The sequence below is a fragment of the Rana temporaria genome, chromosome 2 (assembly GCF_905171775.1).
Source record: "Rana temporaria chromosome 2, aRanTem1.1, whole genome shotgun sequence".
NCBI classification, from domain to species: domain Eukaryota; kingdom Metazoa; phylum Chordata; class Amphibia; order Anura; family Ranidae; genus Rana; species Rana temporaria.
The window spans coordinates 272,971,927-273,116,105 of NC_053490.1; the positions used below are offsets into that span (position 1 = coordinate 272,971,927).

The window sequence follows — 144,179 nt, forward strand, 5'->3', positions numbered from 1 at the left end:
GAAATGTACAATAAGCTTTTTAAAATTGCAATCATTAGCCTGCTCACCACTCCAATCATACGGTGGTGGCATGATGTCATGGGCTTGGCTCCTCCTTCCTAGATGTCTTGCACCCTCCGATTGGGCTTCCTCAATACCTGAGGCAGCGGAGCCATCTGCTTGCTTCCACCTGACAAGTAAGCTCTGCTGCTTGCCTGCAGCAGGGTTAAACGTACAAAGAGAAAAACCTGCCTTGCACCCGAAACTGCATGTCCCGAGCATCGGGCGGTACAAATAGCGCATCCATGGGCTGATAAAAGCCCAGGCACCAGGACGCGATTTGTAGACCCCATTGCGTCCTGGCGCCTGGAATTTGCAGAGCCTTGCCTTTTAAAGTGTAGCCATTTCAGGTCTTTGCAAACAAACACCTCTACCAGCTTTGACAGCCATCAGTACAGTCTATAGATCACTTTAAAGAGCAGAAGTTAGTGTCTGCCAGTCACAGCCAAGGCTAGGTTCACATTTTTATGCATTTTTCATGTGCCCCCATTGAACAGGGCCAAAAATGGATATTGTCACACCAAAAAAGTGCCTGTACTTTTTTCCATATGGACGGAGAATGGTACAGGTGTGGACAAACATCAAAGATAATGATAATCCTATTGTGCATTATTGCATAACACACAAAAAATGTGTGAACAGGGACTAAAGGTTGCATTAACATCTATTGTAAAACGTCAGACCCATAATCGTGGTGCTAATTTGTGAAACCAGGGGGGAAAAAAGGAGGAAGGAGAGATGGCTGTTTTTCATGGTAACCAATTAAAATCCATATGAAAATATATATACAATATACACACAGTGGGTATAGAAAATAATCACCCCCTTTAAAATCACATGTTGCTTTGCAGCTTGACATGAAAAAATACACTTTTTTTTTTTTTTATCCAGCTGTATTTACTAGTGCAACATACCGGTATAACTTCCAAGTGAAAGATATAACATCAACATATAAAGTTGTAAGGTTTAAAACCAAGAAATCTTGCGAGCTACCCAAAATCTGTAAATATGTAACACCTCCTATCAGGACAGCTGCTAGCACTAATCACGTCCCATACGACCTTGCAAATGCAATATTTTATAGAGGAAATGCTGCGCTATCTGGATGTTAGCAGTTAGTGCCTTGATGCAATGACACAAAATAAAAAAATGTGACGTGCAAACGATGGGCCGGATTCATGTAGATCAGCGGATCTTTAGATCCGCTAGATCTACCTGGTTTACGATCCGCCGGTGCAATTTAGCGAGGCAAGTGCATGATTCATAAAGCACTTACCTCGCAAACTGCACCGTTGGATCGTAACTCCCCCCGGCGGAATGCAAATTCCGCGGCTAGGGGGAGTGTACAATTTAAATCAGGCGCGTTCCTGCGCCGATTTAACTGCGCATGCGCCGCCGCGAAAAAGCCCAGTGCGCATGCTCCAAATGACGTCGCTAGGACGTCATTGTTTGCGGCGGGTACGTCGATTGCGGCCATCGGTATTCCCGATCGCGTTACGCAAACCACGTAAAAAATTTAAAACTCGGCGCGGGAACGTCGGTCATACTTAACATTAGCTACCCCTCATAGAAGCAGGGGTAGCTATCCGCCGGAAAAAGCCGAACGTAAACGACGTAGAAAACGAGCGACGGGCGGGCATACGGACGTGAATCGGCGGTTTTCCTCATTTGCATATGCGACGGGTAAAAAATAGCAGTCGCATAGATCCGACCGTCGGGTCTCACAGATACGACGGCGGATCAGGAGATCCGCCGGCGTATCTATTGATGAATCTGGGCCAAAGTCTTTATACAATAGAGAGTGTGATCACGGCATCACAAACCTTAAAATCCACATGTGTGTTGGAATGTATTAAGTGCCTCAGTGCTGGTAAAGTAAATATATAAAGTGTTTTCGTGCAAACTCCAAAGAATTCATATAAAACCAAAAACTTCAAAAGCGCCATTAAAACGAGCAGTGCTTTACCGCCAAAGCGGCCGTCGCCCCAGTGTAAAAGGGGTCTTATGCAGCTGAGAAGAGAGGGAACGTGATCACTTATAAAAAAGGGGGAAAAAAAGGTATTTATAATGATTTTTTTAATATCTTTTCATTTCCATTTTAAACCGAATGGGTTGTTTTACAAGGGGATCGTTTACATTCACTTTAAAAACACCAACTCTGTAGCAATGTATGCAAGTAAATAATACGGAATACTGCACCATTCCAAACAATCCTTGTATAGAATTCTTGCTTGGCTGTGTTGTCTCTGGGTTCCATTGCTGGTCTTTATGGTAAAGTTACATTTATAGTCTGTTTGCAACCCACCACACTCGTTGGAATATAACTTTGAGTTAACAGAAAGTTTATGATATCGCAGACTTGAGATGTTCTCGTCTCAAGGACACATATTTCCTGAAAACAAGGATAGGGACATCTCCCACATGCTTTGCTTTGTGTTATTGTAGGGCAGTGATGGCAAACCTTTTTGAGCCCGAGTGCCCAAACCGCGACGCAAAACCAACTTATTTCTTTCAAAGTGCCAACACAGAATTAAACCTGTACAGAGGATGGGACTGATCATCCCTCTCTGAATAAGCCCTAAGAGACCAAAAACGTAGGATTCTGCCAGATTCGCTCAGAATGCAGGGTTCAGGAATGCATTGTCCTCAGAATGCACTGTGCAACATACCATGACCTACCTGACAGATGCACTCACCTACCTGACACATGCAATGACGCCAATAATGAGGCACAATGTTTCCCAAAGACACTAATAATGAGGCCAAATAACAGCAATGATGAGGCACAAGGTTTCCAAATGAGGCACAATGACACCAATGAGGGGAGTAAAATCTTTCCCAATGACACTAATAATGAGGCCAAATAACAGCAATGATGGGGCACAAGGTTTCCAAATGAGGCACAATGACACCAATGAGGGGGGGTAAAATGTTTCCCAATGACACCAATAATGAGGCCAAATAACAGCAATGATGGGGCACAAGGTTTTCAAATGAGGCACAATGACACCAATGAGGGGGGGTAAAATGTTTCCCAGTGACACCTATAATTTGGCACAATAACAGCAATGATGGGGCGCAATGTTTCCCAATGACACCTATAATTAGGCCCAATAACAGCAATGATGGGGTGCAATGTTTAGTCATGTGAGGGGGGCAATATGTTTCCCAATGACGCCTATATTTAATGAGGCACATGAACAGCAATGTTAGTGTGAGGTCTTCATAAATCAAAACATTTTTTTGCCCATTGTACATCCCCAAAAACATGTATTCTTACTAATAAAGATGCTCGTCTGGTAAAGAAGAATGATGGCTTCACGACTGCTGCTGCAGCTCTTTCCGCACGGCTTCTCCTCATGCTCCCATTCACGTCCTGCACGCATATTGGTTAGGAAGCTAGCACGTGACCCCCGAGCGCTCACGCCCACTCAAACACGTCACCGCTAGCACAGAGAAGTGTGGGAAATGTAGTTTGTAGGTGCGGTGTACGATTTCATTATTTTTTAGATGACATTTCTACAGTCTCACGGCGTGCCCACCGAAACGGCTTGCCGTGCCGAGAGCGGCACACGTGCCACGCGTTCGCCATCACTGGTGGCACAGGGGAGCCCCGGAGAAGCACCGGCTGGTGGCGGGAGGGGGGGATGTCCCCTCCCGCCGCCTATAAGAATGATCAAGCAGCGGAACCGCCGATATGATCATTCTTATGGTGCACAGGATCGCCGCGGGAACACAATGATATCGGAATTATGCCTCTAGGTGCAGGCATCATTCAGATATCACCGCACAAAGTACAGGACGTCATATGACGTCCACCCAGGATAGGAGATCCCCTTTGTGGACGTCATATGACGGTGTGCGGTATTGAAGTGGTTCTAAAGGCAGGACATTTATATACCTTAAAGAGGAGTTCCACCCAAATTTGAACTTCCGCTTATCCCACTCCTCACCCCCTTACATGCCACATTTGGCATGTAATTTTTTTGGGGGGGGAGTGGGGGCTTCAGGAAGAGTGGGACTTCCTGTCCCACTTCCTCCTTCCTGTAGGTGACTAAGCTTAATCGCCTACAGGAAGGGGCTGCTGTAGGCGATCGCCTAGGACACGTCACAGGTCCTAGGCAATCTCCTGGCCAATTACACGGCGCCGGGCCGCGCTGCTCGCGCATGCGCAGTGCCGCTCGCGCATGCGCAGTGGATGCCCGGCCGTGAAGCCGAAAGCTGCCACGGCCGGGTGCCCACACTGAGAATGAAGACGCCGGCCGGGGAGAGGAGCGGAGCCCCAGCCAGCGCGTCGCTGGAGCAGGTAAGTGTCTGTTTATTAAAAGCCAGCAGCTACACTTTTTGTAGCTGCTGACTTTTAATAAACATACAAATTGGCTGGATTAAAGTGGTTCTAAAGGCAGAGAGTTTTTTTTTATCTTAATGCATTCTATCCATGAAGATAAAAAACCTGGGTGCAGCAGCCCTCCTAATACTTAACTGAACCCCCTCTCGACCCAGCACTGTTGCACGAGAGACTCGACTGTCTGGGAGGGAGTGAGTGAGTGAGAGAGGGAGGGAGAAAGAGGGGGATGGAGGGAGTGAGAAAGCGAGAGAGGGGGATGGAGGGAGAAAGAAACAAGGAGGGAGTGAGAGAGGGCTGAAGGGAGGGAGTGAGAGAGAGGAAGGGAAAAAGAGAGCGAGAAAGTGATGGAGGGATGATAAAGAGAGGGGGATAGAGGGAGTGATCATGAGGAATGGAGGGAGAGAGAAAACGAGAGAGGGAGGGAGAGACTGGATGGAGGAAAAGAGAATGAAAGAGAGCGTGATGGAGGAATCAAAGGGGATGGAGTGAGAGAAAAAATGAAAGAGAGGAGTGATGGAGGAAGAAAGACAATACCCACTGGGAGGCAGGTGAGAGAAGGGAGGGACTGGATGGATGGATAGATCAGGCTCCATCTTTCCACTTCTGGTTGCTGAGCTCCGAAATTCCCTCCCACACGTCCCCTTCTCTTAGGCAGAACACTGCTGAGGAGTGTGGGCTGGGCAGATACAGGAGGAGGAGCAGAAGCAGCTCTCCCTTCTCTCCTGTCTGTGCGTGAGGGGGAATTGTCCACGCTGGTTCTGTTGAGTGGCTCTATCTGGCTGTGATCCGGAGATGTCAGTGAGCTCCCGTCTCCCGGTGAATTGGTCCTGATCGCAGCCCTGAATCGAAACGGATTGTACAGCTTAGACTGGCCGGCACTCGGCACTGTGCTGATGGCAGGGAAATCCCTGATGCCAGCCTCAGAGACGGCTCTTTAACCAGGCATATTTAGGCGGCTGCGAGTTTTTTTTAACAAAAAAATAAATAATAGAATTTTGAATCACTTTAAGGTACAAAATGTCCCTCTATTTCTATGGCTCCCTTGCCTTCCTTTATACTTACTTGAGTCCTTTCTTAACTATTTGCCACCTGTCATATAGCAAAATGATGGCGGCTAAGTGACTGTGTTATGCTGATCGGACTTCGTATGACGTGATCAGGATAACAAGCCGCTGCGCACCCCCCTGACACACCGGAATTCCGATCTAGGTAAAGAGTCTCCGTCAGAGACTCTTTACCTAGAACGGAATTGCGGTGTGTCAGGGGGGTGCGCAGCGGCTTGTTATCCTGATCACGTCATACGAAGTCCGTAAAAAGCCGAGTCCAATCACGGCTGATCACAATGTAAACAGGAAGATCCGTTAATCGACTTTTCCTCACTCGCGTCTGACAGACGCGAGTAGAGGAGAGCCGATCGTTTGCTCTCCTGACAGGGGGGGGGGGTCCCCCTCTGCGAATGCCCACACTGGACCACCAGGGATGCCACCAGGACCACCAGGTATGGTGACCACTGATGACTACCAGGTATGGCATCCCTGGTGGCCATGGATGGCAATGTGTGTCCACACATGATGCCAATAAGTGCCCACCAGCAATACCTGCCAGTTCCTCCTAATCAGTGATGCCAATCAGTACCACTCATCAGTGTCTATCAGTGTCCACCTATCAGTGCCACCCATAAGTACCCATCATTGCAGCATTTCAGTGCCACCTCATCCACGCTCATTAGTGCCCATCAGTGGTGGGCACAGTGGTGCAGTGAGTAGCACTTTCGCCTAGCAGCAAAAAGGGTCGCTGGTTCGAATCCCAACCACGACACCATCTGCCTGGAGTTTGCATGTTCTCCCTGTGTCTGCGTGGGTTTCCTCCGGGTACTCCGGTTTCCTCCCACACTCCAAAGACATGCTGGTAGGTAAATTGGATCTCGTCCAAATCGGCCCAGTATATATGTGTGTATGACTGTGTGTCCCTAGCGTGTCATGATCCTACGGGGTAAAAATGACCGCACAAGCCAAGCATATACTGGCTGGAAAAAGCGCCCAGAGGCGATTCAGTTCGCATGCGTTGCGCTATACAAGTCATTCATTCATTCATTCATCAGTGAAGGACAAAACGTACTTAGTTCCAAAATTGTATAACAGAAACAAAGAAACTTAATTTTTTTCAAATATTTTATTTTATAGCGCAATTGTCATTTAAACAGCGACAGCGCTGAAAGCTGAAAATTGGCTTGGGCAGGAGTGCCCTGTAATGAAGTGGTTAAACCAGCGCTGCGACCGTCTGCAACTACTCACTCCTCTCCTAGAGGCAGCAGCGGGAGCCATTGGTTCCTGCTGCTGTCAAGCAAATCCTGCGAGCAGAGAGAGAGAGTGTGTGGGGGGGTGGGGTGGCAGACTGAGCAGTGCTGTGTCCGTCTATAGATCAGATTCCGATGAGTCACCCCCCCTCCCCCGCACCCCCACAACTACTGGGCCAGGATTGTGGGGAAGAGGCCCTTGTCCTCATCAACATAGTGCACCCCCCCCCCCGTGTTGATGAGGATGGTATACATTAGCAGGGGCATTTGCTTGCCCCGCACCCGCCTTCCCTGGGCTGCATTTTTTATTTTGGTGTGGGGTTCCCTCAAAATTCATACCAGATTTGAAGGGCCTGGTATGTATTTTTGGGAAGACTCCCCGTGATGTTTTTTTTCTTTGTTTAACCACATGCCGAGCAGGCCATAGCTGAAAGACGGCTACAGCATGGTCGGCTTATTCTGGGAGGGCATCCATGGACGTCCCCACAGAATCATGCTCCTGCGCGCCCCCAGGAATGTCTGTGAATGTCGGGTCCTCCGGACTCGGCGCTTCACAGAACAGGTTAAAGGGCCAATGACAGCAGCCCTTTACCATGTGATCCCTCCGTCCAATGACGGAGCAATCACTTGTCAACAAATCTGAGTTTGTCCGGTACAGCTCCTCCCCTCTCCTCGCACCGATTGGTACAGTGGCTCATTCATACTCATTCATGCCACAGCAGTGCTAATCCTTGCCACATCAGTGCTCACCTGTGCCACATCCGTGTCGCATCAGTGCTCATCCGTGCCACATCCTTGCCACTACAGTGCCCATCAGTGTCTCACAAAAGTGTAATAGGTAGTCAAATGAGATTTGCATGTTTGGCCTCTGTATGTGGCCAGGCTGGGGAAAAGTCTCTCAAGTGGTATCCCAATACTCAGGAGTAGCAAAATGTATTTTGGGGTGTCATTTTTGCTATGTACATGCTATGTGTTAAAATATCTTATAAATGGACAACTTTGTGTTAAAAAAAAAATTTGTTTTTCATTTTCTTTTCACGTTTTTCAAAAACTTGTGGAAAAAAATTCAATGTTCAAAAGACACATTATGCCTCATAGAATATATGTTGGGGTGTTTACTTTCCAAAATGGGGTCATTTTGTGGACGTTTCTATTGACCTGATGCTCCAGGGCCTTCTAAAATGTAAGAGGTAGTCAAGAAATATGTGTAATTTATGTCCCTAGAGCGCCTGACGGTGCTCCCTGCATTTTGGGCCTCTGTATGTGGCCAGACTGTGTAAAAGTCTTACACATGTGGTAGCGCCATACTCGGGAGGAGTAGTAGAATGTGTTTTGGGGTATATGCTGTGTGAGAGCAATAAGTTGTTAATATGCCAATTCTGTGGAGAAAAAAAAATCTTAATTAAAAAAACTCACAATGCCTCTTACTAAATACATTGGATTGTTTTCTTTCCAAAAAGGGGTCATTTGGGGGTATTTGTACTTTTCTGGCTGGTTAGTGTCTCAAGAAATGAGATAGGCCTTCAGTACATCAGGTGAGATCAATTTTCAGTGATTGGCACCATAGCTTGTAGACTCTATACCAGGGGTCCTCAAACTACGGCCCGCGGGTGTGATTTACCCGGCCCGTGGACTGAAACTAGTGACAAGGCAGTGGCGATGAAACTGACAGGCTCTGAGAAGGGACACAGGCAGAGCCGCAGCTGCGGGGGAATTCCACCCCTCCCTCTCCTTGAGCAGAGAATTCACATGGCAATGCCTGCTCCTATTGGCTACATTCAGAGCCAATAGCTGGGAAACTAGAGCATTATGGGAATTGTAGTCCTGGATACCAGCAGGCCCCAGGATGATTCCCTGAGAGGAGTTCAGCCCCCAACATGCCGAGTGGGAGGTGAAATAGGAAGAGAGGAGAAGAAATGCCATGAGGCTGTCGAGTGGAGGGAGCTAGTGATTATTTTATTACCCTCCAAGGTAAGAACTTACCTCCCATCTATCTGGCTGCTCCCACCCTGTTCTACCCTCCACCTGGCTGCTCCAACTCTGTTCTACCTTCCACCTGGCTGCTCCCACTCTGTTCTACCCTCCACCTGGCTGCTCCAACTCTGTTCTACCTTCCACCTGGCTGCTCCCACTCTGTTCTACCCTCCACCTGGCTGCTCCAACTCTATTCTACCTTCCACCTGGCTGCTCCCACTCTGTTCTACCCTCCACCTGGCTGCTCCAACTCTGTTCTACCCTCCACCTGGCTGCTCCAACTCTATTCTACCTTCCACCTGGCTGCTCCCACTCTGTTATACCCTCCACCTGGCTGCTCCAACTCTATTCTACCTTCCACCTGGCTGTTCCCACTCTATTCTACCCTCTACCTGACTGCATCCACCCTGTCCTTCCTTCCACCTGACTGCATCCACCCTGTCCTTCCTTCCACCTGACTGCATCCACCCTGTCCTTCCTTCCACCTGGCTGCTCCCACTCTGTCCTCCCCTCCACCTGACTGTATCCACCCTGTCCTCCACTCCACCTGGCTGCTCCCACTCTGTTCTACCCTCCACCTGGCTGCTCCAACTCTATTCTACCTTCCACCTGGCTGCTCCCACTCTATTCTACCCTCTACCTGACTGCATCCACCCTGTCCTTCCTTCCACCTGACTGCATCCACCCTGTCCTTCCTTCCACCTGACTGCATCCACCCTGTCCTTCCTTCCACCTGGCTGCTCCCACTCTGTCCTCCCCTCCACCTGACTGTATCCACCCTGTCCTCCACTCCACCTGGCTGCTCCCACTCTGTTATACCATCCACCTGGCTGCTCCAACTCTATTCTACCTTCCACCTGGCTGCTCCCACTCTGTTCTACCCTCCACCTGGCTGCTCCAACTCTGTTCTACCTTCCACCTGGCTGCTCCCACCCTGTCCTACCCTCCACCTGGCTGCATCCACCCTGTCCTCCCCTCCACCTGGCTGCATCCACCCTGTCCTCCCCTTCATCTGGCTGCTCCCACTCTGTCCTACCCTCCACCTGACTGCTCCTTCTCTGTCCTATCCTCTCCCCTCCCTTTGTGTTGGGGGTCTGTGTGATGGGGGTCTGTTATTGGGGGCTTTGTAATGGAGAGAAGTTTGTGTTGGGGGGCTTTGTGATGGGGGGTCCTAATACGGGGGGAATCTTTGATGGGGGGATCTGTAATGGAGAGAAATCGGTGATGGGGGTTCCGTGATGAGGGTGGTCTGTGAAAGGGAGGGGGTTCTGTGATGGGGGGATCTGTGATGGGGAGGGGTTCTGTGATGAGGGGAGTCTGTGAAATACCAATAAGATTATGTTGATTAAAATTGTTCTTTATTTTAAATATTGTATTGTTTTTTCCTGTTTTTTTTTGTACTTCAAATAACATATGTGCATAGGTTCATATTTTTTTGAAACTATAGTCCGGCCCCCCAACAGTCTGAGTGACCGTGAACTGGCCCCCTGTTTAAAAAGTTTGAGGACCCCTGCTCTATACCTTTCACACAGACCAAATAATATACAATGATTTGGGTTAATTTTGCCAAAGAAATGCAGCAGTATACATTTTGGCCAAAATTTATGAAGAAAAATTACAAATTTGCTAAATTTTATAACCGGAGCAAAGAAATTTTTTTTTTTTAACAAACGTTTCAGTCTTTTTTTTATTTTTAGCGCAAAAAAAAAAAAACAGTGGTGATCAAATGCCACCAAAAGAAAGCTCTATTTGTGTGAAAAAAATACTAAAAATTCATCTGGGTAGCATGTTGCCTGACTGAGTAATTGTCATTCAAAATGTGAGAGCACTGAAAGTTGAAAATTGGTCTGTTAGGAAGGGGGTTTAAGTGCCCAGTGGGCAAGTGGTTAACCACTTCAGTCCCAGAAGGATTTACCCCCTTCCTGACCAGGCCATTTTTTTTTCAATACGGCACTGTGGCGCTTTAACTGACAATTTTGCGGTTGTGCGATGTAGTACCCAAACAAAATTTATGTCCTTTTTTCCCCACAAACAGAGCTTTCTTTTGGTGGTATTTGATCACCTCTGCGGTTTTTATTTTTTTGTGCTATAAACAAAAAAAAAGCAACACTTTCGAGTCCCTGAGGGTCCTATGAGTTATTGGGGGAGATTTACCAAAACTGGTGTACTCAGAATTTGGTGCAGATGCTCATAATAACCAATCGGCTTCTAACTTCAGCTTGTTCAAATAAGCTTTGACAAAAAGAACCTGAAAGCGGATTGGTTTCTATAGAGCTTCACCAAATTTCTCATTCTTCAGTATTCGTAACTAATCCCCATTGTCTGCCGTGATGGGTGAAGATAGAATCCCTAAATTCAAAGAAGTCCTGCAGAGAGATTGGTGAGTGCCTAGGTAGCTTTCTTGTGCCTTTTAAGGACTTCCATCCTTGTTCTAGCTCAGGGGTGTCCAAACTTTTTTCAAAGAGGGCCAGATTTGATTAAGTGAACATACGTGAGGGCCGACTATTTTGTCTGACATTCTTTGAACCATTAAAATTCAGTCTAAGTGTGTTCGTCTGAGCAGTAATACACTGCCCAACACAAATTCTCTTGCTTTTGTGGCTGTGTGTGGTGAAGAGATGAGCTTGGGCGTGTTATTTGGATACTATGTATATATTTCTTTTGTGGCCCCAACAAATCACATAGCGCTGCTTAGGACTAAGGATGAGCTTGGGCTTGTTATTTGGATATACCGTATTTATTGGCGTATAACATGCATGGGCTTACCATTGCCATGAATGCATCCTCACCATTGCAACCTTACCATTGCAACCAATGCAGCCTCACATGTGCCATAAATGCAGCCTCACATGTGCCATGAATGCAGCCTTACATGTGCCATGAATGCAGCCCTACCATTGCAATCAATGCAGCCTTACCATTGCAACCAATGCAGCCTTACCAATGCAACCAATGCAGCCTCACATGTGCCATGAATGCAGCCTCACATGTGCCATGAATGCAGCCTCACATGTGTCATTAATGCAGCCTTACCATTACCCTTAGTGCAGCCTGAACGATGCCCATCTGCAGCCTCGGAGGGCAGAGGGTGGGGGCGGGACGAGTGCCGACAGATTACAAACAGGAGAATCTCTTTTTTATCCTGTGGCCTCTTTAATACAAAGTCCCACCTCCTATGATAGACAGAACAGTTGTCCAATGGCATCCCAGGAGACGGGACTTCCAATAGAGATGCTGCTGAGTAAACAGGAGTTTCTCTTCATGTAATCTGACGGCGCTCGTCCTGTCCCCTCCAAGGCAGCGCCAATAAATACAGTATATATCTTTTGTGCCCCTGGGGCCCACAAACAATATATATATCCAAATCCCCAGGGGGGCCATATTAAATCAACAGGGGGGCCGCACTTGGCCCCCGGGCCGGACTTTGGACATGCCTGTTCTAGCTGCTTGTAGACGAGTGTCCCTTCTTTGCTGTCCACTAGGAGGTAGTGGTGCTACTTGTCTGTTCACTTGGTTTGAGATGTCTGTTGCCTGCCTGACCTATAGGTGGCTACTGTGTGCTGTGTTTGTTTGTTTTCTTTAATTTTCTATCTTACATAGTTGGTGAGAATGAAAAAAGACACCAGTCCATCCAGATCAACCTATGATGTGTGTGTGTATGTATGTATGTATGTCAATAGTACATCATATACCCCTGTATGTTTTGATCGTTAAGGTGCCCATCTAATCGTTTTTTGAAACTATAGATGCTCCCTGCTGATAAAACTGCCTGTGTAAGAGAATTCCACATCCTTACTGCTTTGACAGTAAAGAACCCTCTAGGCAGTTTATGGTTAAACTGCTTCTCTGAGGTCCTCCAGTTCCTGTGTTCGCTTTGTTGCCCTTCTCTGGACTCTCCAGTTCCAGGACATCCTTCCTGAGGACTGGTGCCCAGAACTGGACAGCATACTCCAGGTGCGGCCGGACCAGAGTCTTGTAGAGTGAGAGAATTATCGTTTTATCTTTGGAGTGAATCCCCTTTTTAATACATGCCATTATTCTGGTGGCTTTGCTTGTAGCAGCCTGGCTTTGCATGCCATTGCTGAAACTGTCATCTACTAGGACCCCCAGATCTTTTTCCATCCTAGATTCACCCAGAGGTTCTCCCCCTAGCGAGTAACTTGCATTCGTATTTTTGGCATCCAAATGCATTACCTTACATTTTTCAACATTAGACCTCATTTGCCATGATGTCCCCCCCCCCCCCCCATTATTTTGTTCAGGCCTTCTTGTAAGGTTTCCACATCCTACATAGAAGTTAATGCCTTGCTTAGCTTAGTATCATCTGCAATCTGAGTTTGAGCTGTTTATCCCATCCTCTAGATTGTTTATGAATAAATTAAACAGTATTGGTCCCAGGACAGATCCTTGGGGGACCCCACTTTCCACACCAGACTATTCCGAGTACTCGCAATTTATCACCACCCTTTGGACTACCTTGGTGCAGACCAGTTAGATGTAAATAAGAATAAGTCCAACAAGGTGCATGACACCCACTGAACTTAACTCATAGTATGCCTTCACTTTTTTTTACAAAGGAGCTGAATTGGCGCTAACGTGGCATTGTATTGCAGTGCATTCGGGAAATATTCACAGGTACAGCGCTTCACTTTTTCCAAATTTTGTTATTTTACAGCCTTATTCCAAAATTCTACAAACAATAACCCATAATGACAAGGTGAAAGAAGTTTGTTTGAAATCTTTGAATATTTATTAACCACTACCATACAGGGCACTTATACACCTTTCTGCCCAGACCAATTTTCAGCTTTCAGCACTGTTGCAATTTGAATGACAATTCCGCGGTCATACAACACTGTACCCAAACTACATTTTTCTCATTTTGTTCCCACAAATAGAGCTTTGTTTTGGTGGTATTTGATCACCTCTGCGATTTTTATTTTCTGCTAAAAAAATAAAAAAAAAGACCGAACATTTAGAAAAAAAAACGTTATTTTTTTGTTTCAGTTACAAAACGTTGTAAATAAGTAAGTTTTCTCCTTCACTGATGGGCACTGATGGTACTGCACTGATGGGCACGATAAGGTGGCATTGATGGGCACTAATATGCGGCACTGACAGGCGGCATGGATGGGCACGGATGGGCGGCATGGATGGGCACTGATGGGCGGCATGGATGGGCACTGATGGGCGGCATGGATGGGCACTGATAGGTGGCACTAATGTACTGTAGTGTGTTGTACTAATGGATGCCAATCAGTGATGCCCATTGTGGGCACTGATTGGCATCCATTGTGGGCACTGATTGGCATCCATTATTTCTGTCATTGTCATCCCTGGTGGTCTAGGGGGGCATACCTGTGGTGAACATCCCTGGTGGTCTAGTGGCATCCCTGGTGGTCCAGTGTGGGCATCCTCGTGGGGGCTGCGCTGATAATCGATCAGCGCAAACCCCCCCTGTCAGAGGAGCAGCCGATCGGCTCTCCTCTACTCGCGTCTGACAGACGCGAGTGAGGAAAAGCCGATTACCAGCTTTTCCTGTTTACATTGTGATCAGCCATGATTGGACACAGCTGATCACGTGGTAAAGAGTCTCCGTCGGACAACAATCCCCCAGGGGCGTGCAGCGGCTCAATATCCTGAGGACGTCATATGACGTCCAGTCAGGATATTGAAACCACTTTGCCGCCATCATTTTGTTATAGGGAGGACGGCAAGTGGTTAAAAATAAAAAAATAAAAAATAAAAAAATGTCTCAGACCATAAGGCCCCGTACACACCATCGGATCTATCCGCTGAAAACGGTCCGCTGGACCGTTTTCAGCGGACAGATCCGCTGCGTCCGGCTGCCGGATTTCTGTCTGATGGTTGTACACACCATCAGGCAGAAATCCGCGCGTAAACAATACGTGGGGCGTGGCCGCGCCGTCGCCGCGACGATGATGCGGCGACGTGGGCGGCCCTGGAAGGTCAAAGCTTCCACGCATGCGTCGAATCAGTACGACGCATGCGAGGGATGGCGGTCGGTCGGACGTGTCCGGTGAGTCTGTACAGACGACCGTCGGACCAGTTTCAGCGGATAGATCCGGTCGTGTGTACGGGGCCTGAGAAACAACATTTTCTGGTCTGTTGAAACAAAGATTGAACTCTTTGGACTAAATGGCAAGCGTCATGTCTGGAGGAAACCAGGCCCCACTCATCACCTGGCCAATACTATCCCTACAGTGAAACATGGTGGTGGCATCATCATGCTGTGGGGATGTTTTTCAGCAGCAGGAACTGGGAGACTTGTCAGGATCGAGGGAAAGTTGAATGTAGTAATGTACAGAGACATCCTTGATGAAAACCTGCCCCAGAGCACTCTGGACCTCAGACTGGAGCGAAGGTTCATCTTCCAACAGGACAACGACCCTAAGCACACAGCCAAGATAACAAAGGATTGGCTACGGGACAACTCTGTGAATGTCCTTGAGTGGCCCAGACATGAACCCAATTGAATATCTCTGGAGAGATATGAAAATGGCTGTGCATCGACGCTCCCTGTCCAACCTGATGGAGCTTTAGAGGTCCTGCAAATAAGAATGGGAGAAACTGGTGTGCCAAGGTGTAGCATCATACTCAAAAGACTTTAGGCTATAATTGATGCCAAAGATGCGTCAAAAAAGTGTGAATACTTATATACATGGGACTTTTTCGTTTTTTATTTTAAATAAATTTGCAAAGATGTCAAACAAACTTCTTTCACGTTGTCATTTTGCAGTATTATTTGTAGAATTCTGAGGAAAATAATGTTTTTATTCATTTTGGAATAATGTGGAAAAAGTGAAACACTGTTAATACTTTCCGGATGCACTGTACACTTGCAGTGGGGAATGTCCATGGATCTGAAGCAAAAACTTTTAGGGCCAGTTCACACCAGATGCAGTTCTGTTTTTTCTGCACCGGAAACTGACTGCATGGTGTGAAATAGAGCCATTGGAATACATGGAAAACACCGTGCATGCATTTTTAGCGCAGGTGTGAACTAGCACTTACTATTTCAACTAAAGTGTATATGTGTATGTTGTAATTGAAACACTAAGAATATTCTGTCTTGTATAATTCATATATGTTTTTTATTGTTATCCAACGGGAACGACGATCATGGAAACTTGTTTATTCTGTCAGTTTGTGGGCAATTTACTTTCGACTAACAAATAATCGTTCAATCTGCAAAACAGCCAAAATTCTGTGAGTGTATGGCCAGCATAAGGCTGCATTCACACCTGCGTGTATTGTTTTCAGGCGGAAAGTCTCACATTTTTTTACCGCGATTTTCAGTGCGGTAAAAAGGTCACCAATGTAAAAAGCAGAAAAATGCCTGTAATCTGCCCAAAAAGAAGCTCATGCACTTTTTTGAGCTTCAGACGACAGAACGCAGATGTGAACAAGGGCCATTTAAATGAATGGGATTTTGCTTGTTGGGCGTTTTTGAACTTTTGAGATGAGCGTTTTATGAGCTGAAAATGCTCAGGTTTGAATGCAGCTTTAACAAGGGTCGGTGACCTGTAAAATACTACAAGTGAGCAGCATTAGATACCATCTTTAACTAATTCAGTGCCTGAGGGCTCACACTCATAGCCGGAAAACAATTAAACTTCCTATTTTTATCAGTAGGTGCATGTGACATGGACAGCATCTGCAATCACCATTCCAATTACTGTATTTATTGGCGTATAACACTCACTTTTTTACCCTGAAAGGTAAACTTTGCCTGCGTGTTATACGCAGGGGGCTGTGGAAAGTTTTTTCCCTGAAACTTCCCTCTTAAAGTTAGGGTGCGTGTTATACGCTGATAAATACGGTACCTTCTTATCAGAAGAATGTACATTGTTAAATTAAAATACTATATTGATTTATTTCTTGTTTTTTGTGCATTCACAGAAAGTAACACAGATTTTCTTTTTTACGGCATTTATAAAAAGATTTTCATACAGATTTTCAATCAAAGCTTCTGACATATATTGTCAACTAAAAGCGGAAACTCAGTTTGGTCTTTAATACATGGTCTGGGTCCAGTAAAAGTCAGAATTTTCGTTTATACAAAGGCATTATTTTTGTTTTACCAAAAATGATTATGTTCATATTCAAGTGGTTTTTACAGCCCCTTTTTTCTGTTCAAAGTGTAGCTCCACTAAATGGTGTTCAGCAAGGGTGTGATTTGGTGTAATTCAATCACAATATTCATGCCCATCATCTGCCAGTGTAAAACACATTTTTCAGCTGCCTGGTGAAGAGATTTATTAACTGCTTATCCTATTTCCCACCCTCACCTACCTACTATGCAGAAATCGCCCTACTCTTACCTGACAACTGTTTTGGACTTGCTCAAGCCTTGGCACTAAAGTGCGGGTACATAAGATTGGTGTTCAGGAAGTGCTACCGATTGGTTGGCTCTGAGCAACCCATCAGTATTGGTGATGCAGAAAGGTCCTACCCTCCTGACAGCTGTGCGCAAGTAACACTGATTAAGAAAACTCAGAACCTCTGTCAGATAAGGCAACTGCAGTTGATGTACACCCAGAAGTGCTTTGAAGCACATTAAAACGGATTGTCATGCCAAAGCTCCTCTAAGCATCAACACTATATGCCTGTAAGTGATGACATTGCCTAGAAGCTGTATGTTTGCAGGCAGTTGGGAAAACTGGCATTAGAGCCAAGCTTATTTATGATTTGCCATGCATTGACCAAATCTGATTTCTCTCAGGAAATATATATATATTTTTTTACCATTTGTATCTTAAAAAATGCTTTCACAGACTTCTGCATTTTTTTTATGGGTCATTGGATTCCTGCAACAGGGGTAGATGAATGGCTTCATTTGCCATACATTGCCAGTCTTAGTCATTCTATTTTGTATGAAGCACACAAAAAAGTCTGATTTATTGGATGAAAAAGTAGTATATTAGTTGATCGTAATAATTTTTTCGGGGGGGGGGGGGGGGCGCGCTTCGGCAGCGGCGATACACAGTCACATTTTACCCTTTCTTCAACCCCTAGCGGGGGTTAAAAGTGCCCCCCACATTAAAATGTAAAAACACCCCACTGTGCCCCCTGCATCTTAAATATCTCTTTGTCACTACTGTGTACCCCCTCTCCACAACTGCACCTCTGAACCCCTTTACATTACACAGCACCTCACAGCTCTGGACCCCTTTACATTACACAGCACCCCACAGCTCTGGACCCCTTTACATTACACAGCACCCCACAGCTCTGGACCCCTTTTACATTACACAAGCATCCCACAGCTCTGGACCTCTTTACATTACACAGCACCCTGCATCACTGGACCCCTTTACATTACACAGCACCCTGCATCACTTGACCCCTTTACATTACACAGCACCCTGCACCACTGGACCCCTTTACATTACACAGCACCCTGCACCACTGGACCCCTTTACATTACACAGCACCCTGCATCACTGGACCCCTTTACATTACACAGAACCCCTTTCCCTTGACTGAAACACTACACTTTATTGACAGTATATTTATTTCAGGTCTAAAAGAGGAACCTTTTGGAATAAGGGGCAAATGGATTTGATTCCAGAAGAGGGACAGGCACTCTAAATAATGGACAACTGGAAACTATGCCGTAGGCTATAACTCTGTGTTGTGTTTGCTCTGCGTTTCCAGACTTGCTAAAAACACATCAGAAAATAGTCTAGTGTTACCTGTGGCAACAGATGTTGGCACAAACAAAGCACAGCCCTGGTAAACTATAAAAAACGGCGCTCCCCTCCCTCTGGCACTCATATTGTATGTCACGAAGCTGGGTCTGTGTGCAAGGTCCCACCCCCCATAGTTTGGCTCGTGTGATAGGCGGAAATACTAGAAGACTATCAGACGAGCCGAACTAGGGGGGCGGGACCTTGCACACAGACCCAGCTCCATGACATACAATACGAGTGCCGGAGGACAGAAGGACGGAAGCGCTGCAGTCGCCGATTAAAGCAGCCCCAGGGCCAGTTCGGCCCTGCCAGTTCGGCCCTGCTCCTGGCTCTCCCTGGCGATTCCAGGGGGGCAAACGACCCCCCTTGCCCTATGGAGCGGACGCCCATGAGATATATATATATATATATAAAAAGTATATTTTAATATGCAGCCCATTATTACTATCAACTAATATACTACTTTTTCATCCACCAAATCTGACTTTTTTGTGTGCTTTATACAAAGTCCCATTTTTTTCTTTCTTTTTATTCATATAGCTATAGGTTTGGAGGCAGATGGCCCTACCAGATTATTGCCTTATCAAACCGTTTTCTCTTTCCTTTATACATATCAGGGATGGAAGAACGCAGTTCATGCATAGTTAGGTCTGACTATAATAGCATATATACTGCACTTCTATTTGAGTAATTCTATCATGTATTATTTTGCCCCTTCCCCTCTCTGTACAAGATTAGGGATGTAACTAAGTATATCATTCCTTTTCTTTATGCTTAGTTTCCCCTTGCTGTGCGTCACATGGTCTGGTTACAGGAGCTCAGTGGCTCCTATCTCGACTGTGAGCTGCGATGCCTACTGCAGGCTCTCCTCCACCCCCTTCCCCTTGGGCGGGTGGGAGGTCTCTTGCTATGCATCAGCGTCACACCTTTGCGCCAGAGAGTGCATCATTCTGTGGTGCCATCTCTTTGGCGTCCTTTACATCCCGCGGATGTATGGGAGGACTGCTATCCGCACCAACAGTGGGCGGATTAGCCGCTCAATCGTTGACGCCTCCCCCCCCCCCCACGCTGGCTTGACGTTGGTGGGTGTGTGACGGCTGTGTCCATATAGGTCCAATTTCCTGGTGGCTCTTTCACAGAGTATCTCAGAAATTGGGGCTTTATTATTTTCCAATTGTATTTTATTTTTTACCTTTTCTTCTTCCTGTTTTTTGATATGGTTAGACCACATAGCAATTTCTTCACTTTATTATAGAGGCGAGTCAGGTGCATGCTCCTGAAGAGTGGGTATAACCTCCACAAAACACGTAGCGCTGTCCTATGCCATGTTTCTATTCATCACTGGCTGTATTCGAGTTTTACCTATTTTTCATTGTGTGTATCATGTGTTTATCTATTTATCTTATTTACAATCATGTGACAATCTACCTTATTGTAGTTATATGAATTATATTTTAATATAGAGCCCATTATTACTAATCAACCAATATACTACTTTGTCATCCAATAAATCTGACTTTTTTGCGTGCTTCCATACAAAGTCCCATTATTTTTCTTTCTTTTTATTCATATAGATAGGGATGAAGGCAGATGGCCCTACCAGGTTATCGCCTCATATAAAGTCCCAAACCGTTTTCTCTTTCTTTAGTCATTCTATTGTTTATGTGGAAATAATCTCATCAGTATGTTCTAATGAATTGGACACCTTCTCTTTATGAATTGTTTGTGTATGGAACTAGACAAAGCCATAATGCAGGGTTGTGTGCCAGCTGACTTATATGAAAAACAATGGACGCCAAATATGGTTGATATCTCAACTACTGTAAAGAGAGAGACTGTACATGTACTGCCCAGTGATGGCTAATCAACCAATCTGTAAATTTAATGCTATAACAATTGTAAAAGAGTAAGCTTATAAAAATGTTACATCTCAAAAATTACTTTAAATTAGGTATTAAAATCATTCAAATCATGTGCTTACTATAAAAACCCATACCATACCAGTAAAGTACATGGAAAGTATCAGATCAGCTCAATTCACTGCATACCATCAACTGTTCAGTCATCTCAACTAGGCATACTGTTGTAAGATTTTTATGTGAGTAAAGAGCAAGAGACATGCTACTTTGGCAGTGTATGTTGTATCCTGGGCAATCTATTTTCCTGCAGGGTATTCGAATACCAGAGGAAAAGGGCACAAATGTAACATTTTAACAATGCCCTCTTTATAATCCATGAATGCTGTTTAGTGGAATTACCCTTCAAAAGAAAACGGTTTACCTAATTGGTAATACTTGTACTATCTAAAGGGGGTGGGGATATAGAGTGCCTGATTGTCTGTGCAACATGTGCAGATCCGGCCCATAAAAAACAGCACAATGTGGGGGACTTACTTCTGTCTCACCAGCCCACTAGGCACTATGTAGTAGTATTCATTGTGGCACCCGAAGCTGGGTCACATATAATCCTATACAAACATTACCCATTTTACACTGGGTACACAGTGCTTCTCATAAGCTTGGATAGGGGCATGTCACACAGGTCGACCAACACCCCGAGAGCAGAAATTAAATGCAGCACCAGCAGAATACTCATGAATAATTATAAATGAAAACAAATATTGAGGCACACAAAAGTACTGCTGGGAAGATTACTAACATACTAATATATACATTTCTGGAAGCCGTGTGCAGTTTTTGGTCATATGCACCAAGAAAGACAGAGCTAAATATTTATCAACCTAAATAACGAGTGGTTTTCTAGTCTGATCTACTATTTTGCACATAGATAAAGGCAGTTTGTTGATTTAAGGCAGTATGGTGACCTGTTTTAACTACTACCCTCAGGGGTGCTACATTCTGTGGTCTGATGATGGGCTTGCATCTTTGACATTCATGAAATTCTGATTTTATGTTTTGAATAAATAAGGTGATTACATTAACAAATGTAGCACAGCAGTGACCTCCTTGCTTTATACCATTAAAGATTGATATTTGCTGCAGATTTCAGTGTCATTAGAATCAGAGCATGCCTATATCCGTTATAGTAATGTACAATTATTGAGCTTTTTGCTTATTTGAATAATAATAAATGTGCTTTAAGACTTTTAACACTGAACCATAAGGTGCATAGTCTAACCTATAAAACACACAATGGAAGATATAAAACAATTAGAAGTTCCTCAGTAGAAAGCTTGATCAAGCCCAAGTGTTCATAATTTTGAGCATTTCCTTGATACTATAATAAGGGGTTCTGTCATACAGCCAGGTGGGAAGGAAAACCAGAACAGAGATTCATATGGCACTTGACTCCTCCAGATGTAAGCCATCAAGGCTGATTTCATATAGATTGCTCTAAAAAAATAAAAAGTAAATCAGGGGCCATTAAAATACAGTCCATGATCATTTTCCCAATGCGTGATTGTATAGCTTAGATTGTTGATTCAGTAGTTATTGGATGGATGATATAGTATTTGCACGGCTTACAATTTTTAAACATGACTTCCTTTGAATATCCTTTCGGGATGAAAATAAAACATTCCTTTTTTTTCTTTTCCCCCTACAAATTAACAGGGAGCTGGAATGGCACCAAGACTTGTGTGAACACCACAGTCCTAGCTGCAGTGTTACAGAAAGAAGTTCTTATCTTTACGTTCTTGTGGAAAATCCTAAGCTTAAAGCCAACAGATATGTTTTTTTTTTTTTTTTAAGACTTCAGAGACGAGATGTGACTTGTATGTGCTTACTTATGATACATAATGCTAGACAAACTGGTCTAGCATGTTACATAAATTAAATTTACACCAAAATACAGCTTTGTGCATTGCAATTCTTTTCAGAGATTCAGTACCAAGGGTGTTGCCGTGCAGACTGTCATGCTGCAGTAGACTTTCTTTCCACTAGGTGGCACTCCTATCAAAGTACTCAAAATTTAACAATACAGTGGTCCAAGGAAAGGATTGCAAAGTTCTGATTCATTAAAGTGAAAACCAACACCAACTGTTGCATAAATACCAAGACTATACACAGTTAAGGCAAATCTTGTAAATCCAGTAGTTTGGAGTCTCGCAGAGCATCGCAAAGGTGTCCCTGAGACATCAGAACTTGTAGTTGTATTCGCAGCAGTTCTAGGCTGAAAAAAATAGAGATGATTTTTACTAATTGTATTTGCAGATTATTATGCCATAATTATCCCATCAGTTAAAATAAACCCGAAACAGTATGTGAGAAACTCTGAACAGTTATTGGGAATGGTGTGCAGACTCTAGCAAAACAAATTCACTATTGGAGTTCATGAGAGACAAAACTACATAAAATAATGAGTAGCTGCAGTCAGTTATTAAGGGATAACACAAGGTTCTCACGGTGGTGTTAGCTACGCAATGCTATGCAACTTATCGTGGCAACAGGTTACTGTGTAGCATACATCAGAAAGCCCATTGTTCAGTACTATGTGCAAGAGAAGCTACCAAAGGAGGGTAAAGAGTAAAACAAAATATACAGAGCTCGTAGGGCTTGGGAGTCTAACACCAAGAGAGCTCAAAGAGTACCACCACTTTTATTGAGAATTTTTTTTTTTTTCTCTGGGTGATTTATATTGCAAGGACAAAATTTGTTGCAGATCCCTAACTGTTTCTGCTCTAAGACCCGGTTCTCACATGGGCGGCACGACTTTGGTGGCGACTCGGAAAGGCGATCTCAAGACGACTTCAGAGGCGACTTGCAAAATGACTTCTGTATTGAAATCAATGCAAGTCGCCCGCAAAGTCGTACAAGAACCTTTTTCTAAGTCGGAGCAACTTGAGTTGCTCCTATTAGAACGGTCCAATTGAATAGAGCGGAGCATGAATTGTCAGGTGGCTGAGTCGCCTGACAAGTCGCCCCTGTGTGAACCGGCTCTGAAGTAAAAGCTATTTGTTGATTTGCAGAGTAAATCTGAATGTGAGTGACTTTTGCATTATTAATCTACTTGCAGTATTAATCCAGCAGAAATTTTCCAACAGAGCGGTTGTATAGAAGTAAATCGGTAGACCAACTTTTGTATAACCATTTTGCCCATACATGGATCGAAATTTGTCCAGTCCCTGGTGAACCCGCCAAATTGCTACCCATGTATCGTTGGCTTTGGTTTTCTTTTCTTTTTTTTTTTTCAGGCTTTTCTCCCTTTTAAAATACCATATCTATTGTCCCTTCGTGTCTACTCTAGTTTCTCCATTATCTAAGGAGAGAGCCATGGTTGTCACACAGGTAGACGTCAAATATGTTGGCTTTTTATTACCTAGTTAATTGATGGGGGTTAGTCATTTACAGAAGGAAGAAAAAGTTGTTTGTGCCTTCAGTTCATCTCACAAAGTGACAAAGACATTGCATTTCTGGCAAGATCAACAGGTATTTTTTGATCAATATAGTACAAGAGAAGGGCATATTCAGACACAAATGGACTATATGGAGATACTGAACCCCTCCAGCTCCCAGAAATACTCAGTTCTATGCTAGCATTCCCGGTGAAGGCTTATTCGGCTATATCCTCCTGGACCTTTTAGCATTAGGCTTCTGGATTGCAAATTGTTAAAGGAGAAGTCCAGCCTGAGCTTTTTAGGCTGGGCTTCTCCTAAGGGTCACATGAATGCAATTTGTTTTGCACTCCTGTGACCCGTTTTCAGCGGAAAGCGGTCTGAAATCCGCTCTCCGGTGACGTCACTGCCATCAGTCGGGGGAAATTCGTCATCACGACTTCCAAGTTGGAATCCGCCAGCTGCCTTGATTGATGGCAGTCTCAGCGTCTCAGTGACCTGCTGAGACAGCCTCTCCCCACCCCTCTACTGCTCAGCACTTCAATGAGCGTGGAGAAGCAGAGAGGAAAGACGCTGACTAACAGTGATCTCTAAGAACCCAAACCATCGGCGGTGTTTGGTGGCTCGGTTCACAGTGCTGAGATGGCGGGGGACAGATGGAGCATCGGTCTGATGCTCCATCCACCGAGGTAAATATAAATAAAAAAATAAAATAAAACCCATACTTCTTTTTTTAAAGCTGCCACCTGTTCTTCAGTTTACTACGTTTTACCAGGTAGATGTTTAAGCCTTGGCTGATGCTGCTGTTGGGCGCAAAATTCTTTAGGTTGCTGTTTAAGTTGTGTCTGCCCCCTCCCGTTTTATTAAAGGCTTGTTGCCTGATTTTGTTGCTGCGTTACCCTTGCCTTATTGGTATTCCTTGGGGGTGTTCCAATCATCTCTGAATCTGCCTGTGTCCTGTGCTGTATGATAAAGAAAATGGGATTCTTTATTTGCCTGTAGTCCATTACTTGGAGTATAATACAGGACACAGCCTACCCCTCTTCAATGTGGTCTTTAATTGTTCGCTACAGAGTTCAGGGTTGCTGGGAGTGGGATGGGTTATATGGGAGTCCTCAAAGATTTTCTGCCAGTGTCCAGTCACCTGAAGGTACCAGACTATATAACAAAGTTGTCTCTGAATCAGTGTCCTGCACTGTACTCCAGAAACATTTCTGTACTTGTTGATAATGTTTTTAGCCAGACAAGTAAAAACGAATGCAACCACCACATGGAAGGACTTGGTAGGTTGCAATATTTTTGTTTTTGTGTGTATATACAGGTGCATCTCATAAAATTAGAATATCATCAAAATGTTAACATTTTTAGTAAGATTATTTTATTCCTGGTTCTTAGCCCTGGTAAGACCTATAAATCTGACTACATCACTGACATGTTCTCACTTACATTAATTTCAATTTGAATATGCCTGTAAGTCTACAGAAACAATGTCAAGGAAGGGAACAGATTACAACACTACATAGCTTCATGAAATGCCTGGGTCACAAATGGATTATTGATGGTAACTTTTAAAAGCTATAGTGGATTTATTTTAGGGTGATACAACTAAAAACATTTTATCTACATCGTACATTAGGAATATGAGAAATAAAGCAAGCTACCTTGTTCTATTGGGCTTGTGTGCTGCTGCTCATGGTTTTCCAGTGTTCCACTTGCAGTAGTCCCAGACAAAGGTGGAACTGATATTGCATCCTGTGATGTGACTACATTGACAGCTGTGCCACCTGTTTTATTTGAAGGGCTTGTAGGAGTCCGGGGCATTCCTACTGATGGCTTCCTTGCTACAGGTGGGGGGATTTTGCTAGGTTTACGCTGTATTGGGGGTTTTCCATCTGGGCTGCGTGGTCCTCCTGGTGATTTGATTTCTGCTACCAAGTCTCTTTTTAATGACTCAGCTTCTTGTAAAACATGAGGCTCAAACCCAAACTTCTTGGATCCTCTAGCAAATACAAAACTAGCTGCGGAGGCTGATGATCTGTGTGCAGAGGGGGAATCTGGTGTTTTTTGTGGACTTGGAGATGGCTGTGTGGATGTGGGGCTTTCTCCTTGTGATGAATCTGATCCCTGAGAAGATCTGATAGAGAGTGACTTGCGCACAGGTTTTTGGGGAGCAGGAATTCCTGAAGGGATTTGAGAAAATGGAGTTTGTGGGACCCTGGCTTGCACAGATCGCAAACGAACCATCTGCAACAAGGAAGGGGTTACTATAGGCAAGCTTGCATCTTCTTTTGGTTGAGCTATGGTGCCTTGATTGTTTGACAGTTTTTTGGAGCTTGGAGCACTGACTGGCTTCCATACATTTGACAGTTGAAGAGGCGACGCTCCTGCAGGTGAAAGGGCTGAGCTAGTGGTAACGGCAGGTGATGGCATTACAGATGCAGAGGAATCCATAGGAGACCGTGATATAGTGCTTTCAGAATTATCAATGGAAACTTTAGACTCCTGCTTGCAAACAGATTGATCGCCCAATGTGTTTTGTGGTACATTGACTTCAAGTTTTTCTTTAGGTTCAGCATTTCCAGCTGCTGCTGTGGCAACAAAATGTGGTTTATATACTATTGGTGGTATTAAAATTTTCTCTGAATCATCTGCAGCTGAGGGTACTATTACTGCTTTTGTTGTGGGAGGCACTGAAGATTTTTGAAGGTCTTTTTCAGTGTCAAACACAGATGTAATGGGTGTCTCTGAATTAACAGCAATTACAGCTGTATCTGAAGGCTTTGCATTTGTTAAAGGCACAGAATCAGGTTGCGTTTCAACAATGTCCAAAGGCATCTCATTCTTGGCGACCTTGGAGAGATTTTTTTGTGCTTCAGTCATTGACTTGTTATCATTACTGTGGACAGTCAGACTTGTGACACTATTACTAACTGGTTCTGAAGAAGGTGGTGGGGGCAAAAAGAATTCCTCTTCAGGAGGGGGGAAATCTGCCATAGAGAAGTCCTGCAAATCAGGGTCCTCTGGAGGAGGTGGAGGCCACAAGGATTCTTTGTGTGTTGCCTGTTCCAATGCTGAGGGTGGAATCTCAGCATCTGACTCTGACTTTCGTACAGGTGGGGGTGTGGGGTGATGAGATGGGGGTGGAGAAGGGGCGGGAGTTGCAACTGGGGTTACCAGAAAGTCAATACTTTGAATGGGTGGTGGGCAAGTAGGGGCTGGTACATTTGGATGCGGGGGAATTATGTCTTGCTGCTCTTGATCTCCCATTGATGATGCAGATCTTGGGGGACTTTCAAGGTGCAGAGAATTGTTTTCAGCAGAAAAAGAGCTTGTAATAATGCTTGATGCTGACTTAAGACTGGATCTTTCTGGCTTAGGTGGGGTTTTCCTACGAGTACCTGGAGACTCGAGAAGAGAACGGACAGGCAATGTTGGCGTCCCACTCTGGCTTGAGTAACCACTAGATGGAGACAATGTTCGATCTGATCGAGTAGGTGAGCTTACTTTTGGTAAAAACACCTCATTTTCTACCGTTGTTTTTTCTGTTCGTGGAACCCAAGGGTCCCGGGCATTACTAGTCTTGGTTGAGGTCTTTTTCTCTGGCCTGGGTGGAAGTCCCATTTCCCTCTGCTGCTGTAATGAAAAGGTACGTTTTGGAGGTGGAGGAGCCTTTTTGCTTTTTCGTAATGAAACACTACGAACGGATGAGCGACCGCTGCACAGACTGGCAGCATCAGATCCATCTTGGGTACCTGTGCTAGGGGCTGGAGATGCCCGGCCAGTGCTTAGTCCAGATTCATGCTTTTCACTTACTTCCAACATATTTTCACCACCTCGAGAGGATATGGTGGAAGAATCAGACACAATGGTCTCTGTGGATTGTGAACGGCTCCATGTTTCACTAGAGAAAGACATACCCCTTCCCCGATGCAATGAGCCACGGACTGAAGCAGGACTTGCTGAAGCCAGGCTACAACGGCTTAAAGTTCGAACGCTAGATCGAGTCAAGGCAACCACATCAACTAAAGGAGGAAGAACTGCATTTGGAATGATTTTAGACATGTAGGTTCCTTGAGGTGAAATAGACATGACAGGACTTACTGGGTCACTCTGGGATGAATATGTAGTCATCCCAGGGACAGCTAAAGACTTTGGGCGAATGATGAGTGGGGATATCTTCTGACCAGTCTTCCAACCAATACAACTGTCATCTTGATACACCTTCTCTATGTGTCGTTGCAAAGCAGCTTCTGTTTTCTCTACAGCAGCCAATGAAATGTGAGCTCCATTGTGTGGGACTTCAGCAGGCATACCGTCCACTGTAGGAATAACAACATATTCTTCCCCATCTTGCTGTACCCCATTCACTGTTGGAGTTGTAGCTGCCTTTTCACATGGCCGTCTTTGTCCTTTGGAAAACAATTCATGGATCCCACGATGAAAGGAAGGTGTACGGAGACCTTCAGATAAAATGGAGAAAACATCATATTATAAAAATGTAATTGTTAAATGATTTTAACAGAACATAAAATAAAAAAATCACATTGACACCCATTTTCTTTACTGGCTTACCAAGTTCTGCTGCAATGTGCTGTGGAACTCCTACAACAGTTGCTCTCTTCTCTTTGCGTCGTCTTCTTGCTTTACCTGATGACCAACTGGGTGAGTCATGAGGCCTAAATGTGGAGCCTATAGAGAAAATAAAATGTATTTTTATTTTTTTAAAGTAACATCCAGGATGGTTTACCTTAAGAACACTTGTACCTCTTGCCTACTTTTAAGCTAATTTATAATGACCTGAGTATTTATAAATATCCAATTGTTCCTCGACATAGAAAATTAATATTTCTGTTTTTGAGTAGCTTGTAAGCAGGGCCAAGATGTTTTGGAAGCATTTGTAGGAACTAAATCTTATTCCATGTGTTTTGGTCTGGGGCTGCAGTGAGGTCTCTCTCATTTGTCTATATACAGGAGTTTATGGAGGCCTATGGAGTTAAGAAGTGAGGAATAAATATGGGAGACCAGACCTTTTAAAATGGGGGTCTTTTGGCATTGATTTTCAAACAGAGTTAAGCGTTTGGGAGCTCCGTGTTACATCTTAGTAAGCTATGAATGTGGTCATTTATTTGAACGTACCTGGAGGTACTGAAAGGCCTCATTAGCTGGTAATTGCCAATGTTCCCAATGATACTGGAAAGATTTGACACCGTCAAGGGCAAGAAGTTTGTAGATGTATTTGGTTCCTTTCCTATGCCACCAATGGGAAGTCAAAGGATTATCATCAGCTGGAAGGAATTGGGGGGGTGTCTAGGATGCCGCCCGAGAGATTGGCAAGTGGGGAGAAATCAGGTTCCTGCTCTATCTAACAAGGTCCCACTGGCGCAGAAAGTGTAATAGGGAAGGATCCACACGTTCCAGGGGAGGTGGTCAAATATGACATTTTAGACAGGGAGGGAAAAGTATTTGGCTATTACTAAGTGTACCCAGATTGGCATTTTGGTGGTGGTGTGGAGGGAGACGAGAAGGGCAATTTGTTCAGCATAATAGCAAAGCTTGAGGTTGGCATTACCAGGCTTCCTGTCACCCTACAACGGTACAGGACTGGAGCAGAAAAATAGGGTCTATGGTGCAGCCAGATAAAGTGAAGTAGCTTACGTCATTCAATTCTTAAAATGTTGTTTGGTATGGGCATCGGTAAGACTATGAAATAGTAGAATACTATTCTAGAATAGGAGAAGTTTCAACAAAGAGGTCATGCGGAGGGCCAGACCAAGAAATCTGCAAGGACGTCCAGAAGACCATAAGGCCTGCTAGGTCCCTGCACAAGGAGGGGTAGTTCACCCGGTATAGGGACTCAAATGATAAGGTTAATTCAATGCCAGGATGTGGCAGGGAGGCGGGCCAGGAAAACCTGTAGTTAGTCTGAATCCCCAAAAGTTGATCCGGGGTCAAGGGTTAAGGGCTTTAGACTTGGTTTCGTTTACATGTAAATGTAAGATGGCCCTGAAATTGTAAAGGACCTTACACAAACTGGGTAGGGAGATAGGTGAGGAGACATAAAACAAAATAACATCAGCAAATATTATCAGTTTGTGGTGCTCCCAAGCTAAATCAAGGCCTTGAATATACGGGTGCGCACAAAGGGAAAGTTTTTGATCTTATACAAGGACAAAGTTGTAAGGAGGCCTAGAGCCCCCTTCTTTGATAAGGTGGTTTTGGCCTTTCATCTCAACCAAGACATTGTGCTTCCATTCTTCTGTCTGGGATTTCTCTGCACTGCTTGGATGTGGTTCTTAAAGTGTTGCTAAACCCAGAAGCCACCATTCCCTAAATCTAGTCTGCCACAGAACATGGAAATGCAATTATTTTAGTAAATATAAACTGCTAAATACCTTTTCTCATCAGCAGTATATAGCAGACAGTTCCTGGTAAAGCTTATTTAATACTGCACTGAGCTGTCCTATCAGGATCCAGGACCCCCGACCCTCTGTCTGGACAGTGCTGATTGACCCTGTGCTGATCATTCACTCTCCGAAGGGGAAAAAAAAAACCCTCTAGCAAAATACTTTAAACTAAGCATGTGCAGCCTTACTCCAAAGGCTCTGTCTTATCTGGACCTGTTCTGGAGTCGGTGGAAGAAGAGGAGAATATGTGCATACAGGATCAAACAGTCTTTTTCCACAATGCAGATGATTAACCCCTTAGGCTCCACAGTGATTATAACAAGCATGCTTTACTGCATATACAGACTGATTTTACTGTTGTGGATCTAGTAACGCTTTAAAGTGGTTGTAAACTCAGTACAACCACTTTTACCTACAGTTAAGCCTATATTAACCTCCCTGGCAGTATGATTCTTTCAGATTTTAGGTGCTGAAAGTGTTACCATTATTTTGCATGGAAAATTTGGCATTTTATATTGAAGGCCTGCAATTCTTAGGAATAACTCGCTTAAATCTGTCCAAACAAGAGTCTAGTAGACATCCCGGGTATAATAAAATTTGAAACACAAAATCATAAATTATAATAAATAAATATAAATAATTATAACAAATAATATAATATTAATAAAAATTATTACTTTCAGTGTTTGATGACGAATTTCCCCACAAATCACTATCGCTCAGTTCTGCAAGTGATTCTAATTTATTATCGCTGTTTTTTAGCTGGTCTAAAACCACTTTTGACATAAAGGGACACTTTTGGTTGCTATGGACAATCTACAGTTTCCAGGCAGAAAGAACAGTCTTTATTATATAAAAGTGCATGCATGACACTGGGCAGACCACTAGGGACAAAGGGGGGTGTGTATTTATGTCATACAGTACTGTAATCTATAAGATTACAGTATACTGTATGTTTTTATTTTTTTTTATTTGGCGCTGATCTCCGCCCCTGTGCGTCGTAACGTCGCAGGGAACGGAGCTCGGCGGCACTCGGCACTGTGTGAATCGAGCGAGGATCCAGGGGACAAGGTAAGTAAACTCCGTCTGAACACTGCGATGCAATCCCGAGTGTGGCTCGGGGATACCGCTTATGGTATTGGATTTCCACCCCGAGCCAGACTCGGGAATACCGCCAGAGTGGTTAAGGCTTACCTCTAGGTGCTGGACATATCTCTTAAACCTGCACGGTTTAAGAGATATTTACAATGTACGAGTGTGCCGATCTAATCGGCGCATGCGCACTTAGGAAAGGGCATGACCATGCCGTTTCTAAAGGAATCATGCAGTGACTGGCAGCTCCCGCATACAAATGCGTGGGAGTGATGTCACGCGACTTCATCCAGTCACAGAGCCAGAGTTTGCGGCCCCCGGAGGGGAGAAGATGGATGCTTCGGGTCAGAGGGGACAGTGGTTACATCGCAGGCTTTGGTTTCGGGTAAGTGACACATAATGGGCTACCATGCAATGCATAGTATCCCATTATACTTTACCTTTTGCAGGGAAATAACGTGGAAGTAAAACCTATCAGTGTTTACTTCCTCTTTTATGTTCCTGTCTATCTTGCATTTATTGCTTCTAGTAGAAAAACGGACCCCCTTTTTTGGTCATTCCTTCTGGCCCCCGTAAAGGAGAAACAGCTTCTTGATCCACCATTTCAGGCTCTTTCCCAGATATGCAAAGCTGCCACCGGGTCCTCTGTTCATACATCTTACCATGTGGAGGTTTTATTGCTGTTCCCCATCCAGAGACGCAACAAAAAACACCATATTTGAAAGTCTGGCACGTGCACAAATCTATTTAACAAAGCTATTCGGGACCAGTGTCGTCACACATGCGCATGGAAAACCCACGTGTACAAATGTGCTGAAGTTCTAAAAGCTGGGCAGATCCATTCAGCACATCTGCAAATATGTGGAGTGTATTGTCATTCTCAGATAGACGAGAAAGGCAGGAGTGCTGCTCCACAGCACAAAAATAATAAAAAGGACTTAAAAAAAAAAAAAAAATATCTAATTGAGTGGAGGCAGGCTTTTATTACAGGAAACTTTTGGAAAGCTGTATCACCTTTCAAGCTAAGGGGTATGTAATTGGTCCTTAATGATAAGAGTGGCTGAAAAAAGTAAAAATAGTTGTCAGGTTTTCACTGCGGGGTTGATTTACTAAAGCTGGAGGGTGTAATATTAGGCTTACTTTGGAAGGTTTTCACTGTGTCTTTTATCTGCCTGACAAACACTTTCACTAGTCATCTACAGTTGGTAGTATTCTTATAGTCGACATGTTTACTGGTCTTATTACCTTTTCGCTGGATTAGCTCTGAACGAACGGACATTGCATCATCTGTATTTTCTGTCGAGCAGGAAAGAGAGCGAGTACGGAAAGCATCCTCAATGACTTCAGTTAAGGGCTGTGGGTCAAGACAGAACAGTGTATATACATCAATGAATAGGGCGTGCACTAGGAACACACTAAGAAAGGAAGTCTGCTCAGCATCATCACGAGAAATGAACAAAAAAAAAAAGACATCATATCACATTTAATGAAATGTAAAATATATAGATTCACTTAACGTAGTCCGTTAAATGAACTCCTGTTACCCAAAGGAGAAGTAGGACCAAAAGAGCCTTAGCCCTACCTCTCTTTTGGGTCGCAGGAGTAATCCCAGATTCCTGACCAACAGCTGTCTCAGCCTCTCAGCAAGCCGCTGAGAGCCTGAGCTAGCCACCTCTGCCCCTTCCACAGCCCAGCGCACCAGTGATTGCTGGAGGGGCAAAGCAGAGAGTCTGTGCCTGCACTCACTGGCTCACTGAAGACCGAGAACCGAATGATCAGCCGTCCATGATCTCTCTATTCTCAGAGATGGTGGGGGACAGATGCAGTCTCGTACTGGTGCTACATCCACTTAGGTGAGTATGTAGGGTTTTTTTTGTTTTGTTTTTTATTTACCAAACTTCTCTTTTAAGTCTCCACTGACATTTTTTTTTTAACCTGTATACTAGTGTTCACGGAAGATCTTTGCACATATTCATCTGATCACCCTCAGAATTCATGCTCGACTTTGATATATGCTGTCTTCCTCAATATTCCACTTCCCCCTTCTCAGATTTCCTTCTCAAATGTTACCTTTCCTCACGTGTAGTCAATCCAACAACCTCCACTGTGGCCCTTTCTCACCTTGCTTCTTTCGTTTGACTACTCGCCCAGTTTGTGTTTTTGCTCCCCTTTTGCCTATTGCAGCTTCTCTCTTCAGCTCTGCTGTCAAAGCCAAGTCACAAGCCCTGTACTATAAGATAGATATTTGTCACAGGAAAAAACATTCTAAAGCTGCACTAAAGTTATAATAGAGCTATACAGACATTTATGTCCACTCCCAATGTTACCACATTCATGAATAGGCCCACATTTGGTCATTTTTTAAGTATGCTGCAAAACTATGCAGAGCAGGATTTCTGACTGTTCCACTAGGAACGCTCCCCCACCTCTACCCTCATTGTGCACATCTATAGAAAACTGCATGACAAGCTAGATCCCCACTGAGGTTTCAATACCTCTGCTTAGTCAACAGAGATTTTGTAACCTATCCTTCGACATCCCAAAAGTCAACACTAATTTGCTGTGATTTCCTTCTTTAACAACATATTAAACTTCAGTGGAATTAATTTCCCCATAAATGCTTTAACCCTTCAGAAGATTTTTTTGACAAACCTTATTTGCAATTTCTACACAACAGTCCATCAAAAGAATCATATACACATTGTTGCTTACCTCAGAGATCTTGTTTTCCTCTTCAAATGGATGTTTTTCTGAAGTAAAGAAAAAACAAAAAACAAAAAAATTATATCAAAACACAGTGAAAATAAATAATTGCATATCTAAACATATCTAACAACTATATTTAAACATATCTATTAAGTATGTAACTGTGATATCATATCTTGTAAAAATAAATTTCTTGTCTATTAAGAGATGCAGGAAGGCTTAAACCTTAGGTTATACTGCCGCATACAATAGGACTATACACTGCCAAACAGAAAAGCATAGGCCAGCCCCGAAAAACCCTTATTACTACCAGCTTTTTCTATTATAGTGTCATAGGAGGATGGACATCTTTTCTTGAGCACCTTAGCTTTGCCATTGTAAAGACTAACCTATTCTATTACTAGCACTTTTTCATTGCTGCCCCTCCATTTCAAAGCAATCCACTCCAGTCGTCTGCCACCTAGGCTGGTCGGGCTGAGCGTCAGTAACTTTTTTTTTATTGTTGGAGCCTGAAGCACCATTATTTCCTGTTTCCCACCAGCTTTGATGAAGACAGGGTTAACACTGTGAAACTGAGCACTGATCGCAGAGACCATAAACACGCTCTTGTGCCATTATTATTATTATTATACAGCACCAACACACCAACAGCACAATTCAAAACAAGAGGGTTAGAGAAGCCCTGCTCTTGCGAGCTTACAATCTAAAAGGGATGGGCTGGTGAAACAAAAGGTAGGGACAGTGAGGGATGAACTGATGAGGGGAGTAGAAGATTTAATTGTTAGCTGGAGGCAGGATAGGTCACCCTGAAGAGATGAGTTTTCAGGGATTGCCTAAAAGTGGACAGAGTAGGAGATAGCCGGAAAGATTGGGGTAGTGCATTACAGAGGATGGGGGAGACTCTGGAGAAGTCCTGGAGATGCGTATGGGAGGAGGAGACAAGAGAGCTAGAGAGCAGAAGGTCTTGGGAGGAATGGAGAGGATGGTTTGGGTGATATTTGGAGACAAGATTAGTGATGTAGCTCGGGGCAGAATTGTGAATGGCTTTGTATGTTCTTGTTAATGTTTTGAATTTTATTCTTTAGGCAATGGGAAGCCAGTGGAGAGATAGGCAGAGAGGAGTGGAGGACACTGAACGGTTGGTACGGTGGATACGTTTGGCAACGGCATTTATGATAGACTCAAGAGGGGATAGCTTGCAGAGAGGTAGGCCAATGAGGAGGTAGTTACAACAGTCAAGGCGAAAGATAACAAGGGAGTGAATAAGTTGCTTAGTGGTCTTGACGGTTAGAAAGGAGCATATTTTCGGGATGTTTCGGAAGTGAAGTCTGGACGATTTGGACAGTGATTGGATTTGGGGCTGAAAGGTCAGAATCTAGGATTACACCTAGTACCTTGGCATGAGGGGAGGGACTGATGGGTGTATTATTGATCTTGATGGAGAAGTCAGGGAGAGGGGCATGGGCTGGAGGAAGAATTATGAGCTCAGTTTTAGAAAGATTGAGTTTGAGGAAGTGGTGTGACATCCATGCTGATATGTCAGTCAGTAAGTTAGTAATGCGAGAGAAAAGTGAGGTGAGGAGTAGATAGAAAGATTTGTGTGTCATCAGCATGGAGGTGGTATTGGAAGCCACAGGAGTTTATTAACAGACCAAGGGAGGTGTCCAAAGAAAGAACCTTGAGGTACCCCTACAGAAAGGGGCAATGGAGAGGAGAAAATAGTTACAGGTCACACTGAAGGAGCGCTGTTATAGGTAGGAGGAGAGCCAAGAGAGAGCAGAGTCTTGAAGGACATGAGAGTGGAGTTTTTTTGAGGAGGAGGGGATGGTCAAGAGTATCCAAGGCTGCAGAGAGGTCAAGTAGTATGAGTATGGAGTAGTGGCCATTGGTTTTAGCAGTTAGTAGGTCATTAGTGAGTTTCAGTAGGGGAGTAGCAAGTGGAAGCCAGACTGTAAGGGGTCAAGAAGGTTGTTGTCAGTGAGGTAGGAGCTTAGATGGTTGTAGACTAAGCGTTCTAAAAGTTTTGACGCAAATAGGAGCAAGGAGATGGGTCTTAAGTTGTTCAGGTTGGTGGGATCCAGTGAGGGATTTTTAAGTATAGGGGTGATCAGGGCATGTTTTAGAGGGGAGGGGAAAGTGCCAGTAGAGAGGGAGAGATTGAATATGAGAGTGAGGGAGCATAAGATAGAAGAAGAGGGTGACTATAATAGATGTGAGGGAAAGGGTCCAGGGAACAGGTTGTAAGGTGGGGCTTCTGAGAAAACGTTGGTGACCTCTTCTCTAGTTTCAAGGTCAAAAGAGGGTTGAGTTGAGAGTGGATTAGTACAGGGTATGTTAGGTGGGATAGATGTCTGTGCAGTGGAGATGTCCCCACAAATTGCATCAATCTTGTTTTTGAAGTAATTGGCAATCTCGTGAGCAGTGAGCGAGTTACTGGGTGGAGATGGTGGTAGAGAAAGTAGAGAGTTGAAAGTTGAAAGACAATGAGGACTGGAGGATAGAATATTAATGAGGGTGACAAAGTAGGTTTGTTTGGCAGCATGGAGGGAGAAATTGTATTTTAAGAAGGCAGATTTATATTGGATGAATACATGCTGGGAGTTAGTTTTTACGCCACACTCGCTCCAGTGCTCGGCTAAGGTTTCTGGTGTTATCCGTTTGCCAAGGCTTAAATAAGCCTGACACTTTGTGTGGTGAGAGGCGCAAGAGAGTCCAGTGAGGATGAAAGTGAACTGTTGTAGATAGAGCTGGCCAGGTCGGGGCAAGACAGGGGTGAGATTTACCAGTCCAGTCTTTCATTTTGGGTAATTTAAGACTACTGAGACCACAGAGACTTTCCCTTTACTCTTGCTTTGCTTTTCCAACTGTATCTCCAGAGATTAGACACAGCCTGATAAATTGTCTGCTACTCCTAAGTCCCTGTTGGCTTTGTACCCATTTTGTGAGAATTTTGTTCAGGAATGGTCCATTACTACAAAGAATCCGGCTGTATCTTGACTTATCAAGGTGACTACCATACTGGTGGAGGATGCACCTGCCTTAACCGCTTCAATACAGGGCACGTTTACCCTCTTCCTGCTCAGGCCAATTTTCAGCTTTCAGTGAATGACAATTGCGCGGTCATGCAATGCTATAGCCAAACAAAATTTTTAGCATTTTTTTTAAAGACAGATAGAGCCTTGGTTTGGTGTCATTTAATCACCACTGGGTTTTTTTTCCTAAAAAATACCCCAAATTTTGGAAAAAAACATTTTTTCTTTGTTTCTGTTATAGAATGTTGTAAATAAGTAATTTTTCTCCTTCACTGATGTGCGCTGAACAGGCAGAACTGATGAGCACTGATAGGCTGCACTGATGATGCGGGACTAATATGCTGCACTGATAAGCACTGATAGGCGGAATTGATGGACGGCACTGCTGCGCACTGAAAGGCAGCACTGATGGGCACTGTTGGGGCTGCACTGATTATCTGTGTAGATCTCCCCTGTGAGGAAATGCCACTGATTGGCTCTGTGCAACTTCATCCAGAGTGGGGGCATTGTAATACAGAAGGTGAGTTGCTGGGCGGACCACCAGGTGAAAACAGAGGAAAAAAGACGTATAAACTGTCCCCTGGGTATATTACACAGCCAATTTTTATGGTGGCAACTGTCCAACGGGATGTACCCGTTTCTGTCAGAAGGTTTAAAATAATTACGGGTCTTAAAACAGTCTCCTTCTTTATAGATCTCCAAATCAAGGAACACAATCTTCTGTGAGTCTAAGTTCCATGTTAGAGAAATATTTTCAGCGGATTCTGGAATTTGTTCGTCACACATTTTCTTGGACTTTTATTCACGTTTAATTTTGATTTGGATTGACTTTTTGGCCCAGGTTTTTTTCGCTGGGTTTTTTCTCACTCTTATTGCATCATTTGAATTTTAATGCGCTGCACTAACCTTTTATAATATGTATTTTTCTGGATTTTGTGATTTTCCTTAAGTGTTCAGCTTGCATTTATTTGGGGAGGGGATTTATTCATTTTACACATATTTATATTTTTGCGCTGATTGCACCTCTCGCTATTTGTACACAAATGAATGAGGCAGAGAAATCCAGTGCAAAATGATCAGGCTGGATAGGACACACGCTGCAGCTTTGGGATAGCTCCGATGACTTTGTGCCCAAGAAGGAAAAGCCACCGCTGTCAGTGCCTTCACACCTCCTGGATGGAGTCACACGCTGGGGGTGCCGTGATGCTAGTATAGAGAAACATATATTTCTGGGGCAATCCCCCATCCCCCATTCATCATTCCCCCAGAAATGTGAGTCTCTCCATACCGACATCACGGCACCTTAGGCGTGTGACGGTATCCAGGGGGTGTGCTGTGTAGGCACTGACAGTGGTGGCTTTTCCTTCTTATGTACAGAGTAATCAGGGCTATTGCAGAGATGCAGCGTGGATCCTATCCAGCCCAGCTAGGCTTCCCCAACACTCCTGAGCCCTGGAGCAGGCCTGTTGTAACATCAGCTGCCAGTATACCACACTACATGCTCTCCTTCACCATGTTTGTGAGTGCATTTACAAATGTTTTAATAAGTAGTTACATATACTTACTGCACAGCACCTTGAGGCGATTTAGTTCGCATTTGTAGCGCTATACAAGTTACTCACTCACTATGATCTTTTTGCGCTGAATTTCTCTATCTTTTTGTTTATCTACATGATCTCAAAGCTTCCCCAAGTTTTATATTGCAATGACAATAAACTATTTATCTATATTCTCTATCTTCCCTTTCTGGTCATCTGGCAGCATTGCATCTTTGCACCTTACAACAGATGCTGGTTCCACAGGTTTACCTGTAACCAGTTGGGTAATTAGCAGGGCTTTCAAACAGTGCATTTTTTGTCAGTTTATTTCATGTGCATTAGGGAAGAACTATTGCAGGCCTTATGCACTATAAGAATAGTGGTATTTAATTGGAACTAGGCTTGAGTGCCAGTTTTATCTTTTCCTTTTTACAGATGAATGAGGGCATGTTTTAAAGTGCTTTTACTGTTTGATCAGACTATGTACTGTACAGTATATCCTTTAGTGTGCATGATCTGGGCACAGTTACACTTTAAGCCCAGGTTCATGCTGCCCCCGACTTCGGCACGACTTGCATGCAACTTCTTTAACAGAGGTCAATACAAGTCGTACCAAAGTTGTACCAAAAGTAGTGCAGGAACCTTTTTCCTAAGTTTGTGCGACTCAAGACGCACCGATTAGAATGGTTCCATTGCACAGACTGGGGTCTGACTTCTGATGCAACAAGTGCCCCAAAGTCAGAGCGATTGTCGCATCAGTGTGAACCAGACCTATGACTGGGTATAAGACATTTTACACATGTAGAGTTGATTTCCTTACCTTTTCTCTGTAAGGACTTGAGCCCCTCCTGAGCTTGGCTGTGGATGTCCTCCAGGAGAGCAGTACGTCTGCTGGGAAAGAATGCATTGTCAGGGGACTCTTCCTCTTGAACTGGAATGGGATGTGATTGGCCATCGGGTTTTGAATGGTCTATTGAAAACATAAGACAGAGTAATAATTATAAGCTTTGTGTCAATGTTAAACCTGAAGTTTATGTAATTGGAACTTTTTACATGGTTACATTGGTTCAGTTTAGCATTTACATGATTTCCATGTTGTTCAATAAGAGAACACTTTGCATTCATTGTGAAAACAGAAAGTGTTCTTTGAATGGTGCCCATGCCAAACAAGTAGCCTCCTGTGTTCAGTGAGCAGCAGTGCAGCTGCTAGACACGGGACCTGGAAGCAGGTGTAGTAACAGTGCCCACTACAACGATTTCCAGCTTCCAGGGGATTCAACGCATATGTCATATACATACTTACATTAGTCCAAGTTGGTCTACTGTAACTATATGAAAGTGCCATGACCAAACTTCCATTTCCAAAGCATATTACCATAGAAATTACATTCTCATTACTCATTACTGATTAAGTAAAAATTCTGCCTTTATTCAACAGTATCTATAGAGACAGGATTTACTTGCTAAGAGTGTAGTTACTTATGCCAAGGACAACCATCTTAAATCTGTTCATGTTTACTAGCAACTTGACTGTTTATCCTGTGAGTCATTCTCAGCCTGGAGGACACAAGGTTTCACTGTCACGAGTACACCATCAGCATAGTCTGAATCAGGCTGGGATGGAACTACCCACACTGCAATGCAAAGCTATTGGCAACAAGTTTTGTCCAGATATACAGTACAAACCCCAAGTCATACATGTATGACATTGATCATGCGCTACCTCCCACATATTCCTGGTGCCTAAAACCTTCATTTTACCAAAAATTCTGGACTTAACATTGCCGATTTCTACTAAACACTGAATATAAGAGCCTATGAATGACTTTTCGGATGCATCTGTAATGCATTTACAATGCATTCGGATAGACTTTGAAGCATATCTTTTACAAAAAAATGTGGCTCTTTCACACTGGGGCTGGGAGGGTGGTAAAAACATGTGGTTTCACCAACCCCTGGCCAGCAACTGGAATTCAGACATTACAGCCTGACAGGGCTGTACACATGTTGTGGCTGCAATACTTTGCCTTGCAGCAACTTTAAATTGAAATGCAAAGTTTAACACTTCCTGTCAGATTTGCCCATTAAAGTCAATGGGGCTGCAACGCAGGCATGAGCCAAACGCTTGGCTTGCAGATGCAGCACAGTCCTGCAAAGATTGATATTTAGCAATTAAAAGCACTGCCTCCTGACAGGGATGGACTGGCCATTGGGACTACAGGGAGTTTCCCGGTGGGCCGATGGCTCAGTGGGCCAGCTTCAGTGACAGCGGACCGCTGCCCCCCTCCGCTCCTCTGTCTCTTCCTTCCCGCAGTGCACTGCTCACCTCCTCTCCCTCCCTGCAGCACTCACCTGGGGGGAACAGAGTAGCAGGGGGGAGGGGACAGACAGCTGACTTAGCAGCTAAGGCCTGGGAGTTTCTCACTTCTGCCTAATTTTGTCCCATAAGGGGGGGCACTGAACTGATTCCTTGCCCCGGGTGAAATCATGTCTAGCTTCCCCACTGGTACTGCCTATAAGAATACCAGTACCAGCCGTTCTACTCTAATAAAGTAGAACAGCTAGTGGCTAGTGAAGGGGGAGAGGGGGCTTGGGTGGCCGGGGGGGGTGCGGGATTTGTCCGACCGCCACGGGAGAGACCTGTCAAAGTGGGCCAGTCTGGATGAAGTCCAGGGCCAAATTATTGTCCCAGTCCAGCCCTGCCTCCTGAACATCTCTCAGCAGTTGCTTTAGTACCCTCTGAAAAGCAGTCCACCGTAGAACTCTTTTCAGAGGGTGGTAAGCTTTTCTAACTGTAGAAAGAGTTAAAATAACAGTTGTACCTATGAGGACTTGTTTACCCCAGCAGCGCAAGAAGATGGATGCTGGTGTGCACTGTGAAGTAAACAGTGCAGATATACTGTTTACAATGCATAGCACTGTTTACCTTTTTATTGTATAACTTTATTAAAATGTCAAATCTACATTTCATTCACCTTTCTGTGCCACAGCACATTAGCACATTGTAACATGTTGTGGTGAAAAAAAGTAGTGTCCAACTGTTTTTTAGTGCACTGAACACGTAGAACCAACCGGCCTATGCAAGGCTGCCCAATGCAGCACATTATGGTGTGAAAGGGGCACTAAACAAGAGAGTACCACAAGAGTGAATGAACCATGCTTTGATGCAATAAATCATCTGATAGTCTCTTCAGAAAGGGACACTTCTGAAAGTGTCAATCTCCTGTGTGCCCTGCTGCGCCCAGTGGTTCCTCCTTCCAGTTTAGTTAATGCTGTGTACTGTCATGTTGTAGTGAGCGGTGGGAACAACCACTAAATACAGCAGCGGACATGTGAGAGATCATCCCAGAAGTGTCAGTTTCTGAGAAAACGTCAGAACACTGCATGCCTCTTCATCAAGTATTTACCTCCTTATTCACAGGTACAGCTGTTATTTCAACATGAATGGCAGAGTTACTTTAATGCCCCAGGGTCAGGTTCCTAACACATGGCTCCATACACTACAGATAAAAGTAATAAGGCAACTAACAAGTCGAATACAAAATTGGAACTGTACTACTTGTCTAAGTGAGGCTTAACGCTGCAGGCCTGCGTTTTCTGAAAGCGCACCAATATTTTGGCACACTTTTAGAAAACGCACCAAAAATGCCCAAAAATGCACTTAAACCGCAGGTATACTGCTCTGCGCCTGTGCTGCGCCAAACCACATCCCGGCCGTGTGAAACCACCCTAAATGCCCGACGGCATCTGGAAGTATGTATATGAAACAATGTAAAATCTTATTTTTGTTTTACTGAGTGACCATTTCATATATGTCCAATACTGTACCTGGAAAATAAAAAGTTCTACAAAGTGAGCATGTTTGTTAATTTTATAATCATGATTTTCAGGGCAGGTGATTAAACATCACTTTAGTTAGAAATTATTATATTGTGTCTTTATTTTATTGCACTTCCCAAAAAGAGACATCTAAAGAGGTTTATGCATAAAGACTTGCCCCTGGATAGATTTAAGGCACCCTGACATTTGTACATCCATCCCTCTTCTAAAATGGTGTTTAAAAAAAAAAATACAAATAAAAAAAGGGGAACAAAAAAAATAAAACTTGTATCAGTTTGCATGTTTTTTTGCTTATCTCCCACTTTTAACTAACTTGTGCAGCTGCTGGCCCATACATCAATCAAAATTTTCTGAACCGGCTGATTTCTGATCCCTGTATAGGCAGGCTGGTTTATCGACTTGTATACAACCAGCCTGTTGTGGGTTTTTTTCCAGTTGATCAGTGATGCTGGCTATAGCCGGCAACACTGATCATTGTATTCTGATGGCAGGGGCTCCCCACTGTCAGAATACAATACCACAGCAGGAAAGGTTTCTCCATCCACCTTACATGGGCTCTTTTTTTTTTCAAATCCACTGATTGAACAAAAAATTTAAAAAATTATTAATCATGTATGGCCCAAGTATGATTCTGTAGTCAGTCCCGTCATTTTGCAATTATCTCTCGCTCACTCTCTCTTATGGGGAGTAACTACCTCATACCCCAGCTCTGCTATTTTTAAGCAACTGCCTGCATTAGTAAAAAAAAAAAACTCATTCAGTACTTTTGCACTTAACATCATACTCATTATAATTCCATATTCTAATTAATACACATTTTTTGTGCCTTTGGCACATTATGATCTGTGTCTAGCAGACAGTGAATTGAGGCTCATCTAAATCTCCATATAGCTAAAGAACCCTATGGTGGAACCCAATGGCTAGAAATGGAGAATTAGTTTGTAGTTCATGTTTACAGTTTACATCCAAATATATTACCACAGGTCAACATCCTAATTGTGTTTAGGGTCAGTTCACACCATAGAAACGCACTACGGATGCATTCCAGATGCTTTTCTGCATGCCCGTTTTTAATGCGTTCCAGTGCGGTTTTGGTGTGTTTTTTGATGCAGTCTAGTGCATCCCCCCTCTCTTTTTTTCTTAAACCTAAATAAGGGACATGTGTGTTCCAGTGCATTTTTGGTGGTGCTTTTTCTGGTGCATTCCATTGCATTTTTTATGCTTTTTACAGTGTTCCAGTACAGTCCAGTGCAGGAAAAATGCAGCATGTTGAACTTTTTTTTCTGGAACTGGAACGCAATGGAACTGCAAGCACTGATGTGAACTATGCCATTAAAGACCCTATAACCTACTTTCCATGCTTTTTTGATGCAGAAAAATAACTCACTGGACTGCATGTGGCCCTTAAGCCTCGTACACACGACTGGATTTTTCCAACAGGAAAAGTGTGATGACAGGCTGTTGTTGGAAAATCTGACCATTTTCTCCATCGGACAGTTGTTGTCGCATTTTCCGCAGACAAATGTGGGATAGCATGCTTTAAAATTTTGCAACAACAAATGTGTGTTGTTGGATTTTCCAATTGTGTGTACACAAGCCCGTCGGAAAAAACTCTAAAGTACAAACGCGCATGCTCAGAAGCTATGCTCACCATAACGCAACATTAGCAGAAGTTGCTCAAAGGGTGGTCCTAAAGAGCTGATCACCACGCAGTTTTGTGTTTGTTGGCCAACAATTCTTTGCTGTTTGTATGCAAAACAAGTTCACGGCCAACGCCCTTCGGACAAAGGTCCCGTGCTTTGTCCAATGAAAATCAGATCGTGTGCATGAGGCTTATGAGTATGAACTCTTCTTACACTCAGCAAAAATTGTGTGTTATCCAAAATGTGTGTTGTATGTAGTGCTGGTTTAGGGATTTAGGGCTGGGACACCTTCACTTGTGCAATAAATTAAGATCAGTTTGAGAGATTTGTGCTTTGCTTTTAATCTTCCAGACAGGTCCATTTGAATGCATTGTAAATGCATCACAGATGCATCGAAAAAGTAATTCACAAAAGTAATTCACAGGCCCTTACATTCAGAGTGTTTAGTTTAGTAGAAATCAGCAATGTCAAGTCAAAGTCATTCTGTCATAATGATCTGATAATATATAACAAATAGCAGAACTCACTTTACTGGCGGACGGCGGTGTGTTACAACTGTTCCCTGAGCATTCAAGTGAGTGGCCTAAAAACATGTCCCCTGTGTAAATTATTACTGTGACCCTGTTGGCTAGAAAGTTTCAGTGAGCGCTGTTTGTATGTAATATTACCTCCTGACATATTAAAAAAAAAATACAATTTTAAACACATGTTTATATTGTGTAGGACATATTTTTAAAGAAAGGTCCTGGATGTATCCACTCCTCCTTCTCTATTCCATTGCAGTGTATAACTAAGTAGGTCTGAATCAGGAAAAAAATAAAACCATTTCCCACAATGCAATGGAGACTCTCCCAGTTCTGCACCATACTGCTCTCCGTCAGAACCTAACATTTTGGTTGCGGCTGCATTTAAAAAAAAAGGTGCAGGAACCTTTTTCCTGAATAAAGCACAGGGGCTCACAAGCCCCTTTTAAATGGGCTGCCGTGCCTGCGCAAACGTGGCTCATAGAGCCACATAGATGTGAACTTAGACTAAGGCCCCTTTCACATTGGGGCGGGAGCCGCGGTGGCGGTATAGCGCCGCTAAAAATAGCGAATTCGGCCGCTAGTGGGGCGGTATTAACCCCCGCTAGCGGCCGATAAAAGGGTTAATACCGCCCGTAATGCGCCTCTGCAGAGGCGCATTGCGGGTGGTAATGCCGCGGTTTCCCATTGTTTTAAATGGGAAGGAGCGGTATACATACCGCTCCTCTCACCGCTCCAAAGATGCTGCTGACAGGAGATTTTTTTCTCTCCCCCCAGCGCATCGCCTCAGTGTAAAAGCCCTCCGGCTTTTACATTGAGATTGCTGGGCAGGAGTTTTTCAGGCTGTATAGCAGCGCTATTTTAAGCGCTGTATCGCCTGAAAAACTCCTCAGTGTGAAAGGGGTCTTATGTTGGAGGCATACCATGTTCTTCCCTGTTTTCTCAAAAACAGGGCTATAATATATATGTTTTCTTTGTCTTAATACATTCACCAAGCCTCATGCATATGGACATTTAAAGCGGAGTTCCACCCAAAAGTGGAACTTCCGCTTAATCCACTCCTCGCCCCCTTACATGCCACATTTGGCATGTCATTTTTTTGGGGGTGGGAGTGGGGGCTTCAGGACTTCCTTTCCCACTTCCTCCTTCCGCCGAGGGGCTGCTAGGTCATATCGCCTTTTGGCAGCCCCTCCCTGTAGGCGATCGGCTGGGACACGTGACAGGTCCCAGGCGATCGCCTGTCCAATCGGATGCAGCTCGCGAATGCGCAGTGGGTGCCCGGCCGTGAAGCCGAAAGCTGTCATGGCCGGGGGCCCACACTTAGAATGAAGACCCCGGCCGGCGCGTCGCTTGAACGTGGAGCAGGTGAGTATATGTTTATTAAAAGCCAGCAGCTACACTTTTTGTAGCTGCTGACTTTTAATAAACATTAAAAATGACTGGAACTCCCCTTTAAGAACTTAAAAAATCTTCAAAGAGTAAAATCCCTGGTGCTTTTTCCATGACATGGGAACTGAAGGTGCTGCATTCAGCCGGAAATGTAAGAGAACGGCTGTATGGGGCTGTACTTGAGTAAACACCGATAACTTCTACACTGGTGTTTATCCACAAATACAGCATACCTCTCATGCTCAGGTAAATGCTAATTTAGAAGCAATCAGCGTTTAAAGGCATATGGCCGCATACAGCCATTCACATGTATTGCTGGCTGTATGTGGGAGCTGCTGCTCCCTGGGCAAAGTAAAGCACTGGGGATTTTACGCATGAGGAGTTGTCACCTAATAAGTGTTCTGAGCTGAAGATTTAATTTAAAAACGAAGAAAAAATTGCAAATTGAGCAAGAATGAATTGCACTGCCCTTTCACAGCACATACCAGAGGACACACGTCATTCAGTAAAGTGGCAATAAAATGCATTGTTACAACAAATTGCACTGCTTACCTAGATAATGTGAACAGAGAGGAAAGAAATGGAGTCAGACATCAGATACACAAAAAAAAGACAAAAAATAGGCCTTGTTCACATGTGTGGCAGGTGGTAAAAACAGCTACTTGATCTGCCTTTTTTTTTTTTACTGCCCCCTACCAGCTACTGGCAAATTAACATGGGCCACAATATGTCTGTACACATTGCTGCAGCTGCTTTGTCATAGCTCCCAACTGTCCCTGATTTCGAGGAACTGTCCCTGATTTGGAGCAATGTCCCTCTGTCCCTCATTCCTCCTCATTTGTCTCTCATTTTGGTCTGATCTATATAAATAGATAAAAAGTGAATTGTATATACATCAAAACGTGTTTCCCAGCGCTAAACCTTTCATCTGGTTTGTAAATTGCTGCATTTGTAAATTCCAAAAGCCAATATAAAGGAATAGTAGTGGTAAAAAAAAAGGACTTGTGGGTTTAACCAATCTTATTTATTTTTGTACAATTCTCCTTTTAAGGGGCGTGGCAAGGGGTGTGTCCTATGCCTGCATACTTTTGCTGATAGGTGTCCCTCATTCCCATTGAATGTTGGGAGGTATGGCTTTGTGGTGCAGCAATTCGTTTTTTTGGGTTTTTTTTTACAACATGTTGTGGTTGGTAGGCTGCTTGCCAAATGAACCCCATTCAATGGTACACAGTTGTGGTGGGGTCCAGCTGGATAACAATGTAAAATCCCCCTTGGGGATAAAGAAAAAAAAAACAGGAATTCAGAAGGTGGTATATCGCCTCCTAAATGCAAGTCAACTGACTCTAAACCACCTCTGTAAAATGATCCACTGTGGACTGCTTTTCAGAGCGGTTTACAAACCTGCTGCACATGTGAACGAAGAAGCAGATATACTTGATCAGCAAGTGAGGGGGTAAGAAAAGACAACCGATATCAAGTTTGGTGTTGAAAACATCCGGTATGTTGTAGTTTCATGCCAACAGTTGTCTTTCATTTCTCATCATACTCTTGAAACTGATCAACAAGCCATGGGATGTCTCTGATGTCTCTGGCTATAATGTCCTGACACTGAAAGACTGTCACGACTCACAACACAGTGACCTTTATTTGTGGATATACACTAATCACATGCACATCATTTTAAATATACCTTGTGATTTACTTTCACCTAAGAGAACAGCAATCTGAAGAACTTGTCCATACTTGTACGTGTGATACAAGTAAGGACAGTGCAGAGTAAAGCCACGTGTAATTTTCCTACATTTTTGTTACAAAAATTAGCACAATACGCCCACAGTTTGAAGCAGTCTGAGGCCCCGTACACACGACAGAGAAACTCGACGTGCTTGGCACGTCGAGTTCCTCGTCTCGTTTTGGGATGAAGCCGCCGAAGAGCTCGGCGGGCCGCCTTCTCCTATAGAACAACGCGGCCAACGAGAAAATAGAGAACATGTTCTCTATTTTCTCGTCGAGCTCCTCGGCGGCTCCATCGAGCCAAAACTGTACAGACGACAGAGATTCTCGGCAGAATCCGGGTTTTGACCGAGTTTCTCGGCGAATTCTGCCGAGAATCTCTGTCGTGTGTACGAGGCCTCAGGGATGGCTGCTTCATTTTAAGTTGCATCTGATCTGCTCTTTATACAGGCAAAAACACCTAATCAGAGGGAAGAATACAACATACAATCTCTGCCTACTGAAGTAAACTTTCTTTATTAAAAATGCATACCAGAAATTCCTAATAGCATATTTTGGATGAATCAGACCACCTTGTATGTTTCAAAACCTTGCCCTGAGGCACATAATTCATAATAATTCTAGGTCAGCTTCACAAAACCTTCCCGCTCTTTTACCTGCTGAACATCAATACTGAAAAAAGAACCCATTCACACCAATAGGGTCCTTTGCAGATCCCATAGGTGTAAATGGGTGTTATTACATTGTTCTGCGCTTGCTTAACTCAACCCATTCACCTGAATGGGGCTGCGCTGCAACTGTATGCAATGCACATGGCTACAGCACAGTGGCATGTGTTTTTAGGTGTTAAAAAAAGGTGGTGAGGAGGCAATATAACGCTTCTTCACCACCTGTCAATTGCCTCTAGAAATTGATCCACCATGGATCACTCTTCAGAGTGCCCTGCGACTCCATTTAGGCTGCGTACACACGGTCGGTCCAAACCGATGAAAACGGACTGAAGGACCTTTTCATCGGTCCAAACCGATCGTGTGTGGGCCCCATCTGTCAGTTATCCTTCGGTCAAAAATTTTAGAACTTGCTTTAAAATTGAACCGATGGACGCCTAACCGATAGGTCAAAACCGATGGTTAGTATGCAAAAGCATCGGTTAAAAACCTGCGCATGCTCAGAATCAAGTCAACGCATGCTTGGAAGCATTGAACTTCATTTTTCTCTGCACGTCGTTGTGTTTTACGTCACCGCGTTGAACTCGATTGTTTTTTTAACTGATGGTGTGTAGGCACATCAGACCATCAGTCAGCTTCATCGGTTAACCGATGAGAACGGTCCTTTACACTTGTGGTTGGGGACAATAAAAATTAGAGGTTGAGCTGTGTTTTTTACTGCTACGTAACTGTTCCCCTTAAGCTGCAAATGCAGCAAAGGGGGATGCACACATTCCACAGCCATCACGGTGCGGCGAAAAATTGTCTGCACTGTTGGGTTTAGTGCAATAAATTATGGGGCACTGCTGTGGGTTTTAAACAAAGATGGTGAGATGGGGATATAACACCTCCTCACTGTCAAATGCCCTCTGTAGAGCAATCCAGTGGGCCTAAGGCTGGGTTCACACTGATGGGAACTGGATATGGCTTTCCCCGCATGACAGGAGAGTACGGCTTCATCCAATTCGCATGACAGGAGAGTGTGACTCTCAATGGAGCCGGTTCACACAGCTCCAGGGCAGCTGCGTCTTCTGGTTCAATTCAGGTGCGAATTCAGCCAAAAACTCTGACCTGATGCGCATCTGAAACAGAGAACAGGGGCGCACCGAACCCCCTACTGTGAGCCACGGCCACAGCATGTGTGAACCTGGCCTAAAAGTTATTAAAAAATTGTGTTGATATATGAACATTGTGGAGAGAACACATCTATTTTCAATTAAAACCCGTATTCTGTCAATACTTAGGAAACGGGTATAATGCATTAAAAGCCATCAGGCTTGGGATACCAGCCTTGACAAAAAAAAGCTGAATGGGCAAAATAGAAATTTTCATCACAATCCAGCTGTTCTCCGTTTGAAGACGTGAGCCTGTGCCATGTTTCACAATGCCTATAATACTAATGAAACAGCCATTTCATTAGCTCAAGAGGAAATATCTGTTTTACATTTCTGAATAGCCCCTAGATAATGCAGATTGAGAAATTTGGGAGTTACTCTGGTCTGCACATCAATTAGGATAAATCCACAATCCCTTGCATGATGATTTGACTGGCCATATGTCACATGGTAAAGCAGTTGTTAGACTATAAAAATATAGGTATACGAATTTCTAAATCTATTAATCATTACATCCCATTAAATGCAAAACCTTTACTGCTTAAAGTGGCATTAAAGTCTAAAGGTTCCAGCCGTATTTTTTTAAAGTCAGCAGCTACAAACACTTTAACTGCTGACTTTTAATAAGGACACTTACCTGTCCAGGGAGCCCACGATGTCGGCCCCCCCAGGCAGATCTGTCCATCGGATCGGGTGCAGGTGCCGTCATTCCAACTAAGGGAAACCGGCAGTGAAGCCGCAAGGCTTCACTGCCGGATTCCGACTGCGAAATCGCGAGTCCCGTGGCACTTTGTGAATTGCCAGCTTGTCTTCTGGGACACACACAGAAGACAACGGAGGTGCTTGCCGAAGAAGAGGACATGATGTCCTGGGCCGCGGCTGGGCTGAATCGGAAGTACACTTGTACTTCCAAAAAAGGTACTAAAGGGGAAAAAAAATAAGGATTTCAATATCCAAAAAAGAGGGGTGGAGAGGTGGTCTTTCATTTAAGGCCACCTCTCAAAAGTGGGTAGAACTCCACTTTAAAGGGTTTATAACCCTAAAAAAAAAATGGACCCTGTTCCTTTAAAGCATATTATACAGCACTGTGTAATTTATATAGTTAGTGTGAAAGAAGACACAAGCCTATCTAGTTCAACAAGAAAAAAAAAAAAAAAAAACACACATACAATCCCTTATACACAATTCTATAACCACAGACGATCCAGAGGAAGGTGAAAAACCCCAGCAAAGCATGCTCCAGCAGGGGAAAAATTCCTTCCTCATCCTCCGAGAGGCAAATCGGATATTCCCTGGATCAACTTTACCTATAAATGTCAGTACCCAAATATTATGTACACCTACACTGATAAAAACTGATTCTGTTGACTTGTAATTTTAACATAAAAATTGTATCATTTTCAACATAAAAAGAAATGTTAATAAATTGAGTTTGATATTTTAAGTACCTTACTTAATTTTCATTAGTTCTTAAAACACACCTTTTACATTTACAAAAATAGGGCCAGATTCACAGAAAACTCCGGCGGCATAACGTATCGTCGTTACGTTACACCGCCGCATGTTTTCAGCGCAAGTGCCTGATTCACCAAGCACTTGCGTGTAAACTTACGGCGGTGTAACATAAACTTGTCCGGCGCAAGCCCGCCCAATTCAAATGGGGCATGTACCATTTAAATTAGGCGCGCTCCCGCGCCGGACGTTCTGCGCATGCTCCGTTCGCAATTTTCCCACCATGCTTTGCGCGAAATTACGGCGCCCCGACGTGTTTGTGAATGGCGACGTGCGTAACGTACTTACGCCGAAAAAAAAATTCAAATTCGACGCGGGAACGACGGCCATACTTTAACATGGTGGAGTAATTTTACACCATGTTAATAGCACTCAACTTTGCGACGGGAAAAAAAGACTTGCGACGACGTAACGAACGCGCATACCTTCGTGGATCGCCGTAAAAGCTAATTTGCATACCAGACGCTGGAAAACGACGCAAACTCCACCCAGCGGCCGCCGAAGTATTGCATCCTAAGATCCGACGGTGTAAGTCAATTACACCTGTCGGATCTTAGGGCCATCTATGCGGAACTGATTCTATGAATCAGTCGCATAGATACTCTCATGCCTAGTACACACGATAGGATTTATCCGCGAATACGGTCCTCCACACCATGGGATCGAAATCCGCGCCAAATTCTCATCGCGATGACGTGTCGCGCCGTCGCTGCCGTATCTCCTCTGTGAATCTGGCCCTCAGTGTATAATATTGAGTAATCTAGACAAAACGTTTAAGGTATTTGCATTTCCATACTCTGAGTTACATTTACTTAAAAAAATGATCTTTTCATTTGACTGAAAATGCAGGATGCATATATTTTCCAAACGTGCAACCGCACGCGATTTGATGCTGTATATTTTAACGACTTAAGACCCGGACCATTATGCAGGTTAAGGACCTGGCCCCATTTTGCAATTCGGCACTGTGTCACTTTAACTGAAAGTTAAAGAAAAAGAAAAAAATAGAGCGACAATTTTGAAAAAAATGCAATATTTTTTACTTTTTGCTATAATAAATATCCCCCAAAAATATATAAAAAAAGTTTTTTCCCTCAGTTTAGGCCGATACGTATTCTTCTACCGATTTTTGGTAAAAATCGCAAAATTTATAGCGTTTACAAAATAGGGGATAGTTTTATTGCATTTTTATTAATACTATTTTTTAACAACTAATGGCGGCGATCAGCGTTTTTTTTCGTGACTGTGACATTATGGCGGACACATCGGACAATTTTGACTCATTTTTGGGACCATTGTCATTTTCACAGCAAAAAGTGCTATAAAAATGCACTGTTTACTGTGAAAATGACAATTGCAGTTTAGGAGTTAACCACTAGGGGGCACTGTAGGGGTTAAGTGTGACCTCATATGTGTTTCTAACTGTAGGGGGGCGGGGCGGGGCTGGACGTGTGATGTCAGTGATCGTCTTTCCCTATATCAGGGAACATATGATCACTGACACAATGAAGAACGGGGAAGGTATGTTTACACACACCTCTCCCCGTTCTTCAGCTCCGGTGACCGATCGCGGGACACCGGCGGCGATCGGGTCCGCTGGTCCCGTGGGCGCGGTCACCGAGCTTCGCGACCCCACGGCTGGGCTTAAAGAGACACGTACAGGTACTTGATTGTGCCCAGCCATGCCATTCTGCCGACGTATATCGGCGTGAATGGGTCATTAAGTGGTTAAAGAGTTTGGCGTCTTTTGGATCTTTGAAAGCCTGCACCAGGCAGTTCCCATACGTTTGAGGCCTAACAGGACAAAAGAGCGCCACCAGTGACAAGAATTTTTTCAAGTCACTACAAAGCCATGCAATGCCATTGAAGGGCAAGAGTGAACATTGAACAAATTATCGTTCGCATGCTTTAAATGTTGCCTAACATACCATCCAGATGTTTATTTTAATTGCAGATTAATAGATTTAAAATAAATGGACACATATTGAAACAACTCACTTGTCCGCACGCAAGGTTTGCACTTACTGCATACGGCAGAACACAACCAAGATGCAGGGTGAGGGACCGCCATAAGCTTAAAAACTATTCTGTGCCACAAAAATGTATGTTTCAGCCAGTTCGGTTTTTGAGATATATAGTTGATGAAACCTCTACCACTTTGCACCCACCACATGTTATTACATTTTAAAAACAGTTATACAATTTTTTGAGCTGTGTTTGTGCTGATATGTATCACAAAAACAAACTTTCTTTTTGTTCGGTTTTTAAGATATTGGACATTCAACATCAGATTATGTAACCTAAAGCTGCATCGGCAGGAAAAACAAGCATATTGGTATAGTGTATTTTTTTTATCAGAGAGAATTAGGGGTGCAACGGATCGTGCCCGATCCGCGATCCAATGGGTCGACCTGTTCGGATCGGCACAGAATGCGATCCGCGGAGCGCACCGCCGCCGCGGCCTTTCCTAAGGCCGCGGCTTCGGCCTAGCTCCGGAGCGGTCGGCCATCTTGGTACACCCGGCGACGGTGCGCGCTGACGTCATCACCCCTCCCTCTGCTCGTGGATCTTCTATTCTGCAAGAGCGCGCGTACTGTCTGCATGCAACCGAGTACAGTGAGACTGAGTACAGTGAGTTGATTCATGTTGGTTATTATTACAGTGGGAAACATGGCTATACAGTGTTACTGTTTACTAGTGTGGGGGCAATGTTGGACTGGAACAGTGATGGTGATGGGGAGTGGGGGACAATGGTGGACATTACAGTGCAAGTACAGTGAGTTAGATGTTGGACTGGCAATTATATTACAGTGATTACAGGAATTACAGTGATTACTAGTTAATTACAATTACTAGGTTTGCTGCGGCTTTTAAAGTTTAACATTAAAACAGTCCGTCAGATTTCCAAACACTGTATTTAAGCACATAAGCTCCGTTTTGTGTTGAAAATAAATGTGAAATCTAAAACTCCGGTGGGTGTAGCAAGATTTGTAATTTTTTATTTATTTTTTGCTGATCCGAAAATGACCCGATCCGTGACTCCTCCGTGACTCCTGATCTAGTGACAGTGCCCACCCCTTACCTCCTGCTGCTAAAAATACTGTGTAAAGTACATACAATCCCCTCTGTCAGAGAACGTTCTATGCTCCAGTGTATGTTCTTTGTAAAAAATATGCAGATTTTTACCTTATTTCACTTGACTGCTCGCTGCTCACCTCCCAACTGACGTCAGCAGGGGATTGTTAGCTCCTCCCACTGTAACTGTCAGATCAGGAGAGGGAGCAGCAAGCAGTCACGTGAGCGCCGAGTGGTGCTATGAAATAAGGTACAAATCTGCATTTTATTTTATTTTTTACAAAGAACGTACACTGGAGCATAGACTGTTATCTAACAGAGTGGAATGTATGTACTGGTTAAAGTGGTTGTAAAGCCACTTTTTACATTTGCTTACTGGGCACATATATCCCCTTCCTGCCCAGGACAATTTTCAGCTTTCATTGCCGTCACTCTTTGAATGACAATTGCAACACTGTACCCGTATTAAATTTTTATAATTTTTTTAACACAAATATAGCTTTCCTTTTGATGGTATTTAATCACCATTGGGGTTTTTATTTTTTGATAAAACTAACAACAAAAAAGACAAAAAAAAAAAAAAAGTTTTCATAGTTTGTTATAAAACAGGTAATTTTTCTCCTTCATATATGTGCGCTGATGAGGCTGCACTGATAAGGCAGCACTGATGGGAACTGATAAAACAGTACTGATGGGCACAGATAGGCGGCACTGATGGGCACTGGTATGTGGCACTGATGAGCACAGGTTTGCAGCACTTGTGTCTATGAGTGGGACCGATGTCCCTCTTATAGAAGCCGGCAATCTGCATTATTTTTTCCTCCTCACGGAAAAATAATGAAGATTACCGGCTTCTATTTACATCATGTGATCAGCTGTCATTGGCTGACAGTTGATTACATGGTAAAGGGCCGGGATCCCAATGACTCGTGATCACAGAGCACGCCACCTGCGCACCACAGGTGGCGCAAGGATAACTTGAGCAAGGGAGGTCGTACATGGACGCCCTCACGGCAATCCAAGACTACGCTATAGCTATCTTTCAGCTATAGTGCGGGCTCGAAGTGGTTAATACATAATACACCTTAAAAGTCCCTCCACATTCCCATTTTTGGTATGTTCTATGCCTCCTTAGCACCCAGCTTGCTAAGGAGACACCCAGAAGAGGGAGAAGCTGAAAGTGACCTTTCTGTGCAATATCGTTGTTGCATAGAGCAGGTATTGCCTTTTTAAACAAAATATATGTATAGCCTTTAGTATCACTTTAAATTTAAGAGTAAGTGTAATTTCTGATGTTGAGTCACCCTTTCTGTGGTGGGCACTACACATTTATTGAAGATGGTGTGTATACCACTGCTGCTGTTTTTTTTTTTCACTTCCCTTGCTGGATATCCTTAACTATCTTCAAAAAAACTTTAATCATTTGGAGACCTAATAAACGACAAAGAAAGTATCTAGAATTGGACTAATAACTTTGCAATATCTCAGGAAAGTGGGCGATTTATCAGCCCCTTCACCTTGGATATATATTTAATTTTTTCCCAGCTTTTACATTATATATAAGACCAGAACAAAAATAACATATTCTCCTGAATGTAGGTGCTATCTTGAATCACCTTCATGTTTCCCACTTCATATTGAATTGGAAGAGTGTGGAATGCTTTAAAATGCCTACTGGGAGTTAAAAACCTTTCAACATATATACTCAGCTATGGTTCAATTAGTTCTTCCAAGAGCTTGCAAAGCCTTGCCCCTTCTCCCAAAAGCAAAAACTTACTACTGTCACAGTAGCTTGTATTTTCAGGGTACCCTTACATTTTCTCCCATTGATAACCGAGGTTATTAATTTCAACAATAAATTATTCTTCCAATATTTGCAAATTCAACATGCTTTACAAACCCAGGGCCTTACATTGAATCCAGCCATTGCACAAACAGCACTGCTAGATACTGTTGTACAAGCTACAGCTGCCAAAACAGTTGATTTCCTCTTCAGTGTCAATGGGAACAAGATTTGGGCACCATATCTAATGATCATTTGGACCCAATATTCCCGAAAGTTTCATAATCCCTTACATGTAGACTTAGTTATTTAGGTTCCAAAGGACATATGGAATACCTAAACTTTGTATGCTATAGTTTTTTTGGACCACTTGTTATATCTATATATATTCTTTATTTTGTCGGTAGTGCCTTTAAAGTCCTACCCTAGGGGTTTCTCCTTTTTGTATTGACTATTCATTGGGATGTGGCACACCTACACTAGTTTTCTCTATCAGATCCCTCTTTTCTAGGTTTTTTGGAAGACCAATGTATAAAATGTGGTAGGGACCAAGGAGACATTTTGCATCTTCTATGGAAATATCCCATATATTAACATGACATAGTACAACACATTAACCAGACTTTATCTACCAAGTTAGGCTACAATACTTTTGCTTGTATACTAGTATACAACCCCAATTCCAAAAAAGTTGGGATGCTGTGTAAAATCTACATAAAATAATGCAATGATTTGCAAAGCTCGTAAATCGATTTCATTCACAATAGAAAATGTTTAAATGGAGAAAAATTACCATTTTAAGAATAATAGAAGAATAAAAAGAAAAATAAGATAACTTTGAAATGGACAGCATTACTTTTTAAAAAGTTGGGACAATGCAACAAAAAGCTGGCAAAGTAAGTGGTACTAACAGAGAAGAGCTGGAAGAACATTTTTCAACTACCGTAATTTGGGTTGGCAACAGGTCAGTAACATGACTGGGTCTAAAAAGAGCATCTTATAGAGTCAGTGTTACTGACTCAGAAGTAAAGATGGGCAGAGGTTCACAAATCTGTGAAAAGCTGTGTCTAAAATTGTTGAACAATTTTAGAATAATGTTCCTCAAAGTAAATTTGCAAAGACCTAAAATATATAATCTACAGTACATAATATCATCAAAAGATGCCAAGAACCTGGAGAAATCTCTAAGCACAAGGGACAAGGCCGAAACACAATACTCAGTGGATACCCATGATCTTTGGGCCCTCAGACGGAACTGCAATAAAAACATGCATGATTCTGTGATAGACAGCAGGGCTCAGGAATAGTTTCAAACATCACTGTCTGAACACAGTTCGCCGTGCAATTGAAAATGCAAGTTAAACCTCTATCATGCAAAGAAAAAGCCATATATAAACATGATCCAGAAACACTGTCGTCTTCTCTACACCAAAGTTCATTTACATGGCCAGTTGTAAAGTGGAAAACTGCACTGTGATAAAAAAAAAATGAAAATTTGTCATTTTTTTTGGGCAACCATGGGTGCCACATCCGCTAGACTAAAGAGGAGAGGGAGCTTCTGGTTGGTTATCAGTGCTCAGTTCAAAAGCCTGCATCTCTGATGGTATGGGGGTACATTAGTGCACATGGAATGGGCAGCTTGGTGTGTTCTGGTGGGGGCAGTCGCAACGCAATAGCACAGCGGTAAGATGGCTGTACTAAAGTCACGTAGTTAGTACAGCAAGCTCCTCCTTTTTTCTATTCAGCCTGCTGGGTTGAATGAAAAAAGCCTTACCGTGTGTACCAGGCTTAATACTTGCCATCAAAACGAAAACGATACTGTGCAAGAGAACGCCACACCCAATTGTAGACATGTCTCCTGTAAATAATCTTGATAAAGGACGGTATGCTTTTTTCTGCTCCACCCAGATTTCTGACTGGCACACTGATGCACATAGCTTTTCTGAAGAGTTGGATGGGATCTGTAACTGTATAACTATAAACTGATCTCAGGAATTTTATTTGCAAACACAGCTAGCTCAGTACCCTAAAATAATCTCATTTTTGGATGGAGTTTGCATGTGTCTAAGCTTCATGACAACATTTTATAGTATGTAGTTCCTAAGGGAATAGTCTTTCCTACTTTAAAGTTACACTCTAGTCTAGGAAAACAACTAAATATAATCTTGCAATATGAACTATGTGAATTGTGTTACATGCCATATAATTTGTTAGAATGTGCAGCCAGTTTTCTCATATAGGCATCTTTGCCCAACAGCATAGCCAATCATTTGCAGCACCACGACCAATCCTTAGATAAAAGCATACCCCCCAACCTGCTGACTGGACAATGAGAGGGCAGTGGCTCAATGATGTGGTAAAGTCTGGTACATAGTAGAAGTTTTTTTCCTTCAATCCAGCAGGCTTAACGAAAAAAACTGAAATTTCTGTATTAACATAAGCGATGTTGGTGCAGCAATTCCTTCCGCTAAGCCATTGTATTCTGGCAGGGGGACTGTCACCTCTTGGCTCCCAGTGATGATTGGATACTAGTTTGCCTATTCAACAGAAGCCAATTGTGAGACCGGCTTCTGTAGAACACACAGCTGTACACATGGGCCAAAAGTCAGAACCAAACAATTTCGGCCCCCCGTGTGTACAAGGCTTAAAGTGGATGTAAACCCAATTTATGAATTTTGAGCTGGGCACATATATCTGCAATATTTTGTTATCTTTCTTCAAAGATCTATGTACCATAGCTCTTTCCTGACCCGTTCCTCTGTTATCAGCCTGATAACTCCTGACAAATTCTCTGACACATCAGAAAAAAGCAGCCTGAAATTTCTGTCAGGGGAGGTTGCTAAAATAGATTAGCAGGGAGCTGGCCCTGTTACAAAACACCTCTGATAAGTCTCTGCCTATGAGGAGAGGGGGTGTGTGCCTTTCCTCCAATCATTAATGTTAGCTATATTGGATGTATGCCCAGACATCACACTCTGTGTTCTCCCCTTGTCCTCCCTCTGTGGCGCCGGCATCTCTACTCTGGGCACCCATCTGTGACAGCTTGTGGCTTCACAGCCGGGGGCCCACTGCGCGTGCGTGAGCGGCGCTGTGGTTTGTGACTGGCCCTGAAGTCTTCTTGGATCTAGAATATGTCCCAGAAGACTTCAGGAGGGAGAGCTTCTGCTTCCAGTTGCCCGGAGCGGAAGTGGGAGCAGGTACCTGTCAATATCGGGTAACTTCCCCCCGCCTCCTCTCCAAAAGAGTCGGGGAGGAGGCCTTAAAGTGGAAGTTCCACTTTTGTGCAGAACTCGCTTTAACTTCCCTTTCCTACTCGAAATGCCACTGCAAATGTAACTCACACTAATGTAAAAAAAAAATTCAGATGCTTTCACAAGTTGCATTTAATAATATTTTAAAAGTATAGCTAAAATAATTTTTTCCATTTTGGATACATCACTGAGGAATTGTTAGGCCTGTTTCTGACGAGAGGTCTGTTTGTCCATTTTTCAGTGGACAGATCTCCTGCTGAGCAAACCAAAGTTAAGCAGAGTCCGCCTCGTGTGAAAGGGGCTGTAAAACCCTGGTCTTTTTTTTTTTTTTTTGCTGTTTCTGTCTAGTTGAGAACTACCTCCACTTCCAGTCCCAAAGACACAAAAGGATGTTAGGGGAAATACCCATAAAATAAGTGAAAACCCCGCTTAGACAGTTGTCATCGGAACAAGTGTCTCCATTGGAAGACTTTAACTCAAAATTTTCGATCTTTGGATTTTTCATCATAGTAACAATGGCCATTGAGACAAATACAGAGTATGAATCTACCCACTGAGGTCACAGAGAGTAATAAAAACCTGACAGAGGTTCTAGCCATTCCCTATGCTAAACAAATGATAAAGAAAAAAAAGCATAACTACACTAACTGGTTTGTATTTTATATCTGCATGAAGTTCAGCTGTAATCACAAAAAATGATTGCTACTCAGCCTCACCCTAGTTGCTTGAGTAACTTGAACACTGGGACTAGGTGGAGTTCAAGAGTATGGATATCACTTTTGTGTCCCTCTGATTAGGACAGTAGTACTAGGTGCTCCGACTGTAAAAAAGTGGCATGCTCTTGGCCTTGGTTACAAAAAGTGCAGTTTTCCACATAAAAACTGTCAAGAATGAAATGCACCTCTGTACCTCACAATGTGAGTGGTTTTGCTATGTTTACCTTGCCAAACCACAAACACATGAGTCACAGTGAGATTAAAAAGGAATTTGATTCCGGTAGCACATTAAGCCAGTCATACAGTAGATGCCCCTGACGTCCGCAGAGTGATCTTTTATACCAGTCTGTAGCATGTATTGTCTACACTGTTACGAAATGTGTTCTCTGCAGGGTGACCAAAAGGAAGTTCTATTCACAAGTCTACAAAGGGAAGAGATCAGGTAAAATAGACGGCCTCCCTACGCTGACAGCTGATTGCAGAAGCTGTACTAAAACACCACTTTGAACAATGATAGGATAGTGAAGCCAAGATATTTTGATGCGAGCTGGACTTTTCTTAAGGGAACACCTTTCATGGAAGAGTAATTTTAAAAGCACACTTTACACTGTAATTTGTAGTATTTCCATGAGAAACATAGACTCCTTTATTTTCTGGTGCTTACTGTATATCCATTTCTACAAATTAAATGCATGCATGTTTGGCTTGTAAAGCATATACAACGTATACAGGGAACTGCCTACCCTACATAGTAGAAACCTGTGCCTCCATTTTTTAAAAGTAGCTTCTAACATTAAATGAATGTGTCCACAACCATATAAATTAGCAGTACAGATTCCACAGAGCAAATAGCAGGTCGAAATATATTTGTAAAAAATATCAAAAAATTATCTAATTTAAAGCGGATGTGCCACTAAAAAAATATATTAAAAGCCAGCAGCTACAAATACTGCAGCTGCTGACTTTTAATATAAGGACACTTACCTGTCCTGGAGTCCAGCGGTGATCGCAGCAGATGACGAGCCGATCGCTCGTCACCCTGCTGCTCCCCCCTCCATCCACGGTGAGGGAACCAGGAAGTGAAGCGCTCCGGCTTCACTGCCCGGTTCCCTACGGCGCATGCGCGAGTCGCGCTGCGCCCGCCGATTGGCTCCCGCTGTGTGCTGGGAGCCGAGTGTTCCCAGCATACAACGGGGGACGGACGGAAGGTAAGGACAAAACCCGTCCTTTGCCCGTATCGTAGGGCCGGAAGTGGGTGCAGATACCTGTCTGTAGACAGGTATCTGCACCCCCCTCCCCCCTGAAAGGTGTCAAATGTGACACCGGAGGGGGGAGGGTGCCGATCAGCGGGACTCCACTTTAGAGTGGAGATCCGCTTTAACAAGGATTTCTAAAAGTAAAGTTGCCACAAAGCTGGGTATCTCAAAATGAACAACATGAAAGTGGTTGTTAAAGCTTACATATACCCAGTGAAGTGAATAGCCTCAGATGATACACAGGGATGAAACTAATTTCCCTACATAAGTTTTACATGCATATATGTAGTTTTCCCCCTTTCTACACCCTTGCAAAATTGCAAATTGTGTTAAAAAAATATTCTTCATCTGTGAGCAGCAGAGAAGAGGCTGCAGTTACACTGTGTGGGAGCTTATTGGAGGAAAGGGGGACCCCCCCCCCACATAGGCAGAGGAATGAAGGAACATGCAGAGCTGTATTCTGAATAGACTTGTCTAAACCACTGGCAAAAAAAGTGAATACACCCCTAAGTAAAAATTTCCAAATTGGGCCCAAAGCGTCAATATTTTGTGTGACATCCATTATTTTCCAGCACTCTTGGGCATGGAGTTCACCAGAGCTTCACAGGTTGCCAGTGAAGTTCTCTTCCACTCCTCCATGACGACATCACAGAGCTGGTGGATGTTAGAGACCTTGCGCTCCTCCACCTTCCATTTGAGGATGCCCCACAGATGCTCAATCGGGTTTAGGCCTGGTGACATGCTTGAACAGTCCATCACCTTTACCTTTAGCTTCTTTAGCAAGGCAGTGGTCATTTTGGAGGTATGTTTGGGGTCATTGCCATGTTGGAATACTGCCCTGCAGTCCAGTCTCCAAAAGAAGAAGATCATGTTCTGCTTCAGTATGTCACAGTACATGTTGGCATTCATGGTTCCCTTAATGAACTGTAGCTGGCAACACTTATGCAGCCCCAGACCATGACACTCCCACCACCATGCTCGGCTGTAGGCAAGACACACTTGTCTTTGTACTCCTCAACTGGTCACCACACCCACTTGACACCATCTGAACCAAATAAATTTATCTTGGTCTCATCAGACCACAAGACATGTTTTCAGTAGTCAATGTCCTTAGTCTGCTTGTCTTTAGCAAACTGTTTGCAGGCTTTCTTGGGCATCATGTTTAGAAGAGGCTTCCTTCTGGGACAACAGCCATGCAGGCCAATTTGATGCAGTGTGCGGCGTATGGTCTAAGCACTGACAGGCTGACCCCCCACCCCTTCAACCTCTGCAGCGATGCTGGCAGCACTCATACATCTATTTCCCAAAGACAACCTCTGTATATGACGCTGAGCACATGCATGGCGAGGCCTGTTCTGAGTGAAACCTGTCCTGTTTAACCACTGTATAGTCTTGGCCACTGTGGTGCAGCTAAGTTTCAGGGTCTTGGCAATCTTCTTATAGCCTAGGCCATCTTTATGTAGAGTAACAATAAATTTTTTTCAGATCCTTGGAGAGTTTTTTGCCATGAGGTGCCATGTTGAACTTCCAGTGACCAGTATGAAAGAGTCAGAGCACTTACCTGAGCCCCAACTCTCTCCAGTGATGTCCACGAATGTCTAAGCCGCATGGGACACTCTTCCTGATTGGCTGAGACACAGCAGCGACACCATTGGTTCCCATGGCTGTCAATCAAAGTCAGTCAGCCAATCAGGGGAGAGAGGGGGCAGGCTCGGGTCAGGGCTCAGTGTCCGAATAGATACACGGAGCTGTGACTTGGCTCCAGTGCCCCCATAGGAAGCTGCTGACTGTGAGCGCACTCGATAGGAGGAAAGGGCCAGGAGCAGCAAAGAGGGACCAGAGAAAAGGAGAATCTGGGCTTCTCTGTGAAAAACCAACTGCACAGAGGAGATAAATATAACATGTTTGTTATTTTTTTTTAAAGAACGAGAATTTACAAGCACTTTTAGTAGAATTAAACCCTCCTATCCTTTACAGCCAAGGAAGCTGCCTCTGTTTGATCTGCAACTGCCGTGGTGCTGCACATGTGATCAGTTACGACACCAGCCATTTGATGGTTTGACAGTTTGGTTGAGGACACAAGCAAATGTGACAGTTATCAATCCTGGCATTTCAGAAATGTAACTGTTTTTTGAAACCATTAAATTGATGGGTTAAGTTCTGCTTTATGATTTACTGCTGTTTAGGGGCTCTGGGCATCAGCAAAATGGCAGCCTCCAGCAAGAAAAAACAGGAGCCATATTGGAGGCAATTTACAGCACACACTCATTTTGGTAGAATGATTATTAATGTGGAATGTATGTTCCTTGCTAAAGAAAATTATTTTTTATCAAGTTGTTATGGGTAAAGTTCTGCTTTAAGTGTGAACACCAAATCCTGAATGATTTTTAAAATCTTCTAATCAACTCTTTGAAGATCAAAATGCTTTTATGCAACCACCACTGATCCCTGTGGGCACGCTCTCACCTTCAAAAGGAGACTTTTAAACTTTAAAAAGTCAGGTAAAGCAGAATTCCTTTCATAAAGCTGGGAAATAAGCTGTAGCCACTGTCAGTTTTCCCCTGAACAGTCACTGCATACAAGGACATTGATTAAGGCAATATACTCAAAGAAAAATTTCTCCACTTCTTAAAATGTACCTTTATTGCACACTGTAGAAAAGTTTAAAACTGCATTCAATGACAGTGAGAAATTCTCCCCTATATACCAGCAGGCTGCAGTAAGCAGGTCACACTACTAGAAGGCTCATGCCAGGTACCGGTAGGTCTATATCCTTATTGGCTATGTGTTTACATTCCAGGCAGTAGATCTACCTTCCCATTTTTTGCTGTTCACAGCACATATAACTGCCGGCCATAGACAGATCAAAATTCAGTCATTTTTAAATTTTTATTTTTTGTACAATTACTGCCGCCGGTTATAGCCAGCAGTAGTAATCATTGTATCCAGACAGTGGGGAAAACTCCTGCTGTCTGAATACAATGCCACAGTCGTAGGGATTTCCCATCAACACTGACTGTGTTTTCTTTCCTTCAACTCATGGCCGAAGGAAAGTTCATGTATGGCCAGCTTTAGCAAGGAATATAAATCTGATGTGTTTTTATTGCAGTGCGTTTCTCTATTACAGAGATAACCTGCAACTTTTAAATCTATGAAACCAGGACAAGAAAGAAGGGAAATGGCAGTCACTGAAACAGGCATGCATGGACAGCAAAACCTCACAGAGGTTCCAACCATATTTTTGTAGCTGCTTTTGTCCCAATTACAGAGAATGGCTGTCACTTACTTTCTCTCTGATCTACATCCCTCGGGGCAGAAAGTACAGGGGAAAAAAAACAGCTATAGACAGCACAATTCCACCCTCCATCCAAACTTATTTTCAGTAGTTGGGCTTGAAAGCCTTCTAACAAAAATATTCTTAAAAATTCTGACTCGTGTTGTCTGGCAAAACGAGCAGAATTCAGGCCACAGCGGTGTGCAGTACCGCGTTTGGCCTGAGGTGGGGGGCACGGGAGCCAAGGCAAACGGCGCCGATTGGGAGCGATCGGCGCGTTCGAAAATGCTTGGAAATACGCCATTCCTGAGCCTTTCCGGCAACCCCCCACCTCTCGCTAAAAGGGGTTTTGCGTGTCATTGAAGTCAATGCGGAACAAATTATTTTCAATTCCATTGACTTCAATGTGAAAACTCGCTTTGATATGCAAGTACTCTGGATTACGAGCATTCTCATGGAACGGATTATGCTCGTAATCTGAGGTTCCACTGTATTAGACATGTAGCATTATGGAGGAACACATCAAAATGTATGGGATTTTTCATGCTCCGTTCACATCTAGGCATTTTTGGGCAATTTTCTGCTCTAAGCGTCAGCTAAAAAAATGTGCAACAAGACAACTACCATTAATTTCAATGGACCCTGTTCACATCTGAACGTTCTGTCACCTGAAGCAAAATGCCCATCACTCAAAAAAAGTACAGGAGCTTCTTTTTTGGCAGATTACAGGCGTTTTACTGCTTTTCATTGGTGATTTGTCAACTTCAAAAAACCTGTACAAAACATGCAAAAACGCCAGAAAAAACACCCAAAAAACTTCTGTAAAATAGCAACACCTAGATATGAACGGAGCCTTATAGCGCTAACACAAGTATCTAATTTTGTGTTGATAAAAGCCTGCTGTAATAAACTGCACAATACTACTCACAGTTGGGGTGGAAGGGAAAGAGGATTCAGGAAGCCAGGTATTAACTATTCCGCTTTAATTTATAACAAAAATTACCCAAATGGCCCTGATCAAAAGCTTACATACCCTGGAATGTTTGAAACACAAGAAGACACACATAGGTAAAGTAGAAATTAAAGGAGTTGTAAAGGAAAACATTTTTTTGCCTAAAATTAATGTCTGCAAGGTAGTCAGACAGAATAGTGTAATGATTCTGTTAAAAAACAAGTAAATACCTATTAAATTCCTTCATCTATATCACTTCCGGCATTCTAGTTTCTGTTCTCCCATTCACTTCCTGGTTTGTAGCGCTCGTTCATGTAGGAACTACATTTCCCAGTATGAATTGCGGCACGCCCAGTAATTCACACTTCCTTGAAGTCTCTAACACGTAGAGAGCGTCCTGCCGCACAGATGTAGTTCCCAGGGGGTGAGCACGTTACTGACCACCGCAGTAAAGCCTCCCATCACGGTGGTCAGTAAAATCAGACAAGCAGGAAGTGAACAGAACAGAGAAGAAATGGAGCAACTTCTGAGCAAAAACGAACAATGAGGAAGTGAAAAGAGGAATGTCTGCAGGTAAAGGATGCTTATTATGAAAAAAAAAATTTCCTTTACAACCCCTTTAACTTTCCACATCTGTGGCTTTTTAAATTTCAATTAGTGTCTGTATTTAAGAAGTCAATGAGTTTGTTAGCTCTCACGTGGATGCGCTGAGCAGTCTAGATACTGAACCACGGGGAGCAGAAAAGAACTGTCAAAAGACCTGCGTAACAAAGTAATGGAAATTTATAAAGGTGGAAAAGGATAGCCAAAGCATTGATTATACCAGTCGGTACAGTTCAATCACTTATTAAGAATTGGAAAATTCAGGGATCTCATGATACCAAGCCAAGGTCAGGTAGACCAAGAAAGATTGCAACCAAAACTGTGAGAAGAATTGTTCAGGATACAAAGAAAAACCCCACAGGTAACCCCAGGAGAGAAATACAGGCTGCTCTGTAAAAAGATGGTGTGGTTGTTTTTAAGCTGCATGGTCTAGTTGCCAGAAAGAAGCCTCTACTGCACCAATGCCACAAAAATACCCAATTACAATATGTCCCACAACACCTTGGCATGCAATTTTTGTGATACTGGCACAGTAAAGGCTTCTTTCTGGCAACTTGACCATGCAGCTCATTTTTGTTCAGATATTGTTCTCCGCGCCTTTAGGGTGCTGGCTGTGGGAACCCAGAAGAGGCTGGATTACTAGAGATCAGAGCTGGATTCACTGGGTGTAAGGTCAATGGTCTAGCTATGCTGTCTGTTAAGCATGCCTGGACCACAAAGCTGGGTGAGCAAAACCCATAATCCTTTGGCAGGTAAAACAGTTCATAGATAGGTATTAAACAGCCATGTATTTAAGAAAGTTCTTCTTAAATCAAATGTAAAACATTTACTAGGGTTGTCCCGATACCGATACTAGTATCGGTATCGGGACCGATACCAAGCATTGGCACCGAGTACTTGTACTCGGGGCAAATGCTCCGATGCTTCACCCGATACCTGGACAGTCAGGGTGATCAGTGCGGTGGGGGAGTTACAAGCACCGATCACCGCTGACTGTCCTTGTGTCCTCCTCCATTCCCCCTCTGTGCTGTGTCCCCCCCTCCTTGCCCGGCGCTGTCATGCCCCCCTCCGTCCTGCTGCCGTGTCCCCCCATTCTGCCGTCATGTCCCCCTCCGTCCTGCCGCCATGTGTCCCCCCTCCGTGCTCCGTGCTGTCGCCGTCATGCCCCGCTCCTTGCTTTGGCTGTCATGCCCCCCTCCGTCCTGCTGCCGTGTCCCCCCATTCTGCCGTCATGTCCCCCTTCATCCTGCCGCCATGTGTCCCCCCTCCGTGCTGCCGCCGTCATGCCTCGCTCCTTGCTGCCGCCGTCATGCCCCCCGCCGTGCTGCTGATCTGTCAGGATGGAGAGTGGCGGTAGGAGCCGGTAAACCCGGCTCCTACCTTTTCTGAATGTACAGAGTTAGTGATCACTGACTCTGTACATTCACATAACTGAAACATTGTAACCTCCTTTGATTACGATGTTTCAGTTTATGAATGAAGAGAAGCCGCTGGCTTCTCTTCTTTCATTTTCAGTGCAGCTGAGTTTATAGAGAAAGGGGAATTTGTGTCCCTAGTCCCTTTCCCTGTCTCAGAGGGGAGATGTCAGAGGTCTGTTAAGACCCCTGATATCTCACCAAAGACCCCCCCCCCCCCCCAACAGTGCTGCTAAAAAAAAAAAAAAAAAAAAGGAATTGCAATAAAAAATGAATTGTAAAAAATAAAAATTGAAATAAAAAAACACACTGACATGTACATTTCCCCCCACCCCCCTTAAAAAAATAAAGCATTGTAAAAAAAAAAAAAATGTAAAAAAAAATAAATAAATAAATAAATACTGACACATGAGATTTAAAAAAAGTATTGGTAATCGGTATCGGCGAGTACATGAAAAAAAGTATCTGTACTTGTACTCGGTCCTAAAAAAGTGGTATCGGGACAACCCTAACATTTACGGTACTTAGAATGTGACAATTTGCCTTCTGACACATCACACTTGTACCAAATCAGCAGACACTTATGAATATGGACAAAAAAATGTAAGGACGTTGGAAACAACATCTGCAAACAAGCATACAGAGGAATAACAGACTACATAGAACTGTAAATGTAATTGATGATATCACACAGATACACCCAGCATGTGTTACACAGCTCCGGGAAAAAGGGTGTGTAACCTACACAGGAAGGAAAGTGTTTGTGTGTCACGTTAGACCATTTAGGAAATAGGCAGGACAAGGAAAATCCCATATAATCACACATATACTCTAGTGCACTTTGCTGTTAAAATACAATATACTGGATAAACACTGCCATATATTATATAAGACTCAACAGACCCACAACATGTGTTTGCAGAACATGGCTTAAACAGTAAGAATGTTTATGTATGTTGCTACCTCCTCCGCTAGGTAATTCTAGGGACTATATAATAGCTGAACATTGGCTAGCCATAGACATGAGATGGAGATCTGAATTTCCAACTGCAGCACAATTTTTATGTAGAAAAATTGTAACATAAACATGAAAAAAGGTTTCTCCCAAATGTGCATGTTTATGTATCACAAAGTCATACTATTTTTCTATGATAAAGGTGACATAGGGGAGGGCGAGAGCAGAACAGAGATCTGGACTGATTTAATAGAATCTCTCTCTTGAGACTGGTTGCACAACACTCAGATCCAGCTCATTTTATCATGAGATCTTCACCCCCCAAAAAATGAGAACATCAGTGACTGCCGTCCAATGTCTATGCGTGGCCCTACATTGAAAAACAATTATGATTTATCCAAAAAAATCCACTTGGGACTTTCGAGTTTTCCCTAGATAGCAGTCAGCCAGAGGCTGTCTGCAGAGTTTGTACCAAGGCAAACCACATATACTGTTTCCTAAAATGGCAATTTTTGGTCAGATCAGGGGACAATTCATTGGAGCCTATGGCAGCCATAGTGTTCATGTATACATGTCACGTAAATACTACCACTTGTTAACAAGAACTAGTTCATTGTAGATAATAGACAGCATGCAGCACTGATTACTGGTAACTCTATGCACACCACATTGACTGCCTTGGGGCAAATAACTATGTAACAAGTGAGTGAAGGTCCAGGGGGGAGAGAGAGATTATACTTCTCCTTAGTTTCAGAACAGAATGTACACTCACCATTCACACATTTTGTCTGTATGACCGACACACATTTCCTCTCAGTCAGGATACAAAATAAATCAGGGCCGCTTCTTAACTCCTTAATACAAAACCTCAATGCCTGAACCAAGATTTGCAATTTTGATATGTGTAACTTTACATATTTTTGCATCTTTTGTGTATCCAGCAGAAATTCTCCTACTCCTACTGTGCATGGTGATACCACATAAATTCTTGATCAAGTGATTGTCAGAACAGCGGAACACTTCCTGATACACAACAGCACCACATATATGTGACAGCACAGGATAAAGCCTCGTACACGCAATGAGAATATCGGACGAATGAGAAACCAATAGGTTACTAAAATTCTTGTTAGATAGAAAACAATGTTAGAAGTGATGTAATGTATTTTTTAGTTTCCAAACATGCACAGATTTTTTTTGTACAAATACTATACTAATTACACAAAAATCGTTTGTTCTGTTATCTTACAGGAAAAATGTTCAAGCTTGTCCCTTCAGATATGTTCACATGAACTGTCATGATCAGCTTTCAAAAGCTGTGCACAAACGAATAGATGATCGTTCCGAATACGTTTTTTTTTGTCCAATGCGAGGCTTAAAGTGGCTCTAAAAGCAGAAGTTTTTTTATCTTAATGCATTCTATGCATTAAGTTCAAAAACCATCTGTATGCAGCACCCCCAGCACCCTAATACTTACCTGAACCCCATCTGAATGTCAGTGAGCCAATGAGGAGAGAGAACGGACAGACTCGGGTGCCTCCATAGCAAGCTGGTTGCTGTGGGGGGCCTCGGCAGGAGGGAGGGGCCAGGAGCACCGACAAGGGATCCGAGAAGAAGAGGATCTGGGCTGTTCTGTGCAAAACCACTGCAACTGAGCAGGTAAGTATACACGTTTGTTGTTTTTTAACAAAAAAAAAAAAAAAAACAAGACTTTAAAGTGGTTCTAAAGCCTTAAGATTTTTCACCTTAATGCATTCTATGCATTAATGTGAAAAACCTTCTGTGCTCCCTTTTCTTACCTGAGCACAATCTGATCCAGCGATGTGCACAAGCATAGCGGCTCCATCCGCTGTCTCTCTCTTGGGAAGATTGATATGAGCCATTGGCTCCTGCTGATGTCAATCAAATCCTGTGACAAGGAGCAGGGGGCGTGTCCGAGTCCCGCTGTCTTTGTCAATGGATGCAGCAGCGGATTTTGGGAGCAAGCCCACAAAGGTGCAACCAGGGAAAATGGCTTTGAAGATGAGGGGCTTGGAGCACCAGCGGGGGACCCCAGAAGAAGAGGGAGATCGGAGCTGCTCTGTGCAAAACTATTGCACAGAGAAGGTAAGTATAGGTAGGTTTGTTATTTTTATAAAAAAAAAAAAAAAACCTGAAGGTTTACAACCACTTTAATATCACTTTTATGCCCTGTACACACGATCGGTTCATCCGATGAAAACGGTCTGATGGATTTTTTCAGATATCCGATGAAGCTGACTTTCATCAGTCTTGCCTACACACCATCAGTTAAAAAAACGATCGTGTCAGACTGTGGTGACGTAAAACAAAATGACGTGCTGAGAAAAATGAAGTTCAATGCTTCTGAGCATGCGTCAACTTGATTCTGAGCATGCGTGGATTTTTATCCGATGGACGTGCTCACAGACGATCGTTTTTTTTCTATCGGTTTTTTAACCATCAGATCATTTTAAAACAAGTTCCTCGTTTTTTCACCGATGGACAATTGGAACCAACACACTAGAGACACTTTAAATATCTTACAAACGTTTATTGAAACGATCACATCACAAACAGCGTTAGTGCAAAATGTTAACACATAGGACCCCTTTATCAGGTATGTGATGATAAGCAGGTCACAATAGACAAACAGGGAAACACAAACAACAAAATAAATTAAGTGTAAGAACATAGAGGTTGATTTACTAAAGGCAACCAGACTGTGCACTTTGCAAATGCAGTTGCTCCAGAGTTTAGTAAATAAGCAGAAGCTCAGCTGACTTCCGTCATTCAATCATGTAAAAGCAAAAATGCTTGTATTTATTTTTCTTGCACGTGATTGGGTATTTTTTTGCAAAAGTGAGGCTTTACCTCATTTACTAAGCTTTGGAGTGACTGCACTTGCAAAGTGCACCATCTATTTGCCTTTAGTAAATCAACTCCATAGTGTTTCACTGGCATTTTAAGGGTGAACTCCAGGAAAGTAAAAATCCTCTTATGCAGTGGGGCGACACCGCATTGCAACAAATAAATAACTTGTTTATGACTAGGGCACCAGAAAAAGCCGTTTTACTTACCTGATCCTCTCTCCCACAGGCTCCCTGCACACAGTCTCCTCTCCTCTATGCTCTGGCCATTGCCACTCCTCTGACGTCATCAAGTACAATGTAGTGAATGAGCAATGAACGTCAGGACTCCAAGGGGCAATCCACTGCCATGGGAACGTAGGGGGGAGTAGAGGGGAGTCCTGGCTGCTGGGGGGGGGGAAACTGCATTTAGCGGCCCCCTAGACATAAATGAACATTTAACCCTTGCAACACTAAAAGGAGGATTTTTTACTTTTCCTAGAGATGGGCGTTAAAAATGCCTGCCAAAAGAGTTCTGCACAGCCTTGTAATGTTGTACGGACACTGTGATGTAATTGTTTCAATTAACATTTGCAATTTGCACTATATGAAAAGAATCCAATGTGTGCTGATGACATAGGTTTACGTCACCAGGCATTATGCGCCAATTTAAACCGCTGTCGTGCTTTCCATTACGGTAAACCTGTGCAGGCAGCTAAAGCACGATGGATAGGCCTATCTATGGGAACGCACAACATGTCATAGCCAAACTTATACGAACAAGCAGAATAACGCATACAAGCCTGGACATGGGTATGTATTGCCCCAGGTAGCCAGCCTGACTTTACACATACTCCTCAGTAATAAGCGTCTCTTAACTGATGATCCATACATCAAATACATCCCAGTAACATGCATTGACCTTGAACTGACACTCGCCTTTTTCTCATGATACATTTCTAATACTTCTACGCTGTTCTTCTGAGAAAACATAAGAAAGATTTCACTCTTGCGCTGCTTAATTATTCATTAACAGCGTCCCTTGTAAAGTGTTTGCTATCTTCTGATATTTATCTGCAAAGTCACAGAGAGAAAGCTGCCGTCAGACATTTTACTTGTCATCTGACCTCAACTCTGTACTTTTACTGCTGCAAAAAAATGTATTTATAGCAAAGATCGTATTCTGAATCACGGCAGTTGTGTTCTATGTGATCGGGTACCTGTGAGATCCATAAAAAAAATAAGAAAGTACACCCTACTAATTCCTGAGCAGATAGATGGGATGGGGCACAAGGTTGTGTTTACATTCTTCTGATTACATGGTATCTTGTGATTCTAGAAACATGCAATGATTTATTTTATAAACAGAAAGCTGGGATCCAAAAACAAGAGAGGATTAGGAAAAAAAAGTTTGCAAAGTTTGTTGTAGATGATTGATGAGAATGATATGCAGAATAAAAAGTCCCTGTGGTCAGCAGTATGTAGGAGGGGGTGAGGGTGGGTGAGGATGGGTGCAGGCGCTAGGCCTGTTGGCATGAAGGGGATCAGGTACCCTGGAAGCAGTGCCCGCCTATATACATGACAGATAGGCACTGAGAGTAGTAGACATCTATGTCCTTACCCCCCAGCCAGGCTGAGCCTCCTCCCCATCCTCCTCCTCATGTACCCCCTCCATATGGCACACACCTGGCACTCCTCACCTTTCTCACCATCCTGCTGCTTGGCCTCCGACTGCTGCTTCTTCTTCTTCCGCCCGCGTAGCCAGCTCAGTGCCCGGCGTAGAGTGCCGTTCTTATGCTTCTTCTTCTTAGGCTCCAGAGCCTGGTCCGAGTCTTGCCCGGGGGGCACAGGGTCAGAGTCCGGGGGGAGGGCGGTGTGGGCAGACATGGCTCACTGGGCGGGGGGCATGCTGCCACTTGCCAGGCTATACAATGCGGGCGGCGCCCGACCCTCCACGTGTCATAGCCTTGTTGTGAGCGCTGTGTGTCTCCGGTGCCCCCCGCTGTCCTGGCCGGGCTCCTCTCTCCGGGACTCTCCCCGCCGTGTCTCTCCGGACTCCTCCTCCCACCCGCTTCCGCATTCCAGCCCCGGGGGGCGGGGCCCGGCACACCTGGGACACCGGGGACACCAGGATGGGACGGGAGAGACACCACCTGACACCGGGAGACATTTCATTCCCTCAGCTGGGGATTACACAGCCAACATCACTAGCATTGCATTCCACACATCCTCCCTATAGATTGTAAACTCTTGGAACTGGGCTCCGTTTTGTAAACTGTTGGCACTCTAAAGATCCTATATACTGTATATACATATATATACACATTATATATATATATATATATATATATATATATATATATATATATATACATACACACACACACACAACAAACATATTATTATATAAAGTATATAAATAGATACCGTATATACAGTGTGCTCTGATTTCCTTTGCACGCTGCTGATTGGGGCAGTGAAGGGTTAAAAGGAGATGGGCACACTGCTGATAAGGGCGGTGAAGGGTAAAAGGAGATGGGCACACTGCTGATAAGGGCAGTGAAGGGTAAAAGGAGATGGGCACGCTGCTGATAGGAGGCAATGAAGGGTTAAAAGAAGATGGGCACACTGCTAATAAGGGTAAAAGGAGATGGGCACACTGCTAATAAGGGCAGTGAAGGGTAAAAGGAAATGGGCACGCCGCTGATAGGGGCAATGAAGGGTTAAAAAGAGATGGGCATCCTGCTGATTGGGTCAGAGAAGGGTTAAAGGGAGATGGGTATGCTGCTGATAAGGGCAGAGAAGGATTAAAGGGAGATGGGTATGCTGCAGATAAGGGCAGTGAAGGGTTAAAGGGAGATGGGTATGCTGCTGAGGGCAGTGAAGGATTAAAGAGAGATGGGCATGCTACTGATTGGGGCAGAGTAGGGTTAAAGGGAGATGGGCACACAATGATAAGGGCAGTGAAGGGTTAAAGAGAGATGTGCATGCTACTGATAAGGGCAGTGAAGGGTTAAAGGGAGATGGTTATGCTTCTGATAAGACCAGTGAACGGGGCAGTGAAGGGTTAAAGAGATAGGTATGCTGAGGATTGGGGCAGTGAAGGGTTAAAGAGATGGGTATGCTGCTGATTGGGGCAGTGAAGGGTTAAAGGGAGATGGGCACGGTGCCGATAGGGGGCAATGAAGGGTTAAAAGAAGATGGACACACTGCTAATAAGGGCAATGAAGGGTAAAAGGTGATGGGCACACTGCTAATAAGGGCAGTGAAGGGTAAAAGGAAATGGGCACGCCGCTGATAGGGGCAATGAAGGGTTAAAAAGAGATGGGCATGCTGCTGATTGGGTCAGAGAAGGGTTAAAGGGAGATGGGTATGCTGCAGATAAGGGCAGTGAAGGGTTAAAGGGAGATGGGTATGCTGCTGAGGGCAGTGAAGGGTTAAAGAGAGATGGGCATGCTACTGATAAGGGCAGTGAAGGGTTAAAGGGAGATGGGTATGCTGCTGATAAGACCAGTGAACGGGGCAGTGAAGGGTTAAAGAGATGGGTATATACTGCGGATTGGGGCAGTGAAGGGTTAAAGAGATGGGTATATACTGCGGATTGGGGCAGTGAAGGGTTAAAGAGATGGGTATGCTGCTGATTGGGGAAGTGAAGGGTTAAAGGGAGATGGGCACGGTGCTGAAGTCGGTTAACCCATTGTGTGTGTGTGTGTCGTCCATGCGCCTCCCTCTGTAAACACGATTCCGTTGTCATAACATTGGGCTTGTCCTAAAAACGCTTGCAGCTACATCAGAGGCTGCCAGAAGAATAGAGCTATTGTCAGCAGGAGAGAGGGAGGGTGGTCACCTAAATACACAGCCAGCTCACACAAACACACACTCCATTAGATGGCAGGGTGAAGGTTAGGGGGGCTCTACAAATATTGGGAAAAAGAAGCTGGAAAACACTTGAATCCATTGCACAGAGCGATTACTGATCCACCGGTTGTACATCAAGTACTTATAAAACTTCACTAAAGGTAGTTGAGTGCAAACTTGTCCAGAGTGATACATAACTAGTTACAAAATAGGAAATGGTCAATGTAACTATATTATTTATTCCCATTTTGAGTGAATAAATAGGGTGTCCTGAAAGTCTGGATAAATTGGCAAAAATGTATTTAAAAAAAGTTTTAAAGTAAAGCTGGCCATAGACAGTGGAATCTCGTCTGGTTCAGCAGGGAGCGGCTGAGATTCGAACCATCTATGGGCAGGCTGAATGTACCCAAGTTTATTGATTGATCAGCTTGGGTACAACCAGCATGTTGGATTTTTCATGCGATTATTGCCAGTGGCTATGACCGCTGGCAATAGTCATTGGGGGTTATTTACGAAAGGCAAATCCACTTTGCACTACAAGTGCACTTGGAAGTGCAGTCGCTGTAAATCTGAGGGGTAGATGTGAAATGAGGGGAAGCTCTGCTGATTTTATCCTCCAATCATGTGCAAGCTAAAATGCTGTTTTTTATTTTCCTTGCATGTCTCCTCAGATCTACAGCGACTGCACTTCCAAGTGCACTTGCAGTGCAAAGTGGATTTGCCTTTCGTAAATAACCCCCATTGTGTGTTCTTCCCACCGAGGCGGCTCCCTGCACCTCCCACCTCACCACTTGTGTGTACTCTAATGTCCCTAATGTCTAGTACACAAGATGAGAAAATCTGAGAAAAACACTGCTTTTGGAGCGATTGTACAATAATCTGATCATTAGTACACAGCTTTCGAGAGACGAGAGATGACTGTTCATGCAAAATTATCCACGAAAATTGAAAATGAAAGAATACATTACAATACAATACAACACAATGGGGGTTATTTACTAAAGGAAAATCCACTTTGCACTACAAGTGCAAACTACAAGTGCAAAGTGCACTTGAAATTGCACTGAAAGTGCACTTGGAAGTTCAGTCGCTGCAGATCTGAAGGGGATAAGCAAGGAGAATAAAAAACAGCATTTTAGCTTGCACATGATTGGACGATAAAATCAGCAGAGCTTCCCCTCATTTCAGATCTACTCCTTAGATTTACAGCAACTGCACTTCCAAGTGCACTTTGCACTTGTAGTTTGCACTTGCAGTGCAAAGTGGATTTGCCTTTCATAAATAACCCCCATTACATCACTTCCAAAGTGATATTCTGTCATACGAGAATTTTCGGAACTTTAAAGCAGTAGTAAACCACAGCCTTTTAAAAAAGAAAAAAACCTGCAAGACAAAAGCATAATGTGCTAGTATGCATATACTTACCTTAGAACAAAGCCCTGCAGCGGCGTTCCAACAGGGCTTCCATCTTCATCCAGTCTACCCTTCCAAGTTTGCATGCTCTGGCCACCTGATTGGCTGAGCCATGATAACGTCACTTCCGCACATGCACACAGGAGGCGCAGCTGCGACACAGAGCTCTGAAGAGATGGCACAGGTATATCGTCCCTTTAGAGAGCATGCGCCGGTGACGTCACTTGCTGCATGCAGCGTGAATATCTACTGAACACTGCAAGTTTAGGAGATATTTACTGTACCTAGAGGTAAGCTTTATTATAGGCGTATCTGTAGGTACATGTTTAAAAAGACTTTAATACCACTTTAAGTGGATTATTATTATTATACAGGATTTATATAGCGCCAGCAGTTTGCGCAGCACTTAACAAAATGAAGGCAGACATTACAGTTACAATACAATTTGGTAGAAGTCAGAGGACCCTGCTCATTAGAGCTTACAATCTAAGATTAAGGCTGCATTCACACCTGAGCGACAAAACGCCTGAAGCGCGACGCTCAGATACGCTGGAGGGGAGAAATAACATTAATCTCTATGGAGCTGGTTCACATCTCCACGCCGAAACGCCGATCGCGTGAAGCTCAAACAAGTCCCGGACCCTTTTTTGTCGCGCGTATTCAGGCGGCTTTGGCGTTCGGCATAGCAGACAATGACCTGTAAAAAACATTGGGTTAAAAACGATGCGTTTTGTCGCAGCAAATCGCGGTACAAAACGCTGCAATTTGTCGCGGTACAAAACGCCGCAAATCGCCTACGCAAAGGTGTGAATGCAGCCTAATAGGCAAAACTTGTTTTTTCATTCTGGATAGAGCAAGAGAGAGTTATAACCCCCTGTCAGTTGTTTTTATTATTGCCATCTGTGTCCCATAGCCAAACAGGAAGTCAGAGGAAATCCCTGCATCCCTTGGGAACCCCCAGGTCACCAGAACTAGTGTCCCCATTGGAAGATTTCCCCTCTATTACTACTTTTCTGGGGACAAGACAACATTTGGGATTTTCTTTTACTTTCAATGATAATGGTAAACAGGACAAATAGAGAGGAGGAATCTCCCTAACGGTGGCTCAGAGAGCAATAAAAACCTGACAGGGGTTTTAATCCACCTCCACTCTATCCAAAACTAAAAAATAGTTTTGCCTTCAGTTATACTATTAGTGCCGGTTCGCACTGGGGTGACCTGTCAGGCGACCTAGCCGCCTGTCAAGTCACGCTCCATGCAGTGCAATGGAAATGCTCCGTCTTAGAAAAAGGTTCCTGTACTACTTTGGGGCGACTTTGGAGCAGCTTGCATTGACTGCTATTAAAGAAGTTGTTTACAAGCCATGCTTAGGTCGCACTGTGCGGGGTGGATTCAGAGTCGGACGATTTTGAAGCCCCCACGCTGTGAACCGGCACTTAGTAACCTATTGGTTTTCAAAATAAGACTAGCATGCAAAAAAAGTGGACTATCATTCGTCCGATTTTCTCACCATGTGTACAAGGCTTAAGGGTTGATTCATACAGGCGATGAGCCCCATCCTCCAGGCAGAGCACCATTTTGCTGCACCTACCTCGGAGCTGTGCGCAGGAAGCCCATAGAAGTGAGCGCACACACAGCAGCTGCACAGACACAGTCACATGTCAAAATTTGATATTCGAGCAGGAGCAGGTACACAGATCCAGATGCAGACACTGTGGGGGTTATTTACGAAATCAAATCCACTTTGCACTACAAGTGCACTTGAAATTGCACTGAAAGTGTACTTGGAAGTGCAGTCGCTGTAGATGAGAGGGGGACATGCAAGGAAAAAAAAAAACAGCATTTTAGCTTGCACATGATTGGATAATAAAATCAGCAGAGCTTCCCCTCATTTCAGATCTACCCCTCAGATTTACAGCGACTGCATTTCCAAGTGCACTTTGCACTTGTAGTTTGCAATTGTAGTGCAAAGTGGATTTGCCTTTTGTAAATAACCCCACGTGTCATGATGTTTCACCACATTCTTATTTATTTATCCATAGCATTTTTTTAGGTTCTTAAACCCTTGCTCTAAGTTCACTGCTGTGGTGTTGTCAAAATTCTCAAAAAAAGGTTTCCCCCAAATCCAGCCTGCGATTGGCCAAAAATGAAAAAAACCTCCATTCTCTGCTGCCCGTAAAAGTGTTCTACTTAAAAAAGTAAAAAGCGGATTTAGAAAAAGTTGTGTGTTACCGGCGCCAAGATGATATCAATATTCTTATTAAGTCTTGCTGCAATAAAAGTGCATCCTCAAAGGTTGGATTTAGATTTGTGTATTTGTGAAGTAAATTGCGCTAACTTATATTTATATAAACATTTTACCACACATGCCATTTTGTCACGATGCAACCAAAAACGTAAATGCATTTTAATTCGATTTTATGTGATAGACCATCACAAAGTGATTTTACTATAAAATTTGTGAAAAGTGTGCCGTGTATTTGTATTCAGCCCCTCTGAGCCAATACTTTGTAGATCCACCTTTCCCTGCAATTACAGCTGCAAGTCTTTTTGGGTATGTCTCTATCAGCTTTTCACATCTAGAGAGTGACAGTTTTTCCCATTTTTCTTTGCAAAATAGCTCAAGCTCTGTCAGATTGGATGGAGAGCTTCTGTGAACAGAAATTGTCAAGTCTTGCCACAGATTCTCATTTGGATTTAGGTCTGGACTTTAACTGGCCCATTCTAACACATGAATTTGCTTTGATCTAAACCATTCCATTGTAGTTCTGGCTGTATGTTTAGGTCGTTGTCCTGCTGGAAGGTGAATCTCCAGCCCAAGTCTTTTGCAGACTCTATTTATTATTAGTTGATGGTAAGATTGATGGAGCCAAATGCAGGCAATAAAGACACCTGTTCCAGTGACAGCTGTGTAATAGTGGAATTCCCCTTCCTTTGTAGATATTTCCTTATTTCCTGATGTGTCTGCAGGGAAAGTGAGATTTCAGCAACAGGACAGCAAAACAATTAATAAAATGACAGCATTATTTACTATTGTCTACTGTCTCCAAATACAGATTTTAGGCATTCCCTGGCTGCTAAATCTAGTGGTGTGACCCTTGAATTCTGCAGGAATGTTCTCATCACTAGATATTATCATCTTCCATAAACGTTTGCTTATTTTGTTTCACTCTTTTTATAAGACCCAATGTTATTCTCTCACCATTGCCAATAAACGTGCACTGAATGTATGACAATAACCATAAAATATGCAAAATTGTCTAATTATAGAGCAGCGCTGGAGGGATGGTTCCATATGGCCGGGGGGGGATAATAGATGAATAGTCCATAATAATCTTGCTTTTTCTTGTTTACAGAAACAGGCCGCTGAGGGAAAGAGTGATTGTTTATATGGGATGGTGATGTCATGTCAATTACAACGACTTACTCTGAGTGACTGTGCACTCTTGTATGCCACGAAGGAATCTCTGTGTGCCAGCTCTCGTCTGTAACACAGCAGTGTGGCAGCTGCCCCCTGTGAGTCCCCCTCTTTAGTGAAACATTCCAATTCCGAGCTTTCTGAAAGTCACAAAAATCAGCTTAGCTTTGAGATCAAACATAACCCACTGCTTTTTTTTTTTTTTTTAAATGTGAAATTTCTTACCAAAATATAGATAAATAAATAAAATATACAATAAATGCATTTCAATCCTTACAGATTCTCCAACTATTTATAGAAGACTGAGGAGGGCATATTAGACCTAATCTGAAGATTACAGTGAAGTGAAGATCATCATTATCAAACTTACAAAGGCCTGGATGGAAAATGCATTGAATGATAAGGCCTCATGCTCAGGAGCATGATGTTAATATAAAACTAAAGGCTTGTTTTTTCTGTTTAAAAATAAAAAACATGTTATACTTAGCTGCACTGTGGAATGGTTTTTGCAGGTCCCCCGCCAGCGCTCCAAGCCCCTCCTCTTCATAGGGTGCCCCCAAAAAAAGCTGCTTTCCCTGGGGGTACCAGTGCGGGACTCGGCCATGCCCCCCCTCTCTTTCCTCATTGGCTCACTGATTTTGATTTAACAGCAGAGGGAACCAATAGCGCCCGCTGCTTCCTCAGCCAATGAGGAGGGAGAACCCCAGTCTGCAGAGGCTGTCGTGCAACATCGCTGGATCGAGATGGGCTCAGGTTATTATTGGGGGGACTGCTTTTATCCTAAAAGAGTTGTAAAGGCAGAACGTTTTTTTTATCTTAATGCATTCTATGCATTAAGATAAAAAGCCTTCTGTGTGTAGCAGCCCCCATCAGCACCCCCTAATACTTACCTGAGCCCCATCTCTGTCCAGAAATGTCCACAAGTCCCTCTGCAATCCCAGACTCTCTTCCCTGATTTAGAAAGGAAAAAAGTGCGCTTACCAATAAAAACAAATAGTGAACAAGCTGCTGACTCAAAAATGTTATACTAACATAAAATCTGATACAAAAAAATGGAGTAGCGCTGAATAAAATGGAATGAAGGCCTTCAAAGGACAGAAGGCTATGTGAAAGAACAATGTCAATCAAAATAATGTGATACACATGAGTGAAAACAATTATTAATAGTCCAAGTGAAAATCAGGTTTGGAGCGTGACACCCCAATGTGAATCAGAAGAGTGAAGTCTGGCTCCAATATAGGAAATACGACTTGCTGACCCTTACCACAAAGAAAGATCCTAGCGGACCAAGTCAAGCTGAAATCACTGGGTATGCTGAAGTAGACCTTGTCTGTATATACAGTCCCTCCAGGGGTCACCAATCGATCAATGAAGCAACCAAAAAAGAAAAAAACTCATATAGTGTAAATCCGTGTATGATGAACACATAAGTGCATCCCCCAGTGACTGGCAACAGACAGTGTGAACATGAAAAAACCACCACCAGTACACACACTGACCCTTACCAGAGCCTATGATCCATCAGGATCAGTCAGAGCATAGGGGATATACACAGTAGGCAGCGGTGGAACGTCTCAGCCAATAGTGGAACGGGAGATGCGGCAGGTCCGATATGTGAGAGGAGGAAAGAAAACTCACATAGCGTAATATCGTAAGAATATTTAATAAAAAAAAAGGGTAGTAACACTTACAATTGGATAAAAAATAACAGCAGAGTATGAGAAAAGCCGGCCGGCGTGTCAGAACGGATCCTCAGATTGCGGTGACGTCAGCACGTCGCCTCTCTTCCCTGATTAGCTGAGATCCAGCAACGGTGCCATTGGCTCCCATGGCTGTCAGTCAAGGTCAATTGGCCAATCAGGAAAGAGAGGAGGTGTGGTCGAAAGGCAGCTCCATGTCTGAATGGACACACAGAGCTGCAGCTCAGCTCGGGGTGCCCCCATGCCAAGCTGCTTGCTGTAGGGGCACTCCACAGGAGGGAGGGGCCAGAAGCAGTGTAGAGGCAACAGAGAAGAGGAGGATTGAGGCTGCTCTGTGCAAAACCAACTGCACAGAGGAGGTAAGTATAACATGTTTGTTATTTTAAATATTTTTTTTAAAAGAGACTTTACAATCACTTTAATGCATAGAATGCATTAAGATAAAAAAAACCTTTTGCCTTTAGAACCACTTTGAATTCAGGTGTATTTCCCAGTCCAGGAGCCACAGGTTGCTGCATACAGTTGAAATCAACAGCCTTTTTGTCTGTAGTATATTTAAATACAGTTTTACTAACGCAGGAGATGTTGAATCTCGACCGGTACAGCAGGGACCAGCCAAGATTGAAATCTATGGGCAGGCTGATTGTACCCAAGTCGATCTATCGATCGACTTGGGTACAACCAGCATACCAAATTTTTGCATGTGATTATGGCCAGCGGCTATAGCCAATAGCCATAATTACTAATTATTATTACTGAGTGTATCCCTTAGTCCGGGAGTGACCATTGTTTGTGTACAGTTGATGAGCAGCGCACATCCTTCCCTGTACACAAATAAACACTTGGATGTGTGGTTACCAGCCTACAGCCAAATCCTGTCATTGATCTGTACATGCTGCTTTATGGAAACACCTGTCATTCCCAGGCGCAAAGATAAGGCTCTCGAAGTCCCAAGAATGAGCCTTAAAGCAGCGCTAAAGGCCACAGATCTACCTGTCCAACGGCCCTTCACCAGTGCTGGTATCTTTTTCTGAGTGCCAGCCTTCCAGGCTCTTCATTGGCTGGTGAGGGGTGAGGTCATTCCTGTGCATGCGCAGAAGTTAGTCATCCCAGCACTAAGAGACCAGCCCAGCACTGCAAGCTGAGCTGCGAATGCTGTAAAAATAGGCAGTTGAGCAGCCGTTTTTTCTGCTCCCTGACCACCCATCTAAACATAACATGGTGGCTAAAGGGGGTGGTGTACCTACTGAAGCAAAAGTTATACCCCCATGTCGGGTTTGGTGAGCAGCATGAATAGGGATGTGTTAAATCGCCCTGCAAGAGAGTGTTCACAGTTTAGGTGTGTTGCTGCATGCTTTCAAGGGTTAAAACAGGTATCCACTAGGTGACATATCACCTCCTAGCTGCCTGTGAATTGCCCTCTAAAAAGCGATCCACTGTGGAATACTTTTCAGAGGGCAGCATAAGTGTAAACAACCCTAAGGCTGGGTTCACACCTTAGACGGATGCGGCTCGCAGCAGGGGTCTGGTGCATCCCTGTTCTCCGTTTCCGGGACAAATCAGGGACGAATTCGGTCCTGAAACAGAGCCAAAGACGCACAGCGTCCCTGTGCAAAACCGCTCCGCAGTCGCAACAGAGATATGTGAACCGGCTCCAGAGTAGGAATCTTCAAACTACGGCTCTCCAGCTGTTGCGGAACTACACATCCCATAAGGCATTGTAAAACTCTGACATTCACAGACATGACTAGGCATGATGGAAATTGTAGTTCAAGAACAACTGGAGGTCCATAGTTTGAAGACCCCTACCATAGCGAGACAGTCACAATCTCCTGTCATGCGAATTGGATTGCGGGGGAAATCCAATTCACATAAGTGTGAACCCAGCCTCAAGGAGGAAACCTTCTCTGCATGTAATAACATCAGTTCTGCTACATTAAAGTCGAACTTCAATTTAAAAAAATGTAGACCGGCAGGTTTTTTAATGCTCCGAACAAACGATAAAAAGTGTGCTATCCTCGTGCTAGGTATAAATTAATAAATTACAAATGAGACACACACACAAAAAATAAATAAAAATGCATTAAACATATGATGAACTCTTCCTAAATTGACATATCTGTGCAAATAAAGTCCCCATAAAATGTGCAAACACTGTGCAAAAAAAGAAATATTATATATAAATAATAATAAAATAATTAAAAAAAAAATATATATATATATATATATATATATATATATATATATATATATATATATATATTTATAGGCCCTCTTTCTTTGGGGTGAAGGAATGATGATAATGTGCACCACCAAAGAAAGAGTGGTCCCAAAAGGAATCACCACAAGCAATTTAATGAGCTCCTTATCAGCTGCTCTGATCCCACAATGTGGCCATCGGATGCCTTGCTGTATAGCAGCCACATATACCATGATCTTGCATGCAAAGGTTACACAATCTTCTAAGCAAAGACTTTGCACTACAACTGCACTTGGAAGTGCAGTCGCTGTAGATCCGAGGGGGACATGCAAGGATAATAAAAAACAGCATTTTTGCTTGTATATGATTGGATGATAAAATCAGCAGAGCTTCCCCTCATTTCAGATCTTCCCCTCATATCTAAAGCGCCTGCACTTCCAAGTGCATTTGCTGTGCACTTGTAGTGCAGAGTGTATTTTCCTTTAGTAAATCAACCCCAATGTTTTTAATAGATTTCTGGGTCCATCTGAATGAGATTACAGCCAAAGCATTGGGAGTGATTGCTGACACACCTGAGAGAGGGAGTGGTTATCCAAATATTTTGAATACCTTAGGGCCAAACTTATATGTTTTACAATGTTTTTAATAGTGTTTTTTAATAGTCTTTTAACAATTTATTGTGAGAGCGATCCAGCTGTACAAAGGGGTAACTCGGTACACGCTTAAGGATAACTGAGGGGGTTAATGCATTAGAATGATTGTGGTAAGTCTCCATAAAAACAAGGCGGGGGTTGCCAGCAGGTTTCCACTTGGGGCAATACACACCCACCAGTTGTCAAAATAGAGGTTGTATTACTTCCAGGAATGAGGAGTGTAGCCTTCTAAGTATAATGAGAATATAAAACCAATGGAACTAAAGCGGGGGAGGGAGAGCTATGTAAAATGTAATAAATAAATAAATAAATAAAATGTTGCCAGCAGGTTCGCACCAGCGTCAGTGTCAGAGGATTGTCATGAACAGGCACCGAGTGGCGCTTCGGCGAATGCCTGTGCGAGAACGGCGCGTGCGCATGCGAGGTTCTGCGGGACGGCGTGTACACACGCGCGCGCACACACGCGCGCGCACACAAGCGCATCCACGCGCAGCAATCAGAGTCCTGGCCTGCCTACTTAAGCCAGCCCCAGTCTCATGACGGGTTGCTGGTTTATTGTCAGCTCCTGCCTGTTGAAACTTCCTGTACCTGTGCCTGAACTCATTGTGACCCGGATTGACCTGACAACTCTGCTCTCTCTCCTGAACCTGACCCTCGGCTTGCCTCTCTGGATCTGCTGCTGTTTCTAACCCCTGACCTCTGGCTTGTACTTCGGACCTGTTACCTTCTCCAGCCCCTTGACCCTGGCCTGCATCCCGGACCTGCTTACAGTCTCAGCCTTGAACTTGCTCTAAGTTATCTAAAACTTCTCTGGTACCTGACCTACGGCCTGTTCCCGTGCACCTTCTACCAACTCAGCTCCTTGTCCAGCACCACCTGATCTGCTATCAACATTCAGCTTCTCTGCTGATAGCCGGTGCCTCTTTGCGCCCTCCCCCTGTCTCACTTCCAGGGGGCGGAGTGCGCCAAGTTGCAAAGGTGAGCCTCTCTCTGCATCTCAGCCTCGGTGAGTACCTACCTGACAGGCAGTAAATAATAGCCAGTAACGAAAATGGCGGCCAGTCCACTTACGGTAAAATGGAGTTTGGACTTCCGGACGGAAGTTGCAGTAGTCAGGGAATTACCAGTAGTTAAAATGGCGGATGTGGTGCTTCCTGTTGTACGAAGCAGATGATAGGATAACAAGTAGCACAGGAAGGTACAAAAAGACTGACGAGCACCAATGAGGCAGCTTTCTGATGACGCATTAAGTTGCGAAATGCATAGAGGCCGCGGGACCATTGCCAGCTCGTCATGTCCAGTCTGAGTATAATGAGGCTAGGAACGCAGGTGACAAAGTGAGGCATCACACGTGCGGACCAGGACACACTCGTACATTTGTATACTCCTATTTACGGCTGGATTAGCTCAGTGCCGGCTCTCAGGCACTTTTACATGTGAGTGGAATATATGTTTTAATTATAATAAACTCTTTGATATACTACACCATGATAGTCTTTTATATGTTACATGAGTGGATATAGAACAAGACTACAGCCAAAGCATTGGGAGTGATTGCTGATACACCTGAGAGAGGGATTGGTTATCCATATGAACCAAAGGCAGATTTCTTGGTCCATCTGGTGAGTGGCCATTTTATCCGGTGACGGTGTAGGCACTATTTGCGGTGAAGGTGGAAACATAGCTGGGCATCACTGCAAGAAATTATCTATTAAGGACTTTCTTAGCACATATACATATATATATTTTTTATATTTTTTCCGTATACAATACATTTTTTTTGCTTTCTTGGGGCACATTCAATCTGTGGATTGTAATAGTAGCATATTTGAAATCTTTTTGGATTTATTTCACATTTTTTGATGGATTGAGAAATTCATATGTTATACTTTGGCACAGGGCACTGTATTGGTATTTATTGCACACTATTTGTTGATTGTTTGCACATTAATTAATAACCATAGACACATGTACATACTTTTTGTTTTTTGAGTAACAAGTTCACAGGATCAGTCGTGGCAAATTTTTTATATAAATATAAGTTAGCGAAATTTACTTCACAAATACACAAATTTAAATCCAACCTTTGAGGTTGCACTTTTATTGCAGCAAGACTTAATAAGAATATTGATATTATCTTGGCGCCGGTAACACACAACTTTTTCTAAATGTGTGGCGATATCTAGCATGTGTAGCGCAACACGTTTTTATGCGTAGACGCTCCAGATGCATGTATTTACGTTTTTATGTTTGTGAATGGCTGGTGAGGGGGGTCAAAAAACATCTTTTGGGGGGGCGATTATAAGTGATTGGGTGGAACTGAAATTTTTTTACAATAAAAAAAATAAACATTTGTTTTTACTTAAACCAGAACTATAGTCATCGCCGCTCCAGCAATACGGCGTACCTGAGCTCCCCACTCAGCCACTGACATCATTGGGCGGGCGGCTTTCAGGTCTTGATCACTGGCCATTTGTATTGGCTTGGCGGGGATGACATCTCATTCAGTCAAATTTGGCGGACAGGCTCTTAGGTAATTTTAATGCAGAAGAGACAAAGCATAATTCCTGCCTGCTCGCTAATTTTTAATTTTGTTCCACTTTTACAACATTTTAACAAACTTCACTTGAACATTTAACATTTTTCATCAAATAGGGGACAAAAAGTCCCCTATGTGATGATTTTTTGGTGATAAGTTCTCTTTTTTGAAGTCTAAAATACCTCAGATTTCTTACCTTTTCTTCAGTGAAGCTGATGGAATGAAGATCACATTCCATCAGCTTCTACTCAGCCATACAGGCTGGGCAATGTGACATGGGGCCACAGGAGTGATGTTTTATGCGGAAGAGAAGAACAGTGAATGGATGTTGACTCAGCTCCCTCCTTTTTATCCTTTCTATCCAGCCATTCACAACCTGGGTCTTCGGGTGGGCACGAAGAGCCCTGAAAGCATTGTGGGGGCATGCACAGGTTTCTGGTTGTTATGGGGGGGGGGTGTGCAAAGCCATCTGATCGATTCCATCCGACAGCTGGCAGTTGGCTTGTCAGACATACACACAGACGCCAGGAGTGTGTGTAAAACCCCCTGCTGCTACCAACATAGGGCTAGATTCAGGTAGGGGCACGCATAGTTACGGCGGCGCAGCGTATCGTATTTACGCTACGCCGCCGTAAGTTAGAGAGGCAAGTGCTGTATTCACAAAGCACTTGCCTTCTAAGTTACGGCGGCGTAGCGTAAATGGGGCCGGCGTAAGCGCGCGCAATTCAAATGTGGATGAGGGGGCGTGTGTTATGTTAATGTATGATGACCTGACGTGATTGACGTTTTTTACGAACGGCGTTTGCGCCGTCCGTGTACATATCCCAGTGTGCATTGCTCCCAAGTACGCCGCAACGGCGTATTGGTTTCGACGTGAATGTAAATTACGTCCAGCCCTATTCGCGAACGACTTACGCAAACGACGTAAAAAAATAATTCAAAATTCGAAGCGGGAACGACGTCCATACTTAACATTGGCTGTGCCTCCTAATAGCAGGAGTAACTTTACGCCGGAAAAGCCTAACGTAAATGACGTAACTAAATTGCGCCGGGCATACGTACGTTTGTGAATTGGCGTATCTAGGTCATTTGCATATTCTACGCCGCCGTATTCAAGTTACGTCGGCGGAGGAAGCCTATTTTTTGCACGTATCTGCCTTTGAGAATCGGCGTAAAGATACGACGGCGTAGATTTGAAATCTGCTTGCTGAATCTAGCCCATAGTTTCTGCTTTGGTGGAGTAAAAGACTTCTAGCAGGCAGGTAAATTCACTTTATTGCATGTTTCTTAAACAATAAATTGCCTGTCTACTCACATTTTTTTTTGTTGGTTCAGACTTTAGTTTCACTTTAAGGCAATCCAATACACAGTACAAAATCTGCATTTAAAAAAAAATCTCCACATGACCTTTGCATCCAATGATTGTGACATTTCGGACAAACAAATCCTGATAATTATCAATATAGTTAACAGTTGTTACCATGGGGTAATCTGTATCAGATATAGCTTGTCAGATCAGGTTTCAAGGATGGAGGGTTTGTTTCTAAATAAAAAAAGTTTGTTTCACTAACTTAGACAATGCTAGGAAATGTATTGGTTCACATACCAGTCTGACAACATGCCCTTGAACTTATGATAAATGGAACATACCATTGTGTTTAACTGTGATGCAATATTTATTTAGTTATGTGCCCTATGTTGAACACAAAGTGGAACTAAGGTATAGAGGAGAAGAAAAGACAGTTATGTAAGCTTGGTTGTACATAACAGATCTTTCTTGCACAGGTCAAAAAAAGTCAAGCATGGTTCGCAACTGCTACAAGATGAATAAAGTGTGGCTTGACTGTCACCATATACAGCGGGGGAAATAATTATTTGATCCCCTGCAGATTTTGTAAGTTTGCAGTTTTACAAACAAATTAAGGATCTATGATTTTTATCACAGGTGTATTTTAAAATGATAGAGACCAGTGGCGGTTCGTCCATAGAGGGCGCTGGAGCGCCGCCCCCTCTGGCTCTCACCGCCACTGAGTGAAATAACATAGATTCATGCATTGCACAAATCTATGTTATTTTCGCCGCTGTTATTCAGATGGTCGGCGCTCAATGTCCAGCCATCTGAATAATGCCAGCTGGTTGGCTGTACGGAAATGTCTATCAAAGCCAACAGCTCTGATAGGCTTTCCCAATACAGCCCTCGGGTCCCGAAAGCTTATTCTCAGAGCGCACAGACTGTACGCCCCTTGAATAAGATGACAGGTGTCTCAGCCAATCAGGTTGGCCGGTTCTGGCTACCTGTAACCTGATTGGCTGAGACGCCTGTCAGTCATCGAGGGCGGGAGAAGACATCGTGGGACATGGATGCCTGACTCCAGTAAAGGTAAGTGCCGGGCGGGGGGGGGGGGGGAGAACGCAATTTACAGGGCACAGTGGGGACAATTGGCACAGCGGCGACCATTAAAGGGCACAGTTGCTGCGTTTAATGGCATGGCACAGTGGTGACAATGTATGGCACAGTGGCTGCGTTTAATGGCATGGCACAGTGGTGACAATGGATGGCACAGTGGTGACAATGGATGGCACAGTGGCTGCATTTAATGGCATGGCACAGTGGTGACAATGTATGGCACAGTGGTGACAATGGATGGCACAGTGGCTGCGTTTAATGGCATGGCACAGTGGTGACAATGTATGGCACAGTGGCTGCGTTTAATGGCATGGCACAGTGGCTACGTTTAATGGCATGGCACAGTGGTGACAATGGATGGCACAGTGGTGACAATGGATGGCACAGTGGTGACAATGGATGGCACAGTGGCTGCGTTTAATGGCATGGCACAGTGGTGACAATGTATGGCACAGTGGTGACAATGGATGGCACAGTGGCTGCGTTTAATGGCATGGCACAGTGGTGACAATGGATGGCACAGTGACTGCATTTAATGGCATGGCACAGTGGTGCAAATTGATGGCACAGTGACTGCATTTGATGGCATGGCACAGTGACTGTGTTCAATGGCATGGCACAGTGGTGCGAACTGATGGCACAGTGGCTGCATTTGATGGCATGGCACAGTGGTGCAAATTGATGGCACAGTGGCTGCGTTTGATGGCATGTAACAGTGGCTGCGTTTGGGCACAGTGAGACTGCAATTTTTTTTTCCTTTGCGCCCCCCCAAAAATTTGGAGCACCAGCCGCCACTGATAGAGACAGAATATCAACCAAAGATCCAGAAAAAAAACAAAATACAAAAGTTATTTATTGAATTGCAGTTCGGTGAGTAAAAAAATATTTGATCCCCAAGCAAAACATGACTTAGTACTTGATGGAGAAACCCTTGTTGGCAAGTACAGAGGTAAGACGTTTCGTGTAGTTGATTACCAGGTTTGCACACATCTCAGGAGGAATTTTGGTCCACTCTTCTTTACAGATTCTTCTCTAAATCCTTAAGGTTTCTTGGCTGTCACTTGGCAACTTGAAGTTTCAGCTCCCTCCATACATTTTCTATAGGATTAAGGCCACTCCATGACCTTAATGTGCTTCTTCTTGAGCCACTCCTTTGTTGCCTTGCGGTATGTTTTGGGTCGTTGTCATGCTGGAAGACACAGACAGAATTCTCACCGCTCCAGGTGAGCCTCGTGATGATCAGGGGTTGTTGAACCACCAGGGTGCTGGCAATGCGGTAATAGCAAAAAAACAAAAGAACAAAAGCTGGACAGCCGCACTCCAAAATTTTCTTTAAAAGAGATGTCTTTATTTTCAACTGTGCATACAGTCACTGCAAGCCCACAAAAATCAGTATGGCCAACGTTTCGCACTGGCGTCAGTGCTTAGCCATGACTAAACACTGACGCCAGTGCGAAACGTTGGCCATACTGATTTTTGTGGGCTTGCAGTGACTGTATGCACAGTTGAAAATAAAGACATCTCTTTTAAAGAAAATTTTGGAGTGCGGCTGTCCAGCTTTTGTTCTTTTGTTTTTTTGTCATGCTGGAAGACCCATCCACGACCCATCTTTAGTGTTCTGGCTGAGGAAACAAGGTTCTCATACAAGATTTTACAATATGTAGCCCTGTCCATTGGCCTCTCAATGTGGCAAAGTCAGCCTGTACCTTTAACAGAGAAACAGCCCCTAAGCACCTTCGTTCTTGACTGTAGGGATGGTGTTCTTAAGGTCATAGTCAGCATTTTTCTTCTTCCAAACACGGCGAGTCAAGTTAATGCCAAAGAGCGCAATTTTAGTCTCATCTGACCACAGCACTTACTCCCATTCCTTCTCTGAATCAATTCGATGTTCATTGGCAAACTTCAGATGGGCTTGAACATATGCCTTCTTGAGAAGGGGGACCTTGCCGGCACTGCAGGATTTGAATCCATGGCGACGTATTGTGTTATCAAAGGTTTGTTTTGTGACTGGGGTCCCAACTGCCTTGAGATGATTCACAAGCTCCTCCCGTGTAGTTCTTGGCTGATCCCTCACTTTTCTCATAATCATCATTACGCCATATGCCAAATGTTGCATGGAGCTCCAGACCAACGATGATTGATGGTTATTTTGTATTTCTTCCATTAGCGCATAATTACTCCAACAGTTTTCTCCTTCTCACAAAGCTTCTTGCTGATGGTCTTGTAGCCCATTCCAGCCTTGTGCAGGTCTACAATCTTGTCACTGACGTCCTTTGACAGTGCTTTGGTCTTGCGCATGATAGTGAGGTTTGAATGGAGGAAAGAGATTCAGTGGACAGGTGTCCTTTACACACATAACCAGTTGTCATTAGGAAGTTAGGAGCACCTTTGGACTAATCTGTGTACCACATGAGACGAACACAGGACAAGATATAACTTCCTCTTCCTGCTGTTTCTCTGGGACAGGAAGTGAAGGTAAAGCTTTCCAATGTGTCAAAGACAGCAAAAGAAAACTAGAGAAGTGCACTATTCCAAGCATTCTCAATCGGGGTTCCTCTGGAGGTTGCTAGGAGTTTCTTGAGCTGTAGTTGATTGACCTCTTATGGTGCCGGCATAATTCCAGGTCCAAAACCACTTGGTAAAACCAACAACATGACTCCACTGATAGAACACCAATGTAAGGATGACTTTTGCCACCAATTAATTTGTTTTAGATAGAGTTTCTCAAAACCTGAAACTATGCTAAGGTTTCCTAGGGAAAAAAGGTTGAGAAAGGGTACTCTATACCAATTAAAAAAACTAGATGGTCGTGACTGTTTCTCAAGACAAAGAAGACCTAGCCCTCAGTTCAGCCTTGGAGTTGCCCTAAACAACTTATAAGAATCGCCATTAACCACTTGAGACCCGCGCTATTGACAAAAGACGTCAACAGCGCGGCTCTCAAGTGCCAAGTGGACGTCTTTGGACGTCTTTTTAAAAGCATTACCCGCGCGCGCTGGGTGGCGCGCAGCGGGTAAACACTGTCCCGGCGCATCGCTGAAGAGCCGATGCGTGTACCTGGCGGCCGCGATGTCCGCCGGGTACACGCGATCGGCGGTGACACAGCAGGTGACAGCAGGGACGTGGAGCTCTGTGTGTAAACACAGAGCTCCACGTGCTGTCAGAGGAGAGGAGACCGATCTGTGTCCCTTGTACATAGGGACACAGCATCGGTCACCTCCCCCAGTCACCCCCCTCCCCCCACACAGTTAGAACACACCCAGGGAATACATTTAACCTTTTCCTAGTGTTAACCCCTTCCCTGCCAGTCACATTTATACAGTAATTAGTGCATTTTTATAGCACTGATCGCTGTATAAATGTGAATGGTCCCAAATTTGTGTCAAAAGTGTCCGATATGTCCGCCGCAGATCGCAGTCCCAATAAAACTCGCAGATCGCCGCCATTACTAGTAAAAAAATAAAATTAAAAAAAATCATAATTCTGTCCCCTATTTTGTAGGCGCTATAACTTTTGCGCAAACCAGTCGCTTATTGCGTTTTTTTTTTTTTTTTTACAAAAAATCGGCCTTACCTGAGAAAAAAAATAGTTATTTTTTTTTTAAAATGGGATATTTATTATAGCAACAAGTAAAAAATATATATATTTTTTTTAAATTGTCGCTCTTTTTTTGTTTAAAGCGCAAAAAATAAAAACCGCAGAGGTGATCAAATACCACCAAAATAAAGCTCTATTTGTGGGGAAAAAAGGACGTCAATTTTGTTTGGGAGCCACGTCGCATGACCGCGCAAATGTCAGTTAAAGCGACGCAGTGCCGGAAGCTGAAATTTCGCCTGGGCACGAAGGGGGTTTATGTGCCCAGTAAGCAAGTGGTTAAAGTGATATTAAAGGCAGTTTTTTTTTAACGTGTTATACTTGCTTGTTCTGTGCAATGGTTTTGCACAGAGCAACCTTAATCCTCTTCTTCTCGGGTCCCCTGCTAGTGCTCCAGGCCCCTCCTACCTTCTAAATGCCCCCATAGCAAGCAGCAAGCTGCCTCTATGTGTCCATTTATACACAGAGAGCAGCTTGGCCCCATCCCCGCTCACTCCTCATTGGTTCACTGACTGTAATTGACAGTAGCGGGAGCCAATGGCTCCTGCAGCTGTCTCAGCAAATGGAGAAGGAGAGACCTGGAAGAGCAGAAACTCCCATGCACAGTGCTGAAGGAAGATTGGGCTCAGGCAAGTATAAGGGGGGCTGAGGGAGGCTGCTACACACAGAAGTTTTTTTACCTTCATGCATGAAGGTAAAAAACCTTGAGCCTATACAACCACTTTAAATATCTTTGAGCATGTAATTTCAGCCAACTGGTTAAAGCCATACATAATATGTAACGTGATGCTGAAAACAACAGTAGTCATGTGCACTAACCCATACAACCAATAAGCGTGTATTTTTTATGAGTCAGTATAGTCAATATATTGGAATATGATTGCTTATTGGTTGCTCTGGCTTAGCGTACTCTGTACCCTACTCGTCCTTTTAAATAAACCTATTAACGGCTGTTACTTGGATCACTCAGTCCATTCCAATTAGCAGTGGATGATAGATCACATGGCCTATTCTAGCCCTTGTTTGTGTACACCCTTCAATTGCCATCATAATCATCAGTTGGTAGTGAACTCTATGTGAGAGGATTACAGGTTTATCACATGCAATATATTACAATCATGAAAAAATATATAAGAAAACGAAGAGCAGGTTAGAAGATGAAGTTAGCATTTGTTTGCTGCTAAGCAACACCGTAATTTTTGCTTAGTTCCCTGAGCATAACCCAATAATGCTTTGTTTAGTAATTAAAGCTCACACAAAACCCTGACTTGGCATTCTGTAAGGTCTCTGGTATTTCCCATGGTGCAAGGGTTAAACGAGCTGAATGAGCCAGAATGCACCATCCAGGATAAAGATGGAAGATCTCTAGAGGGTGATGCTGAGCATGTTATTGATTGCTGGAGTAGTGAAATGAGAGCTCTTATCCCCCATTATAAATGCTGTACTCATTGTAAGTGCTGGGGGTTGGGGAAAAACAAATGTGTAGACATCTCGTTATGAATATAATCTATATACTCTATATCTAAAAAAACAAATAAAATATTGTTAAGTCTTTATTATTACCAGAGTACTCTTTCATGATCTGCCAGAGACTCATTTCCAAGTTGTTATGCCACTTTTCACTTCACTATTGCAATATTAGCATAAAAAAAATGGGTATACAATAATCAGGAGGGAAAAGGTCATTAGCTACAGGCTTAGATCATTGGAACATAAAATCAGTGTATAGGTTTCAAATATCCTTAAATGGACAGTCCCTGTGCCCCTGTCGAAAAAAGATGAGTAAGATATAAATATTTGCTGTTTTTAAAAAAAAAATGATGTCATGTCTGCTAATGTCTTAAAGACGGCCAGTACATAATACTTACAGAAAAATGTAAAGTGGGACTAAGATCTCTCAATCAACATTTACTATTTTTAATCATTATGCTGTTAGAAATAGTAAATAGATAAGAAAGAGCCGGTTCACACTGGGGCGACTTGGGATCCGACTTGAAGTCGCCTCAAGTCGTCCCAAGTCGCGCTGTCGAGAAAAACAATGCAAGTGAATGGGAGCGGTGTTAATACACACGACTCGAGCCGCTCCGACTTCAAAAGAAGTTCCTGTACTACTTCAATCCGACTTGTAGGCGATTTGTACCCATTGATTTCAATGGAAGTCGCCTCCAAGTCTGATCCAAGTCTGATCACTGTCTTAACTGAAGCGACTTTCCAGGAAGATAACATACATTTCTCAGGCAAACCTCTAGCTCCCCCTCCCTCCCCTAGAGCTGATTGTTGTTTGATTGGCCACTGGAAAGTCTCCTGTCCTGGAGACGACTTCAAGTCGTGTTGTAAATCGCCCCAGATCGCCCTGTGGTTCATGCTCAAGTCGTGTCGGAGTCGCCTCTGAAAGTTGCGCTGGAAGTCGTGTCGCCCTAGTGTGAACCGACTCAAAGTATATCATATTTACTTAATTCAAACCTTTTTTTTACATTTCTTTAGTTACTTCCTGGTTTCTGGCCCAGACCAAAATGATGTCATTGTGCCGCCCCAATGGGGCATAGAATTTGTTTTATAAATTGTTTCTCTGAACCATTTTCTATGAACGTTTTGTTTAGTTCACATGATGCCATCCCATGACCTTTTGTGCTAATGCATTTGTATTTCTATGTTTCTTTGTCTGATTTATGACACACTTCCTTTCTATGTTATTCTCCACCCTTCTTCCCGAGTTTTGTACTTCCTGTGTAATGGAGACTACTAACAGGCCACATGTAACACGGGCACATGTATTTTGCCTAGTACGCTACAGACAATATCATCTGTGAACCGCATAATTCCACAATCTATTCATCTGTTGTATCCTGTTATCTGCTGTAACTTGACGTTTTGTATTAAACACTTCTGTGGATGGAAATGGTATTGGTGAGTTCAAGCTATCTGATGAGGATTGTCCTCAGTTATTATATTTGCATATACAGGCCAGGCATAGAGGTCTCACAAGGGATAGATCACTTCACAACAATTGGAGTCAGAATAGTCAAAAGATGTATAGAATTCCTGGAATTCTGGACTGGACTGGACTGGAACTAATGACCTCAGTATGTGTAGGACACATCTATCTATATTTAAAGGCAAGCTAGGCCCAATAAGCTTTGAGGGTTAAGTGCAGGCGGTGTAACTTTCCTATTGGAATATAAATGAGTAATGATGGCTGGGAAGTCCACTATTGCCCACACTAGGAAAAAGAAGATACTATTAGGATTATTAATCCTTCCTGCAGATTCCAGGGTTGCCAGATTATCAAGTGTTATGGACAGATCACTTTGATTTATCTTCAGTTACAATGGCCCCTTACAATGCCTTTGACTATGCGGCCTCTTTAATACAAAGTCCCGCCTCCTGTTATGGACTGGACAGAACAGTCTTCCAGTGGCAGCGCAGGAGATGGGACTTCATATTGCAGCACTCATCCCGCTTCCTCCCCGTCCTCTCCGAGGCAGCCAGCATGTATATCTTTTGTGGCCCCCAGCGCTCTGAGATTTGTTGGGGGCCACAAAAGATATACATGTCCAAATTACCAGGCGGCCGTTATAAACTGGAATGTGTGCCCCGATTGGCCCACGGGCTGGACTTTGGACATCCCTGGTCTAAGGGCTTTAGAATGCATACACAAGGGAGGCTTTTATTGGCAAATAACATGCAAAAATATGTAAAATGCACATAACATCTTATGAAAATATTTTTGTTGAAATGAATGGTCTGTTTTAAGGACTGATATTACTTTTAATAGATACATTTTCACTTTAATTACAGTTTATCCATTTACTTTCAAATGCATCATCAGCTAATAAAGATATACCGGCTGAATGTTTGCATACAGCACTGCCTATTTGTGGAAAGGGAGTGGCTGTGTAGTAATGTTGACATTATGTAATGATTTGTTGATGACACAGGCTTGTGAGAGACAGAGAATCCCAAAGTCCTTGTCAAGGATCATCTTGTCCCCTTCCCTATGTTATGTCTCACATAAGACAAATCTTTGTCAGAGCCGGTTGTTTGGCATGATGAGGTGCATGTCAAGTATGGGCAGAGATTCTAATTTACTGTAAATAAAGACTTATCTGAGAATGAGACCAATTTCATAAAGTAGTGCATAAGGCAGAATGCCACAGCAACTAGAATTAATATTTGAAATCTATTGATTATTCTTTTTCAGTTGTGCTGTGAAGAGTTAAAGTCTAACAAACTCAAACACTAAATTCTCATATAAGGTTTAACACTTTAATGTACTTTCAAAAGGCTTTGATTAAAAGAATACCTTGCGATCCTGCCATGAAGGTATTTTAATACTGAACTCTGGGGAAAGTAAAAATCCTCTCTTTCAGTGGGGCTGTCCCACACTTCAAGGACATGCTGGAACCACAGGGACACATTTGTTATTGCAGGATACCATATCCGAGTGTCCTGCCTTGGAAACTGTATGTCCCTGAGTGTTCTGCATTTCTACAAGACTATTTTTCATGGTCCCTAAATGCCTCCTATGGTCACCTGCAGTCCTCGGTGCGTTGTAGCGGTTGTAGACTCTTTAAATTATCATTGATTGTAGTGTACACAATTGTCTAAAATCCTGGGAAGGCTTGTGCTCCAAGTGGACAGCATCCCCTGAGGAAGCCCAGGTTGAGAGCAAAACATGTTGGGAATTCCATCAAATTGGCTGTATCCATAAGGATTATACCCTATGTACTTGCTGTGGAATTGTTTTAAGACGTATTTCTTAACCTTTGTTCAAATAAAATGTATACTTTTTAATATACCTCCTTGGATCAATTTATTAGTATATGCACTTAAAAATCCCACAAGTATTTCTATCTCTATACAAGGACATGCTTGTTTAGGTCTAGGGGACCACAAGTAGCAGTTTTACCTACCGAATCCTCTGCTCCTGCAGGCTCCATTCCACACTGCTAGACTGGTCCTCTTCTCCCCCATGGTCTGGAAGTCTAGGGTTCTCTGGCATCGTCAAGTACAATGCAGAACCCATAGCCCTGCTATGGATGTGAGGAGAAATATTCCACTGCCACAGTTAGAGAAGGGAAGCATAGTAAAGTAGAAGAGTGTGCTGCCTGCTGGGGGAACACAGGACTTGTGTTGCCAGGGCAGAGTAAAAGCAGGTAGTTAAGCTGTGGTTTTACAACTACCCACCTAAGCATGGACATGCAGCTGCTCAGGGGTAGGGATGAGTTTCTTGTTTGTCATCGAAATACGAACGTTACGGGCCTTTCCCGCCAAATTTGAGTGGCGTGTCATGGCCCATAATTCACTGCGGCATCACAGTGCATTGCTGGCTGAAGATTGGCCAAGGATGCACTATGACCCGCATGCTTGGCCAATCACAGCTTGCAAAAAACGGAGAGCCATAATTGGCCAAAGCCAGAGGGGAGATCAGTATTCACAAAGCTCTTGCCGACAACGTTGCGCCGGCGTAACGTAAATAGGCCGGCGTAAGCCCGCGTAATTCAAAGTAGGTGGAAGGTGGGCGTGATGTATTTAAATTAATCATGACCCCATGTTAATGAAGTGCCGAACGAACGGCACATGCGCGCACATGCTCAGTATCACGTCAAATTTACTCCCTAAAATACGCTGGCTCAATGCCTGTGACGTAAACGTAACATACGCCCAGCCCCATTCACGTACGACTTACGTAAACGACGTAAAAATCGACAGGTGTTCTGACGTCCATACTTTGCATTGGCTGCGCCTAATATAGCGGGGTAACGTTACGCCGGACTAAGCAAGTTTCTAAATCAGCGTATCTAGCTCATTTGCATATTCTAAGCGTAAATCTACAGAAGCGCCCCTAGCGGCCAGCGTAAATATGCATAAAATATGCGTAAATATGCACCCAAGATACGACGGCGTAGGAGACTTACGTTAGTCATATTTTGGACAAATTCTGGCGTATCTGATTCTTTGAATCAGGCGCATAGATACGATGCCTCACATTCGGACTTACGATGGCGTATCTGGAGATACGCCGTCGTAAGTCCTTTCTGAATCTGGCCAACGGTGTAGAGGATATATATGTGTAGCACTACTCCCGGAGGAGCTGCTGGTTTGTTTTGGGTGGCACATTTACCTCGTGGCTTCCGAATTCCTAGGGGTGAATGGTGCATATAGCAATAGTAAAGGAACGTCCGCAACAAGTGTCTTTTCTGTGCTCTTTCTGTGCCGGGTAAAAACAATGAACTGGTGATGAAAGGATAGAGTTTGGAAGAAGAAGGAGAACAGCAGATTCAGGTGTAGTATTTGGAACGTAACACTTTCCGTACCACTCCTACCTGAGTGGGCTTAGCGAACCCGGACAGGCCTCTCTCACTGACCTGGCAGGCGGAGTATCACTCGAACCTTTGGAGGAAAAGTCTCTGCCACAGACCCTCCTTGAAATGAACTTGGATTTGAGGAAAAGTCTCTGCCACAGACCCTCCTTGGAATTAACTTCAGGGAGACACCTCTGCCACAGGCCCTCTCTGGTTGCAAATGCGGAGACAATCCTCCTCAGAAGAATTACGCCTGGATCTCCTTTTTAACGTCACCCAGGTACCGACTGACAGGTGATCAATCCTTCAGTGTCCGGCTACCTTGATCCCTGGTGGTTTGTCAAAATCCTTTTGGACCGCCAGCCTCTCATTGGCGCTCCTCAAACGGACTCCCCACCGAACAGCTATACCGCTTGGGATCTTAAAAAAGTTGGAACCCAGTCGATCACTGGGTCCCCACCATTGCTCAAACGTTCCGGACCAACATGGTCCAAGAACTAGGAACACTGCGTGGCACGCGCACCCCAGCCAGGTAGGCCATAACGCCGGGGCGCCGAGACTGGAAAAAGACCCAGACTCAATGGTGTCTGTTCCATAAGTACCCTCTCACAGCATGCCCAGCGAGGACACTCCCTCCTGATTGGCTGCTGGAAAAGAACACCCAAGTTTCGACTCCGCTGCTGCCACCTGTCGCCCTGGGGTGGGATAGCACCCCAGTAACAACAGAATGAGCCCACAGCACAGCCAAACTGAAACAGAGACCCTATTTGAACATTGTAATTTGGATCAAAGTCATTAGTACTCTGCTCGCCCTCTAAACTTTAATAGCACCGGTACTTGGAAGTAACCAGGCACTACATATGCATCCCAGGTGTTGTATATATATTTATACACTGTATTGAGTTTAGCTAGATCCACTCTTCCTAATATACTGACAGGCAGGCAGGAGATTGTGCTAGCTGCAGTATTTTCCCGTGGTGTACTGTCTGTGTCCTCTGCACAGTGTGCACCTAAAGCTACGTGGTGTGTGTACTGTCTGTGTCCTCTGCACAGTGTGCACCTAAAGCTACGTGGTGTGTGTACTGTCTGTGTCCTCTGCACAGTGTGCACCTAAAGCTACGTGGTGTGTATACTGTCTGTGTCCTCTGCACAGTGTGCACCTAAAGCTACGTAAAGCTGGTGTTTCTCATATTAATTCCTAGAGGCAGGGATCTGCTCATAATAATACCACAGGCAGGGGATCATTCTGCAAGTACTTTCACGTGGTGTACTGTCTGTGTCCTCTGCACAGTGTGCACCTAAAGCTACGTGGTGTGTGTACTGTCTGTGTCCTCTGCACAGTGTGCACCTAAAGCTACGTAAAGCTGGTGTTCTCATATTAAACCCTACAGGCAGAGATCTTCTCATATTAATACCACAGGCAGGGATCAGCAGGTATTGTCAGTATTTGTGCAGCTACATCTCCCTGCAGGCCATTAGTATGTCTGGAAGGACAACAAGGAGAGGCAGAGAGTCACGAGACGGTAAAAGAGGGCAAGCAGGCTCTGCGTCTAGAGGCAACAGTGCTGGTCGTGGACACGGTGCATCCTCATCAGCACGTGCCCGTGGGACACGCTCGTCCTTTTTTCCGGCAGCTGGCCACGTTGAGCCGCAACATGCCGAAGACTTGGTAGTGTGGATGACCAAGCCGTCCTCATCCTCCTCATTCTCTCTCACCCAGGCTCAGGGTACTTTGTCTGGCAAAGCAGCTGCCAACGTGGCCTCTTCCCTCAATGACATCAGTCACTCCTTCCCTAGCCCCACCATGTCCTCCTGAGAAGTCCCCCGAACTGTTTGACCACAGTGTTGGGTACATGCTGCAGGAGGATGCGTAGCGTTTTGAAGGCTCTGATGATGGTACACAGCTAGAGGAAGGCAGTAACGTGAGCCCAGAGAGAGGGGGTGCCCAAGTAGGACAGCAATCTGGCAGTCATGTTCACCCAGCTGCAGCATACTGCCAGGTTTTCTACAGTGATGAGGAGGGAGGGGATGATGAGGTCACTGACTCCACATGGGTACCTGATAGGAGAGAGGAGGAGGAGGAGGCACATCTCCTGGGGCCAGCTTAAGGGCAGCACACCGACTGCGTCACAACGCAGAGCTCCGCATGTGCAGGGCGCTGCTGTCTCTCAGCGTTATTCCAAAAGTTCTTTGGTGTGGGCCTTTTTTGAGACAAGTGCATCAGATCGCACCGCTGCTATTTGCAACATATGTCGCAAGCGTATCTCGCGTGGCCAAAACATCACTCGCTTGGGCACCACATGCTTGACCAGACATATTTCAACCCGCCATGCAGTTCGTTGGCAAGCGTACCTCAAAGACCCACACCAAAGAACAAAGCGGACCTCTTCTTGCTCCTCATCAGCTGGGATCTCCAACCCCACTATACCCTCAGTCCTCTCTGAAGCCTGCACTGATATGACTGAAGGTGTAGAATTAGGTGTGTCACAGCCTAGCACTTGCGGGCAATCTACTATCGGTACACCAATGTCAGATTGTACCAGACAAATTTCCCTGCCCCAGCTGCTGCAGCGCCAAAAGAAGTTCTCTCCCAGCCATCCACAAGCAGTTGAATGCTAGCTTAGCTAAATTGCTAGCACCTCAACTGCTGCCTTTTCAGTTGGTAGATTCTGCCCGCTTCCGTGAGTTTGTGGAATGTGTGGTACCTCAGTGGCAAGTACCCAAACGCCACTTTTTCTCACGGAAGGCGATTCCAGCTCTCTACCAGCATGTGGAAGGCAATGTCCATGCCTCGCTGGACAGGGTGGTCAGTGGTAAGGTGCATATAACCGCTGACTCATGGTCCAGCAGGCATGGACTGGGACATTACCTATCTTTCATGGCGCATTGGATGACTCTGCTGGCAGCTGGGAAGGATGCAGGACAAGGTACAGTAGTGTTGGAGGTTGTTCTGCCACCACGCCTCCAAAATGCTACTACTGGTTGTGACACACCTCTCTCCTCCACCCCCTCTTCTTCTTCTTCCTCTGTGGCCTCTTCCTGTGCTGATGTGTCCTCGGAACCAGCGGTGCTCCGTAGGCGTTCAAGGGGCTACGCAGGTACGCAGGCACGCAGTCAAAGAGCCATGCCATGTGGTGCTTGAGCTGGTGTGCTTGGGGGACAGGAGCCACACTGGGGCAGAGGTTCTGTCAGCTCTGCAGGGGCAGGCTCAGAGGTGGTTGACGCCACGCCAGCTTAAGCCAGGAATGGTGGTTTGCGACAATGGCACCAACCTCCTCTCCGCCCTGCGACAGGGACAACTGACCCATGTGCCCTGTTTTGCTAATGTCCTTAACTTGGTGGTGCAGCGGTTCTTGGGCAGGTACCCGGGCTTACAGGATGTCCTGAAGCAGGCCAGGAAACTCTGTGTGCATTTCCAACGGTGATATAATGCCAGTGCTCGGCTGGCAGACCTCCAAAAGGAATACATTCTGCCCAAGAACTGCCTAATCTGTGACATGCCCACCAGGTGGAACTCTACGTTGGCCATGCTGCAGCGGCTGCACACGCAGCAGAGGGCCATCAATGAGTATCTATGCCAATATGGCAGCAGGACAGGGTCAGGGGAGCTTGGTTTTTTTCCCCACGCCAGTGTGCCATGATCAGGGATGCATGCACTGTCCTGTCACCATTTGAGGAGGCCACGAGGATGGTGAGCAGTGACAGTGCATGCATCAGTGACACTGTCCCTCTTATCCACCTGTTGGAGCACACGCTGCGTGGAATAATGGACAGGGCCCTTGAGGCAGAACAGAGGGAGGAAGAGGAGGACTTCCTTACCTCTCAAGGCCCCCTTTATCCAGACAGTGTTCCTGCTTGCCCGCCTATCACACATGAAGAGGACGAAGAGGAGGAGGATTGTGTCAGCATGGAGATGGAGCCTAGCACTCAGCATCAGCAGCAGTCTTCAATGGATCAATTACAGTCCCAAGAAACCCATGGACTTGTACGTGGCTGGGACGAGGTGTCTGCGGATCCTGTCGTCCTCAGTGACCCAGAGGACTCCACACCGAAATGCCTCGGCAAACCTATGCTGTATGGCCTCCTTGATCCTGCAAAGCCTGCGGAAGGATCCTCGTATTTGTGCTATCAAGGAGAGGGATCATTACTGGCTGGCAACCCTCCTTGATCCACGTTACAAGAGTAAGGTTGCAGACCTTATCTTGCTGGCACAGAGGGAGCAGAAGATGAAAGATGAAGATGAAACCTAGGGGCAAGATCAGACTTGGACACCTTTCCCACCGAAAATCCTTTGGCTTACTGGGTCTTGAGGATGGATCACTGGCCAGAGCTTGCACAGTATGCAATTGAGCTACTGGCCTGTCCTGCATCCAGCGTTCTTTCGGAACATACATTCAGTGCTGCTGGAGGCTTTGTAACAATCACAGGGTGCGCCTCTCCACCGACTCGGTCGATCGACTGACCTTCATAAAAATGAATCAGGCTTGGATCACCACCAGCTACCAAGCACCCAATGCTGATGTAACTGAATAATTTTTTTTTAAATGTCAGATCCCTTCAAGACTGCCTATGCTGATGCTGAGTGACTATCCTGTTATGCTGAGTGACTATCCTTTTCCTCCTCAATGATCATGCTGATAGCTTGTAAGAACATTTTTGGAACATCAGCGGCTAAGGCCCAATTGTTCTGCCCCTGTTTAACAGGGGCGTGTAATTACAATTTTTGATGCAATACTTTGCAGCAGGCTCATTCCTGCGCTCCAACTAGAGTATCTGTGAGGGGATGCAGTGTTGTGGCACCAACACCAGTGCCTAAGGCCTAATTTTTCTGCCCCTGTTTAACAGGGGCGTGTAATTTCAATTTTTGATGCAATACTTTGCTGCAGGGCTTTTTACTGCGCTCCAACTAAAGTATCTGTGAGGGGTTGCAGTGTTGTGGCACCAGCACCAGTGCCTAAGGCCCAATTGTTATGCCCCTGTTCAACAGGGGCATGTAATTACAATTCTTGATCTAATATTTCACAGCAGGGCCCATTCCTGCACCCACCAAGAGTAACTGTGAGGGCTTACAGTGTTGTGGCACCACCACCAACAAAGGCCCAATTTTTCTGCCCCTGTTCAACAGGGACATGTAATTACGATTTTTGATCTAATATTTCACAGCAGGGCCCATTCCTGCGCCCACCAAGAGTAACTGTGAGGACTTAGAGTCTTGTGGCACCAGCGCCAGCACCAAAGGCCCAATTTTTCTACCACTGTTCAACAATGGCATGTAATTACAATTCTTGATGTAATAGTTCACAGCAGTGCGTTCCAGCGCTCACCAAGACTAACTGTGAGGGCTTACAGTGTTGTGGCAACATAACACCTAGGGCCCAAATTTCTGCAGAGTATATACGGCAGGCCCCTACTTTCAAACATCCAACTTACAAACGACTCCTACTTGCAAACGGAAGGAGACAACAGGAAGTGAGAGGAAATCTACCCCTATTAAGGGAAATTCTCTTCTGTAAGAGGTGTCTCCTGTCCACTGATGCTTTATCACCAATCCTTGTTTCACAAAAAAACCCAAATTTTCAAAAAAAAAATGTAATTGGGACAGAAAGTGAGGTGCAATCTTCTGAACAGATGCACACAGACAGCAAAACAAATGTTACAGGGGTGATAACCCTTCTCTATGTTTTCCAAAAAGCTTAAAAATAGATTTAAAAAAAAAATACCAGTTTCTACTTAACAACAAATCTACAATCCCTGTCTTGTTTACACTGGCTGTATACTGCTGTTCAAAGTATATAGGGCCAAAGGGGCTGTTAATGACCCGGGGTGGCAGGGGGTATGGCCATGCTATTTTTCTCAATGATTTTCATCCATATTGCAGGGACCAGACATTACAGGCAGTTTTAAATGACTTTTTTCTTATAGTAATATCATTTTGTGCAGGGACAGTTCTAAACACAGGAAACATGTGCCACTTCACAGGCATACTATAGACACCCAGCAGGTTCGATATTTAAAGGAATTTTTCACATTTTTTTTTTCACTTTAAGTATCATTAAAATCATTGCTCCCAAAAAAAAATGACCGTTTTTAAAACTTATTTTTCCATTGATACATGTTCCCTGGGGCAAGACCCGGATCCTCAAACCCATTTTACGGGGCGTGGCCTGGACATGGCTGAGTGAGGACGCAGGAACTTGGAGCTCCCGGCCCTGTCCCCTCTTTTACCGGCCAAACTCAGCGAATTTAGGCATGCAATCTGCCAAAAAGACCAAAAGAAGATCTGCAGCCCGCACCACCCGCTCCAGCACGAAATCAGGAGATTTACACCGTTTTTTTAGCTCCTCTACGGCGATTCCTCCGGGCGCGAGGGTGGCGGCGCCAAGAGCAAGCCCACGTGGCGGACCAGCGGAGGATCTGGAACAAGACCTCTGGACCTTTCGACCGGAGGAAGCAGCAGTACACCCCGCTACTCCGGGCACACCCGAGGACCTATACCCAACTATGGCGACCCTCTCCCCTCCGGCCGGAGGCTCTTCAGCGGAACAGGAGATAAGGGCGCTGCTGCAGGCCCTCCCCACAAGACAAGACATAGAGTCTCTCATCCTTAAGCTGGAGGAGACTCATAGGAGAGACGTCCAGGAGGTGCGAGCGGAGATATCCACGCTGTCAGACAGAGTGACCACCGGGGAGGGATCGCTGTCGACCCTGGAGCGGAGAGTGGCGGATCTGGAGCGGGACCGTGACCACCATAGAGAAGCGGCTACTACGCTCCAACTGCACCTGGAGGAGGTCGAAGACAGGAGCCGCCGCAACAATCTTCGGTTGCGGGGGATCCCTGAGACGGTGGAACCCGAGGCCTTGGATGATGTTCTGCTGGGCCTGTTCCGCGACTTGCTGGGCAACCCGGCGGAGATCGTGGAGGTGGACCGTGCACACCGCGCCCTGGGCCCGAGATCGGCTGATCCGGACAGACCGCGGGATGTAGTGTGTCGGCTGCTGCGCTATACGCAGAAGGAGCGCATCATCCGCAGCGCGTGGGACAGAGGGGAGATCCTCCTGGAGGGTGCAGTGGTGAAGGTGCTCCCGGACCTCTCAAGAGCGACTCTGCGCAGAAGGGCGATGCTGAAGCCCGTCCTGGACCTAGCTAGACAGCGGGAGTTTACCTACCGTTGGGGCTACCCGCTGGCGGTGACCTTTAGGAAAGATGGAGCAGCCTTCACGGTCCAGTCACCAGCGGACCTACCGGCCCTCTTCCGTTTTCTGGATGCGGACCAGATACCGATCCCCGACTGGCTGCAGATACTACCCCGCGCGGCAGGAAGATCAGGTCCTTCAAACTACAGACCGGGAATAGAGAACCGACAGAGGGAACGTGGACGGAGGAGACAGCGAGCCCCCTCAGGAGAGGAACGCCGTGAGTAGGCCTTGGGCCACGATTCCCTGACCCCCCCCAGGCTCCCACCTAATCCGTTCTCCCGATCCCTCCTGTGCCCCTCATTTGATGTCCCGATGACTCTCCCACGATGGTGTGATGCGGGCTCCAGAACATTGAACACCGCTTTTCGCAGCTCCCCTGGGACTAGGCAGCCACTAGCCACTCAGATTCCTGTTGAGGCCCTCCTCCGGCTCGTACCCTGACCCGAACACTCTAGACTATGTCACCCACACTACCGGGGCCCTATGGTCTATATCCGGGCCTTGGGGGTATACTGCAATAATGGGGCTCCCGCGCTGTTAGAGCGCGCCCCGGCCTACCCTATAGATGCATGAGTGCCCCCCACGGGAGGGGGATCCCCCCTGCACCAATGAAGACTTTGCTATGCCAGGGATATTCACACGAGACAAACGGGGCTCGTCTACCCTCCTTTGTCTTTGTTCTTAGGTCGCCTGATCTGTTTTTCATTTTTATTTTCTTTTTTCTGCCCGGGCATGATCTCTTTTTCTTCATTATGCCTACCCACCCGTTGGCAATGCGGGCCACTGGGGGAAACTTTGAACTCAGGGGAGGGAGACTGCCCCACTGGCCAATGCTCCTGTTGAGAGCGGGAGGAGACTATTGCTGGGATATGATCATGTGTGTTGTGATGAGATGGAGGAGGGGAGGTGATGCGGCTTCCCCGGGGGGAGGCAAGTAGGGGGGAGAGGAGACTGGTCCTTTACCATCCTGAGGAGGGATATGAGGTTGGGAGACGTCATGAGCTATTGGGGCGTTGTGAGGGGGAGGACGGGAGGAGTGATCTGACATTACGCGGGTGGGGTGCCAGGGGAGATGGGTCATATATATCCCTTACTGGGCCCACTGATCAGTCCCCCTACCGGTTGTACCCCCTCGACGTTGAGTGGGGTCCCCCGGAAGGGTGCCTTACGGGATACGTGCTCCGTATGTTATATGCCACTGTTTGCCACTTAAATGCTGTTATATGTCATATATGGTTTAAGATTGATTGCATTGCCATACTTATGTTATCTTATTTACGTTGGCCGGGGGGGGGGTTGGATAGAGTCGGGGGCTCGCAGTGCTGGCTCTGTCCAACCACCGACCCACATAGGCCTGCGCTCGAACTCCGGACTAGTTCTGGTGAGCGCTCTAGCTAGTTAAGCTAATTTAGATTTCTCTACTAGCCGCACTCTCTGGTGTCGGCCTTTCTTACTACGCTCTGTATCTTCTCTATTCTCTTCTTTCTCTGTACCCTATAACTTTTCCATCCCTGGACTCATCCGGGACACTTCCCACTACCTTCCCTTGACCCTCCCTAACATCCCCAACCCCCCCTCTACTTAACACCCTCCCCCCCCCCTCCCGCCCACGAGCATGGAGGCACTGACAATTGTTTCGTTGAACGCTAAGGGCCTAAACACCCCCGAGAAACGCAGGATGCTGCTACAGGAGGTGCGCAGCCTGAGAGCAGACGTGGTAATGCTACAGGAGACGCACTTCAGGGAAGACAGGCTTCCAATCTTAAAAAATAGATATTATCCGACGGTCTACCACTCCTCCTTCTCCGAGGCAAAATCCCGGGGTGTCTCTATTCTGATTGCGGCCGGTGTACCTTGGACACTAGACGACATACAGAGAGACACCGGGGGACGCTTCCTGTTCCTAAAAGGACGGATAGGGCCGACAGGCGTTACCCTGGCGAGCTTCTACGCTCCTAATGACAACCAAGACACCTTCCTGACGAAACACCTAGACCGACTGACGAGATTTGCCACCGGGCAGTTGATAGTGGGGGGCGATTTTAATGTTCCACTATCTCCCTTGGAGGACACCTCCTCGGGGACATCCTCCACCTCGGGGAAAATGCGCGGACGCATACAGGCAGCACTTCACGCATGCCAACTGGTGGACACATGGCGTCTATTGCACCCGGGAGAGAAAGACTTTACCTTTTTCTCCAGACCCCACCAGGTATACTCCCGGATAGACTATTTTTTGGTCCATCATAGGAACCTGATGGCGGTTAAAGAGGCTAAGATAGGCTCGATAACATGGTCGGACCACGCCCCGGTAATATTAGTATATGCCCTGACGGATAGGGAGACGGAGAGAAGACACCCATGGCGGCTAAACGAATCCCTTTTGCAGGACCCCGAAATACGGGCAGACGTGGTTAAAGAATTGGGACACTATTTTTCCGCCAACATTGTCCCAGACAATAGTCCGGAGGTGGTCTGGGAAGCCCACAAGGCGGTCGTCCGCGGTATTTTTATTAAGCATGGGGCCAGACGGAAAAGGCTTAGGACAGAACAACTAACGACATTAATGGCTAAACTAACATCCTTAGAGACGCAACACAAAAAATCACCGACGAAACAATTGGGATTGGACCTGGACACAGTACGACGACAGGTGACGGACGTCCTTACGTACAAGGCCAAGGCGACCATCCAGATCTGTAGACGCAAGGTTTATGAGTCAGGGGACAAATGTGGGAAGATGTTAGCCCGCTCACTGAGGACACAAACTAGTGCAGCATATATACCCCACATTGTTACCGCCGGTGGGCAGAGGGTGTCGATGCCACACGAGATCGCCAGAGAATTCAGAGACTTCTATGACACATTATATAATATACCCTCAGCGACTCGGAACCTCGACGGAGACCCTTCTCGAGACTATTTGACCACTTCAACCATGCCAACACTCCCAGTCGAAGCCAGAGAGGTACTAGAGGAACCCATTACCCTGCAGGAGCTTCACGCCGCCCTTGGTAACACCAAACCGGGCAAGGCTCCGGGCCCTGACGGCCTGACAGTGGCGTACTACAAAGCATTGCTCCCTACCCTGGGCACGCATCTGGTTGAGTTATTTAACGGTCTAGGTCTTGGGGGGAGGCTACATGTGTCCACCCTACAGGCGCAGATAGCCATCATCCCTAAAGAAGGGAAAGACCCCAGTCAGTGCGGTAGTTACCGCCCTATCTCGCTCCTTAATGTAGACCTTAAACTCCTTACCAAAATTGTGGCGACTAGAATCCAACAACACCTGACGAGCCTTATCCATCTGGACCAAGTGGGATTTGTTCCTACTAGGGAAGCTAGGGACAACACTGTCAAAGTCCTCAACCTATTGCACGCGGTGAACACCTCGAAGACGCCATGCGTCTTGGTGAGTACGGACGCCGAAAAGGCGTTCGATCGTGTTAACTGGCGATTCATGTTTGACACTCTAAGACACATCGGCTTGGGACATAGGATGATGAACTGGATTTCGGCGATGTACACAGAACCGACGGCGCGGGTCAGGGCCAACGGGGTGGTGTCAGAGACCTTCCAGATTAGGAACGGAACGAGACAGGGGTGTCCCTTGTCGCCACTATTATTTGCGTTGACCCTCGAGCCATTTCTGAGACATGTGAGACTGAACACGGACATATCAGGGGTCAAGGTGGGAGAGGGAGAATATAAAGTGTCTGCCTATGCAGACGACCTGATGTTCACACTGACTGACCCTGAGGTATCCCTACCGAGTCTGATGAGAGAGTTCGAGACTTATGGGAGACTGTCCAATATGAAAATCAATATAGGAAAGTCGGTAGCAATGGGAGTGGGAATCTCGAGCCCCCGCCTAGATCGACTGCGCCACGGCTTCAGCCTACAGTGGACGGATACAGCCATAAACTACCTGGGAACCCGTATCCTTCCGTCCCTCCCCCAACTTTTTAAGCTCAACTTCCCGCCACTATTGAAAACCACTCAGAAGCTGCTAGACCAATGGACAACCGGCCTGCACTCCTGGTTCGGGAGGTGCGGAATACTTAAGATGTCCATTCTACCTAAATTCACTTACCTTCTTCAAGCCCTACCTATACGCATACCGGCGGACTATTTCAAGCAGGTGCAATCCATGTTTAAAAACTTCCTGTGGGCTGGGAAACATCCCAGGATTCACAAAACAGTGTTGTCCCTACCCAAGGCGTATGGTGGACTGGCTATGCCCAATATCCGCACGTACTACCACGCGGCACATTTAAACAGACTAGTGGACTGGTGTAGACACGGGAACACTAAACTATGGCCCCACATAGAGCAAGCTCAAAGCGACATCCCCTTGCGGAGAGCCCCGTGGTGCGATACGGGGCTGCCCAAACCTCTACGATCTCACCCGCTGATAGGTGCCACGACCAGTATCTGCGCGAAGCTGCTTACTCAAATGGGGTCACCGCCGGCGAATTCGTCCCTACGACCAGTGCTAGGTAACCCGAATTTTGAACCAGGGCTACGTGACGGTAGGTTCCGAGCGCTAAGAGAGTCGGGTGTGTGTCAGGTCTCCCACTTTAGCATAGCAGGCCGCTGGAGGACACCCGCAGAGCTGACGGATCAGGGAGGGGGATTTCAACTAGACTTTTTGAGGGCAAACCAGCTGAACCACTTCCTACATACCATGAGACCCCCACAGACAGGGACTCTACCTCTCACACCAATAGAGGAGATATGCTCGGAGACGGGCACATTACCACACGCGCTATCCATCTTACACAACATACTAGTAACACCGCAAGAGGGATATCAACTCCCCTGTATCACGAAATGGGAACAGGAACTCCAATGCACGTTTTCGGCCAAGGTGAGACAGCAGATTCTGACCTTCACACACAAATCCTCTATTTGTACCAAAATACAGGAAACAAACTACAAAATCCTGACTAGGTGGTATCGCACCCCGGCTTTGCTTCACAAACTCTTCAGGTCCACCTCAGAGACATGCTGGCGCTGCCAGGGGGACGTAGGTACACTGACCCACATTTTCTGGTCATGCCCACTGCTGAAGCCCTTCTGGGCGGAGGTCAGGAGGATATCACAGAAATTTACTGAACGCCAGATCCCTGATGACCCAGCATACCTCTTGCTACACGCTAACACATATCCTACACGCGTATACAAGAAATCGGTTATCCGACACCTTCTAGACGCAGCTAAGGCATGCATTCCAGCTTGCTGGAAATCTCCACACCCACCGACGGTGACGATGTGGCTCCGGAGGGTAGATGATATCAATAGAATGGAGGATCTTATCCTCACAGATCAGGATAGACAGGAGTCATATAAAAAGACTTGGCAGTTATGGAATGTGTTCACCTACTCAGAGGAAGGACAAGCACTTAGGGGACAGACCTAGATTCCTTGACACAACTCCCCCCCTCTCCAGGGAGGAGTTAACTCTGATACTCGGCGGAACGATGACAGGCCGGATGGCTGACATGCTCCATGCCCGCGGGCAAATCCCTTCACCCCCCCCCCCTCCTCTCTCTCTTCTCTTTTTCTTTCCTTCTTTCCATGATGCTGTCGGGAACCCGGCTCCCGAGGCGACAACTTCTCTCCAATCTTCGGATGGGTGGCGGGAGGTGTTACTCCCTGCCGCTCCATTCTCTCCCTGTTTTCTGCTCTCTCGATAACGGAAAAAAGAGGGCGTGTCCGCGGATCCCTGACTTCACACCGCACTCCGTTACTGGAGGCTCCTTAAGGGCAGGGTCATCACGAGAAAAGATGGTAAGCTCGATGCCACGAGCACGGAACAGACGGACCACGGACTAGGTTATACTCACTACCCTGCCACACTGTACTAGTCTACCCTTGAACGTGTGAAGATGTTACTGTTTATATGCTGTTAATGTGATCCATGTGGACATGCTCTTTGCTGTGAGTAAATAAAGAATTTTGAAAAAAAAAAACCATTTTACGACAATAACTTGCATATTAGCCTTTAAAATTAGCACTTTTGAATTCGAACGTTCGAGTCTCATAGACTTCAATGGGGTTCTAAAAGTTTGCGTAAACGTTCGGTCCGTTCGAAGGTTCTGGTGCAAACCAAAACGGGGGGTGTTCGGCTCATCCCTACTCAGGGGTATACACATGCAGTACACATGCTTTGCAGACACAATGTCATGTTGCATTCGTCAGGCCGTACCCACAGTGTGCAGCTCCAAATGAACAGGGCCCCACCACAACTGCATGCAATACATGTGATTGCAGCACAATGAGTTGCCATTTTCTAGGTCAAATCACTTTTGAGTGTGGCCTGCAGGCGAGAGGTATGCAGCTGTGACCGGCTAGAAGTAAAAGTTTTTGAAAAATTATGAAATAAGCTAGTGGTGGTCGATGCTGGAGGCGTTGGGAAGAGCGCTTTGACAACTAATGCAGAATCATTTTGTCGATAAATATGATCCCACCATAGAGGACTCTTATAGAAAACAAGTGGTCATTGATGGGGAGACCTGCCTACTGGACACAGCAGGTCAAGAAAAGTATAGTGCAATGAGAGACCAGGGGAGGGTTTCCTCTGTGTCTTTGCAATTATAAACCCAAATCCTTTGAGGACAACAGATAAAAAGAGTAAAAGATTCAGAGGACGTACCAATGGTTTTAGGCAGCAACAAATGTGACTCATCTTCTATAACGGTAGTGGAATTCCTTTTATTGAGACATCTGCGATAACCAGACAGAGAGTTCATGACGCTTTTTAAACTTTAGTATGAGAAACCCGAAAGCACAAAGAGAAGAGGAGCAAGGAGGGCAAAAAAAGAAAAAGTCAAAGTCGAAGTGCGTCATTCTGTGAATACATGCCAGAGGCAAATTCTATTGTACATTTTACACTAAATTATTAGCATTTGTTTTATTTATTTTTCTGCTTTTTTTAAGGGACTTGTGGCTACTGCTTAACTGTTTGCATCTCCACCTTTTGTCCTAGTACTTTCTCTTCCATTCATGGACGGACACAGCAGCATTGACCTTAGGGTTATATACCTTTCAGGAGAGACTAGGCAGAAAAAACAGCACTTTAAGTGTTAAAAACACTTCTCTCAGTACAGCACCTCCCAGGGGGCGTGTCCCCGGGTACATCCCACTCTCTGGAACATCCAGCCTCAGTTTTTTTTTCTGCCTAGCATTAGGAGAAGACATGGCCCTTCTGGAGCCCATGTGCTCTGGAGATTTTTTGCGATTTTTCACCTTTATTTGTTTTTTTTCCTGCATTTTTGGATCCTGGGATCTACTATCAACTGCTGACTGGGTGGCAGGCTGGATCTTGATCCTTGTAGTCCCCCCATGTTCGGCCATCGAGCGTGTGCCGGCCTTTAGCTAGGCCGTCCACGACATGCCTCGTTGCTCCAGGGGTGGCCGGTGAGCTATATGTTACAGGGCACACATATGACCGGTCTCTATGGCTGTGTCACAGTGTGCTGGGCCGACAGCCATGCCGTATCTACCTGCAGACATTGGGTCTGTCTGGAATGCCTCCAGCCGGTGGTTGCAGGATGGGTAAGTAGTATCCCCTTGCCTCGACAGGGTAGTTCGGACCAGAAAATCGTTTCTGCCGTGTCATTGGATAGTGATCACGACGGATGCCAGCCTCTCCGACTGGGGGGTGTCTGGGGTGTCCAGTCAGCCAAGGGGCGCTGGACTCAGGAGGAGTCCCGCCTTCCAATCAATGTACTGGAGCTCCGAGCGATCAAGTTGTGTCTCTCCAAGTGGTCTCTGGGTCTGCAAGGCCGACCAGTCAGAATCCAGTCCGACAGCACCACGGCCGTGGCATACGTCAATCATCAGGGGGGCACACGAAGCTCGGCTGCAGCAACGGAAGTCGCGCACATCCTCCAGTGGGCCGAAAGTTACGTTCCGGCTCTGTCGGCGGTGTATATTCCGGGGGTGCTGAACTGGCAAGCCGATTACCTAAGTCGCCAAAAGCTAGACCAAGGAGAATGGTCGCTACACCCGGAGGTGTTTCAGAGTCTGTGCCAAAAATGGGGCACTCCAGACGTGGACCTTCTAGCGTCCCGTCTCAATCGGAAGGTGTCACGATTCGTGACCAGGTCATGGGACCCGTGGGCGGACGCGTCAGATGCGTTGGTGGCGCCTTGGGGTCACTATAGCCTAATATACGCCTTCCCTCCCCTGCAGCTTCTTCCTCGCCTGCTGCGCAGGGTGGAAGCCGAGGGGATACCAACAATCCTGATCGCTCCGGATTGGCCGCGCCGTCCCTGGTACGCGGACCTGGTGCGTCTGGTGGCAGACGTCCCCTGGCATCTACCCCTGAGAGAAGACCTTTTGTCGCAAGGTCCTATCTTTCACCCTGCTTTACAGTCGCTGGCTTTAACGGTGTGGCTGTTGAGAGCCAGGTGTTAAATGACCGAAGTTTTTCGGGTTCGGTGATCTCTACCATGCTACGAGCACGGAAGTCCACTACACGAAAGATTTACCATTGTATGTGGAAGGCCTACATCTCTATGTGTGAAGAGATGAAGTGGCACCCCCGTACATACGTGATGTCCCGGATTTTGCTGTTTTTACAGAGTGGAGTGGATCAGGCTCTCGCCTTAAGTACGGTTAAGAGTCACATCTCAGCTCTAGCTGTCTACTTTCAGCGACCCTTGGCGGCGCACTCCTTGGTGCGTACGTTTGTGCAGGGGGTCCGGCATGTGGCCCCTCCTGTGCGTCCTCCACTGCCTCCATGGGACTTGAATTTAGTTCTTTCGGTGCTTCAAGAAGCTCCGTTTGAGGGCATTTGGAAGATTCCTTTGTTGACTCTGTCCCAGAAGGTGTTTTTTTCTGGTAGCAATTACTTCGGTCAGACGGGTATCTGAACTGGCGGCCTTGTCTTGCAAGGCTCCTTACTTAGTCATCCATGAGGATAAAGTGGTGCTGCGGTCGCAGCCATCATTCCTTTCAAAAGCTTGTTTCGGCTTTTCACATTAATGAGGACATCGTTTTGCCATCCTTATGTCCTCGGCCGAAAAACCCGAAGGAGGCCACTTTGCATTCCTTGGATGTGGTTCGGGCCCTACGGGTGTACTTGGAAAAGAAATTGGAAGCAACTGCGCTAATGAAATTCTAATGCAATGAGGTAGTCCTCCTAAAGAGTACTAATCTGAAAAAAAGCTGCACCTTACTGTGTACGGTGAAACAGTGAAAACATAAAGAAAAATAACAAGATGCGCTAAGTATGAACAAAATATAACAACATGTAACAAATCAATGTCCATAGGTGAAAGTGGAAAAAAAGATATTTTTTGATGAAAAAAAGTCTTTAAAGGAACGGCAAAGTTTCTATCCACCCATATAGTGAAAAAACAAAAGGAGATGAGCCAAATGATCCAAAGAAGAGTCCAAGGATAAGAGGTGACTATCCCAAAGTAGTGATCCACCACCAAGAACAAATTTAGCCTCTTACCGGATGTCCGGCGGTCTCTTAACTAAAAGAAGACCCCAGAAAGCATGATAATGAAAGAACCGCTGGAGATCAAATTGCAGGTGGGCTGGGCTGGAAAACAATCTTTATCCCGTTCCAGTGCTTACGAACTCGATCAACAGGTCACATGAAAAGACATATAGGGACCGCAATAGTGTAATACCATAGGCGTATTTATTTTAAAAGAAGTCAAAAACACACTTACATTAAAACAATGATAAAAGGGCATGTCAATTGGAGCTCCGGCCGGAAGCTGACCAAAAAACCCGTTCAATAATGAAGAAGTCGTGCAGGTATGCGGGGGGTGATCCGATGCAGCACTCGTTCCGCCCGACCGGTTTCGCGATAAATCGCTTCCTCTGGGGCACGGGTGACACACCGGATCAACCCCCCTTAAATAACAAACATAATTGTGGGATAGAGCAGCACCACGGGCGCGCATGCGCAATGGCAGCGCAGACCAAGCCTCGATCTGGGCCGCCAGTGGAGCGCAATTTCTGGATAATTTCTTAAACTGGATATGGAAAAAGAAAAATTTGTTATAGAAATATTTTTACATTAAAATCGATATCAATATCGATTTTAATGTAAAAATATTTCTATAACAAATTTTTCTTTTTCCATATCCAGTTTAAGAAATTAAAATGATTTCTGTTGGCACTTGGGGGGTTAACCTGTGATGCCAGCTGGTCTCGCCCTGTAGTGCCATACAGATATTATTTACGGTATATTTTTTTCTTTTGAGATTTTTTTCTTTTTGGGCCTCTGTGCCTCCTGTAGTGAGGCGCTCCCGTCCAATCGCTGCATCTAGTGTGTGGTTATTTCCTCTAATTCAAACAGAGGCTTGGCCCGCACTGTTTTGCAGTCTATTGGCCCATGATTTCCACTGACTTCCAGCAGGCGTGGTCTCGCGCTGACGTGTGACGACGTACGCGCGCGATGACGACATGCGGAAGTACCGCATTTGCGTTCCAGAACGAGACGGATTAGACCCGGAGGAGGACACACGGGGATACATAATTGATTCCCCCTGTTGCCTCTCGGTCGGTCTGCCAACCCTCTGGCGCTCCACACGAGAATTTGTGTGGTTTTTGCTATGATCCGCCCACGGGGTATTAATTACAATTGCGCTCCACTGGCGGCCCAGATCGAGGCTTGGTCTGCGCTGCCATTGCGCATGCGCGCCCGTGGTGCTGCTCTATCCCACAATTATGTTTGTTATTTAAGGGGGGTTGATCCGGTGTGTCACCCGTGCCCCAGAGGAAGCGATTTATCGCGAAACCGGTCGGGCGGAACGAGTGCTGCATCGGATCACCCCCCGCATACCTGCACGACTTCTTCATTATTGAACGGGTTTTTTGGTCAGCTTCCGGCCGGAGCTCCAATTGACATGCCCTTTTATCATTGTTTTAATGTAAGTGTGTTTTTGACTTCTTTTAAAATAAATACGCCTATGGTATTACACTATTGCGGTCCCTATATGTCTTTTCATGTGACCTGTTGATCGAGTTCGTAAGCACTGGAACGGGATAAAGATTGTTTTCCAGCCCAGCCCACCTGCAATTTGATCTCCAGCGGTTCTTTCATTATCATGCTTTCTGGGGTCTTCTTTTAGTTAAGAGACCGCCGGACATCCGGTAAGAGGCTAAATTTGTTCTTGGTGGTGGATCACTACTTTGGGATAGTCACCTCTTATCCTTGGACTCTTCTTTGGATCATTTGGCTCATCTCCTTTTGTTTTTTCACTATATGGGTGGATAGAAACTTTGCCGTTCCTTTAAAGACTTTTTTTCATCAAAAAATATCTTTTTTTCCACTTTCACCTATGGACATTGATTTGTTACATGTTGTTATATTTTGTTCATACTTAGCGCATCTTGTTATTTTTCTCTACGGGTGTACTTGTCTGCTACGGCTCCATTTCGGAAGTCGGACTCACTGTTCGTGTCAGTGACTGGTCCTAAGAAAGGTCTGGCGGTCTCGTCGGCCACCATTTCTAGGTGGACCAGACAGGTCGTGCTCCAGGCCTATGCCCTAAAGGGGCGGGCGCCTCCCTTTCAGGTTACGGTGCATTCGACCAGGGCGATTGGTGCCTCCTGGGCTTTCTGCCATCAAGCGTCTGTCTTACAGGTATGTAAGGTGGCGACCTGGTCGTCAATCCACACCTTCTCAAAATTTTACAAGGTGTATGTGAGTGCATCTTCGGATGCCTCCTTTGGCTGCAAGGTGTGACGCTATGCGAGGTGCGATACATGATCATAGGTACATTTCACCTCGCATACGTTCTATCATGAGAGACTGAACCGGAATCCATTTCGGGTTTTACAGCCTCTGGGCCTGGCTAGGGTTCCGGTCCGGATGTTTGGGTCCACTGGAGTCCACAATCAGCTGGACTTTAAATGTCCAGGAAGAGAGCACAACAGGGCTCTGGCTTGAAACTCAGGAAGGGACCTGAGTGAGGGGAGCGCTGAGTGCTGGACTGAAAAGGTTTGCTTTACTGCATGTTTTGTGGGTGTCAGGGACTAGCCCCACACTGTATAGAGAGGAGATCCTGTTTGTTTAGTTTAGCGCCGGACGGCAAGGATTTAATTTACTGTTTTGTTTATTTTAATCTGCAAACCGTTTATAAATAAAATCTGGCATCCGCCAGACTTAAAAGAAAGTGCCTGCTTACAGACTGTGATTTCAGAAAAGGTGATCCCCACGAGCTAATCCCTCACACGTGGTGGATTCAGCGGGCACTTTTCTGAAAATGGAAGAAATGTTAAAGGCCCTGCTACAGGCCAATGCAGCCCAGCGGGAAACCAACCGCCAAGTCGCAGAGGCCGCTGCAGCACAACGAGAGGTCGCTGCAGCACAACAGGCTGCCCAGCAGGAGATAAACCGCCAAGTCGCAGAGGCCGCTGCAGCACAACACCGCCAAGTCGCAGAGGCCGTTGCAGCACAACACCACCAAGTCGCAGAGGCCGTTGCAGCACAACACGCTGCCCAGCAGGAGATGAACCGACAGTTCACCGAAGCTCTGGTGGAACTGAAAAAGGGGTCCGCACCTCCGGTGTTAGCGGAACCAAAGATTGTACGTGCTTCCTACCACCTGCAAAAGATGACACCGGCGGATGATGTTGAGGCGTACATGGCGACTTTCGAGAGAGTCGCTGACCGCGAAGGATGGCCAAAAGAGCAGTGGGCGGGACTATTGGCCCCATTCCTAACAGGAGAACCCCAAAAGGCCCAGGACTATGAGACTCTAAAGACAGAAATACTCGCACGCTTGGGTGTCACCATGGCAGTTCGGGCCCAGCGCGTGCATCAGTGGTCCTATTCCAGCAACAAGCCACCCCGGTCACAAATGTTTGACCTGGTCCACCTCACCAGGAAGTGGTTGCAGCCAGAGACTCTGACCAGCCCTCAGATTGTGGAGCGTGTGGTAATGGACCGGTACCTGCGTGCGCTCCCTGCTACCCTGAGAAAATGGGTCGGACAGGGGGACCCCAACACTGCAGCCCAAATGGTGGACCTAGTGGAGAGGTACAGTGCTACTGAGGACTTGATAAACCCACCTACGCCCCACTTCGGTGTGTCTCGGGGTGCAAGATCTCCCAACGGTTCGGGTAAGACTGTTCCGGGGTTCAAGAGTTTGGGGAGAGTGGATAAGACTGTTGTTACAGCAGATGAGACTGTAGGTCCTAGACCTAGAAACTGGCCAAAGAAGCCAGGAAGGTTTTTGGGACCGTTAAAAGGACTGGGGGTAGGGCAAATACGGTGTTTTCGTTGCCATGCATTAGGCCATATTGCTGCAGATTGCCCTCTAAATGATGAACCTATGCAATGTGATTATGTTGATAGGGTAAGACGCATTTCTCTGTTTGCACAGGTCGCATGTGTTGCGACAAGTCAGAGTCGCCTTGAAAAACAAATGTGCGTTATTTCAATAGATGGCAAGCCTCTTACAGCCCTGCTAGACTCTGGTAGTGTGGTGACCTTAGTCAGGAGTGCGTGTGTAGACCCCGCAAAACTACACCCCAGTTGTATTGGGGTAATATGCATCCATGGGGACACTCGGGACTACCAGACAGCGGTGGTTGAGGTTGATGCCCCTGGGGCTGTGTAAAACATTCAGTGGGGGTGGTACCTTCACTGCTCCATGAAGCCTTAGTGGGGAGAGACTTTCCTCATTTTTGGAAGTTATGGGAGAGTGAAGGGAGGCCAGTAGATAGCGTTACCCCTACTGGGGAAACTCGAGAACTCTCACCAGACCCGTTTTGCCAAAGGGAAGGGCATGCTGTTGGTGGGATCGAGGATTTCTGTACCGAGCAGCTGCGAGAGCCCACCCTCATAAATGCCAGGGAAAATGTTAAGGTGTTGGATGGGGAACCGGTGGATCCTAATTGGGTGGTGTCCTTTCCCTACATGGCAATTAAAAACAATTTGTTATATCGAGTGATAAAACATGGAGAGGAAGAGGTAGAACAGCTACTGGTTCCCAAACCCTTTCGCAGGGTGGTACTAGACCTGGCCCATGGTCATGTTATGGGGGGACATCTCGGGGTCGAAAAAACCAGGGAGAGAATCACCCAAAGATTCTTCTGGCCCGGTTTGCATGCAGAGGTCAAGGAGTACTGCGAATCGTGCCCCGAGTGCCAAATGTCAGCACCATCGCCCCATTTTCGCAGCCCCCTTGTTCCTCTACCAATAATTGAGGTCCCCTTTGAAAGGATTGGCATGGACCTGGTGGGGCCGGTCGTGAAATCTGCCCGGGGTCACCAGCATATTCTGGTGATCCTGGACTATGCGACTCGCTATCCTGAGGCCATACCCTTGCGTAACACCTCCGCCAAGGTTATTGCCAAGGAATTAGTCCAGGTGTTTAGTCGAGTGGGGATCCCAAAAGAGATCTTGACCGATCAAGGCACCCCTTTTATGTCAAGGGTTACCAAGGAATTGTGTAGATTGTACAAAATCTCCCATCTCCGTACTTCTGTCTACCACCCCCAGACAGATGGTCTGGTCGAAAGGTTTAATAAAACATTGAAGAGTATGTTGAAAAAGGTGGTCGACAAGGATGGGAGAGACTGGGATTTTTTGCTACCATATCTCATGTTTGCCATACGAGAGGTTCCACAGGCCTCCACAGGCTATTCCCCCTTTGAGCTTTTGTATGGTAGGCATCCCAGGGGCCTGCTAGATATTGCTAAAGAAACGTGGGAAGGAGAGGTCAGCCCATATAGGAGCATCATAGGGCATGTCTCCTTGATGCAGGACCGAATCGCAACCATTCTGCCCCTAGTACGGGAACATATGGAGCGAGCCCAGGAGGCCCAAAGGAGGGTCTATAACCGGGGTGCCAAGGTCCGTACTTTCAACCCGGGGGACAGAGTGTTGGTACTGGTTCCCACCGTAGAAAGTAAGTTTTTAGCCAAGTGGCAGGGTCCCTTTGAGGTTGTCCAAAGGGTGGGGGAGGTAAACTACAAAGTCTACCAACCAGGGAAAAGGAAACCGCACCAAATTTACCATGTAAATCTCTTAAAGCCCTGGAAGGACCGAGAGACTTTACTGGCCACGTCCCCGCCTCCAACAGACCCGATACCCGTGATACCTGACGTTCCCATCACAGATTCTCTGTCCGTAGCACAGCAAAGTGACGTTAGGGCATTCGTGCAGAAAAATAGAGACTTTTTCTCCCCCTTACCCGGACTGACCAACACGATCCAACATGACATAGTGACGGAACCAGGGGTTCGGGTAAATGTAAAACCATATAGAATTCCAGAGGCCCGGCGAGAGGCAGTTGCGGAAGAAATAAAAAATATGTTAGAGTTGGATGTGATCGAGGAGTCTCACAGTGAGTGGTCAAGTCCCATAGTGCTGGTCCCAAAACCTGATGGCAGTATTAGGTTTTGTAATGATTTTAGAAAACTTAACAGTGTGTCCAAATTTGACGCCTACCCGATGCCCCGGGTCGACGAACTTGTGGACAGGTTGGGACAGGCTCGCTACATAACGACCCTAGACCTAACGAAAGGTTATTGGCAGATACCGCTTACTGAATCGGCCAAGGAGAAGACTGCCTTTTCCACTCCTGAGGGCTCGTTTCAGTATAAGCGGATGCCGTTTGGTCTGCACGGAGCCCCTGCATCATTCCAGCGAATGATGGACAAAATTTTGAGACCACATCGCTCGTATGCAGCGGCGTACTTGGACGATGTGGTCATCCACAGCCCAGATTGGGAATCGCACCTGCTCCGTGTACAAGCGGTCGTAGATTCCCTTAGGGAAGCACGTCTCACGGCCAATCCAAAGAAATGTGCCATAGGCCTGGAGGAGGCCAAATACCTTGGGTACGTTATTGGCCGGGGGATGGTCAAGCCGCAGACCAATAAGATTGAGGCAATTCAAAAATGGCCCCAACCAGTCAATAAAAAACAAGTGAGGGCCTTCCTGGGCATTACGGGGTATTACAGGCGTTTCATACCCAATTTTGCCACCATTGCCGCCCCCTTGACCGATCTAACGAAGGGTAAGGGGTCGGTCATGGTCAAATGGAACCCCGAAGCCGAGGGGGCATTTCAGAAGTTAAAACAGGCTCTTTGTATGGTACCCGTACTAGTAACCCCGGATTTTAGCCAGGAGTTTGTTATACAGACGGACGCCTCTGAGGTGGGACTAGGGGCCGTACTGTCACAGATCAGGGATGGTGAGGAGCACCCAGTGGTATACCTGAGCAGGAAGCTGAACAAGCACGAGAAAAATTATGCCATTGTAGAAAAGGAGTGTCTCGCCATTAAGTGGGCCTTAGACTCCCTGAGGTATTACCTACTGGGGAGGTCATTTAAGCTGGTCACAGACCATGCTCCCCTGAAGTGGATGTGTGATAACAGGGAGAAAAATGCTCGTGTGACAAGGTGGTTCCTGGCTCTACAGCCTTTTAAATTTACGGTGGAGCACAGGCCAGGGAAGCTCCAAAATAATGCAGATGCCCTCTCCCGTGTGCACTGTATGGTTGGGTCAAGTGCTCAGCCGCAGGGGCTTGAGCAGAGGGGGAGGATATGTGACGCTATGCGAGGTGCGATACATGATCATAGGTACATTTCACCTCGCATACGTTCTATCATGAGAGACTGAACCGGAATCCATTCCGGGTTTTACAGCCTCTGGGCCTGGCTAGGGTTCCGGTCCGGATGTTTGGGTCCACTGGAGTCCACAATCAGCTGGACTTTAAATGTCCAGGAAGAGAGCACAACAGGGCTCTGGCTTGAAACTCAGGAAGGGACCTGAGTGAGGGGAGCGCTGAGTGCTGGACTGAAAAGGTTTGCTTTACTGCATGTTTTGTGGGTGTCAGGGACTAGCCCCACACTGTATAGAGAGGAGATCCTGTTTGTTTAGTTTAGCGCCGGACGGACGGCAAGGATTTAATTTACTGTTTTGTTTATTTTAATCTGCAAACCGTTTATAAATAAAATCTGGCATCCGCCAGACTTAAAAGAAAGTGCCTGCTTACAGACTGTGATTTCAGAAAAGGTGATCCCCACGAGCTAATCCCTCACAAAGGTTTTACAGGCGGCAGTTTAAGATTGAAGTTCCTCCGTTGAGGAACTCTGGTTTGTTTGGGGTGAAGCTTGGTTTGCTGTGTTTTTTCCCACCCCTCGAAATTTTTTGACACTGCTTGGGGACGTCCCTAAGGTCAATGCTGCTGTGTCCGTCCATGAACGGAAGAGAAAATAGGATTTTTGTACTCACCATAAAATCCATTTCTCTGAGTTCATGGATGGACACAGCACCCACCCCTCCTTTGTTTATACTGCTTGTCTACAAACTGAGGCTGGATGTTCCAGAGAGCGGGATGTACCCGGGGGACACGCCCCCTGGGAGGTGCTGTACTGAGAGAAGTGTTTTTAACACTTAAAGTGCTGTTTTTTCTGCCTAGTCTCTCCTGAAAGGAAGGTATATAACCCTAAGGTCAATGCTGCTGTGTCCGTCCATTAACTCAGAGAAATGGATTTTACGGTGAGTACAAAAATCCTATTTTTTTGGTGGAAGTGCCCGTGAGACTCCAGGAGCTGGCTTTTGTGCATGTAGGAATCGATGTTTCATGATGTGCGGCGTTCAATCTCCACATCCTGTTGTCGTGCCACCTTCCCTTCTTGAAAACCCTACTGCATGACTTAAGAGACGCAAATCTAACGATTCAGGGGTAGATTCATAAAGACTTACGACGGGCGTATGAGTAGATACACCGCCGTAAGTCCGAATCCCCGCCGTCGTATATTTAAGCGTATTCTCAAACTGAGATACGCTTAAATATTGCTAAGATACGACCGGCGTAAGTCTCCTATGCCGTCGTATCTTAACTGCATATTTACGCTGGCTGCTAGGGGCGTGTACGCTGATTTACGCATAGAATATGTAAATCAGCTAGATACGCCTATTCACGAACGTACGCCCGGCCATCGCAGTAAAGATTCGCCGTTTACGTAAGGGGTTTTCAGGCGTAAAGATAAACCACCAAAAACATGGCGCAGCCAATGTTAAGTATGGACGCCGGAACCGCGTCAAATTTTACGTTGTTTGCGTAACTCGTCCGTGAATGGGGCTGGCCGTAATTTACGTTCACGTCGAAAGCATGACGATTTGCCGACGTCATTTGGAGCATGCGCACTGGGATACGTCCACAGACGGCGCATGCGCCGTTCGATCGAAACGTCATTTACGTGGGGTCACAGCTAATATACATAAAACACACCCACAGCTTCAACATTTGAATTAGGCGGGCTTACGCCGCCGTAACTTCAGCGGCAAAATCTTTGAAAATACCAAACTCGCCTCTCAAAGTTACGGCGGCGTAGCGTATAGGAGATACGCTAAGCCCGCCTAAAGGTACGTGAATCTACCCCTCACTCTTTCCTGGCACTTTTTTTTTTCCTGAACAGTTGTACCACTAGATGGAGAAATATCAGCCCCATCTGATACTCCAGCCATTAGTGACTCCACTAGATCTACTTCTTAGGCCCCGTACACACGAGGAGACATGTCCGATGAAAACGGTCCGCGGACCGTTTTCATCGGACATGTCTCCTGGGAGCTTTTGGTCTGATGTGTGTACACACCACCAGACAAAAATCCCCGCGGACAGAGAACGCGGTGACGTAGAAGACACCGACGTTCTCAAACACGGAAGTGCAATGCTTCCACGAATGCGTCGAATCAATTTGACGCATGCGCGGGATTTCGGGACGCTGGTTACACGTCATAACCAGCGGACATGTCCGATTAGGTGTACTAACCATCGGACATGTCCGACGGACATGTTTCCAGCGGACAAGTTTCTTAGCATGCTAAGAAACTTTTGTCCGCTGGAAACCTGTCCGCTATGCCAGAAACCTGTCCGCTAGGCCGTACACATGGTCGGACATGTCCGCGGAAAACTGGTCCGCGGACCAGTTTCAGCGGACATGTTCGGTCGTGTGTACAAGGCCTTAAAGCTACATCCCTAAAACTGATCCTGAGCTTTTTTTTGAGAGCTGTCAAAGTAACTTAACCTGCTCAGCTAAAAACGTCTACCCACAATGTGACAAAATGGTGCTTTGAAGCTATGTGGTTTGTGCATTACATGCTCACCAAATTGGAGGGGAAGAATCTTTCTAAAATTGCACTGCACAGAACCACATGTGAATCGCACAAGAATGCACAGCGTGTTCCTGTGTAATTCCTGTGCGAGCAGGGTGTGAACTGGCCCCTAAAATTGCATTACCTGGTCCTATAGTTGTATAAAAAAAATCACTTTTTATCTATCAAAAAGTGTTTTCCAGCGCTAAACCTTTCATCTGATTTCTAAATTGCTGCATTTGTAAGTTCCAAAAGCCAATATAAAGGGATAGTAGTGGTAAAAAAAAGCACTTGTTGGTTTAACCAATCTTGTTGTTCTGTACAATTCTCCTTTAAGGGGACATGGCAAGGGGTGTGTCCTATGCCTGCATACTTTTGCTGATAGGTGTCCCTCATTCCCATCTCAAAAAGTTGGTAGGTATGCCAAAGATAGGCTTTAAGTTATTTCCTGTTGTGGAATACAAATCTCTGTCCCTGTTTTCTGACTGTCCCCGCACTTTCACATAGGATTTTTAGGAGACTACAAGTGGCAGTTTCAGTCAACTTTATACAGGCATGATCCACCTATGTCACTATCCTGACTCCGATTGTTGTGAAGCGATTTATCCCTTGTGAGACACCTCTATGCCTGGCCTGTAAAAGGAGATATAATCACTGAGGACAATCCTCATCAGATAGCTTGAACTCACCAAATACTGATTCCATCCACAGAAGTGCTTTAAGCTACAGAAGTAGTAAGCTACAGAAGTAGCTTACTATACAGAATACATGTGCCCTGCTACATGTGGCCTGTAGCTGCCTCCATGACACAGGAAGTACAAAACTCAGGAAGAAGGGTGGAGCATTACACACAAAGGAAACGTGTCATAGATCAGAGAAGAAACAGAAAATACAAATGCATGCCACAAAAGGTCACTAGATGGTAGCATGTGAACTAAACATAAACGTCCATAGAAAAATGGTTACGATAAAAAATATATACAAATTCTATGCCCCATTGGGTCGGCACAGTCACCATCAGGAAATCTGCCTTGAGAAAGGACATGCAGCCGTCATATGAATACATGCATGTGTAGAGCTACTCCCACAAAAGCCACAGGAATTACTTGTCTAGGTCTTCCCAACTTCAGCCTCGCAGCCAGGCACACAACAGGCTCATTCACTCTTCTCCAAAAAGCAGTCTAGGGGATGTTGTTTTTGCCGTTTTTATTTTTGGAGAACTTGGCTAGGGATGAGTGTAGTGGTGGGATACTCCAAAAATAATAACTATGTACATTGAGGACTTAATCTTCCTTTCTGCTTAAGTAGTAGTAGAACCAGTAGCGGACGATATCTGGACAGAGTTTTTCAGGACACCAGCCGGTGTCCCCTTTAACAGACCTAGAGCTGACTATAACTAGGCACCAGCGGGGTAGCTAGAACACAAGGCCCAAGGACAGATGGTTGCCTCCTTCCAATCTTCCAAGCGATACCCTCCATTGATACCAGACAGATCTATGGTAGACAGCTCCCCTCAGCCAGCCTAGCTGAGGCCTCCACATGGCAGCATGTGACTCAGAGGGCAGAGTTCTCCTCTTAGGCTGACCTCCTCCACTCTAGGACAAGACCCAGAGCTCAGTGTGTTCACTGAATAAATACAGTCTCCCAGCATGCAAGTAGAGCCTGCCTCTCTGGTATAGGCTAGGGCTGTATCTATATCCATGCTGCCATCTGCATAGCTTCACACCTATCATCCAGAAATTTCTCAAGTCTCCTGGATACAGAGGAAGCTATAGGCCAGACTGGCAGCAGCTAAACAAACTGAACAGACCTGACTAGCAGTTTGCAGCTTCACTGATTACATTGAGCAGAATATGCTTTTGCCTGTCAGATCACATACAGCCACACACCGACTACAGTGTGGCAACTAAATGTGTCTTTTAAAACACAACTATTACTAACTTATCTAATCCTAGCACCTACCTAGGAGGGTGTTACACACGTAGTCAGGAAGTGCCTGCATTTTTTTTGTTTTTGCTTTTTTGTTTTTTTAAATGTAGCTGTTAATCTAAATGTCTTTTAGTTAGGGTTTACATGTAATTTAATTGCAGGGATCTGATTATTAAGTGCTACTAGTAGCGTTTATGAATATATAAATAATTATAATTATGTACCTTAACTTAAAGCGGAGTTCCACCCAAAAGTGGAACTTCTGCTCATCGGATTCCTCTGCCTCTCCAGTGCCATAATTGGCACCTTTCGGGGGGAAGGGGGGACAGAATACCTGTTAAAGACAGGTATTCTTTCCCACTTCCAGGAGTCTGGGTCGCGGCCCGTGATGTCAGTGTGGGGGTTCCCTCCTCCTTCTCGCCGGGCCAGTAGGAGAGAGGAGCGCCCGAAAGGCTACACTGCTGGGTACTCTTACCCGCAATGGCGATGGCAGCACCCAACAGCTGATGGAAACAGTAGCTATAGGTGCTGACATCGCTGGACTCAAGGACAGGTAAGTGTCCTATAATTAAAAGCCAGGAGCTGCAGTATGTATAACTGCTGTTTTTTTTTTTTCGCCAGAACACCGCTCTAATACTAAGGTTAGATATAAAAACTGGCATTGTATATCAATTTGTTGGGCAGTAATATGCAGGCTCCTTTAGCTTGTCATCATTCATTGTAATCTATCAACCTATCTCCAACTGTAAGCATGAATGTACACGCATGCTGGATGTTGCGCAGGATTTAATGGAAAGGTACATAAACATTTTGCGCTAATCCTAAACTTTGCCATGTATCTCCCATGAACTATTCACACACATGAAAAGCACCCCTGCCTTTTTTGAAACATGATTTGCAGGACGCACCCAGGCTCCAGGCCTCCCGCCAGATACGGTTATATTTATCCTGTGAGATCACAGATCATTAACCCCTTCCTAACCCTGCAGCTAGATCAGCATGAGATAACACGGAAGAGCCGCCTACTAGAATTGGGTAATGTATTTATTAAAGAGAAAGGCTCTGAGTATACAGAATACATTTTAAGTAGTAAGAGTTTCAGAGAAACCCTTTCCCCAGACATTTCTTGACCCAGAGTCCCTGATTGATCTCTAGGCAATAAGTAACCATCCGCCTTGCCAGGTCACTGCGCAGGGTGAGGTTTTCTCCTCCTGTTTTCCTTTAGACCTTGCTCTTTGCAGTCAATATTTAACAGCACAGACCTCTTTCAGCAAAATCCTATTAGTGCTAGTGCTGTAAAGACGTAGATCTGGTTTACTCTCATTCCAGCTATGGTTAATATATTCATTGACTTTTTTTTTGGTTCAAATGCATTTGACACATTTGTTTGGTGTCAGTATACTATCTTAAAGACATCACATGCTAAACAAGTGAAGGTCTGCAAATACTTCTTTAGGTGGAATGTGAACAAATGATATCCCGCTTATATTGCCCCCCTACAGCACAGTACAGGCAGGTTGGAGCAGGTGCTGAATATTTGGTACAGCTATTCCCTCCAGCATCTGCAGAGACACATGTCCAAGCCACCAGAGTGACCTAATACGTCTCCCTAAAGTTAGCCTGCTTTTTAAGGAGTCAGGGGAGGGAATATGCTTTGCAGTAACTTTCCAGACACCGCGAGCGTGCGTGGCGGAGAAATATCATTCAGATAGTGAGTACACACCTCCAGCAATTTCATTCCTTGAAACATGTCTGTGCAAAGGACAATCCCAGCTAGCTTTGGGCCACACCAACTGATAACAGCGTGGACTGAAGATGTAGAAGCAGTATTAATAAGCTGAGGCTGGTTTACATCTGCTTTCATTGACAGACCTTTCAGTGAAAGGCTACCTGCTTTTGACCTGGTGGGCTAATTATGTCTGGGTGGTCTGTGTAGTTACAAACTAGCCTGCCATAACTGGTTATTACGGAAGAGAAAGCAGCCAGTGGCTACTCTAGCAATGATCGACAAAGAAACTTTATCCTGAATGTTCACGTCAGTAACTTACTCTGAACAAACTGAGTAAATGAACTTTTCATTATAAAGTTTTGAATTTTTCCACCCAAACAGCGAATCAGGAAGGATTGTATGACTCATTCAGTTCTTTGTTTCTTTATAGTCGCTGGCCTGGCTGGTAACGGAACACATACACATACTCAAGACCTGAATGTGATGGCAACATTGTGTGTTTGTTCCATTCTGTTCATCATGTCTAAAAATGACATATGACTGGAATTAGGTTTTTAAGTACCAATTAACTCTGGTTGACAAAAAATAATAATCAAACATGCATTCTTAAAGGAGAACTCCAGGCAAAGTTTTTATTTTCCTATGCAGTGGAGCTGTCCCCGCACTGCATGGGTTAACTGTTTGTTTTGTCCATGGGGCACAAATCGCAAGGAAAAGCTATACTTACTCTTTCGATCATCCGGAAAACAGCGCTCCCCGCGTCTAGCGGTAGACTGTCCCCAACATCCTCACGTCCAGAGCCAGTCTATGGGCGTGATGACGTCATGAACAGTCAATTAACAAGACCGCTAGCACGTAGGAGGGCAGGAGCGGAGGGGACAGGTCTTGTGCTCGGAGGATTGGCAGATTAGGTAAGCATATCTCCACTCTCCTCACCCCTAGACAAAAACAAGCCGTTTCCCCATGCGGTGCGGGCAGTCCCACTGCATTGGGAAAAAAAAATGTTGCCCAGAGTTCTTATTTAACTCAGAAAAGCAACTTCTATTGCTCACTTTTGCTGCTGTGATCTGACTTCCTGTTAGAGGGTGGCTACATTTATTATCCATGGTCACACACAGAGCTTTTTTTCTCAGAAAATAGGTGCAGGAACTTAACCACAACCCCTTTCAGATTTCACAAATAGTAGAAGGGTCTTAAAGGGGCAATAAATACCAGGATTGCATTACATATAGAGTGCAGAGTTCATGGGGGTTACACACAGAGTACAGAGCTGTTGCTTGTAATCACAGAAACCAGACTTCTGTGTTTACAAGTGATTGTGGTGAGCAGGCACCAAAGGGTCTGAACCTGAGGTGGTGGAACTGAGTTCCCCCAAGTTCCCTCTGAAAAAAAGCCCTGTTCACACTGCATGTAGGAACATAGTCACCCTCTCTTGCTTACTCATGAGATGGACTAGTGAATATGAACCACAGTATGTACTACGTAGGTACATCTGTCTGCAACTAACATGCACATCTCGTTTTAAACAAAAGTGTGTGTGTAGTGTTCAGGAGCTCACAATGGATGTTACAATGATGCAGAAAAACACAGTAAGAAACCATTTAGACACACTGCTGTGGCTTCAAAGTCACGTGTCTTTGAATCCAACATCCATGCCCGACTTCTTCGCGGCTTGCATACAACTTCTTTAACAGAAGTCAATGCAAGTCCTGTTGAAGTCGTACCAAATTAGCGCAGGAAACTTTTTCTAAGTCAGAGCAAGTTCCATTGCCGTTAATGGGGCGCAACTTGTCATGCCACTTTGAACTCTCAAGTCGTATGAAAGTCGCAGAAGTGTGAACCGTGGCTGAATGATAAATAGATTACAGGGCCATTAGGTAGTGGATTCTTTTTGGAGAATAAGGCTAGTGTCACTTTAAATATAAAATAAGATGGTCATCCTCTTTCCTATCCTTCATTGAAGAGAAATAAACTGAATTTAGGAGTTCATATACCCTTCTTCAGAGTCACCAATAATAATCCTTGTTTTATTTTAAAGTGTATGTCAAGCCAAATAGTTTTTTTGGTTTAAAAAAGTGAGAAGGGATGGAATCCCTGTCTGGATTTACTGATAATGGTTACCCCCCCACACCCTTTTTCTTGATGGCAACAGTTTCCCAAGAAGTGAAGGAAAATCTGCAACAGGGTCGCCGACAAAAAAAACTGACAGGGGTTCTAGCCTTTCACTACTGTACTAAAAAAAATGTTTTTTTTCTTTCCTGCCTGTGTAGTTGTTGGAGAATGCCTCCCTTTTCCTGTCTGATAAAATGTGGTCATCAGGACAAGAAGAGAGTGGAAAACTTTCTAATGGAGACAAGGATAGCAGTAACAACCTTACAGGGTTTCTAACCCATCCCCGTTTTATCCAAAACTAAAACAAGTTTTGGCTGCACAATGCTTTAAATTCTGGACTGGCAATTGCATGTTTATTGGTTGCTGCACACAAGAAGAAATGGTCTTGTTAGCACACTTTGCGTGCATAAACTCCATTGACTTAATCTAATCTAAATACACAATAAAACAACACATAGCAGATATATGCAGAAAATCTGTGACATATATAAAGATCATGCTGTCATAAACACATGCAAGTAATAGAAAGAAAGAGGAGATAGCTACATATCTTGTGAGCATTTGATGGACATCCGGTTCCTCCTAACTGTCACTTCTGATAATGGATTTATCTACAAGTCTTGGGCCCAGATTCACAACCGAGATACGACGGCGTATCTTCAGATACGCCGTCGTATCTCTGCGTTGCGCCGTCGTATCTATGCGCCTGATTCTTAGAATCAGTTACGCATAGATAGCTATTAGATCCGACAGGCGTAAGTCTCTTACGCCGTCGGATCGTAACTGCATTTTTACGCTGGCCGCTAGGTGGCGCCTCCGTCGAATTCCGCATCGAGTATGCAATTTATGTAGATACGCAAATTCCCGAACGTACGCCCGGCCGATGCAGTAAAGTTATGCCGTTTACGTTAGGCTTTTCCCGGCGTATAGTTGCCCCTGCTATATGGTGGCATAAGTGCGGCGTAACAATGTTAAGTATGGCCGTCGTTCCCGCTTCGAAATTTGAAAATTTTGCGTCGTTTGCGTAACTCGTCCGTGAATGGGGCTGGACGTAATTTACGTCCACGTCAAAACCAATACGTCCTTGCGGCGTATTAGGAGCAATGCACACTGAGAGATTTCCACGGACGGCGCATGCGCCGTTCGTGAAAAACGTCAATCACGTCGGGTCACAGTACATTTACATAAAACACGCCCCCCTGGTCCAAACTTGAATTAGGCGGGCTTACGCCGGCCGATTTACGCTACGCCGCCGCAACTTACGGAGCAAGTGCTTTGAGAATACAGCACTTGCCCGTCTAAGTTGCGGCGGCATAACGTAAATCGGATACGTTACGCCACTGCCGCAGTGATACGCGGATGTACAAGAATCTGGCCCATGGTACCTAGTAAAGACAAAACTAGGTTAAAAGATAATCAACCAAGAAATGGCCCCACACCTCAATTTCATCAGTCAGTGAAAAAATTTAACTAAAAAAAAGAAATAAAAAGGAAGCAACAGTACATAAAAAATGATCAAATACACACAAAAATAAATAAAAAATAAATATTAAGAACACTAAATTGTCTCTGCTTCCATGAAATCTTGCTGTCCATGAAATCAGCACTTTCTCTGTGAAATCAATTTCCTCTGTCTTTAGCAATCATGGACTTTACGGAGAGCAGCAGGAGCCATTGAGCTGATTTTTTTTTTGGACAATTTTTAAAAATATTTTTATATATATATATATATATATATATATATATATATATATATATATAATTTTTTTCATTTTTAAAAATTATAAATTTAAAAACAAAAATCCTTTTTTTTACAACTGTTTTTTTTTTTAAATATTTTTAAAATGGTTTTGTAATTTTTTTTCTTACAACACTGCTGGGGAGGGGGAAGGGGGGCTTTGGTGAGATATCAGGGGTCTAAACAGACAGGGTGCAGTTTGGGGTGATAATGGCAGAATTGGTGAGAGGCTAAGATAATGATAATGATAGTGGGTAGGGTAATAGGATGCCAGAGGTGGGGTACAGGAGGGATCAGGATGATAATGACAGGAGGTATGGTGGTAGTATGCCAGAGGTGGGGTACATGGGGATGATGATAACAGGGGGTAGGGTGGTATGATGCCAGAGGTGGGGTAGAGCGGGATGATGGGGATGTTGATTACAATAGGTGCGGTGGTAGGATGTCAGCAGTGGGGTACAGGCGGAATGATGATGAGGTGGGGTGGTAGGCAGCTGACAGTGGGGTACAGGGGGATTAAGATAATGATGATGATAACGGGGGTAGGGTGGTGGATGCTAGAGGTGGGGATGATGATGACAGGAGGCAGGGTGGTAGGATGTCAGAGGTAGGGTACGGGGGGGGAAGGTGATTACAGGGGGTAAGGTGGTAGGATGTTGGCAGAGGGGTACAGGGGGGGTGAAGATGATAGGGGGTGGGGTGGTAGGATACCAGGCACAGGGGAATTATGATAAGGATAGAGATGATGATGATGATGGGGGTAGGTTGGTAGGAAGCTGAGAGTGGGGTACAGTGGGGATAAAGATAAGGATGATAACAGGGGTAGGGTGGTGGATGCCAGAGGTTAGGTACATGGGAATGATGATGACAGTAGGCAGGGTGGTAGGATGTCAGGGTTGGGGTATGGTGGGGGATGATGATAGCAGGGGGTGGGGTGGTAGGAAGCTGGCAGTGGAGTACCAGGAGGGATTAAGATGAGAAGGATGACAGGGGTGGGGCGGTAGGATGCCAGAGGTGGGATACAGAGGGATGATGGGGATGTTGATGAGTGGGATGTCGACAGTGGGGTACAGGGGGGTTGATGATGATGACGACATGGGGTGGTAGGCAGTTGACAGTGGGGTACAGGGAGGTGATGATAATGACATGGGTTGGTAAGCAGCTGACAGTGGGGTACAGGGGGGAATGATGATGACGTGGGGTGGTAGGCAGCTGACAGTGGGGTACAGGGGGGAATATGATGACGTGGGGTGGAATGGCTGAAGTTGAATTCTGTCGTACAAAAATTTTCATATGTTGAGTAACCTCTTTACTTTCAATATACTAGCATGCAACAAAAAATGGACAAAAATGTGTCTGATAATCTGATCGTGTGTAGCCTGCTTAAGGAAGACCTAGAAAAAAGATTCCATTGACATTTATTTTGTAGGACATTCAACTGGAACCAGCAGCTGGTATTTGTGTAGGCCTCGTGAGCTCTTACCTCTTCATTCAATTTTCAGAGCCTGTAGTGCTAAATGGCCAACCAGTGTGGTAAAGTTAAATAAATATTAATATTTCACTGATAGCCTGTTTAATTCGGTAGTGACTGCTCAACTGGAAAGCAAAGGGAAACTGTAATAGTAGTGAAACTGATTATGTTGCACAGAATGTTCTTTACTGCGTGGAACAAATATTTGAATAGCAAAAGCTAATTCAACCCAAAGCTTGCCAACTCTTGAAGGGCTACAAGTGACAGGAAGCCATGTCAGTTGTGGATTTGATAAATGATAGGAGCACTTGGGCCAGGATCACAGACAACTGAAGTTTTCAGCAGTAGTAAAGCAAGCCAGTTTATCTGCACCCAGTTTAGCTGGCTTTTCTGCCAATTGCTTGTTTCACTGATGAGGCACTGCAATGGTTCTTGGCTCAGTTCTCATGTGATATGATCTTGTGAATGTTTAATGAGAAGCATGGAAATCCTATGAAAATCTTGACAAGATAACAGCCAACAGCACAGAGCTCAGCTGCCTTGCCCACACCCACAGCTCTTTTTTTTCAATTCCTTCTTGTAAGCCTAATTTTACTATGGCCATGGTTATATATTATTATGTGTGCGTAAAGGAAACTAAATTAGTCGATTATGTTGATTTCCACTTTACCAAGAAATTACTATATGATAAATAATAATTGTATTCTTTTGCACCAAGTTATAAAGCTAGGTTTACACGTGTGGCTAAATTTGCCGTGGCTCTGAAATTTGCGTTCACATTGCTTGACAAGCAGCGAGGAGGTCTTCCTCACCTTCTGTTTTAACCTCTCAAATGCACGCAGTTTTTGGGTGTTTGCAGCACGCCCCTATTCACTTTGGATGAGTTACATTCGGCGATGGTACTGCCCAGGCCAGGACAAGTCAGAAGCCATCATTTTTGTCACAGGCACAAAGCATCACGACTGCAACACACCTGTAAACTGCCTTTACGGTTTGTAGGGGGGGCAGCGAGGGGCGCTAAAAACATGTCTCAACTGTCCGTTTTTAATGCCCCTTAAAGGGGTTGTAAAGGTTAATTTTTTATTTTCATGGGGGTCCTGTGGTTGGCCATACATTTATGCTGTAAGATTACCATTACAGTGAATGCTGTGTACAGAGCCATTTAAAAAAAACATGGGACACAGGGCAAGAATCAAACATGGGCCCTGCATGCTTCTGTGCTGGTAGCAGTGGTTTTCTAAATGAACAGTGGGCCTGATCTAAATATGAAATGTGATGTCTTAAAGCGGAGTTCCACCCAAAAATAGAACTTCTGCTTTAAAGGGGGTGTAAAGGTTTTTTTTTTTTTTTTCTTAATAGGTTCCTTTAAGCTAGTGCATTGTTGGTTCACCTTTTCACCTTTTCCTTCGATTTCCCTTATAATTTTGTTTTTTCTTTGTCTGAATTTCCCACTTCCTGTTTCTCCTCAGTAAGCTTGCCACCATCATCTGAGCGTTGGTTAGTCAGCCAGAACAGCTTACTGAGGAGGAACAGGAAGTGAGAAATTCAGACAAAGAAAAAAACATTTAGAAGGGAAATAGAAGGAAACGGTTAGTGAATCAACAATGCACGAGCTTAAAGCGGGGGTTCACCCAAAAACATTTTTTTAACATGCCATTCAGCCGAGTTGTGAGAATGACATTAGGCTGTTTTTTATTAAATCCTTGCAGTACATACCGTATTATCTATATCTTCACCGCGGCTTCCGGGTATGTAATCTGCGGGACTGGGCGTTTCTAATTGATTGACATGCTTCCGACCGGCGCATACAGCGCGTCACGAGTTGCCGAAAGAAGCCGAACGTCGGTGCGCAGGCGCCGTATAGAGCCGACTCGCAGTCCGGCTTCTTTCGGCAACTCGTGACGCGCTGTATGCGCCGGTCGGAAGCATGTCAATCAATTAGGAACGCCCAGATTACATACCCGGAAGCCGCGGTGAAGATATAGATAATACGGTATGTACGGCAAGTCTCATATCGAAAACTAAGAGGTTACTCAACCTTTGAAAATTCTCGTATGACAGAATATTGTTGTATTGTAAGATATTCTTTTGTTTCCGAGCATGGGTAGTCCTGCTCTTCCAATTTTTTTTGGACAAAAACTGTATTAATGTAGCAAAGACGTTGTGTTCACGTACGATAAAAAATTTCTAGCCTACACCTTTCAGATTTTGTCACCCGGAATAAGGTGTCGAATGCACTATACTAACGATTAGATAGTCAGCCGATTGTTCGTCGTACGGACATTGTCGTCAGATTTTCCAATCGTGTGTACGAGCCTTTTTTTTTACAGTAAAGTTTTCTTTTATTGACATACAAACAAGTAACAGAAAACAATGACAGTTGACAGGTAGATGTGCGTATACAGTCGCAGATTGCAGTTATAAATTGGTCACAGAAATCAAGGTAAGTACGATGCAAGGGCCATAAAGTAGTACAGATGGGTAAGCAGAACCTGTGTACGAGCCTTTAGCTTACAATCACACAACAGTTTGTGTGCGACCGCCAGCAAGAATCACTAGATTCTTGACAGCGGCTGTAAACATTGCAGCTATCATTGGCAGCTGTCAGATTTGTACTCTGTAAAATCAATGGCAACGTCGCTGCTGTTCACATGTACCCACTGATCTGAGTGGTTACATGTGAATACTGGCCCTGGAAGCAGGCAGTGTGCACCCAGGGTCAGAGTTTCTGCTAAGTTTTGGCGATGCCCACACACTGGCCGTAACTAATCATACAGTTTTTATGCTGCCATAGTGCAGAATGTTTCATCCAGAGGCCGCATTTAGCCACCTCTAAGTGCAGCAAACTATTCAGAGTTAAACTGCCATGTTAAGGTACCCTAATTCTCCTTTATGCCATGTATTGCGAGCCCTCTTCAATTGGACTGACACTCCTCTGATCTAATGTTGTATGGATAATCATACTATAGATAATCATACTATACACCCTGTTCCAAGGTTAACTGGCACTGCTTACCTGTGCAAGTTATTACAATGCCCATGTGACTGTGTGGGCTGCAGGTCAGCAGTCACACACCTATGCCAGTCACACACCTTGCAAAACTGGTTACGTGACTAAAAATTCTGCAAAGGAGTGCCTAGTCTAATCAATGCTGAATATGAATGAACACTGCAGCTACTGAAAGGAAAAGGATTGTTAGTATATGTAATAATGTGCCAGGACATTTTGTTTTACGTTTCTACAATGACGGCGTACAGTGTACAACAGAGAATATCAAGCTTATGCAATGGAAGATGTGACTTGCATATTCAGGTTTACAAGAAAGCAAATAAAGTACAATCATTTTTTGTATATAGAAACAGAAAATAATACTTGTTATTTCAGACAAGGATAAGATATTAGGGGCTGATTGAAACTCTAGGTAATATATCATTTAAAGGCTACAGTAATTCCATCTTTTAGACCATGTTACACCCCCATATTTAGGGTGTAACATATTCTGAGCGAACTTCCCCTACCCCCAAACCACCCATTCTTCTCTGACTGTGTGATGAAGCTCTTCTCTCTGGTGGTGGCAGCTATCACTTTTACATTTTGTATGGCTGTATGTGGTTCCAATCACACAGTAGTGATTCCTTTACAGATATGTCAGAATCCGTTTTTTTTTATGAAATCAGTTGGCCTGTGTGCAGAATTTTAGGTTGGGCCCCCTGGCTAGCAAATGATAAAATGTGGTGTGTGCAGCATGCCTTGGCAAAAATGGGCGTGTTTCTAATTGTGCTGAATATTGAGCGTGACTTCTACTGGGTTCACAAAAGTGCGAATACAGACATTGCATGGGATTCACACTGCATTGCTATGCAGATCGCATGCTATGTCTCTGCGATTCAAATTCAGGCATTTAGTTTCTATGGCTGAATTAGCATCGCATTCGGACCAAAATGGTACAGGACCCTTTTTTAGGTTCACACTGAAATCGGATCGCATGGGTGTTCACACCCATGCAATCCGATTCCTGTACCATTTTACAATTCACACTGCGATCTGCGAACCAATCTGGGGGTGTCAATAACTTTACATTGACGCCTGCAGTAGTTTACAGAGGGCAATGTGAACTGCCTGCGAGTGACATGCGATGTGGGTACCCGCACTGGAATCATGATAGTTCCCGCATCGCCAGGGCCGGATTCCAGACAAGGCCAACAAGGCCAGGCCTCGGGGCGGCAGTGGGTGCAGGGGCGGCACTGCGGCTGAGAGGAGAGGACACTTCCACTTTCATATCAGGAGTTCCCCCCTGTCATGCGGATGGTGAGAGGAGAAAAAAGAGAGGGAAGAGGAGGTAAGATAGTTCTTGGCAGCACCCCCCCCCCCCCCCCCTGCTTCTCAGTGTCCTGCCGAAAGATTCCACCGGCGGATAATGTCGTCCCCCCCCCCGTACTGCGCAGGCGGGGGCGGCATTGAAGGACCCGGCCTTGGGGCGGCAAAGGGAGTAAATCCGGGCCTGCGCATCGCACAAGCGTGAACCCAACCTTAGAGATGTGGTTAAACAGAGTTAACTTACATAGTGTAGAATGAGACAGTATTGAACAGGGAATGTAAACTACAGTATCTGTGAAAGTACATTAGAGAGGCAGGGGCCTTAATATAGACACGGAGGCACTTGTTTGGGGGTTAGTAATAGAGGTCTTATTTACTACTGACCCCTGATCTCTGTGTCACTTACTACTGACCCCTGATCTCTGTGTCACTTACTACTGACCTCTGGACTCATCGTCATTTGCTATGGACCCGAGTCATTACTAACTTTTGAACTCTGCATCACTTATTAATGACCTCTGAACTCTTCATCACTTACTGCTGACCTCTGGGTCACTTACTACTGACCCCTGACTCATTACTGACCTCTGAACTCTGCATTTTTTACTACTGGCTCCTGAACTTTGAGTCACTTACTACTGACCCATTAGCTCTGCATCACTTACTATTGACCCCTGAACTCTGCCTCACTTGTTACTGACCCCTAAACTATGCGTCACTTACTGCTGACCCCTTACCCCTAAACTGCTGATGCCTGAATTTCACATCACTTAATACTGACCTTTGAGTTATTACTGACTTCTGACCTCTAAATCATTTACTACTTACCCCTGAACTCTTCATCACTTACTACTGACCCCTAAACTCTTCTTCACTTACTGTTGACCCCTGAACTCTGTATTACTAACTACTGACTCCTTAGCTCTGTGTCACTTACAACTGACACCTTAACTCTGCACCACTTACTGCTGACTCCTGCATTACTTACTACTGACCCCTGAACTCTGCATCACCTACTGCTGACCCCTGAACTCTGCATTACTTATTACTGACTTCTGAACTCTGCATGGTGTACTACTGCACTTTGAATCATTACTGACCTCTGAATACTGCATCACTTACTATTGACCTTCTGCATCACTACCGACCCCTGAACTCTGCATCACTTACCACTGACCCCTGAACTCTCGTCACTTACTACTGACCCCCAACTCATTACTGACCTCTGAACTCTACATCATTTACTAATGACCTCTGAACTCTTTTTCATTTACTATTGACCCCTGACCTCTGCGTCACTTACAAATGACCCCTGACTCATTACTGACCTCTGAACTCTGCATTGTTTTAAACTTTGAGTCACTTACTACTGACCCATGAGCTCTGCATCACTTACTGTTGACCCCTGAACTCTGCATCACTTATTACTGACCCCTTAACTACGCGTCACTTACTGCTGACCCCTTACCCCTAAACTGCTGATCCCTAAATTTTACATCGCTTACTAATGATCTTTGAGTTATTACTGACTTCTGACCTCTGCATCATAACCCTTGAATTCCGTGTCACTTACTACTGACCTCTGAATTCTGCATCCTTTACTAGTAGTAAACACAGAGTACAGAATGCAGTAGTAAGTGACCCTCTGTCTCACAGTACAAAAAAACCCTCTTCTGCACTGTTTTCCTTCTTCCTGGATTCTCCACATTATTCAGGGTACTACAGCTCTGGTTCTTCTTCTCCTTCTCCAATGCTGGTCCAGTAGGCAGGGGTTAAATTCCAGCTAATCATAGCCTTGCCTTGTGGAACTCTGGTCACTTACTACTGACCCTTGAACTCTGAGTTATTTACTACTGACTCAACTATTTAAATAAAGCAGGGTCAAATCTGAATTCTATCATCTGCTTTGCTAAAATAAATGCAGCATCACCTCTACATTCAACGCATGCTAATTTCAAGAGTTCCTTCCAGGACCGAGAACTTGCATGGGATGTGCTGGTAGTTTAACTGGCTCCTGTCTAAATTGGCCCTAGTATGTGTGTAGGCATGTGAGATAGGGACCTTAGTTTGTAAGCTCCTTGATGGCAGAGACTAAAGTAGGTGTAAAGAGTAAATGGGAGCATGAGAAGGAAGTTGCACGGCAAGAAACCAGCTACATTGCTATTGATGATGACGGTGGGAAGATCAATTAATCGTAATGAATTTAAAAAACTCCAGCCATAGCTTTTTTTTTCCAGCTTTGTAAAGTTGCTAATGTTTTTTAGTTTTAGATAGAGAGGGGCCTTCATTCAGCTAATTATTTATTCCCATGTTATAGAAATCTCAGTAAAATTGAATTGCTGTACGCATGTGTAACGGTCAGGGTTAACGTCGTTTACGATATTCCATTTCACCAACCCACGACAGCTTATCGGCACTCCACAATCCAGCAGACGAACACGGCCCATAGGATTCCCCAGAAAACGAGACACACAGCTCTGTTCTTTGGTTCCAAACAGATAGATCTTTTAATGGTAAACTCAGGCTCTTATACAGTTAGCAACCAAATATGAACAATGACTGAACTCCACCCACAACATGACACAAGGAGCCCAATACACCATTTCAGTCAGACTTTCTGGCACCGATAGAATCCACATGAGCTAATTAGCTACAGCTGACAAGTCAGACATCAAGACTCCATCTTTTCTCACCTGCTATACAATACACATTTATCATCAATAGAAATTCACACAAAACAGTGTTAATTAGCATCACACAATGAAAAGGTCTTTAGAAGCCAGACTAAGGCTAGTTTACATGACAGTAGCAGACTTAATTACCCCCTTAACAGTCTATGTTCCACATTGAATGAGTCACTTTCCTATTGACCTGTTGGGTTCAGAATCAACAACTTGTAATATTTCAAGATATCCTGCAATACATGAATTATCATTACTGTCCCATCTCATGTAATCTGAGATATCATTTCTCAGTCATCCTATGCCCCTAGTGGACATAGGATGACCCTAGACACAAGAGTCATTGGTGAAGCTGACACAGGAGTACCCCACACCCTTCAAGAGCCTCTGGGTCCCACGGGCCATAACGTTACAGCATGCATAGCTGGCATGTTGATTTGCTGAAATTTAGGCCTCATTCTCATAGGCAATGATACCTAGATATGTTTTTTTTGCAGCATTTCAACTTTCATGTGCTGGGTACTGGCATCTTATTGAAGTCTATAAAGATGCAGCACTTAGCATTAGTAGTTCATTGACTGATTGTACCTGTTGCCCAGAGTTGTTCATTAAGACCTCGTTCCTGGGGGGTGTCAATACCCATATAATGGGAATGGGCTTTTTTGCAGCATCTCAACTTCTAGGTGCTGCTTGCAGGCAGCCCAATGAAGTCTATCAGGATGCAGCGGCTGCTCGAACACAGCCTGGAAGTAGAGATGGTGCAAAAGAATAAAAAAAAAAACCCCTCCATGCTGTCTGGGTGTTATTGCTCGTGTGAGTGAGGTCTAAATTTCAGCAGGTCAACATGCCAGCTATGCTTTGCATGGCATGCATTTAGGGTGTGTGTTCTTTTGAAATTAGTAATAGCCTGATATCAGTAACATGGTATTGATTGGATAGCTGAGCTTAGTTGCTGAGGTATACCTGAGATAGAAAGTACAAAGGGTATATGACTGCTAACAATAAAGTTGTTATAGTTCAACAGAAAAGGAAAAATCAAATCACATTTTCTATTTTCTTCATTATATTGTTTGATATCAATATTGGAGGAGAAACCTTTTATTATGGCTAGCCTTAGGCCCCGTACACACGACAGAGTTTCTCGGCAGAATTCACCGAGAAACTCTGTCAAAACCCGGATTCTGCCGAGAAACTCTGTCGTCTGTACAGTTTTGGCTCGATGGAGCCGCCGAGGAGCTCGTCGAGAAAATAGAGAACATGTTCTCTATTTTCTCGTTGTTCTATGGGAGAAGGCGGCCCGCCGAGCTCCTCGGCGGCTTCATCCCAGAACTCGACGAGGAACTCGACGTGCTTGGCACGTCGAGTTCCTCGGCCGTGTGTACGGGGCCTTACAGTAAAAATGTAGCCAACAAACAACTGTAGCACTCTCCTAAGTAGGTCAGGCATACCCCACTTTTAGAGTCAGGCATACCCCACAAGAGAGTCAGGCATACCCCACTTTTAAGTACACACTGGGGTTTATTTACTAAAGCTGGAAAGCGCAAAATCAGGCTTCACTTCTGCACAGAAACCGATGAGCCTCCATGTTTTATTACCAGGTGTAGTTGAACAAGCTGGGGTTAGAAGCTCATTGGTTTCTATGCAGAAGTGAACCTGATTTTGCGTTTTTCCAGCTTTAGTAAATAAACCCCATTGTGTACTTAAAAGTGGGGTATGCCTGAGTTTTTGGGTCTTTCCGCTTACCAGGAAGATTTCTAGGTAAATTTAGAGTGCTCTCTGCCTACCAGGTAGCTGGATACTTTGATATGGTCTACTCATGGTGCAGCTACTGTAGAATGCATTAAGAAAAAAAAAAAAAAAAATCTGCCTTTACAACTCCTTTAAGCAGACAGTGATAGAAGTCACAAGATTGCTCTAACTGCTGATGAGAAAAGGTATTTATCAGTTTATATTTACTAAAACTATTGTATTTCCATGTACTGTGGGAGACCAGATATAGTGAATGCAGGCTCCTGGGTTTAGTAACACTGCCCGCCGTCATATGGCGGCGGGACGAAGACTCTCTCGTTCTGGGCAGACGTCATATGGCGTCGCGCCTTCCCGAGCCACTAGGGGGCGCTTGCGCCTGCCGCGTCGCTGGGAACCCGATGCGCATGCCCGGCAGCCGCGATGTCCACTGGGCACCCGCGAATGCCCAGTAACTGAGCAGGACCGTGGATCTGTGTGTGTAAACACACAGATCCACGTCCTGTCAGGGAGAGGAGACCGATGGTGTGTCCCTTGTACATAGGGACACCAATAGGTCACCTCCCCCAATCAGTCCCCTCCCCCCAGAGTAGGAATTACTCCCTAGGGAACACATTAACCCCTTGATTAACCCCTTCCCTGCCAGTCATATTTATACAGCAATCAATCCTTTTTTTTTAGCACGGATCGCTGTATAAATGTGAATGGTCCCAAAAATGTGTCAAAAGTGTCATATGTTTACGCCGCAATATCGCAGTCAAGATAAAAATCGCAGATCGCCGCCATTACTAGTAAAAAAAAAAAAAAAGAATAAAAATGCTATAAATCTATCCCCTATTTTGTAGACGCTATAACTTTTGTGCAAACCAATCAATAAACGCTTATTGCAATTTTTTTTACCAAAAATATGCAGAAGAATACATATCAGCCTAAACTGAGGAAAAAAATGTGTTTAAAAAAAAAATTAGATATTTATTATAGCAAAAAGTACAAAATATTGTGTTTTTTTCAAACTTGTCCCTCTTCTTTTTGTTTATAGCGCAATAAATAAAA

General features: G+C 44.8%; 1 protein-coding gene across 1 annotated transcript; it reads right to left on the reverse strand.

The window, feature by feature from the left end:
* Window positions 1-19,738: 19,738 nt before the first annotated feature.
* On the reverse strand, window positions 19,739-73,109 carry KIAA1522 (KIAA1522 ortholog). The gene is made up of 7 exons (XM_040337022.1): window positions 72,729-73,109; window positions 39,259-39,408; window positions 33,875-33,912; window positions 32,408-32,516; window positions 28,239-28,355; window positions 25,328-28,126; window positions 19,739-22,504 (listed from the first exon to the last, which is right to left on the reverse strand). Exons 1-7 carry the CDS (start codon window positions 72,913-72,915, stop codon window positions 22,500-22,502), a joined length of 3,405 nt encoding a protein of 1,134 aa, XP_040192956.1. The 5' UTR covers window positions 72,916-73,109; the 3' UTR covers window positions 19,739-22,499.
* Window positions 73,110-144,179: the final 71,070 nt, after the last annotated feature.

Excerpts from the sequence above, each read along its gene's own strand:
- KIAA1522 (XM_040337022.1), bottom strand. The coding sequence starts at position 72,915 with ATGTCTGCCCACACCGCCCTCCCCCCGGACTCTGACCCTGTGCCCCCC. Across the intron at positions 28,356-32,407 it reads AGAGCTAATCCAGCGAAAAG|GCTCCACATTTAGGCCTCAT; the intron begins GTAATAAGACCA and ends TTTTCTCTATAG. Across the intron at positions 28,127-28,238 it reads GCACATTGCAGCAGAACTTG|GTCTCCGTACACCTTCCTTT; the intron begins GTAAGCCAGTAA and ends TTTTATCTGAAG.